This window comes from Thunnus maccoyii, chromosome 18 (genome assembly GCF_910596095.1).
Source record: "Thunnus maccoyii chromosome 18, fThuMac1.1, whole genome shotgun sequence".
Taxonomy (NCBI): Eukaryota; Metazoa; Chordata; class Actinopteri; order Scombriformes; family Scombridae; genus Thunnus; species Thunnus maccoyii.
The window spans coordinates 20,338,250-20,482,428 of NC_056550.1; the positions used below are offsets into that span (position 1 = coordinate 20,338,250).

General features: G+C 38.9%; 6 protein-coding genes and 1 long non-coding RNA gene across 17 annotated transcripts; 1 reads left to right on the forward strand and 6 right to left on the reverse strand.

Moving 5' to 3' along the window:
- Positions 1-8,928: 8,928 nt before the first annotated feature.
- micall2a (mical-like 2a) lies at positions 8,929-21,367 on the reverse strand. Its single transcript, XM_042394114.1, has 17 exons — positions 21,022-21,367; positions 20,162-20,210; positions 18,690-18,831; positions 18,324-18,490; positions 17,982-18,112; positions 17,388-17,891; positions 17,066-17,250; positions 15,741-15,798; positions 15,068-15,261; positions 14,326-14,433; positions 14,055-14,119; positions 13,733-13,856; positions 11,320-11,422; positions 10,797-10,870; positions 10,594-10,708; positions 10,424-10,470; positions 8,929-10,333 (listed from the first exon to the last, which is right to left on the reverse strand). Exons 1-17 carry the CDS (start codon positions 21,162-21,164, stop codon positions 10,254-10,256), a joined length of 2,289 nt encoding a protein of 762 aa, XP_042250048.1. The 5' UTR covers positions 21,165-21,367; the 3' UTR covers positions 8,929-10,253.
- Positions 21,368-24,129: 2,762 nt separating this feature from the next.
- si:dkey-43p13.5 (visual system homeobox 2) lies at positions 24,130-29,308 on the reverse strand (the record flags this gene model as incomplete). Its single annotated transcript, XM_042392386.1, is given in 5 exon segments — positions 24,130-24,724; positions 25,589-25,746; positions 26,045-26,351; positions 27,745-27,793; positions 29,271-29,308. Coding segments are annotated over 5 exon segments (972 nt in total), but the record flags the coding sequence as incomplete, so codon positions are not given.
- Positions 29,309-33,497: 4,189 nt separating this feature from the next.
- On the reverse strand, positions 33,498-52,147 carry ints1 (integrator complex subunit 1). 6 transcript variants are annotated; one of them, XM_042393626.1, is made up of 48 exons: positions 52,026-52,147; positions 51,522-51,642; positions 51,143-51,433; positions 50,838-51,034; positions 50,335-50,472; positions 50,066-50,225; positions 49,860-49,965; positions 49,510-49,696; positions 49,019-49,164; positions 48,780-48,921; positions 48,422-48,598; positions 48,217-48,325; positions 48,005-48,125; positions 47,823-47,900; positions 47,584-47,741; positions 47,195-47,291; positions 47,015-47,106; positions 46,849-46,909; positions 46,564-46,761; positions 45,888-46,017; positions 45,179-45,358; positions 44,858-45,007; positions 44,584-44,763; positions 44,366-44,470; positions 44,074-44,241; positions 43,627-43,738; positions 43,377-43,535; positions 43,138-43,284; positions 42,507-42,605; positions 42,221-42,345; positions 41,848-42,102; positions 41,296-41,455; positions 41,079-41,210; positions 40,309-40,477; positions 39,536-39,659; positions 39,307-39,422; positions 39,080-39,167; positions 38,695-38,945; positions 37,170-37,299; positions 36,573-36,706; positions 36,262-36,454; positions 35,999-36,123; positions 35,769-35,878; positions 35,488-35,601; positions 35,325-35,395; positions 35,142-35,233; positions 34,867-34,976; positions 33,498-34,674 (listed from the first exon to the last, which is right to left on the reverse strand). In XM_042393626.1, the coding sequence occupies exons 2-48, from the start codon at positions 51,574-51,576 to the stop codon at positions 34,559-34,561; spliced, it is 6,558 nt and encodes a 2,185-aa protein (XP_042249560.1). In that variant the 5' UTR covers positions 51,577-51,642; positions 52,026-52,147; the 3' UTR covers positions 33,498-34,558. The 6 variants fall into 6 exon arrangements, with proteins under 6 accessions (XP_042249560.1, XP_042249559.1, XP_042249558.1 ...); XM_042393625.1 differs by having other exon boundaries at positions 39,536-39,662; XM_042393624.1 differs by having other exon boundaries at positions 44,357-44,470.
- mafk (v-maf avian musculoaponeurotic fibrosarcoma oncogene homolog K) lies at positions 51,405-66,867 on the forward strand. Of its 5 annotated transcripts, none has more exons than XM_042393633.1 (3): positions 51,405-51,457; positions 64,251-64,329; positions 64,418-66,867. In XM_042393633.1, exons 2-3 carry the CDS (start codon positions 64,285-64,287, stop codon positions 64,853-64,855), a joined length of 483 nt encoding a protein of 160 aa, XP_042249567.1. In that variant the 5' UTR covers positions 51,405-51,457; positions 64,251-64,284; the 3' UTR covers positions 64,856-66,867. The 5 variants fall into 5 exon arrangements, with proteins under 5 accessions (XP_042249567.1, XP_042249565.1, XP_042249564.1 ...); XM_042393631.1 differs by lacking the exon at positions 51,405-51,457 and adding an exon at positions 57,247-57,329; XM_042393630.1 differs by lacking the exon at positions 51,405-51,457 and adding an exon at positions 57,600-57,844.
- Positions 66,868-69,490: 2,623 nt separating this feature from the next.
- tmem184a (transmembrane protein 184a) lies at positions 69,491-90,624 on the reverse strand. Of its 2 annotated transcripts, none has more exons than XM_042393628.1 (9): positions 89,474-90,624; positions 89,003-89,224; positions 84,606-84,771; positions 83,557-83,647; positions 79,955-80,030; positions 75,808-75,899; positions 73,619-73,788; positions 73,332-73,529; positions 69,491-71,008 (listed from the first exon to the last, which is right to left on the reverse strand). In XM_042393628.1, the coding sequence occupies exons 2-9, from the start codon at positions 89,222-89,224 to the stop codon at positions 70,779-70,781; spliced, it is 1,245 nt and encodes a 414-aa protein (XP_042249562.1). In that variant the 5' UTR covers positions 89,474-90,624; the 3' UTR covers positions 69,491-70,778. The 2 variants fall into 2 exon arrangements, with proteins under 2 accessions (XP_042249562.1, XP_042249563.1); XM_042393629.1 differs by having other exon boundaries at positions 89,452-90,624.
- Positions 90,625-91,141: 517 nt separating this feature from the next.
- On the reverse strand, positions 91,142-94,188 carry psmg3 (proteasome (prosome, macropain) assembly chaperone 3). The gene is made up of 3 exons (XM_042393635.1): positions 94,057-94,188; positions 92,431-92,661; positions 91,142-91,336 (listed from the first exon to the last, which is right to left on the reverse strand). Exons 2-3 carry the CDS (start codon positions 92,647-92,649, stop codon positions 91,184-91,186), a joined length of 372 nt encoding a protein of 123 aa, XP_042249569.1. The 5' UTR covers positions 92,650-92,661; positions 94,057-94,188; the 3' UTR covers positions 91,142-91,183.
- Positions 94,189-118,635: 24,447 nt separating this feature from the next.
- LOC121884782 lies at positions 118,636-124,612 on the reverse strand. The gene is made up of 3 exons (XR_006092409.1): positions 124,423-124,612; positions 123,270-123,389; positions 118,636-119,317 (listed from the first exon to the last, which is right to left on the reverse strand). It is a non-coding gene; the product is annotated as an uncharacterized LOC121884782 (long non-coding RNA).
- Positions 124,613-144,179: the final 19,567 nt, after the last annotated feature.

The window sequence follows — 144,179 nt, forward strand, 5'->3', positions numbered from 1 at the left end:
TAAGAAATATATAGTATAATATAGTATAGTATATATAGTATAATATGTCAAAAATCTGACGTAAGAAAAATGAACCAACACAGATAAATGATGGAAATTGTCTTGACTATACTTTATAATTCCTTACTTTTCAAATAAAAACATCTTGTTCATTATTCAAATCTCCATTTAAGATTCATTACAATGAATTTGACAAAGTGAAGAACGATATTTTAATCTGTGTAAACATACTGTCTTCTTTTGTAAATAGTTTAATTACATATAGAATTGTAATATATTGTATAATTGTATTGGACTTTGTACCAATTCAACTCATATAAGTCTAAATTAAGTGAACTGCAAATTGAGACCATAAAAGTGATGTTCCCTCCATGGCAACAACTATGGCCTCTTGACAAATATGTATTTCATATACTATATAAGAAACTGAAAGCAAATATTTGGATGATTTGAACATCTACAATAAAAGAGTAACTGCTAAAAACACATGAATTTATTTTGAAAAAGAATATTAAAACAGCTTTTTTCCAAAAAAACTTTTTAATGAATGAATGGCGCTGTGCATTTGTAGAGTATACTTTCCAAAAGTTTCATGATATCAACTTTTTTTGAAGCTTTTTAAAAATAATCCTTAAAAAAAATCGAGAATATTATAGAGACTTTATACTGATGTGTGTGGCATTAAGTACTGTATGTGTTTGTGACTGATGCAGAAGGACAACATGCCTGACTGTAACTGTGGAGCATCATGTGCATATTTTAATACTGTATTTGATTGCATACTGTAGCATCACTATTCAGTAGGTCTTCATAATAATAATCCAAATTTTGGCAGTTATAGTACATGTTGACTGCTTTGTCTGAATTTCATAGATAATTGTGTTCAGCTTTCCTTTTGCACTTGTGTCACTAAATAATTTTGTGGGTGTCTGAAGTTCTTGTTGAGAGGATGATTAGCTTTTTTTTTTAAAAAAAAATATACATCATCACAGTGCAAATATAGTACTATATTACATATTTTCTTTTAAGGATAGTACAATATGTATATAATTTCAAGGAAGAAGAGATTTCTGTGTAGTATTACGGTAACTTACAGTAATACACAAAAGAAAAGAACCCTCTTGAACCAAGGAACTGTAACTGAGCATAACTTCACCCACTGACTGATGCATTACATTTTTTAAGTCATATACAGTTTATGTTGCATTACTTATTCTGCCATATAGTATATGCATTGCAGCACCAATGCATATTGTATATTGATATCCAAATACCAGAATAATGTCACCTCAGAGTAAATTACAGCAGTATGTTATCCTGTATGTAGATGGACTTAATGGTTTTAGTCACCTGTTTAACAGTAATTATTGTTTGTGGATACAAAGTTTATTTGCTCAGTGAGTTTAATGTAAAATAAAGAAGACGAAGCGGCTGAGCCAAATATCATTAGTACAACAGATTTTCCCAGCAGCTCCAAAACTTATGTCAGTCTTGTAGTGTTGATGCAGATATTCATTCAGTACAAGACGGCCACTTTTATGGACTTCTTACAGTCAGTTAAGATGACCGACAAGCACTGGGAACATTAGTTTTGTGCCACAAGTCCCATACATCAACTGTCTTGTGACGAGTAAGGGAGGGGATCAACATATTCTAAATGAGCAGACATAATCCCACTGAATGTGGAGTTAAGCCATTTCATAATTAGCAGATTTTCTAATGTATGCCAGGCTTTAATGACCTTTGCAAATGAGAATGGTTGTTTGAATTTCCATCCTTCACATCGTTTTATCCCTGCCATATCTGCCTGATAGAATGAGTGCACCAGTTGATGATATGCATAAGCTTAATGAACAAGTGCACACACTTCTGAATGGAAACTGATGGGCTCAAGCCAGGGAGATTGGAAATGCATTTCCACACCTTGCATATCATCATCATGGCCATAAGTGGTGTCTCTCTGACCCGTTAACAATGCATTTCAAGCCTTTTCCTTTAATTAGGTACACTTCTCACTCAGATTTCTCTCATTAAATTGCTATTAGCATACTATAGCATAAAAATATACTAGAATTCTATAGCATCACAACCTTTTAACTATTGTAAATGACAAGGTTACCATTCATTCAGCAGCACAGATGACACTCACACAGAGCAGAAGACTGTATTTGTAAACAGATTCATTCATGTGTAGATATCTAACCTGAAACTGAAATTATTGAGTATCAAGCCTTAAGTATAAGCTTTAAAATAAGTTGCCACTAATTCACTATCCCTAGTGATGGAAAAGCAAACATGTTAAAGTTGTAATCTGATTACTTTTTGCCCATTTAACCTGGTTACACTAATGCAAATATATTATGTATATATTATATAGTTATTGCAGTGATTAAGTTGATTTTAAGGGACACTCTCACAAATCTCAGCAACATTTTGTAATAGATATGTTTTTTACACATCACAAAAAAAACAAAAAATCAGCGTTACTAGCCTTTTTTATGGATAGTTCAGTTTCATAAATACTGAGACAGATATATAAATGAGATAAGCACATAGGCAATTATGCAATTTCAAATCTATAATAAGGATTTTTTGGCCATTTGGAGGCAGCGGAAAAAGCTATAAACACAACACTGACATATCATCACCTTATGAGGCTGTTATGGTGAACTTAGCAAAGAGTTGCCCATTTACACATGCAGCAGACGCAAAGCAACTTTCATTTTCGAGTCACATTTCTGCCCACCTGATGAATGTAAGTCCAACATTTACTCTCTTTTAACTTTGTTCTCCTGAGGGAGAAATCTGGCTTTTTAGTAAATAAATGTGTCGCTTTTTTATTTTTATGTTACCTCTTTACGTTAAATAGGATGTGTTCTAAAAAATGGTGGCCATAATAAACTGTGGCTGTATTCCCCCCTTTTTTTGGAAGGCATAAATCTTTATGTTGTGTTATTGTGTTGTATTGTTTCCAACTGTGGTATTTGAGTAATTGCCTTTTTATTTGTATGTGTATTACAGACTGAAATAAATTTAAATTACAACTACACAGCAAAAGTCTAATTTTGTCTGTCTGCCATTTAATGTTGCGCAAGCAGTGTAAAATGGGGTTTTAGAGCTTTTTCCACTGAAAACCGCTGCCCACTTCCTCAGGAAACAATGCTGATAAGAGTAGTGACAGTCACACAAAACAGTAAAGTTGTGGGCTGTAAAACTAAAACAATGAGAACCCACTGTTAACTAAACTACACATGATATGACTATTAACAAAAAAAACAAGATTTCATCAAACATCCAATCCACTTTTTATTCATATGCAGGGCAACAAGTATATAGAGTTCAAACTTAACGTGTACTCATAAAAAATCTTTGTTAATACAACTAAAGGCTATGAGTACAAAGTATGAAACCCTCAGTGATGAACATGTATTTGCCTACTGAGCACTGGCTGCTACTGATCCCACAGACAAGTATCAAGTAGCTCAAGCTAAGCTAAGCTCACATTGTAGCATACCCTAAAATTGCACAAGACATTCAGATGTACCAATAAGTTTATTGCAATCTGGATAATGAGGGGGAATTACCCCCAAACATCGAACAATCCCATTTTAAGATACACGGTCAGCAAACCATGAAAGAAAGTTTCATGAAATGACAACACTGATGTATTTGCCGTTCCACAGTCACTCTGCCTAACTCTGTCAGATGCCTGGTAAGGCGCCACGTGGTGGGCTCTGCTAAAAGCCACCAACATTCATCATGGCTTTCATGCTATCAAACTCTAATCTGTCAGGGATTTCATGTGTGTTAACACAGCTACAAATGCAGAGAGCAAACACTTCAACAGCACTACATAAATGTCTCAATATATTAACTAGACAATAAACAACCTATTCAATTCCAGGGATTTGCATGAGAAACGTGAGCATTAGTGAACAGACAAGTCTTGTGCCTTTCTGCGGAGGGGAAGGATTGCTTCAAACATGATCCTTTGTCAGACGGGATGGGAGACACAGACACACAAGCCTCTCGGTTTTGGCAGATCTGGGCTCACAATGCCATAGATTAGTAACAGCCTGACCACAGAGCTGAAATAAGCTAATTGCTTAATTAGCTGACCCAATTCTATAAGCTTCTTTTAGCATATTAACAAGAGCTATGTAACAAATAGTTGTGTTTCACAGAGGCAGTGTTTGTTTATGGAATTACAATAATGAGGATCAAATACAAAACATACGGTCAATGGCACTCCTTTTATGGAATCTCTGCTTTAAAAAAATCAAAGTATTATATGATTTAAGCAACACTGAGGTGCCGTTTATTTATCTACAACTGAATTCAGCCTTTGTCTAATCCACATGCAAATTATTCTGGTGCTTATTTGTAATTGACATCAATTTTACGTCTGCTTTCCTTCTATGTTTATGTTTTTTCCCCATTTTGTCCCCTTTTTTTTTTTTTATTAAACAATTAAGCTGCTTCGGGGGAATAGTTTGACCGCCCTCTCAATATTTCTGGACATTTGAGCAACGAGGGACAAACGAGAGAAGGGAAGGGGAAAAAAAAAATCTTATTAGATTGAATGATGATTGAAATGGATTAATTTACATTTTCTGCATGCATACTTTACATACATGATCTTTGCTCAGCACAGGGAGTTCTGGGCAAAAGAGCACTATTTGTATGAGATGAACTCATCTATATGCTAATTCATTGGCATGTAGACCTGCTTCATTTCTTCCATTCAGAACTGTTTACCTATTAGCTCATATAGATGCAAAGGGAATTGGAATATTAAAACCAAAAAGCTAAGGAATATAGAGCATTAGCAGTACATCACCTGTTATTATATTTATATTAAGGTGGCATTAGTGCCCTTTGTTTAAGCTGTAACCACGAGCCAACTTCCAAGACAGTTATTACAAATAAAATAATCCAACTCTTTCACTTTAAGTGAGACTTGTTGCCCCTTACAAAGGCACTGTGTGTTTTCAGAAGTCCTTCTTCAAATGACTGAACCAGACTACACCCTGCTGAAAACCATATGAGCTCTCCTGATTCAAATGAGGAATGATCTGACACTCAAAGATGGAAAACAACTTAGACTGTTTAGCATTTCACAAGTCAATTTCCAGGTTTCAAGGTGCTGTAATGTCCTTTTGCATGTTAGTCTCCAAAATAATACAATTCATAACATTGCAGAGCACAAAAAAAACGACTTAAATGCTTCATAGAAACACTAACATGGCCTTATAAGGACATGTTTGACAGATCAAGTTACAAGTGATGCCTAAATGCTAATGTAATTTAATATGAACCACGCTGAAAGAGATGCAATCAACCATTCCTGATTCAGACGACTGTTGTGTTTAAGAGGATGACAACCGCCTTTCTTATTGTCTATGTAATTCACCAAAATTGCCACTTACAGCCGCTAAGAGCAGGACGTTTCATCTCCAAGCTTCCTCTGGTCTTTGCTACTCATCCCATTTCTACTTCCTCCAAAAGTGCCACCACTTCATTAACCTTGCCAGGCATGAGATAAGAGAGGCAGTGCATCAAAGCTGCCTGCCCACAGAGAGAACAGAGCCCTGCATGTCTCCACTACACAGCAGCCATGGCACACACTGGCAGATACACAGTCCACAACCCATCCGGCACACAGAAAGGACCTTTTGTGTTCCAAACTGTCATTCAGAAATGTTTTTTTTTTCTTTTTTTTGCACAAGACATCATTATGTTTTAAATATAACTCTTAGAGGAGTGGAAGCATTTGGTTGTTCCAAAGGTTTTAAACAAGTTTGATTAGGAGGGAATGCAAAATAACTGGTCCGGGTCAGACTCGTCATTGCCTCAGACACTACACACACTTATTTAAGGTGTCTCATAGCAGTGTTATAAGAGGAGTTCAGGTACACGGTGCTGTCATCACTATGACCTACACACTTAAAACCTCTAGAATGAGAAAATCTAACAAGAAAAGCATCAAAGCCAACTTCAGCCCGATGAGTAACAACTCACGACTTCCTCAAAACATGAAAGTGGATGGTAGGAAATGTATTAACTGAGTCACAATATTGTTTTACTTGCACCACATACAAATCTCTCTGGTGCATTTAATCCCTCTACCCACAGTTTCTCAGAAAGGAGGATATAAATTATTTTCCTTTGGTGGAAACTGCAAATCCCTGTCTGGATTCTGTTAAAAGGCTTAAAATGTCACTAAATGCCAAGGCTGAGACTCCTGCTAACACGTAGGTCTTTAAGACAAGATGTTAAAGCGTTGAAAGTTACCTGAAATTGATGAGGTTAATATTCTTATCGCAAACCAAGGCTTCTGTGGAAGTGGATATTGAAAATAGCCAGGTAACCCTTCATATTAGAGGCTATCACAAGGATTAGCAGCATAAACACCAATTACACATTTAATTGTTTATTGTCAGTAGTATTTAGAAAATATGCCACAATGCATAAATTAAAAGGATTGGGGTGTAGAGGGAGGAATATAGTATTATCATCATAAGTACGTATTTCAGTGGAGAAGACTGTAAAATACACCCGAGCAAGAAAATGTCCCCAAAATAACAAGTCAAACTGCTGAATGCCGTGCTGTAAATGAGTAATTTACCATGAATATCCTTCTCTATCCCTTTACGGCCATATGAATTTCCAAACCATGTTATACTAGCGTGGAAGGGTCTGTCACTGAAATTTGAAATAGAGGACAAAGGGCTGCCGAACAAATAGGTTTTTTAGACACCATCCTCTGAGTTGTGTGCCAATGTGAATCAGAGGTAAAATACAGTGCATTAAGTCGACCTCTGAGGCAGCACAGAGGGTAGAGTGAGACATTCTGCTATCTATTAAGACTTGCGTTATGTATATATTGTGTTTTGAAGGAATTTTACTGATCCACAAAACCAGCAGGAAAGGATAAGAGTGAGTCCCTAAGACCATGTGGTAAGCAACTGCAGTGCAGAATCTCAGGCAAGTTGAAAGTTGCTGTGCCGTTAAGGAGAAAGTCTGGCAGAATCCTGCATGCCCGCTGATAACATGGTTGGATTAAGGATGTTTAAGGGAAGTGAAAATTATTCATTTGAGATGGATGAAAGCTGCACTTGTCAAGTCTACCAGTCATGCACTTTATACATTTCATTTCCACTAGCCAGCATGCATAATTTCCCCTCAATGCAAATTTCTACACACTGAAAATTGTGAGCATATTTACCCCGCTCCCTTAACACATTCTCTGACACAGAAAATGGATCATCTCTATTGAACAGGGAACAAAACAATGCAATTTTGTTTGCAGAGGTGTGAGAATCTAATTTTGTGCAGGAAGATAAAGTTACAAGACTCGGCAGAATACAAACAATGGCTTTCATTCGAAATCATGCCTGAATCAAAAAGAGACAATGTTTTTTGTGCCCTGCTCATCAGAATGACATCTATGGAAAATAATTTTAGCACATGCCCAATTATGCAAACAGTCTTCATGTCATGAGTGTAATTATTGGTTTTAAGTCACAAAAAGTCTCAGCCTCTGTGTTACTCTAGGAGTCTTGCAGCTGAGTATATGTACTGTATATCTGTCTCTCTGTACAAATATTATGATCTCTCTGATGAGAATTAAGTCTCCAGCCTGGATGGCCAATAAATTAGAGGCACGCTTCTCGTTTACTCATCAGAGCTAATGAGCCTGATAAAATTACCTCGAGGATCATAATTACAGGCTAGTGGCAGAGACTCTGGCAGAGACTGGAATAAGACGACACACACACACACACACACACACACACACACACACGCACACAGGCAGAGAATTTAGATTGTGTTGCAAGTAGCAACGTACAACGACTAACCTAAAACATTACAAAGCACTCTCGTCTTATTAACAGAATAACAGACTAATGTCAATGTGCACAAGCAGAGATTGTACACCCTGCACATTTTCATTCAGGAATTCTAAACAATTCAGCTAACGAGCCATATAGAAAGCTATATCGTTGGACATCATCACATTAAAAAAAAAAAAAAAAAATGCACAGGATTAACATAATGTAAGGTGCTGAACAATATCACAATTTCCACCTTTCTGTCAGCGCAGTTCAAACAGATTTTACCACCCTTTCATAAAGATTAAGCACTTCATGGGTAATGGCATATTTTAATGAACGATGGCAGCCTGGACACAAGAGCTCACCTCAGAGGATTCCATTTCATCACACATTCACAGGATGAATTGTTTTACTTATGAATATTAATGTCCCTCTAATTTGAGGCTGTTGTTAATGCTTGTCGCTAGGAGCTTGGCAAATCAGGTCCCATTCCTGTTAAAACCATGTATTAGACACCCCCCTGACACTAAGCCCTCGCCTTTGATTCTTAATTGCAGAAGTGCAAGCATTTGCAGTAGATGGGGCGCAAAGCTTTAATTAACTCTAATATCACACATTCAGTCTCGACTGTCACCCACATCACGCATGGCATTTTGTACCAATATCATCCCCAACTCTGCTCAGCTAGAAAGATTGTGTTCCAAGTTCATGATCACAATTTCATGCATCTCAAAATGAGGGATATGTAGTTTGTAAGTAGCTGCAAATATATTGACGCCAGTGAATTATCTTGATGCCATCCTAAAAAAAAAAAAAAAAGCCTTATTAAAAAAAAAAAAAAAAAAAAAAAGCATACATTGATGCAGCTCTGATCACTGCACAGCTTTAATGCAAAAAAGGAGTTGCAGCATTGTTGGTTTCTCACTGAAAGCAACGTCTGATCTCGGCAGTGGTTGAATCAACAGTCACTGGTGAAGCTTGTAACATGGGGAGTGGAATGATAAAAAGTTCAGTGATATGTTTAAATAGAGAGATGTGTACCGAAAGAAGATATTAAGTAAATAATTCAACCTCACACTCACACACACAGTAATCTTCAAAGGATTTATTGGACAACAGTGTTGAAGTTTAAAATACTATAAATAGTGTACAAGTACATACCATTCAATAATGCTTCTAAAATGCAACATTACAGTACATTCCTCACGAGCACTGCAAATGCCATTTTCACAGATGAGCGACTACACACGTCGTTTGAACATTTTAATAGCTCAGGTGCCGAGCCATTCTGATGCAGATATTAGTAAAGAGTAATGTTTAATTAAACCAGGTTTGAAGATAAAGAGCTCAATACAACCTATAGTTTATAAGCCTTCCCCAGCCATAAGCTACTGCTCTACCTAATCCTCTTTCACATAACATTATTGCATCAGCACAGCTGAACATTTTTGCAGCATTTATAAAATTAGCAAAGAAATTAACTGTCTGTACTGTGGCAAATTGGATTTTCAAGTTCTCGCCTTGTGATACAGCATACCCAGGCTGCCACCTACAGTACAATATGAGAGAGGAACGACGGTCTACAACAGGGCTGCTCAACATGTGTGGCTCTCCATGTTGCACTCCACAGCAATTCAAACTTAATTGTCAAGGCTTTTTCTCCTGCTAATATCCTTACAGGGAAATTTGTTAAAATCCGTTATTAAATGAATACTGAAATAATTTCATTTTGGATGAAGACTGTTGTTGAAGGATTATACATTTATTCTGCTCATTCATATTTGCATGTGGAACAGCCAGTGTTCTCTGTGGAAATTGTAATTTATGATTTGAACTCCCAACATCCCAGTTTTTTGACCCAGTGCAACTTAATCTGCTAAAAGGATGAATCAGATACCTCATTCCAATCATCAAATAAATATACAGTATCTTCATATAAACACATCCATAAATGGTGGCATTGTGTTTTGTGACGCTTGAAATGTTTGCAGCAGCATTTGCCACATAATAAGACAAGAAAAAATAGTGAAAAACAATTGTGAATATACAAGACACCCTCTGTGAGAAATGTGGATGGAAACATAACCTATATAGAACAATCTAACACAAGTAACAGCAAACTGAAGTGTGAATCTTAAACCACAGTGACATTTAAGTGAACATTTAGAAAGTGAAACACAGACAAGACAAAACAAATGATTTGATCCAATATGCTTCTTAATTTGACATCTTCATCTTCCTTTACCTTCTCATTAACGCACTACAGTACAATATGTAATACAGTACTTAAGTATAAAAATCTTAAAATTGCTAAAATTAAAAATAATAATTATAATTATAATAATTTAATCATCATAAACATATTTTCTGTTCATGTAGCAGGGAATAAAAGTTTAGTAAAAAATCCCTTGAGGATCATTCCACTCGCCTCTTACTTCTTCGTCTGAACAGTTTTGAAATGGAGGATTTCCTCTTATTTTTGGCTTTCTTTACTCCTGTTCACCAAAAAAATATATTATAAAATTATATAGTATATTATATATGGTAAAAACATCCAAAAGAAAAGTATTTTCTACAATACTTACCAAGATTTTGCATCATTTCATTCAACTCTTTATCCTCCTCCACTTCCCTGAAAATGATTAAATATTAATTCCGGTAAGCTCGTTTCTTTTGTTTGCATAACAAAGTGTTATATTATCAGTGATCACTCCTGTAATGTAACAGTTAATTACATTAAAATGCACTGTGTTACCTCAGCCTGTCTTCATCCAGAACCTCAACAATTGCATTTCTGCCATCCACAATCTCCATTAGTCTCTGCATCAACTTCTTCTCCCGCTGTTGCTCCTCTATGGACTTTAAATGATCTGTGATACCAAGTTGACAGACTTGAGTGTTGGAAAAAGAGGAAAAAAAACAGAGTTGATGTTGAGCAGAGACCCTGTTGTCTCTTACCTGGCTTCTCCAGCAGCCTGCGAAGTTCCCCCTCAACACCTGGCTGCTGCTGCTCCAGCTCCTGCGTCCTGGCTCTGAGATGAGCATTCATTTATCACATGCAAATAAAAAAGAGAAAAGAAAAGAAAAAGGTTAAGATGATCTGTTATGCATGTCACATTTATCCCAAAACTGTAAATAATCTTGAGAAAATGTGTTTCATTTGACAGCTAAAAAGTTTGATTGATTCTTCCCAGTGGCAGAGAGGACGTGTGTGGCGTCAAATAAGGGAATAATGAAAATTATAACGGGCTACAATCTCAGAGGAAAAATATAGGAAAATACCTTAAGGTGAGGAGTTGTTTTATATAATTGAAAATTTAAAAAAATAGCCTTTTTGGCACAAAGTAAAACAGACTGTGTTAATTACAACTTCAACTGAAAGAAAACAAATAAGCTCAGACACAATAAAATGGGAAGTCATTTAACAATCTCACTGTGAATTTGCCCTTCAAGTTTTAAGCAATATGCAGGCAGTACTCACATGTATACAAGCTCTGATTCCTTCCTAATGTACATCTGCTTCTTTCGAATGAGGTTGAACCAGTCGACCATGAGTGGGTCCATCAGTATGTCCCCCTCTCCCTCTGAAAAACACAACAAGTTAAAGTAAATATATATATATAAAAAGCAGGATGTGTATAAAATAAAATGTATTTCTGTCTTGTGAGTAAATGAAATCCTGCAGGACTGAATTAAGCTCAGACAGAAACATTTAAATAACATTTATGCCTTTCTCTGGCATAAATGATACAGTGAATGAGGGTAAAGAACTGTCAGATTATTCTGTTTGCTTTTATCCACAACATATAATTAGATGATTTCAAATATACTAAATGAGATAATTTCAAAAACAACAAAGAAGCCTCCCTTCATCCAGAATTGCGTTCTAATTTAACCAGCTCTTAACCGGTCTGTATTAGTGACACAATAATAAAATTAGGTGCAATAACACATTAGGTTTTTGGATCATTTGGCCAGTAAGCAGCAGGGTGCAGGTTTGTAATGAGTGAGTGTGACTCACCTCTTGGGACCATGTCAACACTGTTCTTAAAAAAGGGGACTGTAGCAGCCAATAACACACAGCCCTGCACCTTAAAATGGAGCCCTGCAATGCTGAGGGTAATCATGAATCTGACACTTTAAATTTAATGACCAGTCAACATGACTGTCTAATGCTGTAGAACAAAGATATTAAAATAAATCTGTCCTCATTTACAGTATAATTATTATTATTAGTCATCCATGTTGTTGCATATTCTTCAGATTAGAGCGCAATTTTCCTTTATTTTGCTGAAAGCTTTGGCAAATATTTCATTTTAAATTGGGTTCAATTCATTTTCTAAAAACAGTTCATTTTAGATTATATGATTATGATCAACTAAAAATAATCTGCAACCATTATGATCATCACTTTTAGTCAGTTTCAAGCAAAAAAACGCCTCGAATTCTCTAGTTCCAGTTTCTCATGTGAGGATTTGCTGATTTTCTTAGTCATGATATTAAACCGAAAACTATTAAGTGTTGGTCACACAAAACAACCATTTTAAATAGGTGACGATTAATTGTTTAATTGAGAAAAAACATCAGCAAATTACTAGATAAAATAATAATTGCTAGTTGCAGCCCTACAGTAAATATAGAGACCCCAGCTTTCCCAGCATGTATTATGTGATTCTCTTATCTAAACACTCAAACATCTTAATATGCTGAGGATGTAGAGCAACAAAGAGGGAATACATGAAGAAGTACATATTTGTCTTCATCATATATTTAATAATGATTTAGCAAAAAATCCAGTAGGGATTGGCTTTTTTATGTGCTTTGCAATCTGAAAGGAAAGGAAGAAGCTCAAAAAGTCCTTGCCAAATACCAAATACCAATTTTACCTATTTACCCAACTTCCTATATACAGTTTTAGTGATTTCGTTGGTCCCACTTAAGTATTAGGATAGACACTGCGACACAGCACTGAGCAGAACTGTCCACAGATTGCATTTTCTGCTTCACCAAGACAGACTAGAATAACTGAGTAGGTGGATCAATTGATTTTTAGATTGAAAATTTGCCAATCCTAATTAGAGGCAAATCAATCAACACACACCAAAAACACTTTTACAATGAAGAGTGATCTCAGACACCGAGGACAAGACAGTCCACATCCTGCCATCACCAGAACAAACATGATTTTTTATTCTGAATCGAACTCGAGTGCCAGGGTTTAGTTTTTACACCGACAAATTCCAGTCGAGAGGTAGATGATCTCCTAGGTGGTGTGCAATTGATGTCAAATTCTGGCCATGCTCAGGCTTCCTGGGTGGCGCGTGGAAAAGCAGTACGCAATCGACCAGAATATATATTACTATACCCGAGTCATGTTGACCTTGAGCAAAGCAATCAGGCCCCCTACTCCCACTACCTCAAAAGGGAAGCAACCTCCCTGTGGGCTGTCTGTGCCTCTCACCTCATTTGGCTGGAGAAACAGTAATAGAAATGGCAGGTAAATCCCACACACACACACACCAGCCAACCTCCAGCTGACGGTGAGTGAATCAGTATGTGTGTGTGTGTGTCCTGAGTGAAACAACCAGGACGCTTCTTCACCAGAGATACTCTCACTGAAGCAGCGGTGGGACTCAGCAGTTTGCACAAATACAATAAAATATCAAAGTTTGTGTCGAGGTTATTCACTGCAAGAGAGCAAAAGTGACCATTGACATCTTCCGTCGCAGAATAAGTGAGTTGTTTGAGGGACTGTTTATTTTCAAAATTGCATAGCTTGCGTTTGACATGTCAACATTCAATTTTATTTGCTCGTCTAAACAAGAAGTGGGAGAAAATGTCCAGTTGCAGGGGAAGGAAAGGGAAGGGGAGGGGGGGGTGACGAGGAAAAGTACCTTCCTCACAGCTGCGGAGTTTCTTTTCCAGCTCCACACCCTCCTTCTCCAATTGTGCCAGGTTTGTTTCAATATCAATCAGCTCCCTCTCAATCTGCTCCACCGGGATGTTATAAGACTTCACCTGATTTAAAACAAAGAACTTTAAGAGTCACGTTCAAGTATAGATAACTTAAATTTGAAAATTCTTACTTTAGAAACTTAAATGTGAAGAAGGTCGTCCATTTTTTTTTTTTTTTTTTTTTTTTGCTGGGAATGTAATGACAGCATATTTGTAGAGCTGTTAATTAATCTCTTAAGAGACTTAATGGAGGGAACTTACAGAGGGTGACCTCATTTCAGTCCTGGAGGCGTTGGTGGGTGACAAATACTTTCCCTTTTTAGCACCTAAGAGGTAGATAAAATAGGATTAGATAGTCCTTTCATGGCAGCTTTTCAGAAAAGCATTGTCACATATGACTTCACCTGATTTATTTTCAGTTAAAATGACTGCTCATACAGTATGTAATCAACAAGATGGCTGAGGACATGTGCGTGTGCTTCAGATGATGACATTTTAAACAAAAAAAAAAAAAAAAAAGCTTCAAACCTACCTGACGGATGTCCGTGACTGTCTGGAGCAGTGGTTGAGGAGCTAATAGATTCTACAGCTGGCCGTCTTGGTGGGGATTTTACAGGCGAGTGACCCTCATGTTTAACAGCTAAAATAAGGACAGGGAGGTTTACAGTGTGTTGATCTGCAATAAGTTCAATCTGCAAATGGTTTGAAATGAAAAAAAAAATCACGAGAAAACAAACACAAAAAAGCATGTCCATGTAGGAATCAGTGCGTGTGGATTAGAAAGCCTTTAGCATGGAAGCAAATTGAGCTAGACAAAATTTCAAAATGTTGGATTTGCCATAAACTTAAAGGAATAGTTCCACATTTCAGGAGATACACTTATTTGCTTTCTTGCTGAGAACTAGAGAAGATCAATGTATGTACACAAAATATAAAGTCAGCAGCCAGTTAGCTTAGCATAAAGACTGGAAACGGGGGGACACAGCTAGCGTGTTTCTGTCCGGAGGTTAACAAAATGTAACCAACACATATGACTGAATGACAAAAAGTAATTACTTTACAGATCGATTAAGCCTTTTGTCTTTTTTTTTTTAACGTCACAAATTTTAAAAAATGTTTCAAGCATGTATTATGCAACAATGCACTTAGATCATATAGCACCGAAGAAGAGTAAATTCTAAACATGGTGCTTTTTGATATCCAACATTCAACTGATATAAATTGATCCCACTGGTAGATAAATATCTCATTATAAATGCTAAGAGGTGACTCACCCAGGTTTCCAGAGCTATGCTGAGGTTTCTGGGGAGTGACTTCTCTGAAGTGTGCAGGATCAAACAGAGGAAAGCTAACTGGAGGTGCTGCTGGTGTTGGAGCTGAGGGAGGCCTTGTTGCACTGATGGAGACATTAGGGGAAGTCATGGACGTGAATCCAGGCTTATGTTGCTCAGTAGAGGCTTCAGCATCTCTGTAAGAAAGACAATTAAATTAGCCTTTTCATTGTGTGACCATTAAAAAAAAACATGGTGTAGACGTAGAGCATTTATCTGACACAGATGTAACATCTATAGGCTTAACATAAAGAATGAAATAAGAAAAAGGCCTCACCTCTTTATTTTGTAATGAGAAAGGAGGTGAAATGGAAGAGTCATCAGCAGGGGATAGAAATGAGTGAATCTAGTGTTAGAGTAGGAAAAGTTCAGGCGTGGCACTCCTTGGGGCTTGTTAGGATGGGGACAGAGCTAGCGGCTGAACTCTGAGCCAGTCAACAATAACAAAGATGGGCGAAGCTCGATGACTCTGCATTCTGGAGAGTGAATAAGCTGAATGGTCAGGAGTCTTTAAAAAGATAAATCTTTCTTTTTTCACCACCTGTGTGAACTTCCCGCTCCCAGCTTAGTGAGTAATGAAGTAACAGTGGTTATTAAAATGGTTGCACAGACTTACCTTAGTGCTGGTTCGGTTTTCACAGGTTTGAGGTTTGTTTGCCACTCATAGGCTGGATCTGCATACAAAGAGATTTAGACAGAAAAAGTGAACGAATGACAAAAATAAAAAGGATGATAGTAAAGTTTTTTTACTTATAACTATTGACTTCATGCTTAATTTCAATTAAGGTGGCAACTATTTTTTTTCGATTAAACTGATTAGTAATTTTATCTGTGAAATGTCAGAAATTAGTGAAAAATGCCCATCACAATATTTCCCAGAGCTTTAAAGGTTACCTCTTCAAATTACTTGTTTAGTCAAAAAAAAATAAATTACAAAACTCAAAGATATTATTCCATTTACAAAGATATAAAACAAAGCAAATCCCCAGATTTGAGAGACTGGAACCAGAAAATGATTGACATTTTTGCTTATAGGACCAGTGTGTAGGATTTACTGACATCTAGCGGAGAGGTTACAGATTACAACTAACTGGACACCCCCCCTGCTTCCCCTTCCAACCTACGGCGGCCATGAAACTCACGATAAACATGAAAGGTTTGCTAGCGTTTGGTTTGTCTGTTCTGGGCTACTGTAGATACATGGCGAAGCAACATGGCTCTGTAGAAGAGGACCTGCTCCCTATGTAGATATAAAGGGCTCATTCTAAGGTGACGAAAACACAACGATTCTTATTTTCAGGTGATTATACATTGCTTACATTGCCATTCCGCTAGACGCCACTAAAATCTACACACTTCACCTTTAAAAAAATGAAATTATTAATCAATTATCAAAAAGTTGGCATTTGCTTTTATGTAATCATTTCAGCTCTAATTTCAAAATTAGAAATTAGCACATTAACTTTTATTTGACAATCCTTTAGCAATAAATTGTTCACTCAAAGCTAATTTTCATTATCTAGTATCCCACAACAAAGTAGCTGATCTTCACCTGCACATCTGTATTAAAAGACCCAAATGATGCTCTAATCTGTGCACAAACACAGGTCCATTAGGAAGCAACTGAATTAATTTCCATGAGAGCAAGACTTTTACAAATGCTGATAATCTGATGTTGTGTTTCTGCAAAGCTACCAACTGGCAGGATGTTGCAGCCATTCATGCATATCCATCAATACGTGAACTTTCATAGTTCATTACAACACTGAGTTGACATCATGCTAGATGTGCTGGCTGTATAAATAGGCCAAAAAAATGACAAAAGGGCTTTGTTTTCTATGAATGCGTTCTGAGACAGACAGAGAATCAGGGGTGGGTGGATGTTGGCTAGATGTCAAATAATGGATCAGGAACAAGTGGAATGTATTTAGTACTGCTTGCCTTTGGCGGTTGTGTGTACAGTTGTTGGCCTTGTGTTGTCTTCGTTGATGGTCTTCAGACATGGCGATTCCTTATTGTTTGTCTGGCTGGTGGAACGCTGTCCTGCCAAGTTTCCTGCTGGGCCTTGGCTGTATTTATCCTTTCTCAGACCGGGGTTGTCAACTGAACTTGGCTCATCTCCAAACCTGCAGAGCGGGAAAGCCCTCACCATTAACCTTAATAACAAAACCATACAGATAGTAGGAAAGACTAGAAGTATCCAAGTTATTGCAAAGACGAATCTACTCAAGGCCACAGAAAGTATACAGAGTGCAATATTCACCGTCTCTCTGCTGATCGGATGGTGAATGGGTGTTTGTTGTTATTGTTGCAGTTTTGCTCTGCTAGTTTCTTTCCAATCACTGTCCTGGTTCTGTTCTTCTCATCATCAGGACTCAGTGAGACCTTTGGTCTTCCCAAAACATTTGAGGGCTCTGTCGGCTTCCTGTCATCTATTGAGGCCTCTGTGACTGGTTGAGCATCCTGGAAAAACCTCTGCCGGGCCGTCTGAGTCCTCTGGGCTGAGGCTGTCCAGGAATGCGAAGGTTGACTGGCACTGACTGGCTTCAGAACCATATCTAGTGGGGCTGACAGCACAGAGGAGGGGCATGGCGCAGGCTGGGTCTTGCTGGCACTATTTAGTTGCCCAGATGAACTGGTGGGTCCGTTTTTGATCTCAGAGGAGGACGGTTTGCAACTGTTCTGGTGGGCGTTACAGATAAAAGTGTCTGGCTCCTTACCAGGTTTGTAGCCTCCTACATGGAGCACGCTGGAGCATTCACTGCATCTGTTGTGAGTTTATTAGCATTAAAATAAGTGCAACATACACAGTATGAAATAGGAAAGTACAGCTCATCAACATAACTTAAGTTCTTACTTGAAACAGCTTCTGTGATAAAGCTTGCCCTCCACAAAGTGCCGTTGAACCAGATGAACGTGACTCTTGCAAGCAACGCATTTGCTATTGAGAGTCCCATTTTTGTTGACATTTTCCGCCAAAACTGCCTTCTGTGAAAGAAAACTAAAACTGAGGTAACCCTCTGTCAAGAGATACTACATTTAACTAACCCACAGGAAACACGTCCACCTCCTTGTTCTTAAAATATAATAAAAAAGCAATCAAACCACAGGTCATGGTAAGATGTAACAGTACAAGACAATCAAAATGTATTACAAACACTAGTGTAACTTCAAGTGCCATGATGACATGAGTACTGACCTGAGCAGCAACCCTGGCAAACTTGGGTGAGGTCTGAGCTGTGCGAGTTGGAGGGAAACGATTCTCGGTGGTGGTTTTAGACACAAAGCTTTTGGCAACCACAGGGAGATTTTTCTTCTCTGATGGCTCCTCCTTGGAGCCCTCTGCTGGCCTTTTTACACCTCCCACTGAGGAAAAGTAAAAACCACTATTAGTGTCAAACATCACACCGCAGCACAACAGAGAAACAATATACCTCAGCCTAAACCTAAAAAGGGAAATATGTAAGAAAGATCCTTGAAGTGAAAAAATCTGCATGGTTACGAGGATGCACATCAAGATTATCTACACAGTTGCTAAGGATGTTTAAACTAGCCATATTCTCACTGGGAGGCTGTCCTTTGAAGTAGTTGTGGTACTGGGAGACGTAGGTAAGAATGCTGAGCCTGTCTGGGATCCTTAAAGCCACCATGTCCTCTGCATCTAACAAAGCCGGAATCCCCAGCTTCTCCTCTGCGACCTGAAAAGCCTTGACAAAAAGAAAAAACAGTTTAACCAAGAACTCTCAACTTCAGCCAAGACACCATTTAATGGTTAGTGTATGTTGGACCAAGTAAACAGAACCAAGCATGGTATTCACTGGGCACAGTAATGTCAGCTCCTACAATTACAGCATGTGCAACAATGTCAGACAATACAGCCTCCTTTAAATAGACGAGGCGCAGTCTGTGGCATGGCCCGGAGAGGTCTGAAAAGGACTGTATAATGAATAGCACACTTCCTGTGAGCTTGTAGGGATAAGAAAGAGGATGGAGGGAGCAGGATATCAGGGCATTGTTTAGGATCAGTCTGGGCATGCTCATTAAATTTAAAGTAAAGCCTTACTTGAATACCAAGTCTGCCAACGTCAAAGAAGAGGAGCACGAAAAAAAATAAAGAATCTCTAGATGTGTGTGGTGTGTTCTGCAAACTAAAGGCAATTTCTTATTGAACAACTCCTGAAATAACCACCTGTGAGAAACATGACGCTATTCATGAAAAATAGAAGGGTGTGAATTACCAAGCTGGTCACATTCTCATGTTTCGTTACAGCGAGGGGAACATCTTCAACATCTGAGCAAACCTTAAACCTCATCAAACACACTATTCTTTAGCTACAACTATGGTTTAAAGTCTTTCTTCTTGCATATCCTTCAAGAGGTATACAACTGTGTCTTCAAGAGAACTGTCATCTTGAGGATCAAGTGGCAGATGACAGCAAGCCTCATTCAAAATAAATAGCCTGGAGTGCCTCCCCCCTGAGCTCAGGTTTGTTGCTGACACTACCAGGACCACCCTGGACAACAAGGAAGTTGGCCTTTTAGAGAACTTGTACAGACTGCATACTGTAGCGCTCTGGGAGGCCTGTAATCCTCAGAGGAAACTGGAAGAAAATGGAAGAAGACTAAATAATGGAAAAGTCCCAGCTGGGCAGTTCGGGTCATGCAGGGGATAACAACATAAATGAGGTCAAGTGGACAAAAGCAAGAGTAAAGATTTAGGAATTTTAAAATTTGAGGGGAGCTGAAAATTTGTAGAAAGACACAGTTTACCAGGTGGCTTTGGCTTACAGTGCTGTGCTGTTAATCTGTGGGAATGGCTAAATATTTAACCAATCTACTGCATAAATGCCAAGGCGAGAACAAATACTGTGTGTCTGTGTGTGTGTGTGTGTGTCTGTGTGTGTTGCCGGATGTGCTTTCATTGTGTCTGGGGGGTTAATGAAGTGGATGTGTTGTGCTACATCAGATTTCGCAGCTTGAGTATGAAGTCTGCTCCACTCAGTGCAACAATAGGTTGAACAACTTGACATATCTTACCAGGCTGTTGTTCTCAAACACATCCTCCATTCTGAGTGAGTCATAATCTCTGGGAAAACAATTCACAAAAGAGAGACGTTTTATTTGAGCTATAATTATACTTACATTTATCACTCGTATACCCTATATGCTGGGTTTACTTAGATATAATATTTAAAAACAACAGAACTAACACTACTAATAAAACTTAAAGGACCACTGAAAAAAACTGTTTTAAGATTGGGGAAAAAAAACACAAAAAATCTGACTAAAAATTACTTTTAGATCAATATTGTACTTTGGGCTGCTCCAAGACTTTTCACTTAAGCACCCAACCAAACCCCAGCACAATTTCACCACATTTAACCTTCATCCTACCAACATATTTATCACACAAGGACTACAAACTGGGGTCCCTGGGGACCCCGAGAACAAATTACTGTAAGAAACAACCATCATAGTAAAAAGTTAACTTACTTCCTCTCAAAACATTATTAGTTCTGAAGTACCTAAGTACAATCTTTCCACAAAGCCTTCAAAATGATTGATAGAGTGCCCCTACACCCCTGATAGTGTGTGATAGTTTAAATTAGGACACAAGGCAAACATGAACTCACTAAATAGTTCCATCTATTGAAACTGGATAGGTGGAAACTGGGTGCTTTTGACTGGGGTCCCCCAGAACCCCAATACATTGGTATTTTTTTAAAAAGCACTAATTAAAACAGAAAACAATTATATGAAGTCATTAGGATGAAATTGATTGGTAAAGCCATGAAAAATAGGGATGATACAATAAAGCACCTGTGAGATATGACAAAAAGTAGCTCTAGGATCGGTGGGATTAAGGTTAAACTAGGTCTTCAACGTTAAATACTTACATCAGGTCCGGTCTGTACTTGTGGATAAGCGCACAGAAAGCCAACCCGCTCCTGAATGAAGTCGTCATGTTGGTGATGGCCACATCTCTGTAGCCTTCACATTGCGTTTTACACCACTGCTCCAAAGCTTTGATGGCAGCCATGCTCCCAACAGCGACAGAAAACACTGTACAATCAGACAAAGTGAGCAACAGGCGGAGGTGTCAGCGCGGAGGAGCCGAAGGAAAGAAAGATTAAAAAAAAAAGACAAAGCGTCTCTGCTCAGGGTTTGGCCGTGAACTGCGGCGCTGCTGCAGCTGCGTCCTGTAACTGTTTCCTTCTGGTTGTGTGTGTTTCTGCGCTCATTACACTAATTGACACCGACCGCTGATTCGTCATTCACAACAGTTGATTTAAACTTGATCAGAAAGGTAAATAATTTGTGTTTGGAGTCAGTTTTTAATTCAGCTTTTAATAACAGAAAGTTGAACCTGCAAACTGAATTAAAGCAGATTTATGAATAAAATATCAGGCAGACAAAAAGACAATTCTATGGTGTAAGACAATATTGAGAAACTGCCTCTTGATAGGTTGAAGTGTGGGTTAAAAGTCATATTTTTGAGTGTCCAACATCTAATGGGTGACAGACTCAGTTTGTCATTAAAGCACACCACTATGAAATGGTAAGGGTCTTCCAAAGAGAGTCCCACAATCCTTTTAGGCACATTAAAGGCATATTCTGATTATTAATTGCTCTATATTATTTGTTGTGATCAATTGCTACATGTCTTCAGAGCCTTGTATCTCTATGGGTGCAGTCAAACTGAAAAGGATCATTTTCTTTTATTTTACATTACTACTGGTGGAGCATAGATACTTTCAGCATATTTAATAGCATAAATAGTCTAGGTACACCGTATTGTTATCTGGCAAATGTGTGCTTTTTTCCCATTTGAATGGTCTCTTTGAATCTCATCTAAGGACAAAAGCTTCAGCTGTCATTCCCATAGACTATATGGACATTTACATAATATTTTTATTCAAAGCTTAATGAATTTCATCTCTTTTTTTTGGAGGAAAGGTGTACAGTTCGTAAGATTCTTGATGTAATTAAACACCAGACCTCAGGGTCAGCATGCTCAAGGAAGGTGGTGTGAATAAATGAAAAAATTACAGAATCCATAACATGCATTTTTTTCCCCCTCATTCATCCTTGTGTGGGGCCTAATTGAAGCCTAATTGAGGCCAACTATTGTCATATAAGGATTCTGAACAAATTAGCCCCTATTAGAGTGTCCCACAAAAGTTTGTACCAAACTTTATTTCTCAGAAACTTTCAACCTGGAAACGGCATTCCCCTGAAACTAAACCTTCAAATGTGCTTCACTGACCTATTTTGAAAAGTAGCTTCAAATTTGACCCACAGATCTCATCACTGAGTATTCAAACCTCTAACATGGGGAATGTGATTAGTGTGACACCAGAGTTGAACTTGAGTCTTTTGAAATGTGAGTGACCCACTCTGACCTCATTCACTCATACAGGCCACACATACTGTTAGACACGTATTGTTTATTAATTGACACAAGAGGCCTCAGAGATTTCAAGCAGAGACACGCAGTTCTCTAAGTCTCACGGTGTTGCACACAACAGATAAAATATGTGTGACCATACATCACGGTAAAAAAAAAAAGAAATACATGCATTAGTTGAAATGTATTATTTGAATCTCATCTACCCTGTCTGAGGACAACTTCATGCCCAGAAGGGGGCAGCGTCATACTGCATGGTTAGACTGTCCTAACACTCCATGTGGTCCAATGCATGAATAATGCATGCACATAAACAGTGTCATTTACATGCAAACCTTTATGTAGGATTTATAAAGTAGAATTATAGCAGCACACAAACTATTAAATAGGTGCATGATTCAATACAAACTGTTGACGCTATGGGGCAGGCAGTTTAAGCATCCATTACTTATCTTATAGTATAACTACTATCAGTTGTTGTAGATTTATATTGTAGCAGTTAATCTTTATAAATATAAATATAATCTATAACATACAAAACTGACATGTGAATATGCAACACTTGGAATTTATTGTGTGGATTTTATTAGTTGATTAGATGTTTAAAACCAGGTTTTCCCCTATCATGATGCATTTTGAGAGTAAAGTACATTGTAAAATACTGTGTGCAGTACTTAAACACACACACAGATTCACTGCTGTGTTTGCTTAATAGGTTTAACATGTGAAAATCACTAATAATGCATACAATCAACTAATAATTAACCAGTTAAGGCATTAGTTAAGGCATGTTTTAAGGCTTATGTTTGGGCTAAACTGTTGTTGTTGTTGTTTGAATGTAAACCAGATTAAGGATGTTTCAAAAAGACCTAAACAGTTCTGTATATCTATACCAAGTCATATTTCCTGTCTTCATCCATGATAATCATTCATGATGTTATTTTGTGTTGGTTTAAGTCACTTCAGACATTAAATGACGACTCAAATCTTCTTCTCTTTAGATTCACAGCTCTTTATGAAATCTGTCTCACTATAAATGGAAACCAGAAAAGAAAAAAAAAACAACTGTATATTACATCTTTGATGCATGCAGTGCTGGAAAGAAATAGACATTTGTCATGTAACTTATATACAGTCACTCTTCATGATTTCATTTTTCAGCTATTTCCATTGTTTCCCATGAGGACGTGTGGCTGCATGCAGACTTCCTGCCTGTCTGTGAAGGTGACCTGAGAGGTCAGCGGTGAGCTTCTCATTAGTGAATCACTTAGAAATTATCCGACTGTATCCCATTTCAGTCAGAATGACATGATGCACTGTCACCCGCATTCAGAATAACATGTAAGATAATCAACCGATTCTTAAAGGAATGAATTAAGGACAATGAAAGTTTTTACAGCATCAACATTAAAGAAGACAAACCAGTGATACCTGTTAACCACCACAACTTCAAAAGAACTTTAAAAAGTCCATTTAAATAAAAATGTTTAAAAAAAATGTTAGTTGGAATGAACTATCAACATAAAAAAATGAGTATAATGTGACAAGTTTCTCGTTTCTCATTTAAAAGAACATCATATATAAGATTACTGCAAGATTTTATTATTAGAAGTATTATTAGAAGTCATTATTAGAAGTATTCTATTAATGATAGGTAAATAATGAAGCTCCTCATCCCAAAACATTAAAAATAAGTATATTACTGCTGCATATTGAGTGTCTGCTGTTTTTTTGGTTATGATTATCTGTACAAACAGGAAGAAGGAAAATGATCAATCATTGCGCATGGCTTCAGCTTCCTCTGTCGGTGACTGTGTGTCGCCTCCTGACATGTTTACAGTACTGTTGATCTCGGCCTTGTGCTCTCTGGCTTTTGCCCGCAGCTTGGCGATGCTGCAGGAGCGGAGCTCCTCTGAGCTCGGTCCCTCCGGCCTCTCCCACTTCCCTGACCTCTGGGTCACAGGCTGCATACGCAGGCTCAGCGTAGCACTCGCGGCTTTTGTCCATGGATAGTTCTCTCCTTCCTGTTGTCTCTCCCAGTGCTCATTGTCAGAACACTCTGTCTGCTGTTTTAAACTCCTGCTTGCTTTGTCAGACGTTTCATCATTGTCTCTTTTTACGTAAGGCCCCACAAGTTGGCCCTGGAGTTTCAGCTGCCGCCTCATCTTGGCACGGCGGTTCTGAAACCAAACCTGGAAACAAATTGAGGATTATAATCACAAATATGAATAATATGGAAATGTGAATAAACAAATACAATAGTTTATAAACAAAGCAAGAGTTTGAAAATGTTAATAGCTCAAATTGTAGCTTCAAAGTTTCAAAACTTTCTTTCCAAGCTATTGCAGTCAAGAGATACCTTTCAGTGTGACCACACAAAAAGATTTGCATTAAAAAGTCCTAAAAACTTGGGAGGATACCCACTTCATTTGTGACATAAACTGTGACTGCTGAAGCCTCATATTTGTTTCTGCTGAACTTTTGAATACATTTTTGCACAGAACGAGTACTGCAGATTTTCACCCCCAACTCTCTACAGTGTAGTTGTGTTAGGAAGGAATCTCTTCATAGTCACTAAGGGCAGAAGGAACAAGTACAGAAAAGAATAACTCTTCCAATATTTGAATGTGAGTTATGTTTTCAGACAAACTTAAAAATATGAAAACATTCTTTGAAGCTATATCACATTTACACTGACATACAGTAGGACTCCATTCTTGAATTGTTTTCATTGTTTCCTGTTTTTTAGTGCAAATATGTTTTTGTATTATTTTTATCTTATTCTATTATGATATTCAACATTGACATGGTATTTTTTGGTTTTATGTCTCTGTAAAGCACTTTGTAACTTGTATTTGAAAAGTGCTGCAGTATATAAAAAGTTATTGTTATCATAATTGTAGTTCTTTGGATTTAAATTAAGTTTAACACAAGCTGGTACTGATGGACCTGAAGAAGAGTCTGTAGGTCTGTAAGAGGTTTTACTGCACACTGTGCAGAAAAATTATGAATGAATGAAGTGAACATTTCCAGAAGGAGTTCAGTTTGCCAAGTACCTGTACTCTGGCCTCGATGAGGTCCAGTCTGAGGGCCAGGGCTTCCCTCATGAAGATGTCTGGGTAGTGGGTGGTCTCAAAGGCCTTCTCCAGCTCCTCCAGCTGCCAGCTGCTGTAGTTGGCCCGTGCACGACGCTGCTTCACTGGCCTCTGTTCATCTGGAAAGCACAGCGCAAGCACCAATTACACAATCGCCAACGGGTGACAAGGAACTAATGGCTCTAGACTGGATAATTAGCGCAGCGATCATTAGGCCCACTTTAACACTGCTTGATAATTGATTTTTAGTTACGAGCTGTTAGCCAATCTTTTGTAAACATTTACACTGCAATCAGATGGTGCTCACTGACTGTCTTAGAGACTGTGGTTGAACAGTGCCAGTTTGGCTGTGTACTATCTGTCTTGTATCATACAATCAGTCCCTCTTTAGCCACAGTAGCTGCAGTTTGAACTCACCTATGCCCTCTGTGAGTTGCCCCATCCCGACCGCCTGTGTGGCCAGAAGCAAAGCTTCCTTGCATGGCTCTGGCTGCAGATAATTCCTCAAAGATTCATAGCTGATAAAGGGCCCCGGGATCAGAATCTGAGGTTGAGAGCCCAGTCTGGTTGGGAATGCAGGGAAAAAGTGAGCTGCAGGTGAATGGAAAACTGCAGGCAGGAGAGTAGATACCAGTTGCCCTGGGCCAAACATGTCCAAGCTATTAAGAGTCCAATATCAAGCGTCAGTCCAGTGAAAAGGGCCAGGTTGACTCCTACAGGGATACTGGTGGAATGGTAAAATGCATCCCAAAGTGTAGAATAAAAAAAGAAGAGAAAATAAATCAGTTGTAATAAAAGCACTTGTCCATTAGATGTAACAGTTGGTTGTTGAGTGGCTCAGTGCAGGTATAAGGTGTTGCCTGCAGAGTAAAGGTAAGACTTGAGTGGTGGAGGAGGTGGAGGTGGTCTCATCTTGCTTTTTTCTTTCTCTTCCAATCCTCTCCCCCTCCTTTCCAAGTCACATGACATCCACACAGACAGCAGAGCTTGCTTTATAGGACAGAGGTGAAAATCCAACCTATGATTCATCTCTTGGTGGATTATCAGTATTACCCCATCAGTGTTTGCTGTGTTTGTCATTAGTTTCCCAATAACATGTGTCCTATAATCTTCTTTTTATGCCTTATATTGATAGAATATGTGTCCCATGAATTTTCTCTCTGTGCTTACCTGCAGACAAGTTGCAACATCTTCTGAAATTTCAATCAGTGAGATGAATGGGAACTCCTTGTGCGGAAAAGTGATTGGGAAGATGTTCATTTAGACACGTACGCCTGAAAAATGTGCACAACTCTTATCTGACCTTCTTTAAACAGATGTCAAATCTAATAAAAACAAATTACTGCAAAGGAGACATAATGAAAACACAAGTTGTTCAGTCCTGTGGGACTGAAAGGAGGGATGAAAACAAGCACAAAAGCAGTGGACCCTGAACAGCAGGTTCCAGGATAAACACACTCTTCCTGACAACAAAGTGACAAACCTGAGAGCTCATTTGCTGAACCCTCCTAGTAACCCTGTGTTTACTCCACTGTTGATTAAATTTTATTGTTTTTTTCTAAAGTTGTGATACTTTACTTCCCACATCACCAAGACAGGCGGTGCAAAAATGATCATGTCTGTCAACCTTTATAGCAATTAACTTATTGAGTCGCAGCAGTGTAGACTAAAAATCCACTAATGGAATTTTAAACCAGGTGCAATGATAATTTTACACCTGTAAGTATATTAAACACCTGAATTATTGTACTTAACCACAGTACAAATGTGCATTTTGCATGTCATGTTTTCAATCTTTATGATATAACACTTGTTATCCTTATACATTATGTTTATATTTGAGACTTTGACAGCACATTTGGTCCCTAACGTATGGATTTCTTAATGCTATTTTAACCTGTGAAGGTCTTGATTTATATTTCAGTGGCTTAGTTTTGCACATTGTGAGCTTATCTTCATATGTTTGTACAAGTGTATTATACTGTTTCAACACTGATTATTTGTATTGGAAGAATAGTGCCTTTTCTGTCATTTATTAAAGAAAAAAGGAACATAGTGGAAGCTTTTTTATAACCAAAATGTTAAAGAGCATCCCATTTAAAATGCAAAATACTTACTATCCTGAAATCTGTAGTTGTAACTGATGAATTAAAAAGACAGCAAATCCTGTAAAATAGAATAATGTCAGCAAGTGGCTCAAATGCCAACCCCATTTGTGCCTCTCGTGTATATGTATTAGCATTAGCATCACAGAGCTAGTTAAAAGATAATGTTTGATAAACCCAGGTCATTTACCGCTCTCTTGAAGATATTATCAGAGCCCTTAAATACTCTTCTAACTACGTGGATGGAAAATAAATTAGTCTACTACAGTGAAAAAATATTTTTAACCCATTTCTCAAGTTGCAACTCTGTTTGTTGAAGAAGGTTACCATGCAAATGGTTAGGAGAGTCTTTGAGGACTCTGGAAATAGCTAATGAACCTTCAGAACAGTGCTAAGTCTTGTTAAAGGTACAGTGTGTAGAATTTAGTGGCATCTAGTGGAACAGACTTGGAAGAAATAGAATATAATATTCATAAGTATGTATTAATTAGTGTATGTATAATCACCTAAAAATAAAAATCGTGTCTTTGTTACCTTAGAATAAGCCCTTCATATCTACAGAGGGAGTGGGTCCTCTTCCATAGAGCCCGCCATGTTGCACCACCATGTTTCAGTAGCCCAGAACGGACAAGCCAAACATTTGCTCTAGAGAGGGCCTTTAACATTTTTTATGAGTTTTGCGGCCACTGTAGGTTCTCCTACACGCTTGGAAGGGGAAGGATATTCAGTTGGTTTCAAGAAAGATAGATCAGCTGGTCCTTTAAGAAAGATAAATACCTTGCGCTGTTTGAAACCTAGTGTCTTTTAAAGGACCAGTGTGTAAGACTTAGTGGCATCTAGTAGTGAAGTTGCAGATTGCAACCAAATGAATACCCCTCCCCTGCCCCTCCCCTTCCAAGTGTGTAGGAGAACTTACAGTGACTGCGAGACTTGCGAAAAACACAAAAGGCCCTCTTTAGAGCTGGTGTTTGTCCATTCTGGGCTAGAAACATGGTGGGCTCCATGGGAAAGGACCCGCTCCCTATGTAGATATAAAGGGCTCATTTAAAAACACAACAATTCTTATTTTCGGGTGATCATACACTAATTAAAACATACTTATGGATGTTATATTACATTTCTGCCAAGTCCATTCAGCTAGATGCCAATAAATTCTACACACTGGACCTTTAAATGTAATGCTTATGCTAAAACATGAGAGGCAAAAACCTGGGCCAGACCATGTGCATAACTTTACTTTAGCATTGAGTAAAATGTAAACAGTCAACTTAAACTTACTGAACTTGTGATTTAAGCATATTTGGATCCAAACTTATCTGGAATACCACTTTTTGAAACTTGCTAACATGCAAAGAGCATGCATGCATCTCAGCGTAACCATTTCTCTTGATAATTAGTAAAAACATTCAGATGCTTGCACTTTTCATTCATGTTACATCATACATTTGTTAATTTCTTAAGTATAATTGCAAAAGATTAATGGTTATGTATTCTTGTTAAGTATGCAGACAGTAGTCAAAGTGTTACCAAACACTTACAGGATTTTTCCATCCCAGATCAAAGCATACACCTCAACACATTAACAGCCAAGACAGGAAGATTATTAACACTTTTTTTTTCTTTGAGCAAGCCAGCTGTAGCTTAGTGTTGATGGATCTCTGATGAGATGAATTAAACACAGGTGTGTCAATTAATCCGAAGATACATATCACCCAACAACACATCTTGCTAACTGCTTGTCAGCTCAGACGGCAGTGAAAACATTCCCCCTGTCAGTGTTGTCACCGCTGAACTGGCGTGCGTAGGCGGCTTTGATCAGCCCGGGACCTCAGCAGGAGGCAGCTGGTCAGAGCTGAGGTGAGTCACAGGATGGTCATTCCTGTGCTAGCAGTGAGGACTGCAACTCCCTCACCTGTGGCCCTTTCATCTGCACCTGTTCAAACACTAAATTAATGCCTTAGTGGAGGTAGAGGTCAGGATTAGGGTTTGACTGATTTGGATTTCTTTAAAGCTTGTGTTGAGACAGAAAGCAGATACTTAAGTAAATCTGAATGTTTTTTGGTCTCTAATGGGCAAAGATTTGGTGTTTCTTCCATAATTTGATTCTTGGTGTTGTTAAAAAATCTCTTACAGCAATTTGAACATCATCGGACGCTTGAACTCTCCGGTGAAGCATACAGGGCCATCATTAGTGGTAGACGACATAACTATCTGATTAAAAACAACTTTTAGCACTTCTGTCTGTATGTGTGTATGCATGTGTGTGTGTGAAGGAAGGAAAGGACAGACAGAGACTGAAGAAAAAAAAAATAATTTCTTGGGTTTTAAAGTTCTGTGGGGAAAAGGAAAATAGATTAAAAGTGTCTGGTTTGAGCTGTGGCTAAACAAACACTGTGTGTGGTGGGACTGACGACTGAATAGCCATCTCCATTTGTCCCTGGCACACAGGTAGTTACAGGGATTTCTGCTCTGTCTGAAAGTGGACCCCCATCCCCATCCTCCCAAACTACTGTGTTTGTCTTTGCCTGGGTCCTTTAATGCCCATTGATCCAGATAATCAGGGACAAAATTGGTGAAAAACTGGTGGGGGAGGTTCTGACAGTAGTTGCTCAGAAGAGCTGCTTGTGGGTAATTGAAGGAGGCATTAAGACAACAATAGTAATGGCTAATGCCAGGCTTTATTGGTCTCTCAGGTATTCTTAGCTCCCTGGATGACAAGGAAACAGTGGAGATCCACAGCTAAAATGGCAATCATCGTATCATTAGCAGACCTTCAGCTGCGGGGACAGAATGTGCATTATCTGTGGGTTTAGCAAGCCACCAATGGGATGCCCTTCAAGATGGCTTCAGCTTGAAATAGACTTGTTTGAGCTTGCGTTCATTCATCGTAAACCAGAGGAAACGGGACATCTGAATCCCCTTCATATGCAGGTTTTTGGTTCTCAGATAATGAAATGATTCACAAAAATCAATGATCATAACATCCAAATAGGTAGAATCTCAATTTTGCATAAAATGTTCTCCATAGACTCAAATATCCACGTTAAACAGAAGGTCATTTTCAAATTTGTTACTAAGGCTCATAAATTGATGTAAAAATCATTTTATCTTTGGAATTTTTTTTACAGAAAACACTTTCAGTGGGCTGAAATTTGAATTAAATGATGCAGGCTATTTATCACCTTTTTTCCTTGACAAACATGGCTGAAGTGGTTTAACTATCACATTCTGCCCTCACTGTGATAAGATACAATCTGACATAATGGAGATCCTGAACACTGCACACTATTATTCTTTCTCATCCACTACAATGACACTTAAGCTCATAAAACAAGAGTTCTGCCAAATGTCACGCGAAGATGGATGGTTATCGTCAGCTACAATGTCATGGGAGTATATCTATCTGGTGTAATTTGCAGGCTGGAGCAGCAATGAGCACAGATAAGATCAATATTTAATGAAAAAGTAAGTGAAGCTTAAGGGTTGTCACTTATGCCTCTGCTGTTAATGACATGTCACATTATCATATTTATCAGATTGGGTCAATCTCAACCGCAATTACTGGCCTCATTTCTTTTTAATTCATTACAAATGTTGGATCATTTCAGTTGTCCACCTCTGTGCAAACACCAGGAATGTGTTCTCTGGTTGCTTGCATATGTATTTTAGTGCACAAACTTCAAACTAAAATCTATTAATGGGAACGTGGATTGGTATAATTCAATCAACACACCTAAAATGTGTTTGTAACTTGGAAGAAAAGTGTATTTCATGGCTGAGGAAGCCCCTATGCTTGGTGCCTCACTCTCCCTGGTAATAGTATCCCACAGTGAGCAGGCTGATTGTTTTAGTCATGGATCACTGGCCATGGGATAAACCTGAGAGCCCAGCCTGCTTTTCATGTCAAAACCTTCAAGGGAAAGCGGCCACAATCCAAGAGCAATCACACTTGAGACATCAAAGTTCCAGCGAGAAGAGAGGCGAGAGACGGTCCACATTTTTTCCACGCAAGCCAAGTGCAACTCAAGCGTGGAGGAAGAGGAGATGATCTAAGGCGAGGGTGCCATTGAGAGGAAGACAGAGAGCAGACAGATGTGCATGGGCAGGTAGCGGCACATCAGGGCCCCTCCTGTAGCTGAGAGAGACACCAAGAACCGTCCGCTGGTCGCATTCCTGCTCGCTGCTCATTCACTGTCCACTTTCACATGCGCAGGTAAGCCCACTGACATTCACAACGCAACACGCCAATGATCACCTCAAAGTCACACTATGATATTTCATTTCTAGAGGCAAAATGTTCATCATGGACAAATGAGGGGTTAGCTGTTAGCAGCTGCATTTCAGGGCATCCAGACTGGTATGATGAATAAAGGCAGAGGTTGTTAACTTGTCAGTGATCCGTCAGACTATTCAGCAACAGGCCAGCAGCCCCCGCCCTCCCTCTCAACCACTACTTCCTCGTTAGCTGTCACTCATCTCTGTTCCGCCTCACTGCTGCCCAGCCAATAGGATGCTGGCGCCTGACCAAGAGCCCAAGCTGCCAAGACTTGTGTAGTAAGTTGATAGATAACCATAAACAGAGCTTTCGGCTAGTTATAGGACACCATACAGGTGCAATTAACACATCTGACAAAAACAGCAGTGGGAAATCAGCAGGTACGGTGCATGATGGGTAGGACATGATTGGGTTTACAAATGGACAAGTTAATTACGGGAATGGATGTGTGAATACATATTCATTCAAGGGGATTTGGAGGCATCACGATGGTTCAGAAGACAAAGGCACATATAATTTATTCACATTGTTTGAATGATGTATGCAGCCAATTTATATCTTTTGTTACCCAAATAGGTCAAATTCATTATGTCCTTATTTTACGCCTTATGCAGGCAGTTTTTGATCCAAATTTAGAGCAAATTGACCTCATAGCCATGGTTACAAGCTAAGACTTTAAAACAAAAAGCTGCAGAAATGAAGTCTGCAACAAGCTGCTTTCAGACATCCAGCTCATGTATCTTATTGAATACCTGTTATTTCTGAATGACAGGCTCCACTGACCCACTAGTGTGGGCATGTCTCACCCTCACTGAGGATCCTTAACCATGCTGTGGCTTCATCCTCATGTTCTCCTATGTAACAAAACACCAGCAGCAGCCTGTGCTGTAAAGTGCCTTACCCACATCACATCTTCAAAGAACGCTTTGGTCTGTGTGATTGAACAATTACCGCCATGGTTAATTTACCATAAATAGGGACGTCCACTTTGCTAGTTTACCGGCATGCCTCCACATTGTTTAACTTATCCCTTTGACTCCATCAAGAGGTTTTCAGATGAAGTCAGTGGCATCGGGCAAAACAACTCACACTTTCATGGCAAAATGGTTTCCATCACAGCATGTGCATCACACCTTTAATTTGTCTGCTACACCCCAGTGAAAAGCAAGCGTAGCTATGACAGCTGTTTCCAGCTTTATCAGGATCCAAGAATTATTGGAATAAAATGAAAGGCCACAAACCTTGCGCCGTTTATTTTTTTTTCCCTCCCCTTCCGTCATGTTTGAGGTGCTAGAATGTTAATATGAAAGGTAATTATTGGTTCTTGTGAAATTTGTTTTTACAATTTCTACATTAAACCGCTTTCCAAATAAAGCAGCTGTAAAATGTCTGCACTGAGTCGCTCAACTACATAAATTAACTGCTGCCATAAGTTACACTATTTACTCTCTATTAGTAAAGGCTGAATAAAAAAATGAAAAAGGCAATGTCCAACAGTTATTTTTATTCAGTTCACATCAAGGTGGCTCACAGATGTTCAGTAACAATAAATCATCATGACTTTAAAACAAAGACACCTGATTTCAGCTATTTAAGGAGTTTGCAACATTGTATTAAGGCAATAACATATCTTTGTATTTTGGCTTCTTATTCTTAATAATTTGAAAGTCAAGCACTGTTTTATCATTTCCAGTCAGACGGGATGAACGGTTAATACATTCAAGCCCTTTGTTTAGTAAAAAGTCAAATTCTTATCGTGTTAACTTTTGGATTTGGCAAACTCGAAATTTATTTGCACACTATAGCAAAAATTGTGTTGTTTAAATGTTTAACTGTACAATAATGTTGATATTTGACGTTCAAATTAAAAATATGATGCCAAAAACAGTGTCCTATTTTCCAAACACGCACTGAGATTTGAAGTACCCAATAATGTGACTGCTGATAATTTACTAACTGCAGAAATGCAAAAAATCTCCCTCTAAAACAATTTAGATGTTTTCAATTAAATTAAACCATTTCAAAAATTATTACTAATTATCATAATTTAATATGTATTATACAATTAATTTAGTAAGTTTTGTTGACTATGACTCCAATTGTGTATATTCTGCGTGGTCTTTAACAGATGATATAATATCACCTAATAATGTTTCAGTTCTTTTTTTTTCATTATTGGTTAATGTATTATTATATCATCAGTTAAAAAATAATTTATATCCCTTAAGTAATAAATGCACTAATTGTGACATTATTACAATGGCAACGATTTTACTCTTTTGATTATTACATTTTCAACTCAATTAGAGGAAATTTTTAATACATTCTTTGAAGTCACTAAATTATCCAGAAGTTATTACATTACTGGTAACTACCAGCTCACTGGAGGATCCTTTCATTTGTATTACTGAAGAGCCACCGAGTTTGTTAATCTGTAATGATAAAATTAGAGCCATGTTTGAACTAAAGGCAATAAAAAAATAATCTAGCTCTGGAATGCAGTGAATGAATGACACTATTTCCGATCAGACAGGAGATGTACGCTCGCTGTTATGTTGTTGCTTCCATGTGAAGGACCTTCATGGACTCTGAGATCATTGAGCTGGTGTCAATTTGTCCGTAGATACCCACTAAGAACGCCTTGTGGAGCAAGATGTCTGCATGTTCTGGAGAGGGAAAGAAAAACACATTACAGCATGTAGCTATGGATGTGTCACTCACTTCATTCTTAGGCTTTGGTTTCATGTTTTGTTAAATCAAATTTTTGGTCATGTGACTATAACACAAGACCTGCAAAGGAGTGACTGTTTTTTACAGCTGTCTGTCAACATGGATGTGACTAACAAGTATCTTCTTACCTTGACAGAGCAGCACGTACTCTGGAAGATTCCTGAGAGCAGTCTGTACCACGTCGAAGTTACCGCTGCCCATACAGTACATGAAAGTCGGCAGGAAGTCTGTTGCCAGGCTGCAGCACAGAAAATATACACTATTATTACATAGTGAAGAGTAAACAGTAACAAACAAAAGCGTCTTCTCTGTCTATCTCGACACATTTCCTCTCAGCTTTGGTATGTCGTTTATAGGTGGAGTTTCCCATATTTATAATTGTGTTGAAGATTCGTAAACTTACCAGGGATTATTCTGGATACAGCGCAGAGCCAGACTGAAGGCCATGTTCCGACACAACTCCTCAGAAGAAGTCATGAGTCTCTGAAGATCGTTCTACAAACAGTGACACAAAGTGTTGATTCACATGTTACACACTGACAAGTATTTAATTTGACCTTTTTTTTTTGTCTGTTGTTTGACTCACTATGAAGTACTGGATGATCTCTGGGCTCCTCCTAGACCTGTCATCCACCTCTGTCAACACTTCTAACACATCTATAGCAGATAAGAGAGAAATACGTATATTACTCATTAAGTTCAGGGGGTTAAACATGAGACATTGCTGCAGTGGTATGTTATGTGGTTACCCTCAACTGCCTCTCCTCTTGACATCTTTTTCAGGTACAGAGTCATGTCAGCCGCACTCAGTGAAACTGAGGCAGATATGTTGACTAGGGGCAGGGAACCAGTGGACATGTCGTCTGATAAAGAGCACAAAAGAATATTTAGCAAAACAATACGCTTCTGCAGAAACTAGTCTGCACCTAGCAAGGTGATTACTTATATTTTATGTTTAAGATACAAGGGCTCTGTAAAAGCTCTATAAGCTAACAAGATCCTAAAAAGCTGATATGGGAGCAATGCTTACCGTCTCTCTCTTCTGCCGTAACCTCTGTAGAGGAGCTCTTCACTGGCAAAGTGAGTCCAGCCAGCAGAGATTTCAACTGGGCCAAGTCTGGGTTTTCTGCAGACAGACGCCTGACAGGAGGAAACAAAACCAGTGTTTCTGTAAATATTATAATAACTCCTTCAAGATTTGCTATTTATTTCTGTCACAAATATATCGTTCAAAAGATATTGTTGCCGTAATACACTTACTGCAAAATGTCAGAGTGCCTCTGTAGGTAAGGAATAGCTGCCGCTGCGTCGTGAGTTATGTACTTCTGCGTGAACTGCAGAAACTTGTTGATGAAGACTAACGGAGAACGACTCCTCTGGAAATTCTACAAGAAAGAAAGAAGCATTAAACACACAGGAAGACTGTGAAACTCTGATCTGTAGTTAATTTAAACAAACAGATTCATCTAATCTCGATCCTAAACCCTCTGTTGAAGATTTGAAAGTGTGTGTGAGCCACCCACCTGAAGGACCTTCATGAAGGACAGAAGGCAGTCTTGAAGTGCCCTCTGGTGGTCGCTGTGGAAAACAAGCGGCTGCAGCAGCTCCAGGATTGCCAGCACGTTACTGAAGAACGTCATGTGGTTTTGCTGTCGGAACTCCTGCATGTTTAGGTGAATGCGACCGTGAAGGAGACCTGCGATCATAGGTAGGTGTCTGGAGAGGAAAAAAAACAAAACAAGGCAAGACAGTGAGCGGGCTGGCTGACATCAGACAATCTACAAGTTTGTAGACTGAATCTAAAAACACTATTACCTAGTCTTTTTGTTCTCACCTGAGCAAAAGGACAGGGTGCGACACAGCAAGTTTCCTACATGCGAGGTTGGCATCAGACACACGGCCCTCAGCGGACTTTGAGTCTCCTATATCAGCCAGCAGCGTGACCAGGCGATGGACCAGGACGTCAAGCTGAGAAGAAGAATTTTCGGTTGTAAGCAATGACTTTACAACTTTATTGAATTAAAAAAAACACAGTCATATTTGTCTTTGAGTTGTCAAATACAGACAAGAAGATGATTATGAAGTCATATCACAGTTTTCAGTGTTATGAGTGCCTCCTGTGGAGCACAGCCAAGTGTGCAGTTTATGCAGCTAAGTGAAGTTTTAGGTCAAGACTTGTGACCTATTGTGTAATAAGCTGTGGGCTACTTTAGTTCAGTTTGTCCCGTTGGAGCACTTACAAAATCAGTTTTAAATCAGTAATATCCAAGTTTATACAAAATGTCAATACTGAGTCTAATCCGTATTTTCTGCTAAATGTGAATTATATTCACCGGGAGGATAAACAAAGGGATAAAATGTCTCAAAGAAAATCAGTTATGTTGAGTTGGTAAGAACTATGTGATGTATGAAACAGGCAAGAAATCTTTACCTTGCAGCTGCTGCCGTCTGCAGCCCCCCCACTGCTGAGAGTGCCTTCAGGCAGGGTAACGTGCTGGATTACTTCGGGAAAGTGCAGATAGATCTGCAGCAGCAAGTTCTGGCAACGCTTACTCATCGCACTGAAAGACAAAATAAACAAAACGGGATGTATACTTAATGCTACATTTTAGGGACAAGCCAGCAACATGACCAATTCCATCATAAAGCTTAGTAACTATCAAGACTGTAATCCTTGATGTTATTGGGTTGTGTAGCCTGAAGCTATTTAATTGAAAGTGAGTGGTTGACCAATTTTTGTGCACCCATAGAAAGTTTGTCACAGCTTTTCAACTAAAGTGACTTATGAAGCAGACGATGTTCCCAGCTTCACAGAAAAATTACCCTCAAGTTCTCCATCTCTTTTAACTGATTTATCAACAGAGCTGATACGACATCACAGATAAGAGACCGTGATACAGCACGTCTCTATTGTTTCTATCCGCGAGCGACGAAAATGTATGTACATTAATACAAACTAGGCACATGAATAGTGTAATGTAAATCTCAAGTATTTGCCTTCAAGTCACCGCAGTTTCATGAAATCCTCTTACTGGCTAAGGCTCTTGTCAGGCTCAAATTATGCTAACCGAACTCTACTAACTACTAACTGAAGAGTTTATTACAGCTATGTATTAAGCAAATCAGAGCGACCTTGAACAAGAGTAAAGAGTCTGCTCGGTGCTCAATATTTGGTGTGTAATTGGAATAAACACCAGCTTATCTGACAGCGAGCTTTCACAGGAAGAATGCTTAACATACAATCAAGTGTTTATTCAACACAAGGCCAAAACCCTTTAACTTTCAACATGTATTTATCCGGCCATATTTTCACTAGCAACCATTTTACCAGAAAGCTTAGCTGTACTTAAAATACTGTAATTCGGAAGCTAATTTTGCTTGACCTTGGCCAAAGTTTCCTCATTAAAGTGGTTTAATAACCAGAGACATATTCATGAAAGGAGGGTTTGCCTCCACAAAGAGTTGCACCCTGATCTCTGACAGCTAAGTCAGAGCAGGAATTCACAACACAGGCAAGTTTAGAGCTTCAGCCTTAATCCTCTTGGCTTCATTATAATACACTGAGCTTTTAAAGAGATCACAGTACAGACGACTTCTGCTGGTTTTAATTTCACACCAATAGACCTAATTATCGAGTTTTCCCTGGTCCACAGCATTGTGGCTGACAGAGGAAGTCTGAAAAGTTCATCTGCACTGAGAAGGAAAATCTAGTGCGATTTACCCCAAGTTTATCAGCACACCATAATAGGGTAAAAAAAAAAAAAACGACTTTCAGTATTTGGGCTAATTAGAAAAGAACAATACAATATGTCAGACTAGATGGGATGAGCACTTTGGTGAACCTTATATGACAAATGTGATGAGCATATGTGTCTTCATCTAAGCAAGGATGAGCCAGAGGAAAGAGAAAAGTATAGTGTATGATGCATTATTACACTGGATAACAACAAATATACCTGTCCTCCCATTTCTTTGTGCAGTTGATGAGGTAATCTGAGACCTTCTTGATGTTTTCTACATCGCCGTTGCAGTAGGAGTGAAGGAGGGGCAGCCTGGACTGGATGAGAGAACAGGAGGCCTGGTCCACGCTGCTTTTGTCTTCGTGGAGTGAGTCGTGACTGTTGAGCTCTGACTCTGATAGGATCAGGTCCACCAGGCTGATGAGCTCCTCTGAACTGAGTCGCAGCACAAACTTCTCTGTTTTCTTCTGCACAGACAAAAAAAAAAAAATACATGTCAGCTGTCAGATGTCAGCTTCAGCAGAATGAACTACCTCTGACTGTGGTCTCATCAGAAAGGTAGGGACAACTAGGGACTTTGTAAGTGGGAGTTTGATCCTACTTGAGGGATCTTCTGGTCACGTCCTTGCCAGATACGTGGGATGTGGCTGCACGCCCACAGGAAATCCAGGGCTGATGATGGATCCAGTCTGAAAGACGTGACCGGCATTTAACTCACATCATGCTCAATAACATCTAATCAGAATCAGAACACATTATTTCTGTGTGATTACATCAATCTACTGAAGTCATACAAGCTATCACTGATAAAATGATAAAATGATGTACTTGTAGTCTCTGCGCTTGCTGAGAAGAGCACTGATACACTGCAGGAGGGTGGACCAGTTGGACTGATGTGTAAGCAAGGCCAAAAGATAAGGTCTGTAGGCAGGACTGCCTCGTGCCTGAAATAGAGAAACCGTAAGAAAGGATAAAATATATAAATATAAATACCAAGCACACACCTACTCCACCGTGATAAGACAAGTATATTATCTGCGAGCAAAGCTTATTTTACCTTACTGAGGGCAAACAGCAGTTTTTGTTGAAGGTCTGGACACACTGAAGTGACCTCAGGGTCGAGATACTCCAGCCAATCGACCAGTAACCCAGAGCTCAGTCCCGACTTTATCACTTCTGAGCTGCTGGCAAAGATGAAACTGAAAGGTTACATCTGTAGAAATGTAACTGAACATCTGCTGAGTTTCCTAAAGCCTTAATTAAGCCTCATATAAAAATAATGTACAACACAATAGAGCTGCATACATTATGCACGGTGTTTGGAAAAGTTACAACCATCAAATCCAACATTTTAGAAGTTACAGAAATGATTTACTTTGAGCTGCTTTTCATTCTTCTGTTAGCCCATCACAATAAAATGATAGAAATGGTTAATTACTGTTGTGATGACACAATAATATCACTAATCCCATTACTTCTACAGTTACATCTAGATAATCAATTTCCTGGCTGTGCTCAAAGGAGTGCCTAGACCTTCCATGTGACAACGAGTCTCATGATGCACCGCTGGCAGGGTTGAAGTGAACGTAACATAGAAAAGATTCTGTGATTTTCACAGTATATAAATCTGTAAAGCAAACAGAAAGCTGCAAAACCAATTAAACCTTTCCGAATCAAATCCAACAGCACAAGTTTACGAGTGCGAGAGAGCACAGACAGCGAATAGTGTTTCGCTATTTTTGTCACAGCCAACAGTGTTTGTCATTTAGTCCCGTCAAATATGAATGTTTCTTGCATGACTTGAGAGGGAAATGGAAGTTCGGTGCTCACTTGTTTGCGTCTACTTCCTTTTTCACAGCTCGCTCCTCACTTTCCTGAAGCAGCAAGGAAATCACCATGGCAACAGGGCCGGCTGTCCCATTCTGTGTACCAACAGTCATCAACAGAGACAACAGCTCCTCCAAATATGGCGACTTCACCTCCATCAGCCCTTGTAACACTGAGAAACGATAAAAACAGCATGATTTGTAATATGCTGTCGTTATTTACCGTCTACAAAGCTAGCTTTTGTGTCCTATTGGAAGCAAATTATAGGTCTGTATCTTGAGATGTTCACCAGCAAGCTTCTGATTAAGTACACACAAATCGACCAATTCATCACACATTTTATTCAAAGGTGTGGCTGCTGTTTCTCACTGCTTTGGTTTTTGTTTCATTTTACTGTCTGGTGTTTACGCTACTGTGGAAACAAGCAAAAATGGTTCTGGGAGTATTGAGTTGTTCAATTTTAAAGTGTTGAGTTGTACACCTACAAAATTGAATATTATTTTTCCTTTATTAAAAGCCCCCTATAGTGTAATAACCATAATTAATGTCAGTCACTGCTAAAAACACCTTCATTTAATTATGCAAAATGGTTGGCATTTTGACTTGATATATGAAAAAACTTTTACTTATTAAAGCAATGAATCAATTTTCAACATTGTAATAAATTAAAGTTCTGTGAATAAGTGAACTCAGTGGCTAATACTTAGAACACTAGGTGTGATACTCATTTTAAACTTAATGCAAATTCAGATCCACACTGTTTCCATTAATACCTTTCCCAATGAGCTCAGCCTCTGCATTACATCTCTCTCCAGCCTTCAGCATCGCGATGATGGCTCTCACTGGCACTTCAGCGTCTCTGCGATACGCCAAAGCCTCGGCCAGGTGGAGGAAACCTGTACGCACTGCAGGGCAGAAACTTCTATCACTCACTGTTTATATAAAATGAATTCATCAGCATCTAAAAAGATATATAAAAGAGTTGCTCACCATCATTGTGCCTGTGTTTGTGAGAGTTCTGACCAGCGAAGGATTTGAGCAAGGTTTTCAGTGGTCCTGCCTCCACAGTTGGATTGTCTAACCAGATTAACATCTCAACAATGACCTTGAGGAATAGTGAGGAGAAAGCAATGTCCTGGGACACGAGGCGCTGGAAACAAAGGACATCAGGCAGGAGAAAATAAGAAACTAGAAATACCTGCCTCGCAGTTGTACACCTCCGCCGACCAGTCAAGTTGCAGTTTACATCCATGTCTGTACAAACTCATATTTGTTGTATTTAAGTGAAGACTTTGAAGGAATTTAATAAAAAAGGTATTAAGTGTATTTTCCTTCTATGTGTTCACATGCTTGGCAAATAAAGCTGATTCTGATATAACACAAAGTTGTAGCCATGAGAGTAGACAATGCTTCAGATATGGATGATCGGACAGACAACCCGAAAACATCGTGCCTCCAGCTACAGCTGTCACTGGTGCGGAGGCATAAAAATATATGTAATTCAATGTGCAGAATTATACAGTGTTTGTCAGCATGTTATACCTGATAGAGGTGAAGTTGGCGCATCAGAGGACAGGAGAGGGCGTGGTTACGGTGCATTGACATGACAATAGGTCCCGCATGGGTAGAGGTAAGCAGGGCTGCAAGGGCCTGTAGGAGACGAAATGCCAACCCGCCCTGCTGGATGTGGCCCTGCTTGGCCCGCATCAGCTCTTTAGCCAGGGCCTGCTGCAAGGCCAGGGAGAGCTGGCTGGGAGGTGGACCGTGCCAGCGAGGGTCCACGTTTAGAGGGAATATCTGTGGAAGAAGCGACAACAGAAACAGGTCAGTCAGTGTTAAAGAGAGGTTTAGCCCAGTGTTATCCAAACAAATCATAAGGCAAAGAGATGAGAAACAAACAGTGAGTAGTTTCTACCTGAAGCATCATTCCAGTTAGATCATCATCGGGACCGACCGCAGGAAGCTGACTGGCTGCTCTCATTTTAACAGAGCTGTGGGGCATTTCTACGGTAACTTTGGCCTTACTTGTTTCAGCACCATCTGTGAGGAGGAATGTAAACAGGATATGGACTCATTTAGAAATATTAATATTGTTGAACTAATTTACAATATTGTGAGTCATTTTAACTACTTTCATGAGAGTTATCTAAACATTCAATTAATTCCACATAGAAAACCATTTGGAGGATAAAGCCACTGACCTCTGTGTGGAGGAAGAGAGGAGCTAAGTAATCCATGGAAAGTGTGCCCCCCAGTGGCACCTCGCTCATGCTGCACCTCAACCAGGTGGGCCATGTAGTCTATTGTGGAAGAAATACAAAATGAGATTAATCAAAAGCCCCGTTTCCACCAAAAGTTCCAGGTACTTTGGACCCAGAGGAACTAATCTCAGGGACAAAAAAACTTGGAACTTTAAAGTCCCTTTAGTGCAGTCCTGTTTGCATTTCCACCTTGTCCTAAACTGCTCCTAAATTGATTTGAGAGTACTTCCTTGTTTTATGAATGAAGCGGCACACAAGAAGCTGCCGTGTTGTGTGTGTTTGAACAATCAGCGATGGTCATCCCTGTAAACCCCACCCCCAAAGTTCATGTACTTTTGGGAAACACAACCCCCCAGCAGGGACTTTTCTTGTGGGGTAAAACAATCCCCCTGTAACTTAATTTAGACCCTAGTCCCTCTGGTGGAAACGCAGGTAGTAGAACTGAGTGCTTCAAAAGGTTCTTAGTACCTGGAGCAAGTTCCTAGGGCTGAACACAGCTAAAGATTGTAACACTATCAATCTTGAAATCTTAAAATGTTTCAAGAGTAGAATATCTGCAGCCAACTCTTACGCTTGTCCATGATGTTCTGCTCCAGTGTCTGTGGATCATGGGAGACAGCCTGATCCAAATACTGAAGCAGTTTACTCATGCTGGAGACGGGAATGCCGAAGGATTGTACGAACAACAGCAGCTGCTGCGGCTCCAGGTCTTGCAAAGCTGAGGGAAACACATGCATTGTTCCGTTAAAAAGTCAAAAATTATATACTTGGTGAGCAAAACACATTTTTCTATATTATGAGAAGTTGTACCTGCATCAACTAATCGAGAAACCTCTGATCGGATCATCCTCAGTTTCAACCAATCAGGCAGCAGAAGGGCCTCCTCTGACGTGTCAACCAGGAAGGCAGTGGGTAGAGGTTTCTTATCGGGAAACCAAATGTCCAAAAGATTGTAGAAGTCACTCTCTCCTGTAATATCACACAAAAAAAATACATATTAGTATGTTTTCACAGTGCCTTTATCAATGCAAGGATCCCAGTGTAAAGTGAACAGGACTACCTTTAGGAGGCCCAAGAGTCAGCAGGATAACCATGGCATGGACTACAAGGATGTGCATTGTGGCAGTCTCTCCTGTAGTCCACCGCAGAAACACCTGGTCCTGAGATTCTGACTGAAAAAAAAAGACCAACGTAAAGATTTATAAAGTGACTCCATCCTTTTAGATTTCCCCAATGCTGCCGGCATAAAGTCATCAAACAGGGATTCATCCTCAGTTCCACTCAAAATATATTTTTCAAATCTGCTCATTGGTTCCTAAAATGTTTATTTTTTCTTGCACCTAATCCAGCAAGATCAATCAATAATCACAGGAAACTTGACAGGTCACTAGGTCCAACACTGCACTATTTTTTATTGCAAAAAGACTTTGGGTATATGGAACTTAATGCTAATTTTTAAACATTTCAGTGTAGGTCAGTTAGTAAAACGACTATTGGCAATGCTCACCCAGCTATAGAGATCCTCTCCCTCCTTGGTCTTCCTCATCCTCTTGATGTAGGTGGAGAAGATGGTGAGGAAAGCACTGAGAACAGCATCAGATTCGGGTCTTGTGGAATGTTTGGAGAACAGGCTGTTCATGATGGTGGAACGCTCAACGATCAGCCGGGCGACATCCTACAGAGAGCGAGAGAGAGGAGAAGCAGATCCATGTTAGTAAAGCTTCAAGACAAATCTGATTGAAGAAATATATATATATATATATATATGAGTTGGAATTTAAGCAACTCGCCGTGATTACCAGAGCCAAGTCATTATGGGAAGCCTGCTCTTCCACTGGTGCATGCTGGGATAGGTAGATGAGATAAGCACTGATGGTCTGTGGATCTGTCTCCATGTGGATGGCCTTGGAGGTAGCAGACAGATAAAACATGCTTTCAGAATAAACTCCTCACTTATCCTCCTAAAATAAGTAAATAATAAAAATATTGACAGCTCATTGATGAGACAGACACTGACCTGCTGCAGAGCAGTAGACGTCATACCCCTGACGCTGTCAAACAAGGGGAGCTTTGGGAGGTCTTGTAGCAGCCACTGGTACCCGGGCAAGAGCTCGGCATCTGTCGAGTCTTCTTCCATGGGCTGGTCCCGCTCCTCTCCGTCCTTCAAGCCTCCTTCACTCAGAACCAATGACAAACCCTGCACACAAATATATGATGTAAAATATATATTTTTTAACAGTAACACAATGCTGCTAGAGATCATAAGATGTTTCCTGCTTCCAGTATAGTACCTTCATAGCTAGGACTCTTGATGCCACCTGAGAAGAGCTGAGACGGCGCAGGAAGTAATCCAGCACTTCACAAGTTGTCTGTTCATCAGCTTTAGGACCTAACAAAAGATCCTGGAGCCGTCCAAGTAGCTGCCTTTGCTTTTGTTGTCTCTGACAGGAAAAACATAATTCAGCATTAGTAAAAACTATTTCATACCCAGCTGAAAATAACTATAAATAAACACAATTATAAATTTGGCATGCAGAGTGTTACTTTGAGAGCAAAGATAAATAAAGGCCTGTAATTAAAAAAAAAAAAAAGAATTAATCGTTGCTGCATACTTGTCTCTTCTTGGCCCTTTGCTCTTTGCTCTCTCCCTCTTCGTCATCCTCTATTGGCAGACTGTCATCTGCAGCGTCATGCAGAAGGAATTCACACAGGCACTGAACTGGAAGCACGTCCAAAGACCCCTCACTGGACTGGACCAGATCAGCCAACCACGGCATGGACTGAGAGGAAGCCTGTGAAAGGATTCAACATGCGTTACGTTACAGGACACAAACTTGACAGTAGAAAGCAAAATAATAGTGTGATAGTGATGTGATAGTTCCTCTTGTATAAGCCAGTCTATATGCTTTTAGGCTCAATTTATCTTTTCGTAACCAGTGTTTTAGCTACCGACCTCTCTGTTGATACGTTTATATGAGACAAAGATTCTGTGTTTTTCCATCAGTTTGAGATTTGAGATGTGTTTTGAGATGAGCAGCAATAGCTCAACGTGCACATCAAACAATATAGACTATTCTTTGTCTATTATGACGGAGCTTTCTCCATGTGGTTTATTGCAATTCTGCTCTCTTTAACTTTTTTCCTCACAAATAACATACACAAGATTAGCACCCTTAAATGCCCTCCTTTCATTTTATATTTTCTTGGGTGTGAGAGAAAAAAAAAACTTTTGCTTCCACAGACCAAGAATCTTCAGGAAAAGATGGTTAAACACAGTTTGAGTTGTAGCAGTAGTGTGTAGTAGTGCGTGCTCCCCATTACCTGTCTCTGTATGATATTGAGGAGGAAGTCTGGGTTGCGGCTGCGGCAGAGGAGATGGCCGAGGCGCAAAGACTGGTTGAGGCTCTTAACCTGCTCCTGGACCTGAGGTGGAGGTCGACGAGGAGGTCCCCTGAACACAGATTCAACACATGAGCTCATCTTCCGGTCACACGACTAGTAAGAACACTTTTATCAAGACTTTCTGAAACTTAAGTGCTGATACAGCAAAATTCACAACAGTTATTTCCTTGTGGTAATAGTTTGGATTGTCTGCAGCATAAATTTATTGTTAAGGCTGCAAATTAAGCTGCCCTCGCTCCAACCAAAAAACCAAAAACAAAAGAGGATTTAACTTTCAAGTCCTGCTTTAAGTAACTTAAAAAGGAACTGGAACAAAACTGAGACAAATAGGACGCTGCTTATTGGCCTTCTATGCAATCTTTGTATAGGACACATGGTACATGGCATAATAATACAGTGGGCAGGCCTGGCGAAATGCTTACTGTTTAAAGCCTTGTATAATGCTGTGACTATCATGACAAAGAGAAACAAAATGATCAGTGTTGAAAATGTTGCACATTTTTCTAGTAAGTGATTTCTGATTTAATAAATGTACCACAATAGAATAAACTTGAGTTAAATCATGCGCATAAAGTAGTTCCACTTGGTCTCTTACTGTGGGTCCAGGCTGGTAAGCTGAGACAACAACAAGCTGTTGCTCTCTGTGATGGTCTGTTTGGTGGAAGCAGCTGCCAAGTGGCTCTCAAAAGCCAGGATCTCTTGTTTCTCCCTCTGAGAGATCTGCAGCTCGCGGTTGATCATCTCCGTCTTTGTGTCCTCGTCGGCAACGGTGCAAGGCGGGAAGGTATAGTTACTGTGGAATCATAGAGGCATGTGTGTGTTAGTCGTTCAGCATCATCGACATGAAATCATTTAATTATAAATGGTAATTTTCACCTACTTTGTCATAACCATCTCCATGAGCATTTTCAGTGTAGGATAACCATCCCAGGCAGCCAAGCCTACAGAAAGAAATGTCAGATAATATACCATATTTATAGAAATTATTAAAATACATAGAACTTAGCATATAGTCTTGTGTATGCAGCATAGAATTTTGATTGTACCTATTTTCTGTGGATTAAACGCAGCCACCACGAGCAACAAGAGCCATGCCTTCCAATAAAGCGTGGATATGGCCAAATTTGGTGGTTGGTACCTTAAACATTAAGAGTCATTTGTTATTTTAGACTGTAAACTGTGTAGCCTGTAAGTGTTTTGCAAGCCAGTAAAGACGTTTGTAGTACCCTGCGGGCAGCTGAATGTTCTCTGGGTGGTGGTATGTACACAGATTCAGCACTGCATCAATGAGTTGGATCCTCTCCACTTTCAGGACCTCCAGATCTGTTTAACAAGAAACAGTCAGTCAAGCTTTAAACTGATATGCCAAGAAATATTCAAATTATAACAATTAAGACCACATTTTCCTTTGTTCATTCTTTTCCTAACAGTCATTTTCCCGACTTGTAAGGATAAAAAGTAAATAAATAGTTGGCCCTTCGTAAGACTTACACTGGCTGTTCATTAAACTGAAACACATGTGTTTACCAAATGTCCAAATATTCTGCCACAGGGTAATATACACAGCTTTAACTTTGATCATAAACAGTTACAGCCTAAGTGGATCTTCACACACCATCAGACTGAACTCCAGCAGCCCTCTTAACCAGGTGATCTGCCAGCTCCATGGCATCGGCCGGGCCCAGAGGCAAATCACGTGACAGCCCGATCACCAGGATGCGCATCAGCGTGTCCTCCAACAGAGGCACCTCAGAACAGAGGCGAAGGAAGAAACTGAGGAATGAAAAAAAAAAATCAGCTTAGCAAAGTCACAGTGGTAGATAGAGTCATAAGAAAATGTGGAGGAAGACTCACTTTCTGTCACTCTCAGGAGGCCAGTTGTCCCACTTGTAATATGTCTCAGGTTGCTCTGTGAAAAGCACTTTGTGAAGGCTGCGGACACGGGAGAGATCCGATAAATCATTCATAATATAGCTGAAAACACAGCTTGTGTAGTCTGAACAATGCAAACTGTTAAAATAAACACAGATACATACCAGTGGACGTAGTCTTTTGCACCAACTTTGCTGATGGTTGGAACCACAGTGTGAAGCCACCACACAGCGTCTCTCTGTATGGCAGCTATCTGGTTCTGAAACGATCTGAGGACCTCCAGATCTGAAGCAAACCAGATACACGTTGAAGGAAAATCTAATCACGCTTACAAGGACTAATAAATATGCCATTAGAACAAATAATCATCGCTCACTCTTCTTCTCTCCTTTGTCCCATGCGATGCCAGCTTCTTTGACCTGAGCAGTGATGCCCAACATCATGGAGACGGTCAGCAAATCTGTCACCTGGATAACAAAACGTTCCTACGGGAGAGACGAGGATAAACGGTTTCAGAGTCTAAATACGGTGAGACTGCGGCTGAAAAGAGGAAGGATTGAGGGATTTTCATATGCATTTACTTTGAACTCCATGTCCACATAGCTGGCCTCCTTTCTCTCTTGCATTAAACCGAAGCAGAAAGACTGGAAGTTAATCTCATGCTTGGTCTGTTTGATGATCTCCCTCAGCAATGCCCGGGAGGCGCGGAGGTAATCATCTTTATTGGTTAGCAAGTCTTGGAACACCATCGCCAAGAACTAGAAACACAAAGAGACGGGAGGGGTGTTAATTTAGAAAAGACAATGCAAGCACAGAATTTCATAGCCAAAAAATGAAAAAAGACACAAATGAGCATCTTTCCAAGATGCTACTGTTTTAAAAAGTAACATTACTTACAAATGTATCTGATTTAACAATTGAAAAGGAAAAAAAAAACACCTTTGGAGCTTGCTCTGGGCTGTGCTGCAGCACTGTGTGTAGGACTTGCATGTTGTTGGGATTCCTGGCATTGGACAGCTCATTGAAGATCACAAGCTTCACCATAGTAGCCAGGTTGTCTCTGTGTGCATTGAGCAGCTCCCTAGAGATTTACAGCCAAAGCAACAGTTAGTGTAAACCAGTGAGTAAACAAAAAGATAGAGGTAAAAAAAAAAAAAAGAGAGAGAGACTCCACAGACCTGACACAGAGCATGTAGTGGTTGAGAAGGACTTTAGGTTTGAGGCGGATCTTGATCAGGTTGGAGATCACCTCCATGTCATCAGATCCGTGTGTGTTGCAGTTCATACACAAAGACATGAGGAGGTCTTGAGCTGGTCGAGTCAACTGTACACACAAAAACAAAGGAGTGAGTTAATACTTATCAATTACAAGAATCGAAATGCATGATCATTTTACATTTATCACAAAAAAACTGCACGTGTGGCAGTAGCACAGGGGTAGAAGAAGATATTGGCACCACTGAATTAAGTATACTCCTTTTTGAAAATACTGCCTATATAATGATGCCACTGTTATGCAACATATTGTGATAGTATTGTATCAATAATTATGTAATTCACTCCCAAAAATGCAGCACTTTAATACAGACAGAAAATAAAACCAGTGAGATATGTGAAATTCAGTACTGCAGATGTTGGCGTATTCCAGGATATGTGTTAGACCTGTCACCTTTGGGTTCTGGAGCCACATCTCCAGCCTCTGCACAGCCATGAGCCGTGCCTCTTTGTAGCCACATGTGGCTGTAAGCAGACGCAGAAGATTTCGAGACACGTTGTCCATCGGCTGCCTGCGGTTTAACTGATCCCTGAGGACGTCGAGCACATAGTCTTCCACGCTCTCTGCTAGTTCCTCATACCTACAGTACGCCAGAGGGTGAGACAAAAGACATAATGGTCCAGGAAGTCAGTACAGTTTTTGCAAGAATCATTAAAAATAATTTATTTGTCATGAGTTAATATCAAAATCTTATCATCTAGAAAAAAAAAAGTGACGTAATGTAATTGTACATTGTAGCATACCTGGGCATAACCTGCCCATCATCCTCAGGGCTGAGTTTCTCTTCTGCTATCAGCAGTTCAGTTTGGCTGTCGTCCTCATCAGGGGTTGAGGGGTGAGGGCTGCTACCTAAAATAACAAACATAAAAACACAAAAGCAGCATTACCAATCAGCACTTGTTTCTCGCATCAGCAAAACAAGCCAGTGCGTTTTCTCAATGTACTGTACCTGCGCTGAGATCTCCACCAGAACGGCCTGTGTCAGCCTGCAGAAGCATACTTTTAGGGGGCATCTTTGTGCCAAAAGCAGTCTGGATGTTATCGACAAAATTCTTACAGTGAGAGCTGTCTACCCAGATTCTTTCCCCCAGAGAGTCCTCAATGTACACCTGAAAAGAAATATTGGATTAACATATTGTAAAAAAAGAGTTCATACATATCTAAATTAAAACAATGAAAAAGGAATGTAAAAATCTGGAGTTATTAGGAGATTCTCACTTTGACAAAGATCTCTGGCCAGTTTTCGTCCTCCTCATAAGCTGCCATTAGCAAGTTGCATGCAAGAACAGACACCAGGCTGTTGCCCTTCGCTTTAAAGTTGATAGAAGCATCTCGACGCAGGAGGCTGCACAACGCCTTGTGATCAAAAATGTTTCAGTTAAAACATAAGTTAGTATATTATACAGTTACACAGAAAAAGACTCAAGAAAGAGAAAAATGTGTGAATAAACCACCATTAAAAGACTGAAGTCAAAGGATCAGTTGATGTAGATTAAACTATCAAAAATCATCATAAAAAAAACATAGGCTATCTATGTGCATACATTTTTTTCATGACTTTTTTCAATTTTCATCATATACAAAATCTACCCCCATTTTTTGTACTTTTGCTATAAAAACTAGTAAGGACTGAAGAAAAATATATATTATAACATTATAATTGGTCCCTGGGTTATTTTTCCCTCTAAGCATACATATTACAGCATACACAGAAGTCTTACCTCAATAATTCCTTCAGTAGCAAAAACGTTGGGTTTGATTTTGGCCAGAAACATAAGGCTGAGATACAGTGTGATGTCAGGTTTGGCTCTGTTTAATTTGAGTTGTTTCACTGCTCCACACAGCAGTCCCTCGATGCGATCATCATTTCCTTCTGACTCTGCAGCCTCAATCTCATCCAGCAGCACTGCTGGTGACACTGCCATAAAAAAGAGAACATGTAAAATATACAGCACAAGGTTTGTAGCATCTTGAAGTCAGTGTTTTAAAACTTGTCACATAAATAGACATAAACCCAATGACTTACCTTCAATAGGTACCACTGATGGCTCCTTGATCGAGGGTGATATTGCCCTCTTGTCCACAGCTGCAACATCAGCAAGTCGTCCCAGGGCACTGACTGGAGGGGTGGTGGAGAGTTTGGGCCGCTTGGCGAGGCTGGACAGACCCGATGAGGAGGGCAGAGTGGAGGTCGTCTCTCTCTTACGGTCAGCAGGTAAACCTGTGGCTGCTGGCTTTAGGAGGACAGCAGGGGCTTTGGGTTCTCCACCCTGACTCTTTGATCCAAGGGCGATGAAATCTCCTGGTGGAGGGTGCCCTGGGAAAAGCATCACAGTAACTAGTGAGTTTTTTCTGCTTAACTACAGTCAAACAGCATTTACATAACACTGGGATTGGCATCATACCTGATGGTTTTGCAGCACTGGGGCGCCTGAGAGTTGTCGGCTTTGGACGATTCATCTTGAACTTAAGTGGCAAAAGTCAACACCAAATTCACAGCAGGTTGAGCATGTGTCATTGCCTAGTCTGTGTATGAGACAAACATAAGAGAAACACACTATTAGCTAACGTAATAGCTAAGACAACCAAATGGCTACAGATAAGTTAACATTATCTAGCTAGCTAACGTTAGCTAGTTAGGGCCAATAAGACACAATAACTAACCACCTAACTTATGAAAAAACATTAGCGTTATCGACCGACACTTCAGTAACAAAAAGACTCAGTCTTAGCTTACAGACTTATACTTGTGCTATAGTATATAGTGGACAAAACATGCTAAGCTAACGACAACAAATACGGCTAAAGCTTCATGTTCATATGTAGCTGTTGGCAACTTTAGATAGATTAACAGTGTCAGGTGTTTGCAGTACCTACAAATGACTTAATATGAATCCAAAATGGCTCACTTGTTTTAATCGGTTTCATAAAACTGGTCGTTGTTAGCCCACAATATGCACAATATGAACGTTAGCCGAGTCAAAGCTAAACAAGCTGAACGGTAGATTCTTCTTCTCTGTATTAAATATGTTCGCTAACAAACATTAAAGCTCATACCGCCACCTAGCGCCAGTTGGTGACAGCGGGTGACGTCATCGTTTGATACTACTCAGCTTTTTAATTTTTTTTTTTTTTTAAACTTTTTTATATATGTAAAATTTGCCCATTGATAAAACCAGCGGAACAAAGAAAATTAAATCTTGTTACATTCAAAACGCCAAAAAAAAAAAATCTTTATCCTCTAGTTGTAACCTATGATTCACAGCTCATAAAATGCTCCACCTAACACACACTCATGATTAAAAATGCATGTTAATGAACTCAGCTCCACGAATTTCAAGGCAGACACACTCATATCAAGCTATAAAGCTAATTTTAAGCTATAATTAAACTGGGGTATCTGTGCACTGTGATTACAATAAAGCTTTCAAAGCAAAGAGCCGTTAAATCAATCTTTACATAATAGTCTACGACCATAACTGAACAAAAACAGTAACGACATTGCAATACCAAAGGTTTGTCAGCAGATGTCACCATTTTGCATCAAATTCTTTTTGCCATCTCAGTCATCAATGTTATCACAGTCACAGTCTTTATTTCTGTGCATTGTGCTTACAACAGCCTCAGACTGGTCCAATATTGTGCCTGAAATGAGAAAAATCATCCCTGCTTTCCTGCAGCCAAATCCTCTTTCTTATTTAGTTTTGGGCTTACAGTACAGCATACTTCCATAGATAATCAGACTTCAGTCATTAGCTGTTTTCTAGCTGGATAAAGTAAAAGAACAAAAAGAAGGGGAATTAGATTATACATGAAGGTAAGTTTTTACAGTGACATCTTTATATGTCTGTTTATATTTCTATGTCTTCATTATAGTACAGTATATTCACTTTGATGCCTAGAAAAGCAAACTAGACAAATTCCACTACTCTAACACAGGGTGGCAGCAGTCTCCACTCTACTACACTACAATGTCCCCATTTCTTAAATCTACAATGTGCATGTGTATTCTCACTAGAATAGAATTTTATCATTTGTATCAATATATAAACATTTATGAAAACCTAACAAAAAAAAAGCTTGATCTAAACAGAAATTATCAGCCCTGATAAGAGTACAGCTTTTAGATCTATCATAGACCACACACCTGAAAAGGGTCAGCACCAAGACAAAATAAGAATAACTTTATCATAACTCTGCACAATTCAGCACTGATAACACCGAACAACACAGCGACCGCAGAGCGTACCTTCAGATCAAAGCCGAAAGGGAACAAGACGCAGATTTCCTCAGTCTCATGTCATTAGGCAAGTTGTAAATCTGAAACTACATGATTATGAGTCAGACGCTAACATCATGTAGACGCAGTGATTTCTGAGGAATCATAGTATGCAATCTTTCACCATTACCACTTGAAAAATGTTAATGTCTCGAGGAAAACACAGTTGGAACATCAAAGCTTTGCCACCCTCAATAATGTCCATATTTAGTCCCGCCCATGGTCAGTGGCGGTGATTTGTTCATTCCTTGAACATTGCTAAGCCCTGAATAGACTATCAAACATAGAAACAGGCCACTCTCTCCCTGACTGTGTTTAACAGAAATGCTGGCTGCACTGTTTTATGTCCCCAAAAACCAACATTTTGGTTTTGCTGATCAAATTGTTTTCACTATGGTGAAGTTATAAGAGGATCCTACAGCACTTAGTGAATATCAGGCTGCCATGGCCTGCTACAGCTGCTGCTGCCACCACTACTACTGTAACTTCACCATGTTCATTTCCATGCAGCTTTAACCTGCCAGCTGGTTACGTAAAGTGTTTTCATATGAAACACATTTTGGTGAAGTCAGTGGAATGTTCAGTCAATGTTCCAAATTAAATCTTGTGTCATATGGGAAGTCTGCAAAAACAATTCTTCTTACTTTTGAAATTACATACGGCCCATGCTGTGCCAGAGGCAGCTGTCTAATGTGTCAGGCATTTTCAGTCAGCTATTCCTGAACAATGCAAAAACATTCGGAGGAAGAAAACGTGATAACATTTCATGTTTGTTTTTAGTAAGGGGTTTTTTTGTATCCAAATCTAATTTATTTGGCTCATTGTTAATGCTATTACTTCAGTTTGAAAAATACGTGTGGTCAAAATCAGCCTTTCACTCACAAGGAGGGAAAAAAATGATCTTCTACAACAGGGGGCCTCTTTGTGCCAGATCAGATTTCTGAGTTCAACAGTCTGAGTCAGAAAGAAGCAAGATTAGGGACTCAATGTTACTTCCTGTAATCCAAAACTGCCTGTAAGTACCTGGACCCCACAGCTCGCTTGATCTGACAAAAACCCTTACAAGTCTGCCGCACATGGTTCTCTGTTTTTGTTTTGTTGGACTCAGCGGGTGTATTTCAGGTCATCTATGTACACTGTTGCCAGATGGACAGTAATTGGGTGGTATGGCATTGACTGAGCAGCTGGATGCCTGACTGATCTAAAATATCACTGGTGGTCCTGCAGAGACTTTGACCAATTTTGTTTCTCTTTGTCTGACTGCCGGAAAATTCTGCGGGGAACAGATAACATATACACACGATTTAGTCCTACAGTCTTGTTTATGATGTTTTTCTTTTTGTTTATATTGTATATTTTCTGTACTGTATCCTGTAGCCATCTCATCTCATCTAATCTCACCCTTTCTGATCTCTTATTTTATGTAATCTCATTTAATCAAATGTATTCTCATCACATTTTATCTCTATTGTAATGTAATGTAATCTATTCTCATCTCTGATTTGATGTAATTTAATTGCATCTATATCTATCTACTGTGTATCTAACATAATCTAATGTTACTCTCATCAAATCTCATTCCACGTCACCAAACACGTCACTAATCTCATCTCATCCTATCTCATCTAATCTCATTTTTTAATTTAATGTAATATAATCTCATTTTATCTCCAATATAACCTCATGTCATCTGATCTCATCCAATTGCATCTAATCTCACTTCTCATCTAATGAAATCTAATCTCATTCTCATCTGGTCTCATCTCATGTAATTATATGTAATCTCTATTGTAATCTAACATAATCCAAACTCATCTCATTTCATTTCATTTCATCCAATCTCATCTCTAATCTACTGTTATGCAATCTCATCTCAAATCTGTTATAATTTAATGTAATCCCATCTAATTCTATCTCATCACATTTTATCTATAATATAATGTAATCCAATTTTATCTCATTTCATCTCATTTCCTCTAAAAATTCAGCTTGTTATATTACCTCGAAATAGAATTCACTCCCCTACAAAGCCCTACATTTTATCCAAAAAAATAAAAATAAAGCAGATTAGCACCTGGATGGATATGGAACATTAACAAATAACCAAACACATGAACAAAACAACCAACAAGCACAGCCAAATAGCATAATTTGGCGAGTTACCTTGGCAGCCAAAATGGATACCAAACAAATGCTGCAACATAAAAACATTATCTAAGTTAGAAACATCTGGAGGCTGTATAATACAGTAGCCCCTCTTTGCATCTGAGCATCAAATGATGCCTGACTTTAACTCATTACAGGAAGGCTACACAAAGAAAATGGTGTGTTGTTGCTTGTGGTCAACATCATGGGGCCACAAAGCAGGTTACTCATCTGATGAAGTTTATGTTCTTTTTACTCGAAACATGCTCCAGTGCAGATGAAAGTATCAGGCTCACCATCTCTCTCTCTCTCTCGTAAAGCAATTAATTCCACATGTGGTTCAGAGGAAGAAGTTGATCTGTTGAGTCACTAACCTTAAAGCATGACAGTCATCAAAATCAACACCAACATGCATATCTGGCACACGTTCTAGGAAGAGGAGATGGATTCTAAGGAGTTAGTCACTTTTTGCTGGAAGTGGGCTTTTGTGACTTGTATGAGGGAGTGGTCCACTTGTGACTCAGAATATTCAATATTCAACGTCTTTTGCCTAACGTCAATGCTTTGGAAAAACAGCAAAAGTACACACAATAAAGAGACCAACTGTTCTACCTTTTTTTTTTTTTTTTTTCTTTTGGACTAGTCACACTGGAAAAAAAATTCTAACTTAACATTTTATGTCATTCACAAGTTACATTTTATCTAAAGGCCAGAATTGCATCATGCATATGATCCAATGTGTATGCTATATTTGTATGTCTGTGTTTCCCCTTTTGTCTCTCCAGTGGCTAAACATAGCACCATTAAACAGAAACCATCATGGAAAAAAACTGACTCCTCAAAAATGAAGCTGAATTTGGCCTGAAATGGGCAATTAAAAAGCTTGAACTTTTAAACCATAAGTCCTACAGTGACTAAGTTCACGTTGTTGTTTGTCTACATAACTGGTTAACGGACCATTACAGTTCATTATGATGGAATTTCTGATAACTTGTATTTTTTAAGAAGGTATTTCATTTTTTTTTTTTTCAGTGTTTATTTCATTTGCACAAATCTTGCCTCCAACAACTGCTGGGTTTAATAATGGATGTGACTCTTTGTGAAACTGAGCATATTTCACATCTAATTTCATCAGCCCTGCTACACAGGACATCCAGATGTAGATGGTTAACTTTTCCATGCATGTGTTATGAGGGTGATGACATCTGTGATCTATACTGGTTGTTTAATTCTGAGACAGGGTTTTGCATTTCTGTAAATTCCATAAACACAACATGCCAAGGATGGAATATTTTATAATAAAAAATCTACCTCAGACAACATGTGCAAGAAATGTGAGTATTCCACATAAACATTTCAGTCTTTAAATATCTGATCCAACTCATATTGGTCCAGTCAGCAGAAGGAAAAAAAAAAAACTGGAAAAGTGACTTTTCCTCTTCTTTTTAGCCTTGTTTGAACTGTGCAGCCCACAGTGTTTATAGTGTAAACACACTGCATCTGTTTTTAACAGGCACCATAGTCTGAAGCAACCTCAAGAGCTTCTGATATCTAACAAACGAACAGGGAAACCCATATGAAAGTGTGCAGTCCTTAAAAGGCTCCTGACTTCACATATTTACATTCAGTACTTAATTACCCAGAATAACCTGTGACGTTACTGGCAGCAGTGCAGTTAAAATAAGAGAAATCCTGTGACTGCTGGGCTACTACACCGCATACTTTCCTCAGGAATGGAATGCTGCTGCTCCCAAGTCAGACGAAGGGAGGAGGTCGCTGCTTTTTCTCAGTTAATGCACATTTTTGAATACCTTGTAGTTCAGACCTGATCATAGAGCCTGCTTATGGGAGGGAGGGGAGGGGGGTCATTAGCCAGAGAGAGAGAGGTGATTCATTTTGCAACTGAAGCTTTTATTGAGTATTTCCTTCTCGGCTAATATTGGCAACATCTACTGACTTTGTACAGATTCGTTTTGTAAAGTAAGCAAAAGCAGTCGCCAGCAGTATCTATTTTCTATTTATGGCTCCCCCCGCCCGGCCCCCCTTCCCAGACTGACGTCAGCAGAAAGTTATTTTCATGAATGGAGGGGGCGGTCACGAGGAATTGGTGACGTGAGTGCTTGCGGAAGCAGAGCGTGGAATGTTGGTACATTGTTGTTGTTTTGTAGTTAATTTAGTACGAGGATACACCGCTGCCCGTCTGCTAGACGCTTTCTACCAACTGTGTCAAGTTACTTCGTCGCCTGTATCGGAAACCTACTCCGCCAGTTTTTACGCATTCCGGTTCCACAGACATCCACAGAGGTGAGGTTGTTGTTTTTTTTTTTTTCTTTTTTTTTGGGAAGATGTTTTGACATTCCTTTCTAAATTGCTCAAGTTCTCACGGTGACATATCGGCGCATGCAGACAGGCTTATGTTGATCACACTCGTCCTTCACGTAGGATAACTTTTGATGTTTTGGTTATGGAAGCTGATGTTGACTGCTTTTTAGATTGTTTCAGTCGTGCGGACACGTGTTGTGTTGGAGTAACTTAACACAATACCCTCCCAAAAAGTGGCTCAGAGCTTGATATATTCGCTTATAGCCTAGGAAGTGGGGAGAAACTGGTAAAAAATTGTTTTTAAAAAATTGTTATTTTGTTTCTACTTTCTACTTTCTGTTTTGCCGGATTGCAGCCATTTGAATCAGCCTGGTAATTTTAAAAATGTATTGAAATTGGTTAATTGTAAGCAACTCCTTTAAAATGATAATAGTTTTGGCAGTCTTTGATGAGCACAGAAAACGTGAAAATGTAGGCATATTTAGAACATTTAATGAGAAGATAAAAATAAAAATTACGCATTTTTTGCCGAATGTTGTTATTACTATGCGCCACAAAACCACATATATTATAAGACATAGTGGTTTTAGTTTGTCTGGGTTTGTTTATAGACTACTCTTGTCACTGGAGTGAGCTTTCGGGGAAAATGGAAGTGAAATAGACTGACCTGCCTGTTGAAACTCATATCAAATATTTTTACATCCCCTTTCATTCTTGGGCTTGTCAATATAGGCTTTAATATATGCTACAACAACACAAAATATCAGCCTACTTTTGACATTGGGGGGGGGGGGGGGGGGAACACGTGGTCTGCATTTTAGACATGTGGGACAAAGGGCACGATGTGAAGTTAGACCACCAGCGCTGGCCGGCCTACACAGGAGAAACAAGCAGTCACTAAAGAGCAGGAGGAGCGCATATTTCCACAAACAATAAATCACTCCTGAAGAAGAAAAACCTTTATCTTATCTCTCTATTTAGCTATCATGAACATTTATCATTTCACGACTTGGTTAAAGATAACTGTGTCTTGAAAGCACAATAGAATAAGTAAAAAAAAAAAAGAAAAGCTTTTTTATAAATAGTTATCTAATAATAACACATTTTTACCAGAAAAATCCAACCCATCGACTTTTTGTTTGCAACTACATCACTGGATATTATGTATCAGCCCTTTGTCTTTTATTGAATAACTTGGACTTGTGACCTTTTTAAGGCCATTGGTATGAATATATGGAAAATATTTGTCTTTGAGTAATTCGTTCCATTAAGATGGTCACAGATTTGTGTCTGGGAGGCTTTTTTGAATCACTGTCGTTTTCTGGTGGGTGCACAGTGTCTGCTACTTAGAGAGGGAGTGGGAGTGGGTGCACTCCTCTGTCATGAGGTTAACATGTGGTTCAATCAACAAAGTGATGAAGTCCTCTTTGGATGCAGAAGTAAACGGGTGGCTGACTCATTTCACCAGCAGCAATAGTCTGACAGTGACAAAGCAGTCCAGGAGAAATTCCCCCGATGACACAGGATATAGTTTAACTGTCACCAGTTATATACTATTTCTCATTTTGTTGGTCAGCGGTGATGGATGAAAAGAGGCATAAATGCAAAACGATTTTGTGGTGGAGTATTGTGAAAGTGAAATAGTTGTGGTTAGTGATGCGATGACTCACAGGGAACACGTTGGCTATGATGTGTTTTGCTCTTCTTACTGGAAAAAAGATGTCGACTTTTGCTTATTGACTCTGGAAGCAAGGGATTTTATACACAGCTGAACATGCCAAACTGAGTGTATACAGGCAATAACAGATGAATGTGTGAACAGGCCTGTGGTGCATCCATCCAAAGTGACTCCCTGACAGTTATATAGAGTCTGACTGCCCACTCTGCCACCCACAATGATTTGCATCCTGCTTTTCTGTCAGAATGACTGGATCTCAGTCCTGCTGCTCTCGCCTCAATATGGTCAGAGGTGTGGCAAGTGTAGAGTTTACTCATTTATTTATTTTGTGGGACTGTGTTATTGGGATTTCCTTGTTGGGGCTGACTTGCTGATTCAAAGATCTTTTTCCTTGGCAACTTCCTGATTCCACTGTGACTCAAATTACATGTTGGCAGCAATACAAACAAACACGTTATGGGTCTGCAACATTCAAAATGCATGCTTTGCTGTCACATCTCGGCTGTTCTTGTGCCAGTGCCTCAGCTAGTTGTTTTGAAAGAGAAGCATGCAATCTGGATCAAACAAGAACTGGGTGATTGTGAACATTATTCTAAACAGAGGAGCCTTGCTTTGTTTTGGTATGTCTCATTTGGAGATGAGAGATGTCATGTAATATATGCTCTTTTTCTTGGAAGCAGAATATCAATATTTCTCCTATTATCCACATATTATTGGTATTAAAAGGGAGGACAGGCAGGTCCTTATTTTTTTGCATTCTTGTCATTTCTTTGAATCCCAGCGTCCCTAATCTTTGCTCAGATATTCGGCGAGTTCTCCTCCCTTTCCGCGGAAAAGTTCCGGTGGTCATGCCAACCATTTCCAAGGTTCTCTGTACTTTTCCTTCCTCTCCGCGAAACAACGGGATTTTCCAGGAAACGTCAGATCGGGAGGGTGTGATTCCCTGCCGCTGGTCGTCGCTTTTACCAGTAAACAGCATGACTCACTGCTCAGCTATGCTCTCCATTTCCTTCACATAATATCCCACCAAATGTGCTGCGCTGGAGAAAGAGCAGAGTGCAGTGCGCCCCATGCAGTCTGTAGAAAAACCTCTCCACCTCCCTGAGAAAAATGCAAGAAAAGCAAGAGCTTTCACAGAGAAGCGTATCTGGCTGTCAAGGGCAGCGACAAGTCTACCTTCTGCTTAACCTTTACCTAAAGTGAAACAAATAGAAAAGAAAAACAGAGAGTCCAGACAAGCCAACTCTGCATTTATCACAAGAGCATGAGCGCATAAGTCTTTGATATGCTGTTTATTTTAGGAGAAGGCTGGGCCCCTCAGTTACCTGCTGTAACTGGAGCATTGCCTTGAACTTGACCAGATGCCTGACATTAAAAACATAAAGATGTGGCATCAGTGAACAAATGGTACAAAAGTTTTGTACAAATGGCACAAAACTGACTTTGTCGACTTGTGCCATGTAGAATTCAGTCTTCTCTTGGTTCTGTGTTTTTCAAGACTTATGAAAAAATACCTTGAAATGATCAAAAATAGCCCTGAAAGAGTCAGTTCATCAAAGCAATGTGTACACCCACTGTAGCAGGTTAACCAGAAAACATTCTGCTTTCCACAAATGGGACACCAGCTTAATAACAACCATGAAATGTGTGTAAAGTGTTTGTAATTGACAGTTAGTTAGTCACAGAGTTACTCTCATTTCATTCCTCGTGTTTCTTATCTGCATCTTTGTGACAGTTTATTAGTCAAGCTTTGTTATAAATGAGTTATTGCATTGTTGCTGAGTAAGTAGTACATGTTTGAGCAATGAAACATTATCTGCTGTATGAGAATAGTAATAAAGTAAAATGAAAGATTTTGTTGACAATGTCTCTTACAAAGAAAAGTGTTTGGACTCCCGACTTCCACACGTGTGCACACAGGCTGTGTTTGATTTGTTTGGGCAAGTGAAAGACGTGAGACACTTCTGAATTCCAGACATTTTGTGAATTTTGTTGCCGCTGTTTTACAAGTGGGATCATATGAACTCCACCCCCATAGCTGAGTGCATCGCAGGACATATTCAGACTGCATGTTCCCTCTCCAGTGAAGATTTGCATGTGTGCATGTGAGGGTTTGCACATGTGTGTTCACTCAGGAATGTGGTTTTGTTCTCTACCCGCCATCTGTGGCTTTTCTTTGAGGTATTTTCCCAGACTCCCTTACTTAGTGTTGTGAAAAACCTAATAGGAGCTGGTTCTTAACTACACTGAGAGGCCATAATTTGTTGTGAAATATGCCTGTCACGTCTGTGTGGCAAAATAACAAAGGGTGGATTCGGCATAATGTAATAAAATTGCTGTTTTTCCTCTTAAGAAACTTGGGCATCTTGATTGGGAAAACCTTGTCCCTCTGCTGGTTGCAAAAACATAAGCACATGCCTAAAGAATTTCAAGGAAACAATCTGGACTCTTGGTTCAAGCTGGAGGCCTCTTGTATAAAGAGAGGGAGGCCCCACACCACTTTTCCATGATCTTTGCAAGGAATATACCAAGGGACCCCCGCTGACGCAATACCACTCAAATTAGGCGTTTTAGGCCAACTTGCTGTCGAGGAATGTTACATATTAGCTCTTCATCTTTATTTGATGCCTCTGAAATCACAGTTATGCAATTCTTTACTCCCCGTATTGCAAAATGAATGAAGGACATCAGAGACCGTAAACAGGAGTTTGTGTGGTACTGGGTTTAGCTGTTTGGTGTATTTGTCGTCTGTTTCTTCATTTTTTTTTTTTTTTTTTTTCCAAGTGAGGATTCTTTGAGGTTCATCTGTTTTTGACAAAAACACCAAAATGCATTCTGTAGACTGTGATGTTGAATTTAATCCATTATAAGAACAATGACCATGTTTGGTTTCCATTAAAGACAAAAGGGAGCACAATTATTTTCACTCAGCATCAGCAAATCAACAATTGCCTGTATTAGTAATATTTATGCCCGTAGAATGCGAAAAAAAGATAAACATCTCGAAAAGAACAACCACACCCAGATTATTTTCCTCTCTGAAAGCTGCAGCTAACAGAACTGCAAAGAATATTTGCCCTCTTACTGAGGTATCACTTATCGCAAGCTCACTTAAATTGTTTAGTTGGCAGAAATTTGTGTCAGCACTGTGGGCTAAATATATCCACCAGAGTTAAATAAGGGCATAGAGCAGCTCAGGAAAGCCCAGTGTAAGAGGATCCAACCAGCGAGACACAGCCCTAAATCGATAGAGTACATTGTCTCATAGCAAAAATACACCAGTGACTATAAAGGAAACTATTTCTCTGTGACACTCTATCTTCAGGAATGTTCCACATGCGTATCTGCTGCCCTGTAAAGTTCAGCATAACTGTAAATGTTATGCTGATGTGATGGTCTGTTTTAATGTCTGTGATTAGGAGGCAGAGTGGTGTGGACTGACTGAAAGAAAAAAAAATCATGAGACTGCATGAAGGGGAAGCAACAGGATAAAGAGGAAGATCATTACCAAATTGAGGAATTTTGTACATGAGTTGCATTTAAGTTACCGGCACAAGTTAGCTGGGGTATGTGCCTCTTATTTGTACTATGTATAGGCTCTGTTGCGGTTATGAATGAGCCTTGTTTACCCTTTTGGTGACCATGTGACTCACACTCCCACGCCCATTTGCAGGGCGTTTCCATGGCAGCAGTCGAGCATGGAACAGTGCACTAGTCAGCCTGGTCTGCAGGTCCTGAAATGGAGCCTTGGGGGATGTGTGCCTCTCACAGGATCACAGCTCAGCGCTCTTCGCTTTTTTTGGCCATGGCAGCAGTCTGGAAAGCATGTGCTTCACTGTAATGAGCGTAGGGAGGCTTTTTCTAAAAACTGCCCTGGCAAAAATCGCCTAGGCAGAGAGCTCAAATGCAAAGTTCTAAGAAGAGAGGGAGAGAGGTTGCCTGTTTCTAATCTCGCCTGGTCTAGTGAACTACATTGCCAGGGCCCTCCTCCTGTTCACGAGTAAACATATAGGTGCTCCCCAATGCTGGTGTTTAATGGGGTCATGCTGCCCTCTGCTGGCATCTGTGGCACTAACACAAATATTGACACATGACGTCACTGTGGAATGTTGTTGTGACGTCTGTACAGTGAATTTATAGGGGTGAGTGCCAATATAGATGTCATTTTAGCTCCCATAGCACACCCAGTGCCTACACTACACAGTAATATGCAGAGGTGGAAGAGGTATTCACATCTGTTACTTAGGTAAAGGCATCAATACAAGAATTTAAAAATACTGCATTGTAAGTAAAAGTCCTGTATTCTTGAGTACAGAAGTGTTGTTAGCGAAATATACTGGAAGTATCAGAAGTAATAATACTCATTATGCAGCAGAAAGGCTCCTCTATGTGTGTGTGTTTGTGTGTGTGTGTGTGTGATTTATTATTACAAATTACATTACTGGATTATTACTAACTTGTGCATTTACATGTAAGTAGCATTTGAATGTCATAGCTGGTTGAAAGGGAGTTAATTTGAAACAATGCATAGTATTTTATAAAAATGATCATATGTTTTGTGTGTAAAATTTAGAAAAATCAATCTTTAATGTAGTGGGGTAGAAGTATAAAGTAGTATTAAATGGAAATACTCAAGTAAAGTTCAGTACTTGAGCAAATGTGTACACTAAAATGCCTTGTTTCACTTTTTTTTTTCTTTTCACTTCTCAGTGTGTCTTCTGCGAGATTCTGGCCGGTTGTCTGCATGCAGGGAATGACGACTAATTTCAAGACGAGCAAAGCTTTAAAGGTAAGCGTGAGATGCATGGACTCAACATCCAGATGTTGGTGCTGCTGGTGCTGTTCTTCATCCATTGCTCATGTCTCATGTCCCGCAGGTCAAGAAGGAGGCGGGCGAGAATGCCCCGGCGCTCAGCGATGATGAGCTGGTGGCAATGTCTGTGCGGGAGCTCAACCAGCACCTGCGTGGGCTGACCAAGGAGGACGTCGTGCGGTTGAAGCAACGGCGACGGACCCTGAAAAACCGGGGCTACGCCGCCAGCTGCCGCATCAAACGCGTCACCCAGAAGGAGGAGCTGGAGAGACAAAAGACAGAGCTGCAGCAGGAGGTGGACAAGCTGGCCCGCGAGAATGCCAGCATGAGGTTGGAATTGGATGCCCTCCGAGCCAAGTATGAGGCCCTGCAGTGTTTTGCCCGGACTGTGACCCGCGGGCCCCTCTCGCCGGGAAAGGTGGCCACCACCAGCGTCATCACCATTGTCAAGTCCGCCAACCACAACAACTCCAGCCCAACCCCGTTTTCAGCTCCCTCCTAGTGTTGACAGGACTGGGCTCTCCTTCTCCTGCCTGGTCCTTCCCGGTTCTGACCCAGCCTGAACCCACTCATCCTGTACTGAGAGGAAGCTCAGTAGTTAGACTGGGGGATGGAATGGGGTGGCAAGCTCTATGTGATGTTATGCTGCATTCACAACTCTGTCTCCCTCCTTCTGTCTCTATCACACAATCTACATTGTCTGTGCACTGTGCAAACCTGGCTCCCCGACCCCCAGCACCGGCAGGGTATTGGGCCTCTGTGACCTCCATGACTGATTAGCAGAGATTTGCTTTTACTCCAGTGTGGAAAAAAGTATTTGACATGCCTCACTGTGGCAGCACTGGCCTGGGACAGCTCTTATGCTTAACGCTATTAAGCATAAAACACGAGAGATTTAAGTAGTACGTATGTGACAGTAAAGCTATCTGTAAAGCCGATGCCAAATCCCATTTTCTTTCTGTAAAAGTACATATTTACAAGTGTCTCAATGTAAATTGAGCCTTTGAAACTGTTGCCTTAAAAGGATCTATGAGTGATCCATCAAAATGATTTTCTAATCCTCAGATGCGGTTTAACACATTGAGGTGTTATCTTTCCAGTTTTGAGGTCAGGTGGACACCTCTTCACAGCCACAGTCACCAGTGGTCCCTAACCAGATGCCTTTAAGTGCCAGCCAAACACAACACCAGATGTTTTCACTGATAAGTTTCTTTTTTGGAAGGTCTGAACAGTAAAAATCACCTGGTGTGGTGTTTGGTTGGAGTGAAAACCTGCATACATGTAGCTCTCTTTGGCCGTTTGTGATGCAGTGTACTATGCAGTTGATAACTGACCCATTTTTCGCTAAAAGGCTCCACTAGTGACATGCTATTGTTTATATTTCAGTCTTGGTTATGGAAAGATTTACTTGGTGTGTCAAAATGTCAAATAGAGTATTTGCCAGTGAACAGCAGTCAGTACACTCAGTAATGACTTCTATACATACAATGATTGTGGCCTAATTTGGTAGTTTTGAAGTAACATTTTCAATTTGTGTTTGAAAACTTTAAAGCCTCCATTAGACCTGAAGTCTTTGCTGGAATATATTGACTCCCCTTCTAAAATACTATTAAGGAGGATAGTTTGTGCCTTTTTCTCTTCTATTGGCAACTGCACAAATATAAATCTACCTAGTCTTTGTGTCAGGTGGATCAGTTTTTTTTTAAAAAAAAGGCATTTCCACGGCATCTTAACGTTTTATGTCATGATAGCTTATCCATTGAAAGCTTGACTTGTGTAAGTATTTGGGCAGAAAAGCTGTTCAGTTTGTCAGGTGGTGCTGAAAAGCGTTTGTCTAAAAAAAACTTATTTCAGTCCCTTTTTTGTAGTTATCCATGTTGTTGATGACATAGGAAGCAGTTGGGAATATGTTGCTATCTTTGTAGTCCCTTTTGACTCAACAAATTATTCAAATTTCTATTTCAGAAATTTCAAAATACAAAACTATACTTAGACTTGAATTGGTACACTACAATTTGAGCTCGGAAGGTTTTGAGCCAGATTCGTTTGGCTTCAGTTGTAATATTGCCCAGTGTCTCTCATTATATAGCACTTATGGGGAAACTGTAAATTTACAGTATAAAAGAAAAAAGATACAGTAAGAATTCACAGGGCTAACAGAAGCTATTGTTGCATTTCTGAAGTTACTTGGGCTTAATTGCACGATGATTGAGTGTGGTGTGACCACTTACTGCAAGGTCAAGCTTAATGTAACTAAGTATGGCACACTTTCTGATATGTATACCGCAGCACTTATTGGGTTATGTTTTGCCTCTTTCTTTTATATATGCCACTCTTTGGTAGGTAATCCATATTGGATATAGTGAAAATGAGAGAGGTCCTTACAAGTGAAATGCAATTCAGCTTACTTCCTGTATATTACAGACTCGGTTTTCACTTTTATCATGAGAGAAGAAATGTTAAAGCTCCCACTGCCTCCTCCGTTGTCACTTTACATTGAGAACTCCGTCCAAATAGAAATCATTCCTACTGCTGGGTCACGAGAAGTGCTGCTGCCGGTGTTGGTAACTCTGAAACAGTAGCTATTTACCTTGCTTTTGACACACTCTTCTGCAAGAGAACTCCTGACGCCCATCTCTAGAAACAGTGGTGTCATGACAACTAAATGCAGTAAACACCTTGCTCCTGTTGTTGCGTTTTGAGATATTTAAATATGTTCATTCACTTGAAATCAAGCCGTTCTTACCGAGGATCCATTCCTAATTTGGAGTGAAGTCAATAGAGATTGTTCATGTCAGGATTTTCTCTTGGCTAAGAGGACATGACTGTTCTTCCCCTGTTCCATAGCTGCAAAGAACAGTATGGGGAACTTTGCTGCTGTACAACCTGCTGTGATTTTTAAGCAGGGGCATTGCTGTGTTCTTACTCTAATTTTGTATTTTCACTTGGTTTCTATGTTGATACATCCTATGTTCCCTTTCTGATACTTAGTTTTATATGCATATACAGTATATAAATATATATATATAAATATATATATTACATATTTTTCTATATTTATGTTACTATCCTGGGAGTGGTGTGATTATGTAATCATTCTTTGAAGTCCAATTATGTTGATGCTGACCTTTTTCTGAAACAGATGTACCCACATTTACAATGAGAAAACTATTCTCATAACTTAAGGCTTTTTATGTGAGTATTTATGCCCCATGAATAGTTCTTCTCAGCACATTTACTATTTGTCTAATCCACAAATTGGGCAGACAGTGACTAAGGTTACATACAGGCTGCGGCTAATTATCTCTAATGGTAAAGAATTAACTGCTAAGAAACACAGAAATGACATTCAGACTGCTGGTTCACATTGTTAGTGGACAGCAAATGTGCATCTATCCTATTTTACTTTATTTCACAGATTTAAATGTGATGAAGTGAGAAGTTGCAAGTGAAACTATGCAAAGGAAGTTCACAAATTTGACATAATTTCTGGATCATTTAACGCAAAGTTTACTTTAGCACAGAAATCAAAGTACATCATTCAACAGAGGAGAACATTGGTCTGATGTGATCAGACTTACAATAATTACCAAATGTTCAATTCTCTGTTTGGCTCCATTAGTTGAAGAGTTAATTAAAATAAGAGAAAATGAGCTCTTAAAATGGAGTATTAACCTGCTTGTAAAGCTAGTCTGTTATTGTGGACTTAAAGACTGATTTGACATACTTTTCTAGAGGATCCAATTTATTTAGTTGACAGTTTCAAATAATGATGATGATGATGATGGTAATTTTTGGCTTTTGTAACCGCTAAGAAACCTTACCTGAAAATAATTCCAAAGCTGCTAAAGACTGTCCATCCAGACTTGTATTGTTTTAAGTTCTGCTGAAAGCCTGTGTGAAGATTGAGGCAGAGAAATATAAAAATGCATATTACATGTTTACATAAGTCAATTTTCAGCACATTAGGGTTACAAGACATTGAAGACAACACTGCTTAAAGTGTTCTCTCACAAACCTTTTAAAACATTACAGTGACCTCTTGTGGTAAAAGCTTCAAAACCAAATGCTGTAAAATGAAGCATTGTTTAATTTTAGTACCTATTTACTGTATTTGGATATAAGGTGAATGCTTTTTTTTTTTAGCAGCACACCTTAAAAATAATACAAAAATGGATAAATTTCTGTGCCATGCCATAATAACAGACAAACCTCTCTCCAGGTGAATTAAGTACTTTATTGGTGATAAAAATGTGACCCAGTGCAGGTCCATTCAAGCTCTTACACTCATGTTGCTTTTAGGCTAGTTTACTACAAGCAAATATTTGCCAGATGTAATAATTTCTGTTTTCTACAAGCCACATTTTTGATAAAATAAACAAGAGCAAACCTACATTTTAATATGAACCATAAACAATGCAATGAGGTTGCTCGTATATCTTGAGGAGGTAATTTTGTTTATTAATTTAAAAGTTGCTCCTGAAAACATGTCTTTGAGTTAATAAGCTTCGACACAAAAGCTTAGCCAGTCCTACAAGCTATAGTATTTAACTTTAGGCTTGTAGAAAGTCTGTTTTAGTATAGTAGATTGAAGAGTTCAGTTCCATAATAGGAGTGGAGCATGTTATATGGGGTGAATATGTGGGTGAAATAATGGATGAAATACATTGAATGTTAGTTCAACAGCAGCAGTTTCTATGTTAAGTTTGTACTTTAGAGATAAATGGAATTTCCTTGTTTTAGTCTCTTGGCAACATGTTGAGACTAAATGAATGACTGTCAGCGAGGACAGTAATAAGGCAGCATAAACTGAATATGTACCCGTCACAACTTGTCATTACTCTGCTCATATATATTTTGTATTTATTTCATTGATTTGTGTAATTTTATTAAAAAAAACACCTAAATTATTTTTATTTTACATTCATTTACGTGTTTTCTCAATGAACTACCCTCATGTACAAATAAAATCTGTATTTGTTTCTGCTCTGATTTTAAGTATGGTAAATTATTCCTATACATTAGGTCTGCTGTGTCTGTGTTTTGTTTTATTTTTGTTTGTTTTTTTTGTACTTTCAAATAAAGCTTTTTTCTTCACTGAAAAGTGCAAAATTACTCAGTTCCAACATATGCGATGTTACACAAGCAAAATTGTTTTATTCTGCACAAGTGCCAAACAGGAGTAAGAAACATGTGTCAAAACTATTTTTGACAAAAGTATTTTCAAATATTACTGTGTACCCAACTGTAAGTTCATTTCTGCTTTCCCAGAAAGGCAGCAATCATTGGCACAAGAGGGTATCTTAAACTATGAGTTGACACACAAACTTGGACACTACTGGTCTCATATGACAAAAACAAAGATGATAACATTTTGAATGACAAAAATTGACATTGTACAATATAGCAGATTTTGATTCTCCTGACTATTCCTCAACTACACACATTACATATATTAAGCATTTTCCAATTCATAAACCAAAGAGATTTTTTTTTTACACAAATAGAACATATTAAACACCACAATTAAGCATTACACCAATCAAATTCTGTACATATTTTATCATTTTATAATCCCTGGAATATGGAATTATAACATAAATAGTGATGTGAACACGAGAAAGTTTACAATAGTGCAGAAGCTACTAAAACTACTGTCTAGTTGCACTGAATTACACTCTTTAGCATGCTGGGAGAATTAATGAGAATAATACAACTCCCACTTTGTAGGAGACTGGTTAATCCAATTTGTCCATGGTACGGTAAATACAAAGGATTCAGAAGCGCGATAGTCTGCAGTTTGAAGTGCCTGCTCCAAAACTAATGTGTCTTTGAATGAATTCTTCCATTTGTCAGGAAACTGTGCAGAGGAATGCTCAGCAAATACTTCAAACAAGCACATGCGAGAGACGGTCCATGAAGTGTCATTCCCAGCCATCGCTGGCTTCCCTGCTTTTCCACCTGGAGTCACATATTAATCATCTCCTCTTTGAAACTGGCATGAATCAGAACAAACTTCAGACAGCCAGAGAGCGAGCACTGATATAATGACAAAAACAGAATCAGGATCGGCGCTGAAAATCCAGCGGCTTGATTTACAGAAAATGCGCAGCTCCATACTTTTGTGATACAGTAAAGGTGACATGTCATTTTCCTGTGATTACTGCTGAGGTGGAGACAGATCAGTTCTCTGGTCACTGAGCTATCAATTTCAAAACTATTATTCATTTCATCCTCTTCTTGGTGCTTAAATTATTCATTAAAACTGGACAGAAGTAAGCAGCCCATCTTAAATACTGGGATCATGAAAATTAAACACCTGGATTCAATCCAGCTTCTTGTGATATGCGATACAGCTGTTTCCCCAGAGGGTCAGAGATAGGGGTGGCAAGGACACAAACACCTGGATCTTGCTGGAAACATGCCTAGAACTCATCATCGGAAGTGATCAGCATGATTTTGTCAGACTTGCGGGAGCCTTTGTTGCCTGTGGCTATTTTTCCGTTCATGTTGGGCTGGACCACTTCCTGTGTGGACTGCTGAGTGTACTGCTGGTAGGCTGGGGAGAAGTTATGGATGGCATCCTGTACCATGTCTCCAGGGTTTATGGTTTCCTTCAGACCGCTGGAGATGCTCTGCATAGGGGGGATGTTCTCTGTGGGAATAACAAAGGAACGGGGACAGTGGGAGTTTCATGGTTAGACAATCAAACATTTGACTGCTATGCTGCAGTTTTAAATCCCTGAAACAAGACAATCAATCTGGGCACCTGAATACAAATGAGGGGGACGTCACTTTGAAGTAAATGAAGAACTGTGCGTAACAAAAGGTGCTGTTTCCGAGTTTAGAGGAGTTCTGGAGTGCTGGTGTGCTCCGGCAGCATACATAAACCAGACAAAAGTTTGGACACATCATTCTCTTGAATGAGAAAGGATGCCCAAACTTTTGAGTGGTGCTGTATGTTATTTTTATACTGTATATCATTAGCTTAGCTAATGATTAATTCCATTATCAAATGATTTAATGATTATTTTGTTGACCGATTAATTGTTTAATCTAAGTAAATGTCAAAACAGTCAAAACTGCCCATCACAAGCTGCCAGACCCCAAAGTGTTACTTTAAATTGCTTGTTTTCTCCAACAAACAGACCAAAACCCAAAAATATTTAAAAGATACCCTCTGGAGTTTTTGACCAATAGGAGCGCTATGGAGCAATGTTTTGTTTGTATTGTGCACTTTCACAAGCACGCGGGCAGTGCAATAAACATCCTGCCCTTGGTTTCAAGCTGTCCATAAATCGACGGTGGTGATAACGTGCCAACAAAGCTAGAGAGGAAGACGCCTGCTAGCAAGCAGACATGGATTTAAACAATACAAATTTTAAAGTTGTATTGTTGTATTGTATTGTAGAGAAATGTACTCAAAACCTTTGGAAGACCTCAAGGAAACACAATGTGTTAATGAGAAACACTGATAATAAAGATAAAAGTTTGTTTGTTTACAAGAAAACTTCACAGGGCTTCTTTAATTTACTATGATATAAAATAGAAAAGACAGCTAATCTTCACTAATTCACTTTGGCTGATTCATATGCCAAAGCCAGACTTTTGTTAATACTTCTACTTGATTTTTCAATTTCAATTTTCTGTTGATCAACTTACTAATTAATAAGTGATACTGTAAACTATCAAATGTAAGACATATTAGCAGTAACATTTAACAGTCACAAAATGGATATGATTTATTTTTCTTATTGTGACTTCTTCACAAGCAACAGTAAATAAATGGACTGAACAGAATCCAAAGTCTCCACTGATGGTCCCTTAGCACCCGGCTGTGACCTAGGTTGAATTCATCCCCGTACTAAAAGGGTATCCAAAGCAAAAAAACAAGAGCCGGCAGACATCCACAGCCTTCTGTTTCAGGGTCACTGGCAGTGCTGTCGGAATTGGCTTCTGGAGGTGGCAAAAGAGAAGGGCAAGGTGGATTGGAGAGGGGGGTACGGGGCCGTTAGGCACGGTCTGCTGAGTTTCAGGAGCTGAGGAACGGTAAGCCAGATGTGTGGCAACGTCTGCATTCACACACATCAACACCTGCAGGTGGGGAGGTGCAGCAACAGAACTATAGTGATAAGGTTAGTGCCAAAAAGTTCAGTTACAGGAAGGGAGAGGACGTTTGAAGCAATAAAACATATCACAAAAAGGAAATGTAATAATAAGCTGTCAAACATTTTAGAGAAACATTATTATTATAACTTAAACTGGACGGTAAATGCAATGAATAATGGAAACCTTTTCATATAGGCGAGAAGAATGACCGCTGATGAAAACCAATAATTTTATGTCATTATCTTCTTTGATTTAAAAAAAATAACAAGTATTAAGTTTATATGGAAATGTTTGAATTGTCATCATCACTTCCAGCACTTCTGCATGTTAAGCAGCTCTAGGGGACAGAGGGTTTCCTACAGCAGGGAAAAAAAAAAAAAAACGGCAGAATGATTGATATCGCTGCGGAAGGCTTTTCCCTTGCCTTCCATTTGTCTTTTACTTGCGAGCAGCATTGACGTCAAAGGGGACTGCTTGCTCCCTGCTTGTTACTGTACTCAGGCTTTGAATGTCTCATCTTCCTCTGCTTTGCTTTACTGGCAACTGTCCTCTGAGCCACGAGTAACAATGTATGCCCTTAGGCCGACGGCAACCCCTGCTGACTTCCAACCTGACTAATACAGCTCACAACAGCACTATATTAAAAAGTACGAATATGTAAATATGGAAACGTACCAGCTTGTGTATCCACAGATAAAACAGGGGGACGGGGATGTGAAATCTAACTTTAAAAGTCAGTCAGGGTGAAGTGGTTATAAAACTGCTAACACTTTCAAGCTTGTGTCACTCATTATTCTGTGAGGGAGGAGGACAATTAGCCTTGAAACACGTTAACACATTTTCAAGGTTTCACACACTACAGTGCTCACCTGGCACTTCATTTTTCTTCTCCTGGTAGACGGTGCAGGTGAAGGCGTATCGGAGCGCAATAGCAGCAAAGAACATTTCGATGCAGATGATAAAGTTCTGCCAGCCTGCTGCCACGGTGCCGGCGCCGACCTCTTGCCCGTCGATGAAGAGCGCGTTGGGAATGACGCCGCAGCGTTCCAGGATGGCGAGGACCATTCCTAGAAAGCATCAACATTTTCGACAAATTATACTTTTATCTTTAAAGATAGTGGAATATGCAATAAAATAAGCAGAATGGAGGTCTTACCTTGCCAGAAGGATAAGAAGATGACAGATTTGATTGTGAGGAATTTGAGCACTGGCTCATACGGCCTGAGCAGGTCACTCGTGGCGAAGTAGAACAGGAAGAGAGCGTAGAGGGCCAGACTGACTGAGAAGTTGTAGATGATTGTGATGTACAGGTATCCTCCGTTCACACTGCACAGAAAGCTCAATTGTTACATATTTGTCATTTAATCATGACAAATTTGTGATCAGTGGGCCAAAATCTTGCATTCGGGATGCCAATTATTGCTTAATTGCCGTTAATAATTGAATCAATTAAAAAAAATGTTAACTGATAATGCAGAAGATGAGGGATGTGCAGTGTAACTGTCAGAAAAAGTACTGCTATGATGCAGTTACAGGCGTGATTGCTGAGTGTCCGTAAGGGCTATACAAATTGGAAAACAAATAGACGTCCTTGCAGTCCAAGGAAGAAAAAAAGTCACTGAGGAGCTGAGCGGCAGACACTTGTCTAATAACTATATCTAATTATTGTTAGATATATGCAACACATCTAGTCTTACCTAATGTATGTTCTCCAATGAGCTGGAAGTTGTGCAACATTGTTTGCTGTGTTTAATACTTTAATACTTTTGTCAGGGACAATCATTGAATATCAACAGACGGGAGAGGGAGAAGTCATTATTTTGTGTTATTTAATTTGTAATTCAAGTAACTTGGTGTTTACTCAAACTGTTTTCAAATTCCCAATGCACACTGATTATGAGCTGAACATAGTCAGTAGTTAAAAAAACAATTTTATTATGGAAAAACTTGTATTTCATCAATTATTAACGATTATTTGACTATTGATTGTTAATGCGGCTGACTACTGATTAAGGACATTGCTTAAAATTTGTGTCCCTATCTAAGCATATGATGACATCTCTTAGGGTTACTTTGGGCTGACGGAGTGAAAAAGACCGGCAGCTTTTATTTCATATTTCAGCAATATTGCATGAGCAGCAGTTAATGCAACCTTTTCATCCTCCCTATATCAAAGAGCAGTTAATAAAGCCTGTTTGTACATGGCCTTCTTATTTCAGGATGCATCCAATAAACAGGCAGATTTGTCTATATTTTATTGTCAGCCTGCCTTTCTACTCTCTTTGCATTCTAGAGAGCCTCTGGAGGACTCAGCTGTGACTACGCTAATTACTCGCATGCGGTATAGAGTGCGTGGTTGGCTGAAAGCGAATAAGTAAACAATCTGTGAATCATCATGGTTAAAGAAAGAATTAAAAAAAACCAAAAAAACTGTTATTTCTCCCTGCTAATTTTGCTGTTGAACTCTATGGAGAACTAAGCAGGAAGAATTTATTCGTGTCTGTCTTTCAGCTTGACAGTAAGAGGGTGATGATACAAAGCTGATTGAAAACGTCTGTCTCGAGCCCTCGTTAAACTCTGCGCGTCTTCTGAGTAGCTTAGAAACAAGTGTTGTCACAGCTGAATCTACAGAAAGAGACGCTGAACTGAGAGGTGGAGAAGAGCACCTGAAAGTAAGTCAGGCAGAGTTTATGAGCGGCAGATTTTATAGCTTTTGATTACACGCTAAAGACGATTTTATTGAATATATTACCCTCTCCATATTCTGTTGAGACCCTTATTGGCTCATATGGTACGCCTGGAAATACACTAAAATTACATTTGTCAGTCTGCAGTTTTTCCCTATCCTTTGTATCACTTGACATCTAAAGTAATAGTATGAAATGAAACAATTCATCTCTCCTTAATAATAATGTGCTTCACTGAGCGCAACATACAATAAGAATTAAAAGGCTTCATTTCAGAATACTTACCACGATTGGGGAAAATGTGCATTATTATATTCTTTAGTCCATATTTCAAAAACTCTTGAATTATTCCTTGCAGTAATGGTACCCAAGAGGCTGTTCTGTGCTATGATTATGGCGTTGACAGTGATATAACATGCGGTTAGAGTACCTGCACACAAGTTTGACCTCAGAACTTTCCGCTTGAAATGAAACCCCTTTTAATTCTAAACATTTCACCGTGCCTGCTGTGAAGAGATAATATAATTATCTCCATTTGCAAATTGCTTCCATGTGCATATAAACAGCAAACAAGCCTGCTGGCAATGACACGGATCCATAAGATACATGATGAATGAAATAATGAAATGGAAAAAAAAAAAAAAGAGGTATGGCTCACTTAAAATCTCCATCGTGATATTTGCCAAAGGCCTGCAGGATGATGGTGATGACGGCCATGATGGGTTTGACAACGCAGAACTGGAGAGTCGCCTGGAGAATGCATTACAATTCAGTATGAGACACCCAAACATGCAATGACACTATGAAAGAGGAGGAGGATGAAGGATGAAGAAGGACGTTTGAACCTGTTTGTACATCTAATCAGATGGAAAAGATTTATAACTGCTCGCTGACAACAAGCAGGTGTCCATGTGTCCCAATCTTTTTTTTTTTTTAACCTAACCAGAGGGCATATCTACCCTTCACCATCACGGCAATGCATTTGTTTCTTTGTTTTTTTACCAATATATATATAGAGCTATTTAGTACTTTAATTAATTTTGTCACCTAATGCAATGTTTTGAGATCTCTATCTTATCACAGTAACTAAATTATGAGACCTTAATTTATAAGACTTAATTAAAAAAGGTGGTCTTTCCTTCAGTCCTAGAAAGTAAAGCATCTGATACTGACGTCTTACTGCTGATGTCATCATGGTGATGTCAACAGGGACTGGCTGGGACAACAGAGGATACCGGGGGGGGGGGGTATAGACCTGCATACGATATCAGACTGAAGGACAGATGTCCTCTGTGTTGTGAATTGAAGCCTGAACCAACCAATTTGACAGAGACTGCTCTAAACTCTCATCACTGCTGCGACACCTGAAAGCAACAGACCAGGAGAGTTCAACTTGATTAGCCGGAGGGAGGCTTTTTAGAATGGCCGGAGTCGGTGGTGGGCTTGACAAAATGACATCAATAATCATTTTTATTGCTGATTTGCTTTGAAGCTTTTAGTACTGACAGTCTTTGCTCGCCCTATGCCTGTTCTAGTGCCAGCTTGTCACTCTGAATATGCTCAGGGAAAATAATTTTGCATGATACTTCCTGACATGCTTGATATTCAAAACACAATGTGCGTTCATAATGCCAGTGGATTAAAAGTCAACTGTGGTTTCTGCCTCAATTTAATTTAGAGTCAGTACCTGCATTCATGCATGCGGACTCTATACAGACTTTAATACTAAGCTACATGTTAAGTCAGTGTCAGCGTATAATGTTCAATACAAATTAAGATAAGAAAATATGTTGATTCTACATACATTTATATAACATGCGTGAGATATTAGGCCACCTTGTCGCGAGCTTGACTAACCTCGTTATCACAAGGCGGTGCATCAAATGTGAAATCAGGATAATGTGCACGTCTATTAGATACATCATATTTGACTTTCCTGTTTTCTGTTAGCAACCTGCTGGCGGTTTCAATTAAAAGATGACCTGAAGCATTTTCTTTTTTATAATTTGTAATACTTTCACTGCAGTGTTCATTGCAATAGTTCACTAGTGGCAACTATTGACAAAACTGATTTTTCATACTCTCCTGAGTCTTAATTAACGGCAACACCTCTCTACATTGTGCGTTACAATGCCGACCTCCAAAGCTGATCCTTTTAAATTGTTAACATTTGAAATATATATATCACAACACAAGACCATTGTTTTTATTGTACTGCTGCTTCACACACTGCCCCAAGCCTTTGTGCCTCTGTCTGCTCTTGCATCTTTAATTTCCGCAACAAAACTCTGAGGCCCTTTTGATAAAACCTCTTCTCAACATCCAGAAATATATGAATAATTTTTTATATTAATTGCTTGTGTATTCTGTTCTTGCCACTAAAAACTAGAAATACCACCTTGCAGTTGTACGTCTCTGCCCACCAGTCAAGCTACAGTTCACTTCCATGCCTGTTCAGACTCATAATATTTAATAAAAAGGTATTAAGTACATTTTCTGGTGAAATGGAAGTTATCACTATATTGACATGTATGATTCCCATGAATAATTTCCAGTGAGAAACATGCTGGCTTCACTTAGAGACTATTTGGATATAAAATGTCATCACTTCATCATTTTATTCTATAAGACATTTGAATGAAACTTTGTAATAATCAGCATATGAATTCTTGAGGTCACAGTGACCTTGACCTTTGACCACCAAATTCTTATCAGTTCATCCTTGAGTCCAAGTGGATGTTTTTGCCAAATTTGAAGAAATTCCCTAAAGGCATTGCTGAGATGTCACATTCACGAGAGAACAGGATGGACAACCCGAAAACATTACGCCTCCAGCCGTGGCTGTTGCCAACGCCGAGGCATAAAAAAGAAAACTCTTACAAAAACTCTTGTGCCACTGCTTGATGATAACATTTGGGAAGAGAGAGTAGAAAAGAGAGAAAGTAGAGAAGCCAAATATATTAAGAACCCTTTTCTCATGCTGATGCAAAACCAGGTGTAGTGCAAAAACAGCTGCAATGAACTTTGTTAAATGGTAGTCAATTTTTTTTTGAGCTTGTGCATTTTTGGTGTTATTGTCGACCTTTTCTTGCTGTTTTCAGGATGAGTTCTCTAAATAACAACAAGATAAGGTAACACATAGTAATAATGGAAACATATTTTATTGTAAGACAAGTAACTGAAGTTATGGCCCTCATTACAGTCCAACAGATGGGAATCGGTATATATGAAATCATAAATACAACCAATAAAAATGTAGCTTCTGCCATTGACAGCATTTTTTTTTTAATTATATATTTGTGTTTTAGGACTTTGTGGTGCTTAATGGAGATGAACTTCTCCTCCTGTTCCATTTAATCTGGATGAGAGGAGTTCATGTGATTGCTCAAAGTCAACCTGACTTCACCTGCTGGTTCTGTTGAACAGAGAACCACCTACTATTAACGATTCATCCTCTGCAATAGCGCTTGATTTGCGCCACCAAAATTGCAAAAAACTAGTTGGTCACACTCACGTGCAGTTGTGCCGAGAGATTGTTTATTTATTGTTATTTATCTATTTGTACACCCATTAGCTGTAATAAGCACCACAGCTACCCCTAGGGTCCATAGGACTGTGCTTGTGCCCAGTTTCAAGAAAATAAAGCCCTAAAGTGTCCTACAATATGATAAAAGACTTAAAACTGAAATGTCAAAAACCAGTTTAGGATGCAAGAACAGCTTATCCTCTAGCCTTATCTCCAAGAACCACCATAACTCTAGGCTGCTTTTCCATATCAGTGATTCATTTGTTAACGCCTCTTCTAATCACAAACTGAAGCTTGTGCAAAGAATTTTAATGTTCTTTACCAGTAACTGGATCAAGGCCTTTCAGATCTTCTGTTCTGCCAGGATCCTATCTGTCAGTTACAGTACGTGTCTGCAGATATTTTATCCAGGATGAGAATTTCCTCTCACCTGAAGTTTTCTCTCATAGAGAACACACTGCTGTTTTCTAACTTCAAGCCACAACATTATGGGATCAATATAAGGTTGACATGCAAAACTGCATTTAATAATTTGTTCAATATATTTATTTGTGTAATTTTCTGTTTATTTAATAACAATGAGGATGATCATTTTAAAAGCAGAAGACTCCACTTACTGTATACTTTTAAAAGTATTCCAACAATGTAATACACTTTTTTTTAGAAATACTCTATACTGATCATCAGTTGTGCTCTGGTAGTTAATTATCCTTCAAATACCATCTATTTCAGAAATGCCACCAGAGAGAAGTTGCAAGGTTTTCCTTTTAAAACAATTCACGTAGGATTCCTGTCAAGGCACATCGAGTGTTTATCACTTGAGGCATTAAAAAAAGAAAAAAGAAAAAAAAAAAAATCACTTCAGCATGTATTTTGTTTTGGAGACACAACTCTCAGTTCCAGTTTGCATCAGTGTTAGACTGGGAGCTTGTGTAGCATCCCAAGACACTGTGAGGGAGCTCTGTGCTGACAGCTCATATCATCTCTCTGTGTTTATTATCAAGCTGGTTTCACCTGGCCTCAAATGCTTTTGTTTTCCTTTTTTTTTTTTTTTTTTTTTTAACTAGTGGATGTTATCCTCTGAAAAGCACACAGCCAATTATAACAGCTGTCATTTTTAAGGAGTCTGGAGATCCGGACAAAATGGTAATTTACAGCACAGTATTGTTTGTCTTTCAAGACAATTTGATGTATTCGTATTTTTCAATGTGTGTAAATTTATTTCAGTGGCTTAAAGGAGCGTCTCTAGAGCCGAGATAAGGGGATGATTGAAGCTCACCTGTTTGCAGAATCTTAAAAAGCCGATGGAGTAGCTCATTCCAACCAGACAGCAGGTACCATACAGGCAACTTGACCTGTGAAAACAGCAGGAGATAATTCACTATTCAACAGAAGTCATGTCAACACCGAGACATCATATATTTATCATCAGATAACTGACACAAGTTAAAATGTATGTATGGAAACACATATGTGATAGAATACAGAAAAAAGAAGCACCGGCTTGCTTAACATGTTTTTGTTTACATGCTTTGGTTGGCTGTGTGTTGCATGGTTCATTACTGGGTGGTGCTGCATTTGATGGCAATGTACGGAAAGGTGTTTTTAGTGTTTTGTAAACATCATTTACATATATGTAGGAGCACAAATGTTAGAGAAAACACACACACACACATTATAATGTTAAGAGAGTCATAATTGACACGGATAATTGCCAAAAATTGCGTCCATATATTTCATGCAAAACCACCTACATGATAATATCTCAGCTGGGAGTTCGTTACAGGCTTACAACAGCCAATCATGCTAATGAAAGATCAGCTGCTAATTATCCCCAGTCAATTAACAGGTTCATAGAAAAAAAACATATGTAACATGTACTCTATGTATAACTTATGTAAGTAAAGTAACATCACCCATTCACTATTTATTCCAGCACACCTTGCACTGTGTTCGTTTACAATATTTTACAATGATTTTTTAATCTTTGTTCAGCTTTGTTGTCCTTGTTCTGGCTGCATGTCTGTGTGTTTTCCAAAACATTGTTCTTGGAACTGTGTGTTAGTGCATCAACAGCCACTATAAACCAGAGTCAAATTCCTTGTATGCATAAACATGCTCCCAGTAAAGCCGATTCTGATTTTAACATAGGTCAAGGTGTCATGTGAAACAGAGAATTTAAAAAAGGCAAAATCCAAACATCATCATCAACAACAAACTGGACTTGTCTGACAAAACAGAGGCACTGGACAAAAGAGGGCAGATTAGAGATTTTCTTGAAGAGGCTCTTTGTTCAGCATATAGAGTATAAAATATTCTTTGCTACTATTATTTGTCAGTATTATTATCATCAACCCCGGAGATACTCTGTGGTCAGTGGTGTTGTGTTTAGGAGGCAGTTTAGGGAGTGTGCAGCAGCAGAGAGAAAGATTAGGACTAATTTAGCCTTGTGCTAAATAACAGCTCCCTATCAGTCAGCTACAGCTAGTGCTTGAGGTGCTCTTCATGCTGCTAACCATCGAGACTGTGCAAAGGTATTGTCCCGTTTTTAAAAACAACATTTCATTACTTGTCTAGTGTCTAAACATCTAATTTCTTTTTTTTAACCCTCCTATTGTTTTAGGGTCAAATCTGACCCGTTTTCAAGTTTAGATGTGTGACATATACTTTTAATTTTTTCTGATCAAAACAAGGCTTCATTGCATCCTCTACAATGCCCTACTGAATACAATAAACACATTTTGATCATTTTTCTGTCTTTTAATGCCTATAAAACAAAAAAGTTACTTCTGTTGTGTTGTGGGTCAAATTTGACCCGGTAGTAATTATGGGTTGTTTATGCACAGAAATACATAGCAAATGTTGCCAAACCATCATGAATAACAAAAATTACAACAAAACAAAAATAATAGTAATGAAATCCTATAAAAATAGTATAACAATATTGTGTTATAACATTAAAATTATGTTTCATGCCAAGAAAGCATATCTACTTGAATTCAATTGTAGAGTGGCACGCAGCAAATATGATCCCATGCACACACCCCCACTCTCTCTTTCACTCACCACCCCATAGACACACACACACACACACACACACACAAATGTTGACCTAGGTTATGTTTTGGGGGACATTACATAGACCTACATTAATTTCCTGGAGACTTACCTTAACCCTAACCATAACCTTAACATAACCCTAACCTTAACCATTGACCCAAAAATCAACTTTTTCCCCATTTGGGGACACAGCTGTTGTCCCCAATTGGACAAGCCGTCCCCAGTTAAGTGGTCTTTAGTATGAAATTTGTCCCCAAAAGTAGCCTATGACAGACACACACATATGTATGCACAAACACGCACACACACTGACACAGACACAGATACACATCTCCTGTTCCCCTGTTAGCAGTATATAGGCTGGGGCTTTCTTGTGCTTTATTTCTCACATCTCACCACACACCTGGCAGATCATGCACATTTTTAACGTGTAAGATATAAATATAAACAAGTTATTTTGGGAATTATTTTGTTTATCAGATCATCTCATGGCCTTATTTGCCTGTTCTGTTCATCATAAGCAATAAAAAATAGATAAATTGTGCCTATTTTAAACTAAAAATTTGTACAATGTAAGTTAAATGTGGTCTAAGGTACATAAAATGCCAAATTAAGTATATATATGTTATGGTTATTGATGACTAATAAGTCACCTAGCAGGTAAAACATTTTATTGAATGATAATTAGTGTTTTTTTTCCAGTGCTTGTTAATGAATTCTAACGCGGGTCAAATTTGACCTGTGAACACTTGGTGTAAACCCTTTTCTAACACATTAGGAGGGTTAAACCACTGCAAACAGGTTACTGATGTCCAAGCACTCAAACGCCACCTGATCGCTTGCAAATACAACATAGATATTCAGTCAAATTGAATTTGAGAAACAAAGCAGGGTGAAAGCAGTCAAAGTTTTTATTGATCTCTGCCTTGATTTCCACAGAACTTACATCTAAGGCGTGTTTTTTAGCAGTTTCAGTGTAATTTAGCTTATTAATTGGAAGGTGACATATTAAACTTAATGGAATATAGATATACAATAGCAATTACAGTATGAATAGGCTTAATTTGCTACTAAAATGGTTTAACACGCTAACAAGACCGTGAGAATGGCATGCATATATAAATCTTATCTGATTCATCTCACATGCTACTGATTAAAATATACTCAACTTGAACTTTGACAGTATGAGTTATCCTCTCCCTTCCATAAAACTATGCAACATATAATCTGCTTTCAGGAGATTATGGGGATACAAATTATCTGTTGAGTTTTTAGGGATTTAAGACAAAAAATATCGGATTTCTATGGAAATGTTACATGAAAGCCATGTAACAGCAAAGCAGAGCAGTGAACTATTCAAACGCAAGATGTAGACTTTGTGATGTGTCTCCACTGGCTGGAGTTAAACAATGCCATCATTTATCAGGGCACAACATTAGTGTCTCCACCGTCTTAAGAACTTGGCAAAGAGCTGCTGCCCTGTGGCTGAGTCAGCCATAAAACACAACCTATCCGGGCCGGTCAAAAGCCCAGAGATAAAGGATAACTGTCACAGATTAACAATGCAGTTGTTTATTACCAGCACTTTCACTCTCCTGCTTTTTTTAAACTAAATGCTAATTCAAGGGCAGAAAAATGCACCTTTAACCCTTTATGATGATACACATGGCGCCAAAACCATACAACAGTTAGCCCAAGTGGAGCTAAAGAGAAGGTGATGAAACATTTGTGATTTATTTATTGCTTCTGATTCAACTTATTATTGGAAAAAATACCCTAAAAATCTTCCAAACAAATATGTGCATGTATCAGAGCACTCACTGTATGGGCTTCCCTCGAATCTCGGACATAATTGCACTCTCTCCTCCCAGGTACTCAAATGACAGGCTCAGGAAATTGTAAATGACAAATGCTGTAACAAAAAAAAAAAAAAGAAAAAAGAGAGGAGTTACTTCTTTCACACAGTGTACCATGCATGTGTGTGATTTAAACTGCAGAATAATTTCTCATCACCTTCAAATATAACTTCATTTAAAAAAAGGTCAATCATTTCAGGAGGAGAAAAAAAACTTCCACACGATAAAAAATAATTAGTCCTACTGTTTGGAACAATAAATGTTTCAGTCCTTACATTAAGAAGCTTCCAAGGGTTCTGTGTCTTGGAAATCCCTTCCTAATCCTTTGTTGCTATTTAAGGAGGGATTAAATGAAGCTAATGCAGATGGTGTCCAGTCAAGAGAAGGTTCATTATGTTTTAGCCGTAGCCGCTGGTGGTATTCTAGTCTGCCTGCTTTCTGATGCGCTTCACTATCAATCAGCCACAAAATTGGCCCGCAAACTGGAAACTAATCTCCTGAATAATGGATTTCCTCCTTTTCCCTTTCTCAAATTACTTGTAATCAATTTTGCATGTGATTCATCTTTGCCATTGGTGAAGTGCCTTGGTCTTATAACTTGAAGACATAATTACACTGTACAAAGGTAATTAAACTATAATCTACAGAACATGGTTTACATAATATCTGAATGTAAATTACACTGAACGAATCAAGAAAAAGTTTTAAAATAAGTGTTACAACCTGAAAGCACATTGTAGGTGTTTTTCCTTCAGGAAACACTATGAACTAGTTTCCTTCTAAAATAACTCGTCCTAGAAATGTAACACCTTAAATAATAGGGTCTACTACCATGAGAACAATGGCTGGTGTGAAAAACTAGTTTGGTCAGTTTCTTTTATTTCCTGGCAACCATTGGAAACCTGCGGGTAGGGGGGACTCACTTCATAAATGACAGTGTTACACCGGAACAGCTGTGACAGTTCTGAGAAGACGCTCTCAGAAAGCAAAAAGGAAAAGTTGAGAGAGACTTACCTTCATAGCAGTCTCGAATAGAATCAAAGTAGACGTAGTACTGGTCGTTGCTGATGAAGAGCAGGCTGAGCCAAGAATCGAAGGCATAAACTGGCACAATAAACAGGATACGGATGATGTAGCGCTGCTCATTGGGGACGGTGTAGGATCTGAGGTGTGTGTAGATCTTCGATGAGAATACAAACAAAAGCACATGAAAACATCAGTAAACAAGCACGTTCTCCTGATTTTGGTGAGCGTTGTTACAGATTTGAGAAAATGGGTTATGATGTACGAGATTAAAATACAACATGATACAGCCCTCATATAGAAAAGTACAGACTGCCTTGAAAAATATATCCTGCCTTTACTAAAATACTTAAAGTATACAGGCTTTCTGATTGTGGCTCATATTTAGGTATCAACAGTAACAATTCTGGTTCATCAAACAAAATACCAGTTTATTTGTTTGTTTTGATCAGGGCTCCAACTAACAATTTCATTATTGTTAAATCTGTCAATTGTTATTTGAGTTAAATGATTAGGCCTAGTTGTTTGGTCTATGAAATGTTAGAAAATTATGACCACAAAATATTCACTTTTGAGGAGCTGGAATCAGAGAATTTGGACATTTTTTCCTTTAATACTGACTCAAAACGATGAGTTAATTATCATAATAGTTGATGAATAATTTTCTGTCGATTGACTAATCAGTAAATCATTGCAGATCTATTTGGATCCCTGTTGGCTGCTGTATCACAACAGTTAGGAACATAGACGTTGGTTGTTTTCCTATAGTGCTGACGGTGAAGCGATACAAACCACACGGGTGCGATCAACGTGATATGTCAGCTTCCTGAGAGCTAACAGCAAATAATCAAATATGTCCCTTATCTGCTTGATATTATTTATGGCTTTATATGATCTCGCCCTGACTGCTCTCTCTCTGTGTAAAGATCTGCGACGAAATGCAGCAGCAGGTTTGCCTGCTGAATGAAGAGAATAAAGAGAGATTGCCCAACGCCCGTTTTAATGCCCTCCGTAAAACATTCCCGCATTAAAATTACTGGCCACAGCTAATATCATAGAGCTTCAACTTCACAAACAGAGGCAGATAATTAGATCAGTGAATACACTTTTTTTGTTAAACACACAACTCACAACAATTTAAGGGAATACGCACAGCATATGGCAGATGATAATCTGATTATCATTCTCTTCAGTGACCTTTAGCTTTTAGACAACTTCAAACTAACACCTCATACAACAATTTTTACACTCATGAGTGACATTTAAATGATGAATCAACAATTTCTGAATCACTACTGAAATGCACAGTTTGCCACTGTAGTTGAAGCTGAAGTAAGGACCGATTTATCCATTCAGATCTCAAGGAAATACAGCACAGTATGATCTGCATGTCAGCAGAGGAAGATATGTTTTCAACAGTGTGAGCAAAGTACATTTAAACAGCTCCTCTCAGTGCTCCCAGTCATCTCTGCTGACAGATGACTGCAGATTATCAAACTGATGTTTATGAACAAATTGATCAACACAAGCTGTTGGGGAAACTGCTGCAACCACGCAGCATCTCTGATCCAACAAGGGGTATTTAATAGAAATATGTCAATAGTTTACTTCACTGCTAGTGTATTACGTTGTGTTGTTTCTCCAGTATTACAGATGAATGCGGTCATGCAGAAAATGCTAATGCTAAAACTTAGTGCTGATTAAAGACCAAAGCGTATTAGGGATGCCAGAGACGTGGCAATTCTCTGAGTCATTGTTCTTAAAAGGCCATTTAAAAAAAAATGACTAATCAACTCAAAATTTCTGTCGACAAAGATGCTTACGACCCATTAGTCAGCTAATTGAGTTTTAAGGGGGCAATCCAAGTAATCACAACAAAACACTTTTGACTAATAACTCTCTAAAAAGTAGGAAACACACACACACACACATACACATCACTACCATATTCATGTGTTACCTCATCAGACAATCCTGGGGAGTTTCTTTACAGAACATTAGCCAGGAATCCTACAAACATCCTTTTTTCTTATTAATCATAAATATCTGCAAATGTGTTAAGAGTGTTTTGCTGTTTTGTGAGAAATACTGAGAGACAATTATTAATTTAAAACTTTTGAAATTGCAAAGTTTTCTGATTCAGTCGTTTTCATAACTGCATACAGTAGTTTCACTCAGTCTTGGGCTATTGACATTATTTTGCACTATTTTAACCCACCATCAGTGGGTTTGAACACTTTTAAAATTTTAAAGATCTACATTTAGAGGAGCAAACCACCACTCAACATCCAGAGTCTCAGTCTGCTCTACGTGTGCAGCTTGATTAAATGCTCATTAGAGGCTGCACATTAAAGCCTGATTACTGTGAGGGCAGGGGGTGTGATGCTTTTGGCCATCTCTACCTGTGACGTGAAGCAGAATGATGCCCTCCATTTGCCTGAAAAGCCGAAAGAACACCTATGTCCTTCCTGATTCCATAACGCTGACCTGACAGTAATGCATACTTGCGTGCTGAATAATGGCTTCAAGCCCGAGTAGAACTCAGATTAACCTGACTGACAGTATGGTTAGGGGGCAGAAATCCTTATATTAAAAAGATAAATACCCTAAAACAGAAGTGATTGATTCTACATATTGTAGCTAAATGAGAGGGCCGTGTGCAAAACATGACGCAGCTTTACAGTAGGAAATAAGTCTATCCTGCTGCTCTTAATCCCAAATGCTTCAGGTTGCAAAGGGACCACTAAGCCCACCAAGAAAATGAGCCACACTCCAATGGCTACCAGTTTGAAAAGTATTGGCGACTTTAAAGGTGCAGTGTGTAGGATTTAGTGGCATCTAGCAGCCCCCTTCCCTTCCAAGCATGTAGGAGAACCTACGGTGGCTGCAAAACTTCTGGGCTACTGTAGAAACATGGCGGTGTGACATAGCAGGCTCCGTGGAAGAGGACCTGCTCCCTATGTAGATATAAAGGGCTCATTCTAAGGTAATGAAAACACAACAATTCCTATTTTCAGGGGATTGTATACTGATTAAAACTTACTTATAAACATTATATTACATTTCTGCCGAGTCCGTTCCGCTAGATGCCACTAAAATCTACACACTGCATCTTTAAGGGAAAGAGGATCTGAGGTCATTGTCTATCTGTGTTTGGTATTCAGAATGCGAGTTTATAGCAATCCTCTGGAGCCAAGTGAGATGAAACACCACCAGCATTGCAACGCAAGTCCTGCAGACCGTTTTATCCACCCTGTGTTACAAAAAGGATGCCTGTTGCAAACCTGCTCCACTCTCCCTGCGGTACACTTCCTATTTATTTGTTCAATTAAAACGTCTTGCTGGCAAGTGTTTGGCCAAACAAGTACTGTATTAAAAGAGATAGAAACCAATTTGCTGGATATTGAGTCACAAATCCCTAAGCAAGGATTGTTTTTGGATCAAAGGATGCAACATGCTGATGCTTTGTGTGCAACTTAAAAAGCTTTTGCAGCTACGCAAATAATAATAACTCATTAATTAATTAAACCACACAGCCGACACAGTTATGACCAGGCGTTTGACTTCAAGGCTGAGGATGCTGGATGGACATAAGGGTTATAAAATCTTCAATTAAATCTGGGAACTATTACAGCCGTGCAACATTAAAGCAGCAGTGAACAGACAAAACAACACCCTCATCCTTTAGAACGCTGTAAAATATTATCTCAGTATCAATTGATTTCCCTGCTGATAATACACTGCACCCTACTGCATTCTCTACAAATGATAAAACCATAATGATAAGCTATCATCTGCACACAGTGGGTAACTCACACACACACAAGAGAAAACACTCATTTACACACAGCGCTGAAATGCTTGCAGTGTAAAGGTGGCCTGTGCTGAGCCATTTACTCTGCCTGGCCATCTTTTCCCACACACGGGGAGTGCTTGCTGTGTTTTCATTGTCCTTTAATCAGCTAAAGGATTTTCTCCCGTTTTAATCTGATAGTCTCTGTTAACTGTAAGAGGTAAGAAAAACAGTCCCGTAATGCAGTGTGGCAGTGCAATCGCGAGGTAAAAAGAATAATAAGTGCCCTGAGAGAAAGAAATACTTCATGACTAGATAAGACAAAAAGTGTCAGTGTGGCTATGAAAATAAGCAGTGAAGCCTGTGACGCTGAATTCACCACAGTGAACTGTGAGCTAATAAGCCTTAATGGAAGAATTTGTTGTTGTCCTCTGGCAAGGGAGGTGCATTCTGTCAACTGTCTCTGATTACGCATTTAAACGACTGTGAGAGCAATGCTTTGAGGCTGCATACTCGCTAGAGCCGTGTGATGCAGTGATTGAAGATCTTTCAAGCAGAGGTGTTTAAAATATCTCGCCAAATGACACGTGCTTACCTGGTGGCATGTTATGAGCAAGGCAGACCAGACAAATATCCCGGAGAGGCCTTGAGCAGCCATTGTGTTTAAAAACATCTGGTCCTCTATGATTGACCCGTTGCTTGTTCGGATAATGGTCATATTGGAGATATCTGACTTGTCTGGGAGAATTGGTGCAGCCAGGTGAACAATAGAATTATTTTCGGCTGATGAATCCATGTCCTCGAAAGAGATGTTCATCTGAAACAGAAAACAGGAAAAAAAAAAAAAAAGGGTCAATGTGGGGCTTCTAGATAAAATGTAAGAATACTGTATTCCCAAGTGATTTCATGCTGCCTGCAGGGCACAAAACAAACCAGTTTAAAGTGTTATAATTAATTAAAGAGGAGAATATTGTATGAAAACGTGACAGAGAGTCCCACAAGTGCTATTCAAGTGATCTTAAACTAGATATGGATCTGCTTTACCGTCAACACAGACACAGCTCACCTTGTCCCGGGGGAGGGTGGAAGCTGCTTTATCCCGTCGACTTGAGACTGTCCACAAACAGTCCAGGAGTGACACAAGCCAACGTTATAGGATCAACATCGAGGATAAAATCGCCTTTCAGAACCGTCAACAGCGGGCATTTACCGTCATTTACTAAGGGCCTGTCGGTTTCATCAACGCAGAGCTCAATAGGCTAGACTTCCTTGTTTGAGACAGGTACCTTGACCGAGGTCCAAGTCCACACAGTCGGTCGGCAACAACTCAAACAATTCCTGTCGCAAAAAAACCACCAAAGAAAACAAAACAAAACAAAAAAACATTCATTCACTTTGGTGGTCTGAAGCGTTTACTGTGCGAAACCAGTTGAAAGTAAAACGTTTAGTGTAAACGACGGGGACTTGGATTTATTCCCGAGCGGCGAGAGGAGCGGCAGAGATAAACAGGTTGGGCACAGGTGCACGGGTCACGTGGCCATGAGCCGACGTGTGGCGTCATCACGTTGCCTGTATGTTCTTGCCTAAGGTGCAGCATTACCAACGTTCAGATATTGAATGTTAATAATTCTTTATATTTTAATTTACTTACATTTATAGGCTACTGCAGTCCTAGAAACCACTCAGAAATCATAATCGGTTTAACACCTTTCATACACGGAATAAGTTTCACAAAAGTAATAAATATATGCAAATTATGCTGAATATTTATGATTTAGTAATTGGATGTTTACAAGAATAAGACAAAAAATCTACTTTTAAAAAGTTAAGGCCACTATCATAACCAAATTCATATAAATCTGTGTACATAAGTTTATATTTCCTACATTCATTAGTACATAAGTATATAAATAAATAAAAAAATCCCACATTTTATAAATGCATTATATTCCAATAAGGCCTGGCTCAAAAAGTGGCAGTCTCGCAGATTTGTGGACCTTCTGCAATGCTGCTTTCTCTCGGGAGTTTAAACCGGCTACCACGCTATACATGGCATGACATTTGCTGAAAAGGACACTAAATGAGTGTTTAACTGCATTGCAGCCAGCGTAATATAGCTATAATTGATAAATAAAGCAAAGACCTTAACCAGATTAGAAAAGGTCTGGCCCAATTTTCCAGTTTAATGGCAGTATTTGACAATGCTTAAATAGTTTATCCATTACGAAATCCAAATTATCCTTCACTGGGGCTGGGGCGATTATGTTTCAAAGACAGAAAAAAGACAAGTTTTTGGAAGTGAACTGTTTTATTTCTAAATTCTCCTCATGTAACAATTTAGTATATTTGCATTGTACAGTACAAAAAGAATGAACAGTAGAAAGTATTAAAAACTACAAAACAAACAGAGTAAGGTAAATACACATTTCATACAGTGGTGGAACTGGAACAATGATCATTTTGCAAACTATTTTTCAGTTTTTGAGAGCACAGGGGAAACCCAACTGTAAAACCAGATAAACTTTAAGTTGTGTTTTCCAGAAGACATTCGTCACTGTCTCACAAATCAAGAGGATCAGCGTAAATTAAAGTGGATTTATATATTTCTATCTTAGAGTACAACCCTAAGGGCTTTTTATTACTGACTGGCATGTAGGAAAGAGTAAAATCCTTTCAGTTTAAAAAGATGCAGAAGAAATGTGACATTATGAGGCATTCCTCCAGGTGGCTTGTATTTCATCAAGCCTTCAGGCTTCATGTCCATTTTGTTGACTTCCTACCAGACTTGACAACTTTTTATGATCTCTTTCATTTGTTTTATTGCATCTACAGAAGAATCCTTGAGTGCCAGTCCCAGCAGGACAGGCCTGTTGCTGGCTTCTTGCGACACAAACGTTGCCAGGTGTTTGGCACAGACATGTGTCAGGGGCTGTAAACAGAGACACAAATCAGACGTTAGATTATGAAATACAGAAAAGCTGTGATGTAACATGTTTATAACAGAAGAAAAACTGTGTGCAGTGGCCTGTCATGTGTGGCCTCACTGATGAAATGAAGAAATGTAGTACATTTCTCACACAAAATCAATGATCTTCTTTTTTATATAACATACAAAACAGGGATTTCCCTTTATTAACATGTATTTTTACACAAGTATAGCAAATGATTTTCCCATATCTTCAAACACCGCAGGTTTTTCCAAGTATCGGCTCACTTTCCAACTTGTTTCATATTGTAAACAGATTGTCCAGAAAAAACAAAAAGACTTTTCCATTCACAATCTGTACTGTTGCCATTGTATATGTGGTAAATAGTTACAGCATGCTTTTACTGGCATGAAGTTTTATTGATTAGTCTATATTTCACACACGTCTGAAAAGTAATTAATTTTTGTGAAGTTCTCCTAAAGTGAGCAGCCTTTCCACATCAGATAATGTGATCAATTCTTTTTTAATGAAACCCCTGATGTGGTTGTAGCAGATTATCTGTCTGCTGTGTAATCAAGTACAACAGACAATAACAGAGATGAAGACTCGACTGTTGACATAAAGCCAAATTATACTGCACAACAGCATTCAGTCATGGTCCTTCACTCAGTCTGTGTCACGATGCCTCTACACTGCATCTCCTTCTCAAACAACTGCACACTTTACGAGAGAGTGCAAATATTGTCTTTTTAAAATTACCAGAAAAAAGAAAAGGTCTGCTCAAGGTCTACCTCATGCAAACATTATTATACTTTATTTCTCTAATGATGATTCATGTTAGCACTCTATGTCAGTTAGAAAATTACATGGTCAGGCAGAGATGAAATAGGTTTCCTTGTGCAAATTTTAACAGACCACTGAACTCTATGCCTGCACACATTTAATTTCTCCCCGTCTACCGGAGCAGCTCAGAACCGATCTCATCTGCTCCTCAACAGCATGAAATGATGTGTTGCAACAAGTCTCTCTGATGTCCTGTGAATAAGTCTACATCACACTGTTACAATATTTATCTGAACAAATTAATCCAGCGTACCTCTTCTTTTCCCAGCAGCACTTTTGTGGAGAACGTCGGGGTGCTGATATCATTAGACCTGGAGTCAGGTGTGACAGATATCAGAGTTCCGATTTTGCCGTACTGAGTGATAACTACGAATATGTAATTACTGAACTCTGTACAGACGACTTGTGTTGAGATTCCATTGACTTCTTTCTCTGTCTGTCTCGATCGGATGATGGGCTCAGCTGAAGACATTTTTTATTAATCCTGGGGAGGAGCAAAACACAGAAAAACAATGTATTAAGATTATTTATGTTCACTATATTTTTTGTCTCAGACTGTCTCAGCTCACTTGTAGTATGAAGAGCAACATAAATGTGAGACAGACGCATTTCAAATGTTGTTTCATTCAGGAACTCTGATGAAGGCCACAAGCCGAAACGTATTGGTCATTTCAGCTTGTCGAAAGCTGAAACAATTAGTCAATTAATCAATTAGTCAATAAACATAAAATTAATCATCAACCATTTTGATAGTGGATCAATCGCTCCAGTAATTTCCAAAGCAAAAATGCCAAATATTTTTTTCATTCTAGTTTCTCCAATGTAAAGATTTTCTGCTATTCTCTGTTTTATGTAAACTGTAGTTTTTGTTTGTCATATAGTATGTCACTAAATTGAATATGTTTGGATTTTAGACATTCATCCCACCTTTTTCATTTTTGAGACAAAACTTTTAATTTATTAGGTTAATTGATAATGAAAATAAGCATTATTTGCAGCCTTATCTAAAAGTGTTGCTTGAATTTTGATCCCTTCAGACTATTTCTCTTCTTCACACACCGTGGAAGATGCTCTGTTTGTCTGAGACTGTCAAAATAATGACACTACAAATTACTTATTTATGTGTTGGTTTGTTGTGACCATGGCCTGTGTTTAGCACTACATGATACTGCATATATGCAAATGAAAAACTTCTTCAGTCACCTATTTCATGGTTTATATTTTAGGGACTGCTCTGTGTCGCAGATTTCTAACAAATAGAGTGTACCTTTCACATCACTCTTTACACATTAAAGTAGAGCTGAAACAATTGTCAATTAATAGATTGACAGAAACATGAATTTGCAACAGTTCTGATAACTCATTAAGTTAATGTTTACAACATAAAATCACTGGTCCCAGCTTCTCAAGTGTTAAGATTAGCTGCTTTTTGTGTATTTTATATTTTTCACTGTCACATGGGGGTTTGGGTTATTGGTCGCACAAACAAGACAGGTGAAGATGCAACTTTGGACTTTAAAAAAACACAGTTTTTAGCTAAAGAGGTAAAAAACAAAATGGCATAAAACTTATACAAGTTACGCTGAGATTGTTAGACTCTTATTACAGCACATTGTTGGCGGCTCTGTAAAAAAGGTGTTTGAGAATCGTGTCCTCACAAAGCCAAACACCCCCAACACTAGCAGAGAGCTTATATATCTATCATTTCTGTTTCCCTCCTCACCTCAAGTGATGCTCGGCTTCGAGGAAGGAAGCTAACGTTACTGTCATGTGGAGGCTAATGTTAGCTACACAGCTAATGTTAGCTTCCGCTGTAAACTTCACAGTTGAGATAACGATAAACAGCTTTTTCAGCGTGTGTGTAAATACAAGTCCTCACCGTTTGACTCAGTCTGTTCTCGCTGTGAACTCGGCTTTTTCACTGAGACGCTTCACTTTCAGCAACTTCACCAGCTCTGTCATTCAGTCTCCACCATGACAACAAACGGCTTCCGCTTTAGAGCGTGCGTGCGCAACGTACCTCTGCGTGATGACGTCACCTGAAGTCACTTAGTGTTTTCCTCAAAGTTACAAACTATCCTTCTATCATAACAAGCTGAAACAAGACATTGCGGTTATATGTGTCTGCATACTTAGCAAATAAAATTCACTCTGATTATTTTGTTAGAATTCAATAATTACACTTCCCATTAGGCTTTTCCAGTGGTTCAGACTTAAATGCTCTTTATAAAATGGGACATTTAATCATCATTTATACACTCACTGCACCACATCAGAATCCATATGATCCTAATGTTTTGAGCAAAGTAATGTGTAATGTTGTTCATGAGAAAACAAAAATTAAAAACACAATTGAATGTGCTTTGCCCACTTGATAGGCTACTTATTGTCTTCCTAAATCAACAACTGTAACCATTAATATTTACATCAGAGTGCCATCATCTATTTGGAAAGTTCTGCAAAAATCAATGTGTCAAGAATAAAAAGTGTTAAAATCCACTGCAGTAAGCTACTATAGGTTTGCACCTGGATTTGTTTGTTATCACTGAGTCTTTCTGACCTTGGCTACTTCCTTGCAGGCTCACAACAAATATGCTGTAAAAAAGATAAATATGGTTGACTTTACTGTCTTTGCCCGCAGTTGCCAGAGACCTTAAAATTAACTGAGGACTAAATGTACACTCTGTGTTCCACAGTGCATGATTATACTAATTTGATACAGTCATATCTCAGAAGTGATGAAGTGAGGATGATTTAACAGGGCTTTAATAACGTATTATCGTGAGTTAATTTCTTTAAGTACATAAATAAGTTGATCCTCTGCCCTGGTACATTTCAATCAATATTAGTGAACAGAAACAACCCACCGTGGCAAGAAATCACAGAAGCAGGATGTTTTTAATTAACTGTCAATAGAGCTTTAATTTTAGGAGCAGATAAAGTCATGCTTATTTATTTATTTAGTTATTTATTTATTTTAATTTATTTATTTATTTTATTAAATAGTGTTTTTTTACACCCCAGGCTGCAAACCATTTCTTTACTGGGATAGACATGAATATGTCCATAGTCCTATGACATGAGGGGACATGTGATTGATAAAAATGGATGTATAAATAGCTAATGAATTGTTTTACATACGGTATCACTCAAAAGTTTCTCATTCAGTGGAATGAGAAAGTGTGTCCAAACTTTTGAGTGGTACTGTGTGTGTGTGATGAAAACCAACTGAAAAACTGTTTTCCAGGCACACAGCATGGCATTGCACTGACATTCAAACTGTATACAAATGCAATAGGTTGGCAAAGACAATTTAGTAAAGACCTTTCCATTCTGGCCACAGATTGGCCAACTACAGAAGTCACATCTGCGTTCACAGCTACAAGAGAAATGAGCAGTTTAGGAATTTTCACTGTTAGCAAAAGTGCATGCATGACATTTTTTTTTCCAGGCGGATGTGAGGCTCCACTGAAGTCTGCGAGTGCTGCATCAGGCTGATCCAAAAGAAGCCATCCCTATGAACATGACACATTCACAATGTCAAATAGAACAGGCTCAGCGGAATTGTTATGCACTCTGAGTAGGCAGCCGTAGGTATGAAATTGGTTGGACCGCTCTCTATACTCCCTGGCTGACCATCTGTGTCCTTGACTGACCATTTTGATCTAACTAAATTGTAATGCGAATATCAATATACAATATTTCAGCATTAATGTGTGAAATTGTGTGTCTGTTGAATGTTAGTGAGTGCTAGTGAGAAATTGCCTGCTGTATCCACCGCCTGAACAGAAGGATCAGAGTTTCAGAGTCTGTGATGGTGTAACAGTGAAGCTAGAGTCAAAAAGACAGATGGGAAACTCTTTAAAAGCACAGACTGTAACATTATGAGGGGATATGAACACATTTTCTTGTTCAGAACAGATATTGCTTAAAATGAATAAAAGGGTGTAAATGTTCGGACTGATAATGGAAAGATAGCTTCATATTCCTGGTTAACAAAGCAACTTCAACACTGTGTGTCATCTTTCTGATTGTCTGTCTTGGGAATACCTTTGCTCAAGTTCATGGTCACCGGGGATTTTGTCTTCTTGCTCACAAACAGGGTTTTTATTCAGGTCTGCTATTCCTTATACACTAAGACAAGAACCTCTTGTTGGAAAGTTCTGCGAGAAATACTGTCATCTTCTTCTTTTTAATTAAAGGTCAAACTTTATGCAGACATGTTTAAAAGGAGAAATTTCAGAATTTTAAAAAATGTAAGACAGAGAGACATGTTCATGTGAACTAGCAACCAACAAAAATGTTTCTGAAATAAGGCCAGGCGCTAGTGAGATAATGAGGATGTAAAATTAATGATTACATTATTCTATTCCTTGCGATGAATATGCATTACTATTACATGAGAGGAGAAATTTCCACATATAACTTGACAAACAACAACGTGTCCCCCTTGGCACTTTTTGTACACTGTAGTTTAAAACACACTAGAATGAACAGCAGCGTACAACACAAACATGTGTTGTAAAGCTGTTTCTAACATGTTGTATACTGTTTTCTTTTCCCCATTCTCCATATCATTGATATTGGTTGAGAATTTCCAAATGTCACAAATGCTGTTCGAGGAATAAAGAAAAAGATCTAATTCTGGGTCTATCCAGCGAGTGATGAGTAGGTTTTTATTATAGAAAATACCACTGAGGCATTGTAATGAGTTCTACTTTCACATGAGTTATTCAATATGAAATGCTTCTTTGTGAATAACACAGGCCGTGCTTTGTGCTTTGCATCGTGAATTACAGTAGATTCACACTAATGGTTACAGTGGCTGTTCTATAAGTTCAAGGGTCCTTGAGCCATTGCCAGGAAAAATGAATACTTAAACTTATTGTAATGTGATTAACTGATGGTATTACTGGTTGAGAATAATTATATGAATGTTGTTCAAATCAGAGGTTTTGTACTCTTCCATTCTTGTTACCCACATGTTCTCCAAACCACCTAACATAAAGGATGTTTAGTCTTGCAGCTGAATGAGCATGTATGGCAGGATGGCACTGACGAGAGATATAGATAGATGGGTTATATTTGTAAGAATTGCAGGCATTTAATTTTGGTGATATGCACTTCGGATGACACGTTGATGTCAAATTTAGGAACCAGATGCACTTTTAGACCGTCTTGGAAGACATCCTCGAGAGGTGTTGTTTCATGATCTTACTTTGGGCAATAAAAATACTACAAAGATGCCAACTGTATTTCCAAAGCTGAGCGTTGGCGTCACACTGGAAAAAAAAAAAAAAAAAAAAAAAAAAGTTTGACTGTGACAGCTCTCCAGAAGAGTTGATGGTGCTTAAGGGTTCTCAGCTTTACAAACAAATCCAATTTCTCTGTCTGTATGACTAGTCAACCATTTTCTCTGTCTGTCTCACAAACAGACTCTCTGTGTCAAAATGTCATCCCAGATGAAAATATCTTATTTGCCAGATGAGGAAGTTCCTGTCAGCTGGCCCATCACCGCTCTGCATTTCACCTTCACATTCAAGTGTGCTGCATGTGTTCGTCTCATCAAAACTCTTTTGATACTAACTGAATACATATCTTTTTTTGTTTGTTTCTGTACACTTTTTGTATACCTCAGTATTAGGTCATCACTGATGTCAGACAAACTGAAATATGTCCTTCACATTCGTTCTTGAAAATCAGCTCATAGAAGTGAACGGTGGCGAGGAAGAACACTTCCATGTCACTGTATGTCTCACACACACATACACACACATGGATAATTATTACCCTTGTGGCCACTAGAGTGCTGTGCTGTATTACAGATACAGTAGAGCTCAAAAGTGACTTTACCATGACATTTGAAAGTTGCACTCATGCCACATGGGATTAACCAATGGGGCTTGTCTCCCTTAAGTGTTAAGTGTGTTGTTTTTTTTGTTTTTGTCTTTTTTTAAATACAGGCAAAGACAAACCAAAAGGGAAAAAAAACATGTTCAGAGCATTTGTTAGAAAGCTTCAATGACTGTGATTCACCTTTTACTGCCAGCATATAGCAATTACTATAGTTTTGGTTTTATGATGGTTTTATGATTTCATTATGAGTTTGGTTTATCTAGTCAGACCATGAAATAAAAGGAAATAAAAAATATTTAAAATGAATGTGCATCTCACTAATTAAGAGGCAGTTTGTAAGCGTTGTACCGTCCAATGGCAGAACATGAATACAACAAGCACTGCAAAACATTTCATCCTATACCTAAAAAAGCAGATGTCGACTTATTTCATGATCAAGGTTACCAGTTTCTCATGTTTTGAAGACTACGGTGTAGCCAAAAGAAGTCTGTTACTACAGTTTGTCTCTTGGCTTGAACGGGTTATGACTGACAGGCAGGCAGATCCAAATATTTTGGAGTGGAGAGAATCAGAGAAGCAGCAAAAGACACCTCCCACCTTGTCTCATCTCAGCGCTTCACAGCGTTCCAGAAACGCACACATTAAATCGTTACAGGAGCATCTTTCAGCGAGTAAAGGTTTTTAGCCTGATGTATGAACGCTTTGTTAAATTACTCCTCAATGATGAAAGAAGAGAGACGACATCAAACTACTGGGAAAAAAAAAAAAAAAGATTTCTAACAACTGCATAACATCATTTACTGTGGTTCAAGTACATTTGCAGTGTTGATGTTCATCTTCAGCACACAAGCTTGAAGCTGAGGATATTAAAGACAGAAAGCAAATACGAGCTCTTTCATTTTCTCTTTATGTCTTTATTACAGATGAACATCCTCTGCTCTTCTTTTGTTCTTGCTCTTCTTGTGAGTGGCACTGGGCAGTGACCCTGCACTTATGAATGTATACAAATCAGTAGCCAGTTTGTAAAAGCTCCCCCATGGCCGATGCAATGGCAGCCATTAATATTTTAAGGTGTAATGAAGTTAATACTTCAGAGGAAACAAACGCAGCATGCTGAGGTAATCTTTTAATCCAACTATGATCCGATTAGGCTATCTTTCAAAATAACGTAACTTTCAGCTAAAAGTTTGTCTACCTCACTAACAAGCATGTACAGTACATGTCTGAGGGTGATAAACAAAAATATTCATCAGGATCATGTTTGCTTGATTTAGTTTAATGTACAGTATAGACTTTATATGAACAGACAACTTGTCTTACTAAATAATGACCCTGTTTCACGCACATTTTATGGGTTATTACATGGTTTGTGTAGTATAGTGCATTTTTGTAATGAGTATATACTGTATATAGATAGATATATGTATATCTATAGTATACTAAAAATGTTTGATGTCTCAGGTGTTGTAATAATTACATTGTTACCTCAGGATAAAGAGGTTAAAAACTAAATTTGCTATGTCGTGATAGTGAGATAAAGCTGCTTCAAAAATGTATCATTTAACAAACTACAGAGTGAGAGAGGTTGAGAGAGAGAGACATTTATATAGCACCTTTCTAGTCTTATTGACCACTCAAAGTGTTTTACAATACATGCCAACATTCACCCATTCACACACATATTCACACACTGATGGCAGAGGCTGCCATGCAAAGTGCCAGCCTGCCCATCAGGAGCGATGCAGCGCTTCCAATCCAAAGCACCCCACAACGTTTCTATGCTCACACACATACTTGTGAGTAATTTAGGGTTCAGAGTCTTGCCTAAGGACACTTCGACATGCGGAGGAGGAGCCGAGGATCGAACCACCGACCTTCAGATTAGTGGGCGACCCGCTCTACCTCCTGAGGCAAAGCCACCCCAAAGAAAGTAGGAAGAAGCAACACATACATAGTAATTTAGCTTTTATGTCAAATTATCTGTTTGTATTTATGAAAAAGCTTTGTGCTATAATTTGTGGTGCAGATATGGAAGATTAGTGTGGTACACAAAAACAGAAAGAGCCCTGTTGTAAAAATGTTTCAAATAAGGATTCCCCCAAAACAATTACTAAAAACACATTAACTTTATCTTAATTAAATCTCCATCTAACTGCAGTTAACATATGAGTAAGAATTGTTGCTGAAGTGTTGAATGTGTGAATCAATTTATGAAAAATCCACACTGAAGAGAAAGGCAGAATATATCCGTAGACCAGAGTGGAGGTGGGAACTGTGCACTATTAATATTTCCATCATGTTGAAAGTGAAACTTCATCCTTTGGTTGCAAGTGCAAGGTGTTATATAACCGGCAACCCTTCCACACCTTCATATTCCTCAGTATTCAGGTCAACAGTGGATGTATACTTTGCGAAGAAATCCTTGTTAGTTTCCTCTGCATTATTTTACTAACGTTTTTACATTTTTCCCCTTTGATTGAGAATATTTTCGGAATATTAGAAGCAAGGAACACTTTGCTTTAAACAAATTGGCCTCATCTCAGGGATGCTTAAGATATTAAGTGCTTCACATTTCCATTGTTCTCACACATTAAGCGGCAGTATTTAGTCCTCAATCTTGTATTTGTGGTCATTAATCATCACTAATGACCTTCATTAGGTTTTAACTTATCTATATCCATGCATGTTTGCTGTGCAGGCTGAGAGCCAGACTTGGGCAATTATGAAAATATAATAGTTAACACAAGATGGAATTAATGTCACCAAAGTCAGGAGATATAGATGGGTTTCTCTGACGCCGTCTAAATAGTTGAGCAAATTTGGTTGATGAGTTCATTAACGGTAATCAGATTCAACTGCTGCTTGACACATGCATGTAAATGAAACATAAGTAGCATGCCCTTTAGTGTTGTCACACAAATGTATCACCTGATTAATTCAAATAACTTTGTTAATTTGTGCCACTGATTATCTGCCTGGTCTGTGATGCAGCACCTCATTAGATAAGACCGGCCAGAAGGCATTCATCGCAGTCTAGCTGAGAAATTAAATATTCTAAACAATTAATATTGATATTCAGCGGCGTGATGTGCAGCAACACAATTCCTAATTGAATTATTAAATGTGCAATGAAACATATTTGAAACTTCCATTCAGTTCTTGCATAGAAATGGGGAAACTGAGAAGAAGTTATAATTTTACACCAGCAATGCACTCCAGTCATCACAGCTGAAATAATAAAGAGCACTTACTTATTCTTGAGGACAACATAAAAATTGCAGTGGACAAAGTATAAAAAAGTACATGTAGAAAAAAAAAAAGTACATAAAAGTACAACCCATGCGTTTTCACAGATGGTAATGGGCAAGAGTTATTTTTTCCTTGATGCCTCAGGAACTGGACTCAAATGGCATCCATTAGTTTTCTACAATGTCGCTGAGTATTCCCGTGGAGAATTCACCCCACACCTCCAGACTCTATTGATACCAGGACATTAAAGGCCTCCTGGAAAAACTGTAGGCGTGCACACACACACACACACACACACACACACACACACACATACACATCTTCCAAATCACACCTGAGGTTTAGAAAAAATGTGTGCATTGCATCGAATTCTCCACAACTTGCATCAAAGAGGTCAGAAAATATGAACACCCTCTTGAAATTTTGTGTTTAGGACAAGATGGTTAAATATGTGATATTAACTATTTATTTCATAGATTATTGGAAGACAATGGCTCTAACTGACAGTTATGAATGTGCATGTACAGTTATTATGTTTGAATTCACACAATCCATTAATATTTTAATTGGAATGACTAATGAGTTGCGCATGTTAAAGGAAATCACATCCTCTGATATTTTTATACTGTTAGATTTTATCAGTCTGTCACGGTTAGTGAACGTCAGCGTAACTCCCTCCTCTAACTAAAGTGACTGATCTTCTTCATTTCCCTGGATGATTGCAACAGCTCCCAGGGGAATGGACATGAAGTTATTGCTTTCAATCAAAGATGGGTGTATGATCATGTAAATACTGTACAGCTGGTCAGTCCAGATTAAGTGTAATATGTGACTGTTGGTTAAACACACAGCATTTTTTGTGGCTGTAAACTGAGGCTGGTGGTGGCTGGCTCTTCTACAATGGATTTCTCCCTGTATGATTGTTGAATAGCTATGCAAAATAGGCAAAAGACACCCTCTTTTTTCTTTGATGCTGAAACCTGATCAAAATGAGATTTTTTACAGCTGATCCTGCCAGTAAATGAAACATTTAAATTCGTCTGTGTTCTGAATAAGAAAGAATCCCAAACTCAGATTACAGACACAGAAAATGTTCTTTGCTGACAGCTACTTATATCTAATGTTTTAAAATGTATCAGGGTGGTTTTAGACATGCAGATTTACAGGTCTGTATTTTTATTTGGTGGCTTTGCTGGAATATTTTTGCATGATTTACAGTAAAAAAAAAAAATCTTATACTTCAGCCTCTGTCTGCAGGCCGTTTTAGCTCCTGTCTCTTTAAGGCCCCCCTAACGATGTGTCCACTGTGTTCTGATTGGCCAGCTGGAAGCTGGACGCTGCCCTTCGTTAGACTTCTGCCGGCTTCAGAGGCTACGTAATCAAACAATAGGTGCAGGATATATAGAATAACCCATGAAACAATCCTACCAACAAAGGCTAAAGAACAAACAGCCAGGGTGCATTTTTACATACGTTCACCTCACATTTTGGAACTTTGACCATGTTTAATATGGACACCCAACATTATAACCGTATATAAATGACAGAAAATCCCAAAAAGCATGATATGTCCCCCCCTTTTTTTGTCAAACCCTGGCTGTCACTTAAGTTAAATCTATGAATGGTGGCAGTGAATGCAACACTGTTTTTTAAAAAAATGTCATAACTTGAAACACCTTGTGAGGAAGTGTTAGACATGCAGCAATCATGACTGGCCAGTGTTGAAAAAACTATGATTAATCCTTTTCAGTTGCATTGGAATTGCTGTCATTACAGTGAAAAAAAAAACAACCTCTCATCAGCAATGTTCAAAGTCAATGGCTACCTGTTGGAGAGAACACTTGCTTGAAAATCACAGGTTTTTCTCACCTTCCTTGCACCTTTCAGAACTTGCTGTGCCTTATCACCAGGTTGGTACCATGTTTGTGTGCCTGCAGGAGTAGAGACTGAAATATAACCAGAGATGTGAGAAAACTTTGCCCATTAATGCATTTTTAGAGAAAAGGATGATGCTTTATGATATTTTGATTTGTGTATTTATAATGAAATTTCTCAATTAGATTTGAAATAATTTTAAAAGCATTTAAAAGTTCTTTAAGATGGTGATAACATATAGCCAAAATTTTCTTAAAAGCATGTGTTCTTTGTTTAAACCAGTTCACATCATCACTTTATTCAGCATGATGTTTTCTTTTATTCATACTGCTTTCTTAAAATTATTCTTAAGGCATCAAAACAAAACAAAAAAGAACATTTTATTCTTTTCTTGTTATTGTTGATTCAGTTGTGACTGTTATTAGTGGTCTACATTTTCTACTGTAAGCACAGGCTCAAATATCCACAGGCTAAGTTCGTTTTAATTGTCACTATGAATATTCATTTAGAATATGGACAATTAAAGCACTATACGCTTTGATTTATGAACACTGAAACACCAGGCGAAACCAAAGCAGCTCACTAAGGACCAGTATGAAGGTGGCTACATATTTTAATGACTTGGCCTTTAATGGAACATGCTGAGACATTTTCAAATCCCTAAAGAGCTAGGAAATGAGGAGCTTTAAAATGTGGAGCACAGTGAAACTCTCTACTTTATACTCTGACACTAGAAAGGATAATTCGCTGTGATTAATCCACTTACCACCTGACAAATAAACAAAAAAAAAAGCAGAATTATTCAGGGTAATGAAGTACATAAAACAAGATACTCTGGCTTGTAAGACCTTTCACATGGAAGTGGTGGTATTTCATGTTGGATCAAAACATACATGATATGCATATTTCAGAGAGCTGAGCGTTCTCACCCATGCACTACTCTTAGGAGGCGATTCACATCTGAATGCTTCATGTGACGAAGCGATTCCATTTGCTGTGCGTTTGGCTCGATGCAGCCGGAAGGTTCAGCCAACATGAGTTGAACCTCAAAACAATCAATGAATAAAACAACACTCGTGGCTTCTGTGAGAATGGGTGCTTTTAATTTCCCTGCCCAGATCAGCCGCTGCACAGCATTCAATTTTTCAGTAGTCAGTATTGCTGCCTAGGAGGAGGCTTGTCACAGGGAGCTTAGTTGTCTGTCGCCTGTCCTTGTGAACGATGAGGAGAGCAACTGAGAAAGGTTTTGTTGCAGAAAAAGAAACCTTTTAATCACAGATGTGGTCTCAAAAGACAGCTGTGAAAGCAGCTTCATAATGTTTGGGTCGCTGCATGCCCTAATCTAATATTCTTAAAGGTGGAAAACACTGTGAACAGATTTTTTGGGCTGAGCCAGGAAAATGTAATCTGTAATCTACAAGCGGTTTTAACAAGCATTCTTCATTTTAGCGCAACATAGCGTGTCATTTTTGCAGTCGCGCTGGGTGTTTCAGTGCAGCTGTTGTGTGTCATTTTTGCATGATTTATCACCAGTGTGATGGCTGTTCACACGCATCGAGGACGGTGTCAGGACTCAACTGAAAAAAAGTGCAAGAAAAATGAAATGAAATGAACTGAAATGGGATAACTTCTTCAATATATGACATTTATGCTAATTTGAAATGAAGATCCTCATTTTGAAATACCAGCCTTTATTAAGCCTTTTACATTTCGCCCGCCACCATTGTATCAGTAGCCGTATTAATCTCACATCTTGGCTGGTATTCAGTTTGTTGTTTGATGAATACATGAGACCGTTTGGGCATTGTGTTTCATGAGACATAATGGGCACAATATTTTACAATGACATGGCAATGTCTTTGTAGGCGGACCACCCTAAATTCATTCATCAATCTGGGTGCCTCTGTTTGATGACTGGGTGGCATTTTGTTAAGACTGAGTGCAGGTACAGTGGCAGGTCTGTGATTCTGCCTTGGCATTATTTAGAACAGCAGGAGGCACACAGATACACACCTGAGAAAAGGTCACAGAGAAAAATGGAGAACACTGGCAAATTGCCTCTCCATCCCGCTACCAGTCTCTGTTACCACAATATATTACCCAGTCTGCCATGCTATAGGGCTGATGTGAACTATGGGCTCTGACTTAAAGTAATAATCTTGAAGATTTTCATTTAAATAAATGTCTGTTAGGCCACTATCTATCGCCGAATAAGGTAACACAATGGCGATTGAGCCTATGGCCCACTTGCAGTATTATGATTATTACGAACTGGGTGTCGGTTGTGACATTCAAAAGCGGTGCACAGTTAGTGACACGTTTTTCATCACCCAGCAACGGTTGGTCCACCAGAGAGGGTAGGCGGAGCTAACGCAACACACTCGCTCTTTAATTCACTTGTGGTGTGAGGTCTCTGCTAGCGTGATGTTACACAGTTTGGGTCTCTGGTAGTGAGGTCGAGTCAGGGTCAACAGAGATCCAAAAAGACACCTGCAATTAATGCTTACTGCCATAGGTGCCGCCAAAGAGAGCGAAACAGAGATCTTTGAGATTGTTACTTTCAGACATGAACTTTCACTGTGTTACATTAAACTGGTCTGGGTGTTTTCCACTTGTTAACAAATTCTTTGATTTACCTCTTCAGGAATAGTAGGAGGGTGATGAAAATATCTCTACCACCAGTTTAACTTTTAATTATGTGGTTATCTAACATCGAGGTCTGATCTTATTGATAAGTGTGGGGTTTATAATATTTATAATGACATATATGAATTGATCCTCCAATTTTTCCCCTGTTAAAGGTCTTTTTCGGGGGAGTTTTTTCTTATACTAGTCAAGGGTTTAAGGATAGAGAATGTTATATTACTGCACTGAAGCAAATTTGTGATTTGTGATATCGGGCTATAAAATTGACTGGACTGGATGAGTGAAGTCCAATGGGTTGAAATTATTCCAGAAACCTTGAAGCTGTTTTTTTTTGTTGTTGTTTTTTGCTTTCCAAATAGCTAATCATGTCTAGGTTATAGGTTTTTAGAGCTTGATTTATTGATGGAAAAGTGTTATCAATGATTCACAAGAATTTTCAGTTGCAAAGATGAGATCTCTTCTCATTTATTTCTGAAGGTTGTGACTAATAGTCACACAGCTGGTCTGTGAATGGGATGTACATCTCTTCATGACATATTGATAATAACATACATAGAGTGCATTCAAGGCTATAGCTTGTGATGACTTAAACTGATCAAATGTAAACACCTAGGCATACATACTGATGAAATGTAAAGATCAAAGAAGCAATATATATTTATGTGAGAAAAATTATAAATTAATGATAGTTAAGAGAATTAAATTCTTCATTTAGTGAGGGTATAAAGGTTTAGAGAAGAAGGCCAGTGACCAGATTCATTCTGCCTGACTGGCTGCCCCTCATTACCACCACTGAGGTGCCCTTGAGCAAGGCACTTAACCTCAAACATCCTGTCTTTCTCCTTTTTTTTTTTTTTTTTTTACAGTTGCTAATATTTTACTTAGTGCTTTAGTTGGAACTTGAGCTCAAAGAAGCCAAATATGAGCGCATTCAATGTTGCCACCCGCTGCGTTGCTGTGCATGTGACAATAAAGCTTTTGAATCTTGAATCAAACTATTACAGTTTTTATTGTTTCATACTGCTGAGTTAGAATTTTGAATCTGTGTTTGACGTGTCGGGCACGTAATACACTAATTATCTCATCAGATATAAAAGTTTATAGGCAAATACAGTTACATGCCCTGTGGACTTTCACAATAGTCCAAGCACTTCTTCAGCAAGGTCAATTACTACTCAATGTCTCTTTAAGTGTTTTTATGTAAAGCACAAATCTGTTTTACTTGCAACAGTTAACAAATCATAAGTTAGTGGTTACTTCAGAAAGTTTATGGCACATTTCCAGTTGTGTAAGTCTTGTAAGCACTAACCTACAAGTTATCCTTTAGGATACTGTGGTTTTGTGTTACTCAGCAAATCAAGCTTCCCACCAGCCTTAATTTTAATTCTCCTTTAGCGCTCCACTAAATTAACAACATGGCAGGAGCAATTCAGAGTGGGAGCTCAGTGCCAGTCATCATTCACAAAGGCATCAGAGCATCAATGGAGCACTGTGTGTTTATGTGTGTGTGTGTGTGTGTACGTGAGTGGAGGTGTAAAGAGTGAGAGGCTAGTGGCTGATGAGGTTAGGGAGGTGTGTACCTCTGTGGGTCTCTGTGGTGTTTGCTTTGGTTTACAATCTGTTTTGAAAAGACTCCCAGAAAAACCTTGAATGTTCAAGGCTACGTTTGTCCCAGTGTCCAGAGCTCGTCAAGCACACAGAGCAAAAAATCTGCCAGTTTAATGTGCTCACTGAACAGGAACATTATGTTTGACTTCGCCTGTTCTTATCTGCCCCTTGGTAGTATCCTACTCACATTTTAATTTACTTTCCACTGAAAGGCATTTTTTGTTATTAAATTATTCAAATGAAGACCGCCACAGTATACGAAATAAACTTAAAGAGAATGGGTTAAGATTCCACTTTAGGCAGTAATGGATGCTCTCTATTTTCCAAAAAGAAAACAAGTTAAATCAATAGCCCTCAAACCACGAGGGAGGATGTGGTGTCATGTGAATACCGTACAACAGGAACTAATTAATTCAAACTTAAAACCCAACATTTACCTCAATGTATCACTGTCAAATTAGTTGTATACTGTAAATGTATAGGAAATTGAGATCATGTTGTGTTTATGATATCGGTTGCAGGTACAACCACAAACAGAAAGCCACCACCAAACCAAGAAGTGGTCTTTATTACTCTGCTTGATTTCATGTATATATAACAGTTCACCAATTTCCCCAATCTATATTCAAGAAGAACAGATGTAGTCTGTACAGCCTCACTTTCATTATTTTATCCAAGGTGCAAAGCATGACAGCTTCAAAGCAAATGGAGGCAGCACACTTTTAGCCATATTTATGCAAACTGCATGTTTGCTAAACATATGGGTGGAGCAGATTAGAAGATTATATGGAAGTTTTAAAGGACCAGTGTGTAGGATTTAGTGGCATCTAGTGGTGAGATTGCAGATTGCAACCAACTGAATACCCCTCACCCTCCTCTTCTAAGCGTGTAGGAGAACCTACGGTGGCCACGAAACTCATGAGAAAATACAAAACGCTATCTCTAGAGCCAGTGTTTGGTTTGTCCATTCTGGGCTACTGTAGAAACATGACGGTGCAACATGGCGGGCTCCATGGAGGAGGATGCACTCCCTATGTAGATATAAAGGGCTCATTCTAAGGTAACGAAAACACAATTACTCTTATTTTCAGGTGATTATACACTAATTAAAACATACTTATGAATATTATATTCCATTTCTGCCAAGTCTGTTCCCCCAGATGCCACTAAATTCTACACACTGCACCTTTAATACATGTTTCAGCTTTAGAGTAACTTGTTACTGCTGATGTAAATTGTAACTGACATAAATTCAAATTGAACTTTGTACGGCAGTCTTTTAAGCCTGCATGAGGTCAGTATTTGATACTAAGGTAATACATTTAAGGTGGAGTTTCACTTCTAGTTACAAAGGATGTTATCCATTCAATAATTTGGAGGACTAGACAGCTTAATCTTAATTCATTTAGAGGTACTGACTCACTGTATTTGCTTCAACAAAAACTTCTGGTCTGCCTGATACTAGCTGCTGGGTTTCAGTCCTTTTTGTAAAAAAAAAAAACAATAAAAAAACATGACAGACCATCATAGTTTACTGCTGTCATATCATATGATATGTTCAGTTTATCTGTTGCTGTCATTTGGATCTGTGAAGTTACAGTTGCTAGTGTAGTGAGCCAAAAACATAAAAGCACAACAACAAAGTAGACATTTTGACAGGTTGTTGCAACATCTATGGTGAGCAAAAAAATAAAAAAGAAGCTTATTTTAGGTGGTTGGACTCATTAAACAAAACTGATGAAATTATCTGATCTGCATTGTGAAAAAGTTGTAATGTAGTTTTTATGCTTTTTCCTGTGAGGAAAATTAAGGGTGTGGAGTAAGATTTGGATGGTGGACTGATGTGTCCTGTTGCAGACCAGCAATTAATTGTTAATGGAATTTAAAAAAACAACAAACTTTTGATGACAATCTTCCTCTGAGTTTAACAGACTTTAATTACCTACCTTGTCATAATGTCATGTGCAGATATTGTAGGGCTAATTAATAAAAAAGTGTGAATGTAAATCAAGATGTTGTATATTTGTCACCATCAGTGTTCTGTTTGGGAAGAGGGTTGACAATTCCCAACACAAAAACTCAGTGTTCAACATTACTGTTACAGTGCTTTTTTTGGCATTTTTTGCCATGAGTATTACCTAAAAGTCTCTTCTGAATACCTCCATCAAAAAAGCTTTAGAATCACCAAAGGCAAAAGCTAACAATTTCTGCAACTCATTTTTAGAACACTTCATCCTCAGGAAAGCTGTAGAAAAATGTTAACTTTGCTCCAGCTGAAAGTGAGTTCAGGCCCCAGAGCTCTTCAACAATTAATTAGAGATTTCTAATGATGGAACCGTAGTTATGAATAATCCATGTCTCAAACCACGGGAGTTATAGCCTCGAGGGAGATCAACAGGCAGCCTTATTGTAATTATTATCATTCTCATTTCATTTATTTATTTGCAGGCAGTATTAAGCTTTGCTATCTGCCCTCTGATAGAATCTGTTTGCATTGAGTTGATTTCAAGGCTCAAGTCATGCATAAATAAAATGATTAGCCAACATGATGAAAACTTCCTTTTTCTCCTTTTCCATCTATTATCACTCAATAGTCTCTTGATTGGTAAACTATTCTGCTGTGTTTATCATTTATATTCATCCAAATTCGGTCTGATTTCACCTGCTTTTGGATCTGTAGGTTCATTAATTATCACAAGAGGACTTGAGTCAATAGTCCTAGCATGTCAAATCAATAGATGTCAGTTCAGTAAAACATTAAAATAGATCAACCACTATTCCAAAATTCTTTCTTTTTTCACAATCATTTTTATTATCAGCTCTTTGACGGAGTGTTTATTAGCATCACAGGAAGGATTACTGGTGTGGATTAGAGGGACTGACTCATGTGTGGGTAGAGCAGGTAAGCAGAAGCAAAAGTGTTGCTATGGTGTTGGACTTGAAAGTACTCTTTATGTTTCAAGATATCAGACTTGCGTGGGCAAAGTCTGTGCAGTTGTCATCCATCCGACCTCCAAGCTCAAGTCACATTTCTCCATGCAGTAGTTGATCTCAAGTATAATGTCTCAAGAGAAATCAGAACAGTGCTCACAGTAATAAAACTGTGAAAATGAGTCTAAATCAATGTTTCTCTTCTACAGAAACTAAACCACACAGTGAAATATCGTTTGAATTATTATTTCAACAAGGTCTTAATAAAAAATAAAATAAAAAAAATAAAAAAACATGACAGAAACTTTCCTGCACTGCAAATGTAAGAAAAGTGAAAACACTGAAAATGTTTCACTATAAGGAGAAACAGGAAAAAAAAAAATTATGGTTATGCAAAAACAACATTCACAACATAATATAACTGTCATCCAAACTCCCACACACATAAATTGAACACATGAACACGTAAAATGGCCTCAAGTTGCAGTAAAAATGCAAATATTTACTTGAGATTCAATTATATCACTGTGTTTATAACTGCATTTTTCTCACAATATCTTCCATACAGACAATTACCATGAGTTCCTTTTTTTCAAAAATGAAGAATATTGCCACTAATTCCGATTTAGTTCACTGAACATTCAATAAAACAATGAATAAACATAATTCTTTTAGTAGCAAATGACAGACAGCGATCTTGTGCTCTGTTGAACGCTAAGTGGAAACACCTGCGAAATCTCACTTTGCTACCTAATTTATCCCTTGCAGAAATCTTTGTTTCTATCTGTGTAAAAACTGACATTTTAATTCAAAGCTCTTGTCAAAAGCTGAAACCTGGGAAGTACTTCTACTAAAATATACCCATGTGGCTTTCAAGACAAAGAGCTGCCAAATCAGAGAAGAGGAACACAGGAATGGCAACAAAAACGATGCACAATCTACCAAAAGTAAGATGATCTTTTTTTTTTTTGCATTGTTTATAAACTCAAGAAGCATATCATGAAGTATGAATGAATGAATATGTAAATGTGTTACTTTCTGGCTCCTGCAGACACTTAAAGTGAGCAGCAAAACCCCCAACTCTGACTCTGGCAAGCAAAAGCAAGGGCTAAAACACACACACAGTATGAATACACTGCACAAACAGTTCAGCTACCCTTGCCAGTGGGGTGAATGTACTGGCTGATATACAGTACGTGCGGGATGTGTACAAAAAAAGTCCCATCCAAACAACTTTCAAAGCAAAATGTGATCCAACTCAGTTCACAAATTGTTGGCCCTCTCTGCCTCAAAACTCTGTGTGCTTGCAAATAATATCTTTAAAAGCCAATACCTGAGAATGCACCCACCAGATATCTGGACTCACTCGACTCTTCTGACTGGTTTCAACAGTTTGGTTTATGTGAAATTTAAAATTCCCAAAAGTATGGGATAAAGAAAGTGTATGTGAATTTATAAATAAGAGTAAGAAATATGTCTGAAAGTTGAAAGGTGTAGTAGTCTATTGTAAAATGATAAAGGTGGTTTGCTATTTGAATAAATCAATGTTATCTTATTGCTCTCCTCTGCTCTTATTATTAAATGTCATTCTGTGTACTATTCCTCTTATATTCCTTTGAATGTAAGGTGAGTACTACAGATAGTACGTTATTATATTATATAGATTATAGTCTGTCGTATGGATGCAGGTGTTAAATGGAGGTGAGTCAGGGTTGATCTTTCATTGTTGATCAGGGGAGAAAAGTGAAATCTAAAATGTGAGCGTACGTCAACATTTTTATGCACTAACAAAAGTGAAATTCCCTAAAAGGTAGCTATTGCAGCCCAATGCTGTAGTTTCTGTCTCATTTTAATTGATTTTCTGCTGCCAACAGGAACGATAGGATTTGTACTGTCGCTCCCTGCACACTGCTGCCGGCCTTCACAGTGTGATTGTATCTTGGCATGGTCTAAATGAAAACAATTTTTCACCTGTCTTTAAACTTTTGCCATCAGATCCACATTTATTAAACTCATGCACCTTTTCAGTATGAAATGTCAATTGACCAAAGTACTGTCACAAATTTTCTCTAAATCTTCTACCATTGTCTGACTTATCTCTGAATATACAGTACCAGTCAAAAGTTTGGATACATTCTCTTGAATAAGAAAATGTTTACAACCTTTTGACTGGTACTGCAGAAGTCAATAAATGTAATAATTATATGTCTGTATGGCCCCCGTAACAAGGATTTAATTCACAGAATTACAATTTAGCTGTTATGTTCTAACAAGATTTCATTTCCAGAGTTCACATGCACAGAGACACCAACCATATAAAAGGCACTATTTCCTGGTACGCCAGCTGTGCACTTCAGTGTGGTCCTGTCATGTTACTTTAAGTATGGAAGCATCCTAATAAACTCTTAAGCACTCAGAATGATTAGCTATTGCATAACCTGAAACAGTGCCAAAGGGTTAAAGCCCAGTTTTAATGTAGTTCAGGCATTACTGGGCTTCAGTCTTGGGCTGTATTCCAAAAGGACAATTTAAGAGAATTACTAGACGCACATCAAGTTGTCAGAGATACACGTTCCATCAATGAAAGCCCAAAGAAACATTGCATTGCCGAGGAGAAATGTATCCCACATATGTGGGCTTAATTTGTTGCATGCATCCTAAATCAGCTAAAAAAACAATGCATCTAAATGAATGTCCGTGTATAGAACATTGTATGTGGGACATACTGTGCATTTCTATTGTGTTCATACACTGTGTGGGCTGATACTCAGCAATTCACCATCGCATTATAACAGTGGTCTCTTGATTTGAATACATGCAATTATTTTTGCTTGAGAGAGGTGAGAAGAATGTGTGTACTTATTTGGATTACTGCAGTTCGATTTATATTAGCGTGGATCTATCCCTCAGCATCATTGTCATTTCTATTATTTATGTGTAATATCACATGGAAACCTTGAAAATGTGGAGCATTCAAGGGAGAGAGCATTCAATGACTATTTCAGTTCATGTTAGTTATTAATGATTTAAAGTGATGTTCACTTTGCCAGAAATATTTAAATAAAGCATCTTCTTAGGCAATTAAATGCCTCACAGTCATTATGATATTTTAGATCAAAACTAGACATCTTAAGGATTTGGAGAGTTTGAGTCTTCAGGGTTACTGTGCGTCTTTTAGGGACAAAATAATTTATATTCAGAAATATTTTTTTGGCATTTACATGTTCAAAGAAACAGTGTAACTGAGTGCTCACAATATATATTATATACAGTATATTTCATGTGAACTGTATGAAATAAAGTGGTTTGCTGGCTGATTCCATGCTAATTAATTGCCAGTTTGCAGATATTTGTACCTTTTTTCGTAACACTACTTCAAAAAATCACTTTTTAAGCACAATGGGTGTGTCAGTAAATAAAAAACAAATAAGATACACAGATTCTTTATGAATTGGATATGACTGTACTCACACATCACACATGTCCTGATAAATTGATTCAGATAATCCTCATACTGTACAGTGGATGGACTCTGTGGAATTTTATTTCTGGCTTATTACCAGCATTGTTTCACACTTGCAGAAAGACACCAACAACTTCCATCGTCTCCGTCTGTGTTTACAGTTCCCAGTCACTCCCACTGTGTACCAAAAACTAATAAAAACAACTTGCATGCTTGCAGTGCTGTGGATAGAGAGGATCCATCATTGCAAAAAGAAGCAGAAAATGAATATACAAAATATTACTATTTCTCCTGTGTTCCTTCAGATGAGCAGTCTGTATCAAATGGGCTGGACCTCAAATATTAAACAGAGCTGCCAAATGAATTTGATGATGAGCAGCACTGTCTGGCACATTAATGGTATGTGTTTCTTCTAAGGATTATTCAGAAATCTGTTACAGAGTTGATGTTAATTCCAAAAAAAAAAAAAAAATCTACTCAACATTAGATTGTTAGTACTGTCAAGACTTAATTTGTGCCAAACCTTTGTTGATAGCCATAGTTACTGGTTTAACACCATCAAAGCATCTAATTCCAAATTTTTTATGAATATTGTTCCCCTATTAAGTTACAGCTGTTGACAGAATAACCAGGCAGAGGTCATATGAAGAGACACGTCTGATATCCATTTTATGAGGTTTTTTTGGGTAGTAACTCATTTAAAGTTACAGTTGGACCTTTCCAGAGGACCTATAGTCCCTTGTGTGTCGGCCTCTGAGCTCAGAGATGAATTGGCTCGCTGGAATCTCATCTGTTATAGACAATAATAGTCCGTGGTATAAAATCTTACTGAATATGCAGAGTAATAAATGTATTGCCATTTACAGATTGCACTTGAATGGTGTCTACATTCAACATTTACGTGCAAAAAAAGATTTTAATATTTAAGGATATATTCTCAAAATTTATATCTTAAGTCACAAATATCCAAATAAGCATCCAAAAAAATATTTTACCTTGTGTCTTGAAGGCCTGTGGGAGAAAGTTTTGTCTGCTTCTCTCCCTGCTCACTTGCAACCTCATTCCCTGCCAAAGAACAACACATACAAACAACCAGCTGAGCTACAGCTATAAAGAAACTGTATCAGAGAGAGGTATCCTTCAATTTTTTTCAATTCACAAGTCACTGTACCTGACCTCTGTTCTGTGTTCAATATATGCACTGGCAACAAAAGGCGATACCGTCAAATTTGATATAACTCTGAGTCAGTCTTCACTCTTCTTCCTCCAGCTCCATTGCAGCTACATGTAGACTGACTTTCCTTGTCTTTATTCCCTTAACAGTGAGAAACAAAAACGTGGGAGTGCTGCATTTGGGAAAGCCCAGCCTGAACTGATCTCCTCTCTGAAATTCTGGCCTGAGTTGATGGATACTGACTGAGCATAAATATTCAAGCTCTGTGGCACCATCTGTGCAGACACATAAGAAACGGAATTATCATTTCACAAATCAAAAGCTTTTAAGCCACACCTATACGTATGGTAGAATTACAAATTCTTTTTTTTTTTTGCACCTTCAAAAATGCATCAACGATATAGATCAAAGTAAAAAGTGCACTTTTATTCAAACAGTGGACCATTTACAGAAGATAGAGCAGAGATTTACAATGGGTGAGTCTTGCACTGACTACAAGTATGAGAATATTATTAAAAAATAAAATATATAAGATCAAAACCAAAATTTCAAGAGAAGAAATATTATTGAATGTTATGTAGTATTAGCCAACAAGGATTTCATTTCCTTTCTGATTTACTTTAAACTGTGTTTCAGCTTTTGCTCTTCTGTCTTGTCAATATCTGAAGAGCATTTACACATGTATTCATTATTGAATATTTCTCATATGGTCTAGTGTGGTTACTAAAGCAGCTTAGTTCTTTTGACTGCCACTGAATATAATCATCAGTGGAAAAAAAAAAAAACTGCACATAAGCGTTTTTAATTAAATTCTCTTGCTTAGAAATGCCAGAGGCTGTCTCTAATTTGAAGCAGTGTGTTGTTGAGAATAGGGATATTATTTTCAGGTCAAAATTAAATTTGTTGCAAAGGTTCCTATCAGAATCAAATACCTGCAAAAAAGCTGTCGTTGCTTCATGTTAAAATAATGCTCAGTGTTTCCTGTTGCAGAGGGGGCAACCTATTAAGAATATTTTAACCTTGATCAGGAGCAATTTTGGTTTTGATGTACCAACATTTATTCCACATCAATAATAATAATATATTTTTTATCTATACAGCGCTTTTCAAGGTACTCAAAGATCGTTTGTTTTTACAGTTAAGTTTTCAAGTATGGATTAAACAAACAACATATAACATTGATTTGTTTTAAAGGTGCTGGAAGGCAAATTCTGTTACCTGTGGACGGAGCCAGGCCAGCTGTTACCAATGTTTGTGCTAAGCTAATTGGCAGTAGCTACATATTTATTGTACAAATGATCTTCTTAAGGCAAATATCCATATTTGTTACATATAATAAGCACATGCTATTCCTTCACCCAACCATGAAGCTTGAAATGTGAGTAACAAAATAAAGACAAAGATGTGTTTCTGTGAAATTGTTTGTTTTTCTGCACTGTAGTGGTGAAAAATCACTATCTTAAGGAGATTAGCAGCTGTCACAACAACCAAAGCACATTATAAACTAGATGCAGTATAACAAACATGAATATAAAAACTCAGGATCACACAAAGTCCTCTTACTGTCATACATAATTAAAAGCAAAATTAGAACTGATACAGTAGCTTAATTAAGTTGTTTTTTTTAAATAACCTTTTACTCTCAGTTTTCCAGATCAGCCATAAAAAGTCAACCTTCTAAAGAAACTTGATAGCTGACAAAAGGATTCCAGTAAATGTTTGTCTGCACCATGTTTTTTGAATGAATATCTGATAAGAAACCAGCACAGTGAAAAGCTCATTTGGCACATAAAACATGTTGCAAAATATGCTTATCGCTGTGTACCACAGGGTGAATGTTAACTGAGCAAAGTTTATCATAATGGTGAATTTAAATGACAAAAAATATTTTTTTAGCAGATAAAATTATCATTTCATGTCCTCATATTCAGCACCCTCCTCACCTTCATGACCTCCCCCACAGTGTGAAAATGTCCTCTGAATTTTAAATCAGCTATATGAAAATCCTTGTTGTGAAAAGGTCACAAGGTCTCACTTTTCATTGAGCCTGTGAGACTGTCACCGACTATCACGTTATTATCAGCAAACTAACTTTCAAGGTTTAGCAGGAGTTCAATCCTGAACACTCGACATGCATTTGATGGCATCAAACCTTCAGGTGTCAGCCTTCACTTTAAGTATTCATTGCAATTTATGATCTATTTTGAATGGAATGAAAATGCCATCTGTGCAATAAAACTTTCATGAGTTATTGATTTAAAAAACTGGATATAACACAGACCTGAGCCTTTGAAGAGCTCAGTCATATCCCATATTTTTCACTCCATCTGCCATGTTGATTTGCCAGCTTTCATACACTAACTTGTTTTTTTTTTTCTGCATGGATGTTGTTTTTCAAGTCCAAACTTTTGTCAAAGTAATATCCTACTCTGTTAAAAAGTGGACAAGGAAGTCTGTCTGACAAAAGCCAAGTATCTTTCTGAACTCACACAGAAAAAAAAAAAAAAACACATCAGTGCCAGCAGCAAATTTCACTAATAATGTAAATTCAGCCTCTAATTGGCAGCACACCAGCTGTTTCTCACCAAAAATAATGAGTCTGTTTTTCTTTCATGAGAAAATTACCTATCTTCTTTAGACACTTAACGCATGGCTTCAGTTTCCGTGTCTGTGTCCTGACTACGCCGCTACAGCCTGAGGTTTCCTGATAGAGATCCGGACTGAACCTGCCTGACATTGCCAGCAGCCGAAGGAGAAAGTGAAGCTTTTACCACCAACAGGCAGCTTACTGACTGCTCAAGACTGACTGATTCATTTCCTGCCTTTGTTGGTAAAGACAATATAAACCCCTTCGTAAGTCCTCCACCTTGTCTTCATCCTCCTTAATGGCTCACTGCACAGTTTGATTGTATGCAGATGAGGAAACCTGATGAAGTCAGTTTTTGTGCACACGCATAACCGCAGGGTCTTAGATCCGCCACTCGAGTGCGACTCATTAATGATTTCTGGGACTCCAACTCTTACATATTCACTGAGCAATATAAAAGGTTAATAGGTGTTTTATTTTCTCTGTGTAAAGGAAGGCAGACACTAGTGGTCAGATTGCAATTCTTGTTGGGTATTAAATAAAAGAGTCTTCTGGCCTTGTGATGTTCATATTAATGACTTGCTGATGGCTAATTTAATGAGATCCAGGTTCTTTTAATGAGCAAACATTAAAAAAGTGTCACTCATCAATGTCTGCTTGGTACTTGTAAGTACATGCAGAACACATTCGTTTTCACTAAAAAGACTAAAAAAACTAATCACTTCAGCTATGTCACAGGCTCAAATGCTCTGGATTTAGAAAATGAGCGACACACACACACACAGTTCTCGCACACACAATCATAAACGTACGAAACACTTTAACATATGTAACACATACACACTCACAACGCCTCTGACACTAGCACAGTAAAATGTAAGCCATACTGTCATCCCCAGTGAGTTTTCATGTGAGATTACATAAATTTCAAGACTCCATTAAGAGCACTCATGGGTGATTTTCTTCCACAGCATGAGAAATTTCGCTAAGTGATTACATGGTTTGCATGCAGTGATGTACAGTAGGTTGAGAGACGCGACACAGAAGGTTCACAGCCCGTAATGTGAGTAATTGTCACAGCATATGTTGCTCCATCTTTTCCCGTTTTGCCCCCCCTCTGGTTTCTGAAGAGAGACTTTCGCACATACATGTGAATCACAGACATGTTTTTTTATTTGTTGGCGTAAACATTTCATATCGCTGCATGTATGCAGGTCACTTCCTCTCCAAGAATTACATTCACATTTCCAATAATTTGATTTTAGTTACTCAGTAAATTAATCTAATAAAACCTTGATTAACTGGAGAAAAGAGGCATGTTTAACATTTATGTTGTTGCAGAATGGAACTCATTTTTGTTCCTGTAGCATGATATATATTAATAACTGCATATCACAAGATTACATTCTACAAAATGTGGTGGATAAAAGTTTTTACAATCATTTTACAAAATTAATCTCCAAAAGTATTCATAGAAATTAGACTTCAATTATATGGTAAAATGGGATATTTGTTCATCTGAACTGCATAATATATAATATATAACAAATCACTCAGTGGTGCTTCTTTTGCCACTCATGTCACCCGTCGAGTTCACTTAGGCGCCACAGTGGCTTTACATCGCCACATAACCACTATCATACTTCCTCATTACGTGATCTCAGTCACAGGAGGTTAACTGTGCATGTCGCTGATGATGTCACACATGATGCTCCTGCATCTGGACTGCCAACTGTGTAGGTTTATGAAGCCTTAAAGGAAACAGAAACAGTTCAGAGTTTTTTTCTGGCATTTCCAGGGGACAGGGATGTGATTCATGCTCAGGTCAAGCTGACCTTTCATTGATGTGATAATTTAATGATATTCCTCAATACACTCACATTATACTTAGTATAGTACCAGTCAAAAGTTTGGACACACCTACTCATTCAAGGGTTTTTCTTTATTTTTACTATTTCTACATTGCAGAACAATACTGAAGACATCAAAACTATAAAGATCCATAAGACAAAGCAAAATGTCTTTCATATTTTAGATTCCTCAAAGTGCCCACTATTGGCAATATCTTAACCAGCTTCATGAGGGAGTCACCTGGAATGGTTTTCATTGAACAGATGTGTCTTGTCAAAAGTTAACTGCTGGAATTTCTTGACTTCTTAATGCGTTTGAGACCATCAGTGTTGTGCCAAGGTAGTGTTGGTATACAGCAAATACCCGCATGCGACTACTGTAGTAATCCATATTATGGCAGGAACCGTACCAACTAAGTAAAGAAAAACAACAGTCCATCATTACTTGAAGACATGAGGGTCAGTCAATCCAGAAAAGTTCAAAAAAATGAAAAGTTTCTTCAAGTGCAGTCACAAAAAACATCAAACGCTGTGATGAAACTGGCTCTCGTGGGGACCGCCCCAAGGAAGACCAAGAGTTACCTCTGCCGCAGAGGATACGTTCATTAAAGTTACCAGCCAAATCGCCAATTAACGGCACCTCAGATTAGAGCCCACATCAATGCTTCCCAGAGTTCCCAGAGACATATCTCAACATCAGAGACTGTGTGAATCAGGCCTTCGTGGTCAAATTGCTGCAAAGAAATCACTACTGAGGGAGACCAATAATAAGAAGAGAATTGCTTGGGCCAAGAAACACAATGGACATTAGACCAGCGGAAATCTGTACTTTGGTCTGATGAGTCCAAATTTGAGCTTTTTGGTTCCAACTGCTATGTCTTTATGAGACGCAGAGAAGGTGAACGGATGGTATCTGCATGTGCGGTTCCCACTGTGAAGCATGGAGGAGGAGGTATGATGATATGAGGGTGCTTTGCTGGTGACATCGTTGGTGGTTTATTCAGAATTCAAGGCACATTTAACCAGCATGGCTACCACAACATTCTACAGCAACACGCCACCCCCTCTAGTTTGTGCTTAGTGGGAACATAATTAGTTTTTCAACAGGACAATAACCCAAAACACACCTCCTGGCTATATAAGGGCTACTGGACCAAGAATGAGATTGATGGAGTGCTGCATCAGATGCCCTGGCCTCCACAATCACCTGACCGAAACCCAATTGAGATGATTTGGTATGAGTTGGACTGCAGAGTGAAGGAAAAGCAGCAAAACGTGTGCTCAGCATATGTTGGAACTCCTTCAAGACTGTTGGAAAAGCATTCCCAGTGACTACATGATGTTATTTTATAGTTTTGATGTCTTTAGTATTGTTCTACAATCTAGAAAATTGTAAAAATAAAGAAAAACCCTTGAATGAGTAGGTGTAAACTTTTGACTGGTACTATATGTCTCTGCATGCACATGATAGGAGAATCACATACATTTTCCAGATTTAAGGGATACATCCATTGCAGAGATGAGCACACTGCTGATATGATATATATCTTATTTCCAAACTACCTTTTAAATCTGAGTCACATCTTGAGTCACAGACTGCACACTATAATTCTACAACGTCTATATTTACCGTACACTATTCCTTTTTATTGTAATTGCAGACATGATGCTTGATGGTAAAAGTGAAGGATACTTTCTGTGTACAATATAGAGTACCAAGGTGTTTTGCAATTAGAGAACTCACAAAACAAATTTGGATGTGTAAGCAACACTGAGTAGAGCTGTATAATGTCTCCTCGCTGTTTTTTTTTAATTCTACTGAGCCACACTATAGCACTCATAAATCACTATACTGAATATTGAAGTGAAGGTGACCCCAACTTCAGTGCAGTCATAACACAATGATCCCTGCATTTTTATACAGAAACAAGTGAATGATGGCTGTATTAAATGTTGCCTGACACATTTTTTTTATTTATTTTTTTTACTGAATAATGAATTCTGATGGTTTGACCTTTTGTCCACACAATAGACAATAAGAATAATTATTATATGGTGATTACAAAAAAGTAGTGCCTACAAGATACAATCATTATGCTTAATTAATGCTATGTTAAGTTTTCTGTCAGTTTTCCATTTGATGCAGTTTGTCTCAACATTACAACTCTTTGGGCAATTTTTGCATGCAGCAGTAAAGTAACTTAATTTGTTCTCATTTTGCTAAAGTTAAGCTGTCCCACATGCCTTGACACTCAGTAACGCAACAAATATTAATGCAAGCTACAAACACATTCGCCAGGAGACGTAGCCAACAATCTGTTTGGAATAATTATCTTGGCATTTTCTGTATAGTCAGCTAACTAAATAGCTGTTTACCTTGTATCAGGCCTTATTCACTGATAGTGTCAGAGGCAGTGACAGTCAGGCTTGCTTACATGACAGCAGTTTGCTGCCTCACTGACGACATGGGACCAATCAACTGCTGTGAGGTTGTTAATGATGTTTGTGCTGGTTGTTGAATGTTTTTCTTTAGAATTTTATGCAAATTTTAGAACAGATTTGCCTGTTTTATATTTTTGTGACTGTGTATTTGCGTTACCAGACAAAGGGAATTACTGCGAGAAGTTTTCATTTAGCAAATTTCACAGGCTGACTGTGAGTTATGTTGCTGTATATATATTTACACTGTAGATTAAATCCAAAAGACAGACGCGTGTAACATCCAGCAGCTTGTTTATTCGCACTCAGGTTTTAAAAATCCTTTAAAGAGATTTTTTTTTGTCATTTGGTGTGACATCTCATAGCCAAAAGAATTCACCCACCGAAACTTCCATCTGGACTCCTCCGTTTACTTAAATTAATATTGAGGCTTTTAAGGATTTGATGTACAAAAAACAATAAAAAATGAAAGAAAACTTGTAAGGTGACAGAGGGAATTGCATAATTGAAAACGAAAGCATGGAGCTCCCAAAGAGACCATTCCAATTTGCATAATAATGAATACTTGTGTGTTATTGTGTAGTCTGGTACATGCTGTTAAACTATGTTAAGACTTTGAAATGGTTTTGTTCCTGGGCTTTGAACCTCTTGCTGCACAGCTGATGACTTTGTGCCGAGCAGAATGACGGGAAAATAATGAAAACCTATCTCTCTCGCATCAGAGTCTCTCTGCAAATTCATTTGAACACATCTGTTCCCCTGGAGTGTCATCAAGTGATGCAGCTGTAAAATATGTGGGAGCGATAATCGTTAATGGGGAGGAGCACAAATGGCTAACGTTACACATCAGCCACTATTTGTTTAGAAATAAAATGAGCTTATTTAGGTTTTTTGTGCTCAGGAGACAACTGAAATGATATCCTAGCAGCAGAAACAATAAATTGAAAATGTACCTAAATGTTGAATAGCTGAATAAAAACCACTCATCTAATTTATCAATTAAAAAACATGTTTCGCCAGCCCATATGCGTGCCATTAGTGGGTCTGTTATTCACTGTGCTGGCGAACAAGTGTTTTTTTGCCCTTGACCTGAATGAAATATTCAATAGGCACACACACAGTTGTGTTTCCATCACTTCAGAGGACATTATATTTACTTATATTCATTTCCTGGAGACTTATCCTAACCTCAATCATTACCACCACATACCTAACCCTAACCCTCACCCCAACCTTAACATAACCCTAAACTAACCTTAACATTAAACCAAGTCTTCCGTCTAAAATTAATGATTTACATTAAGGGGACTTGTTTTTTGTCTCTATAAGGGAGGCAAGTCCCCACAACATGACTGTGAAACAGATTTACGTCCCCACAACATGAGGAATACCTGGACCACACACACACACTCACGTGCTCAGCTGGATGGTGGAACACATATAGGTAGCTTTGGGTGGGAAACAAGCAGACGTCTTCATCTCCTGTGGTCAGAGTCATCGGGGTCGTCATTGTTCTGCTCTGACCTGCTCCAAGCTGCAGAGGTGCTTGAATCATTTTAATGGTTTCATCATATGAAGCCCCAGACATACAAGGAAAGATTACTGTGATTGCATCTGTCCCGCTCCACTGATATCTGTCTGGCAGGTGGTGAGATCACAAGGTCGCAAAAGTCTGTGATTGAAGAAGCAACTGTAGATTTTAATGAACCTACAAAACAAAACTAGAGAGAGAAAAGTCTCTTTGGCATTCATGCAGTAATATCAGATCTTTGTCTCCCCCTGATAATTCCAAAAGCAATTTCACGTTGGGGGTTTGACATAATATCTCACTTGTATTATATTTAGGTCAAAGACAGTGTGAAAAAGGAAGATCTCATCCAAAACTGCCTTTAAAAAGAGTTCAGAATGTCAGTGATTCAATTTAAGAATCTGAGACAAATCAGGTCTGTTCTCTTTTGATGAAATTAAAGTAAAAGTTCAACATTTTGTACATACACAATACACTTGTTCATTTTCTTTAGATGAGATCAATAACACTCTCATTTCTTTATTTGAAGCTACCGCCAGCAGTCAGTTAGCTTAGCTTAGCTTAGCGCAAAGACTGGAAACACGGGCAAACAGCTAGCCAGGCTCGGTCCAAATAACCCCCCATTGCACCATAATATGAAGTTTCGCACATTGTTTTTTGTACAGATTGCACAAATAAGATATGTGTTAATTAGTGAACTATAGAGGTTCTGAGAGGACTGAGCCAGGCTAGATAGTTCAAGCTCTTCGTAAAAAACAGTAAATAAGCGTATTTCGCAAAATGTCAAACTATTCCTTCAAATGATGTTGTTTCAGGATTAAAGTAGGAAACGTATGGTTTCATATATGCAGAGCCAAACAGTGCTTTATCAGTCCTTCCAGGAAATCGTGATCTTTAGATAGATAATACAAATTCAATCAATCTCCACAATATTTGCGGGGGCTTGAAATTTAGCAAAATTCTTACAATTTCTCTGCATTAAAGGTACTACTAGGAAGATTTTGACATCATTATATAATTGTAAATTTAATGTCCATACCTTGCGATGAGAAAGACAGACAATTGCGATGAGTTGAGATATTTTGTGCGACCGAGTCGGATTCATAGGAGTTCTGCTAAAGGCAGTAAGTAAGCCTTTCCAAACAAAACTAGCTTTATCAACAAAAATAACTCCTCATTTACAGTTATTTAAGACTCTTCAACTTCTCCTCTCATTATCAAAACAAACCCCATTCTGGCTGACCTGAAAAAACAGCAAAACAGGAAGTGACAGGGTTTATGGGAAACGTGGTCTTATCATGGTCCTTTAAATTCAGAAAATAAAAAAAGATGAGAACTAAAATAGTTTCAGCTATTTCTGTGATGTGCGGTATTCACATCGCCTTCTTCATTAGGTAGTAGTTAAAAATAAAACAATTTTTTTCCTCGACTTGCAATTTTTGCCAATTCCCGCAATTTTACCACAAAAAAAATCACATAAAACTTCATCAATTGCATCAGAACTTATGAGAAAAGCTGCTGCAAAATCAAGCATTTTTGATCATATCAATCACAAAAAAAGCTCTATGAAATCCTGGAGGGACTGCTTTATGTTGGATTTGCTGAAGGAGCCGGTGGGCTTTTTGTCTGACTGCCTCCATATGCTGCATCCCTCACACATGAGAGCTGCAGGCCGGAAACAAGGCAGGAGCTGTTCTCAGCGGTCCTTCCTACATGCTGCTTCTGACTCAGGGGCTCATGGGTTTGCATGTGTGAGACCAAACTCATTTAGCATTAAAGCCCTCCCTGTGTCTCACATAAACCCTCGCATTTACTCAAGCTACTCTCTACAGCAAAAGCAGTGACTATAACGTAAATGAATGTGTCTTATAGTTGGCCACTGGAACTGTAAGTGAAAACAAAACTTCTTCTCAGTCACTTTCAGAACTGTGCTGGAAAAAATATGTAACTATCACACTGTGATGTAACTAGCTTTTGCCAACAGCAGATTACTCATTGGATCACTGTAGCAATACCAGCTGCTGCCCTTATAGTTGCTGATTTGCGCATTTGACACCTTTGTAAATAATTCATGGGGATTTATTCATAACTCTTCCTGGCACACTGAATAGTACCACAGAGTTATTGCATTTTTTGAAATGTACCGTAATTATTAAAAACGCTGCTTTTTGATTCCTCGACATTAAGCTTTTCATAAAGCCAGAAGAGACTTTCTGATTTATTTTCCTTTTGGCTTCTGCACAGTCTCCTTTAAGGGACCCCCCAGTGATGTAGTCACTTGATTCAAAGTGTTTTCCTCTGAGAGCAGCTCTTTCTGAAAGGGATGCGTGATTATCTCCGCTAGTCACAAACCTAATCAAAATAAAGTTCAGACACACCGTGGCGCAAGCATTATGGGGATGCACAGATGTTTCAGTTGGCAGGAATCAGGAGTTATTCCTATTCTGCCAGAAACAAACGACGTGATGTACAAGAAGTAAAGAATAAATTTAAAATTTGATGCGAGGTGTAAGGCCTGAGGGTGCTTCGTCTGGGTTTTATTTAAACTTTTAGTAGCAGCAAAGGAGTATCTGTCCAACTACTGCTGTGTTTTAGCAGTGTGCAGTGTCTCTGTGAGGATTTTCAGAGATGCCAAGAGAGTATTAGTGGCAGCGGCTGTCATGCGGTAAATACCTCATAAAATAATCCAGAGTTAAACAGGTGGGACCTGAGGAGTGATCAATATTTTTTAATGCTGAATAATGCTGACAACAAAATATTAACACAGCGGGGCTAGTATATAGGTGCGCATACACACACACACACACACACACACACACCATCTTCTGTGACAAACTCTCTTCAGATGTATCACAAACTTTACAGACAAGCCAACATTTATTGATTCAACCACATTCATAGCACTGGACTCATATTTGAGCAACTCTTTTGCATAAACTCACTGTTCTTTATGACTGAAACAGGCTTTGTGCTAATGTCACAGATCAGTAGCTGGAACTATCTAAAAACCCTGCAGAGCTTCCTGTGCCAGTTCAATATTTGTATATCCTTGTGGTGACTAAGGCCAGAGTGGCCAGATGACAATTAGCAATCTGTGCTGTACAAGGCTTGTGCATGAATTCACTTTTTTCCTAACTGATTGGAAGCAATATCATACTTGTTCAGGATAGAAAGAAAAAAGCTTATTTGGGTGGGCAAAAGTTAACATATCGCACAATAAATAATTGCATTCTGAAAAGTTCCTTTAATTCTTTAATCTAGTTTAATTAAGCAGCCCTGCAGGCCTGAAAGCATCTGATTTCTCCAAATTAAAGCAAAGAGCCTTTTTTTTTTAAAGGGCACACACAGAATATTGAAACCCATTTCTCCAAAAACCCTCCAGTGTAAAAACTTGGCAGCCTAGGTGGAAAGCACTGTGAACGGTTGTTTCCAATATTTTGGATGAGTTGGCCAGTATAAGAGTTATGCATCGGCACAGCGCACGGCTGAATGCAGATGAGTTAAGCTCGGTCCTGCTTTACGGACTACTTTTTATTACTTTCTGCACATTCATTAAAACCAGTGGTTTCGCTCCCGTGAATGTTGATGCTTCACTGTTCATGAAATCATGCAAGTTTGAATTGTAATAATCATGTTCTGCTCTCCGATGTATTTAACAGCATTAACAAAGTTATTACAAATAATGTGCAATCTAATATGAGCACATGAATGAATTCCAGTCTTAATTAGCAGTAATTATCATCTCAAACTAATAAGCTTATGAGGGATTTTGTGGAAAATTTAAACTGAGGTGGAAACTGGACATGACTGCCAAGGTAGCAGACATGTGAATACGGTTTTGTGTATGTTCTGGCATGTTGGTGTGTGTGTGTTGTGCTTTTATTGCTTTACAGCTTCAATAACACCGCCGGCAATAATAGCTGAACATGTGCCTGCTGTATGTGAGTGGACTTCACTTGCCCTCCTCTCACCTTCAAAGATGCACTGGTGTTCAAAAGAATTAAGCACTTTTAGCCCGAGTTTATCAAAACAATCCCTTTCCCTGCACCATCTCTCAGAAATCATAGACCACCTCACAACCTCTGACCCTCCCCTTTTTACTGCGGTAATGAAAAGTTTTACAGGAACTGAGGGAAGTATTTCTCTAAACACTTTCCAACCTCCACTGATCATACACTTCACAATCTGTTCTGCTTTTTTCACCGTTACGTGAGCTGGGGAATCATTTAGACAACACAGTGTAGGCGGATGTCCTTTTTTCAGTATGCACAGCATCTGTGTAGGCTGCCTGCTGGGCTCAGCTCTCTTATGGATAGGGCACTGGAAAGCCAGGCTCCCCGGCTGCAGTCAGACAGATGCAGACTGGTGGGCGCCTCATCACTAACTGCCTGCAGACAGACACACAAGCAGCAGCTACAGTGTATCAACGCTGGGTTTGAAATGAGCTGCGGTGACTGCGAGAGTGATGTGGTTATACCACACATGTGTGCCTGAGTCCACTTCCCTGGCCTCTGACCCGCCATCAGTCTGTTTACATCATATATTATGAGTCAGAACTTGTGAATGAAAAAAACAATACTGCGTAGGATGAGGAAGGTTTCATCAGCATATTTGCATAATTTATTGGCATAAGTGTTTTATCTGTTGTTTGTACTAATTCAGTTTCATAGAAATACCTGTACAGAAATAAATGGGGGTTAAATAAATAGTTGTGCCTATTCGCTTTCCTGCTGAGAGTTACATGAGAAGATGGATACCAGTTTCATGTATGATGAATGTATGAAGCTAGTAGATGGTTAGCTTAGCTTTGCATAAAGACTAAAGACATAAAACCACATTGTGTCATTTTTACACTTTGGTTTTTGTACAGAATAAACAAATACGTTGGAATGTATTACTTAGTTAGCTTAATTAGCTTAATTAGTGAGTTTTGTTACCATTGAACAAAGCTAGGTTAGTTGTTTCCTGATGTTTCCAATATTTATGCTAAGCTAAGCCTCCAAAAAAGCAAATAAGTGTTTTTTTGTCAAAATGTTGAACTATTTCTTTTTGAGATGATATAAAGTCAAACACTAGAAAAATGTCACCAGATAGATCTGAAACTCTGGTTCAATCAAGACTGTGTTGCAAGTCTAATAGATTTTGTATATTGCGGTGGAACTGAAATGTAATGGTTGTTGTATATACAGGACATATAACACAATGTATGACTGTGAATGTGAATCTGACTGTTCTAATATGTTTAGTTCTGTTTGTACAGTATGTTATAGACTGCCACCATGAGCAGGTGGATAGATGGACGGATCGATGGACGGAGGGACGGATGGGCGGACGGGCAGACGAATGGATGGATGGATAAAGTTTGGTTGAGTAGTGGCTGATGAAATAAATAGTTTTACATAAATTAAGCATAAAAGCAGAGCTTTCATTTAACACTAATTCAAATCTTTGTCAACATGAACACCTATTGATGGCTGAATCCGTATTAATAATTGTGCCAAATTTTTATTCTTGGAATATTATTCATGTGTTATGACGTAGAAGGTTAATGTGAAGGTGTCGGCAGTATTTGTCTTCTGTACAAAGGCCACTTTTTTTGGAAACGATGGGCCTGACATAAAGTGTCAGCTTATATTAGCTAGGTTGTCTTTATATTAGCTCGCATAATTACTACTAAAGTAGATTATAAAGAACCTGAATAGACAGCACATACTTCATGTCTGAGAGGTTTTCCCCTCTGCTACATCTCTATTGGTCTATTGGTATACTGTGTCTGTACTGTCTAGTTGAGATGTCTCTCAAGACATTTCAGATGATGAAAGACGGCATCAGTTCCACAAGATGAATAATTAACTAGTTATTTTTACCCCTCTGGGGCATGAAGCAACTGCCAGTATGTGTGCAGACAGGTGAGAGGATTGCAGACTGTATAAACGATGGCATTGAGTCAGAGGATCTCATGGTTTCACAGGCATGCAGCCAAGCTTGTTAATAAAGGGCCCTAGTAGGGATTTCTCAGCATTCAGAGTACTCTCAAATTTGAATAATTCAGATACAGAGGTATTGTAAAGTTTATCCTACATCCTGTACTGCTGTTCTTGTATATTACATCATTATAAGCATCAAGGAGGAGACTAAAATAAATGTTTCCCATTGTTGGGTTCCTAACAAAGCCTTCAGTGTTTCGGGCAAACTTGTTGTCATCAACTTGATAGAAAAGGACATGCAAAGCAAGCACTTTCCTTTGACTACAATGTCAAATTGTCATGATATTCAAATTAAATCAATCTGTCACATAACCTTAAATCAGATTTGAGTCATTGTACTTGATGATGGATAAATTGAGCCTACAAGGCTACAAGCTTCTGAATTATGCACATAGTGCAATTCTTGGTGCTATACATGTAAAATATAGGTACAGCCCTATTTCCCCGCTTGCCTTCAAGCTAATGGATAAAGAAGGAGTAGCATGTAAAAATGACCAAAGCAGGCACACAGGCACTCAGCCGTTTTTAATTATATATATCTTGCATCCCCTGTTAAAATAACCCCACTGTGCATTCCCTGTAAGTGTATCAATATGAGCTGGACACTATTTACAGACATAGAGCTCCATTCCCTTGTTAGGGGGGGGAGGGTGGCCAACCTTAAACCAGAGTAACTCAGCTGGGAGAACTGAAAGTACCAACATCAGGTATTTTCAGGCTTTCTTCCATCTAAACCATAAATAAACCTTGTTCATTCCAGAGTCACAGGGTACAGACTGCATGTCACAGCTGTTAGAATAGCCGTGTCTCTTTTGTAAGGCTTTTAGTGTAGGTGGTGTGTTTATCCCACCGGTCACGCTGAGGCAGTCACCATGGGGCCTCAGCCCTCCTCGCTGAGTGTTGGCTGAGTTTGCCCACGCTCTGCTCTCCACTGTGAGCTGTCTGTCTCTCCTGGTACCCAAGCTGTCAAATATCTTCACAGGAAACATAAAAGAGGAGGGGCGGGCCGAGAGGGGACATAATTTTCACTAAATTACAGAGCAAGTATGACCCTCACACACATTTTTTTTCTCTGGCTCTAGGGGAAATGATGAGGTAAGTGTGACACCTTGACTAACCATTAAAGAGCGAACATAAAGGCTCCCATGTAATTTCATGAAATAGTCCATTGCAGTGCTAATGTTTGTACTCAGATTTGCATACCTGTATGCCTGTTATTCTTACACTGAATAAGCACATTATGTTCATGGGCAAATGTACGTATATCGCCATGTAGTTCTGTTAGGTTGTGATATATGGTTTAATATTGTAACTGGGTCACATTTTATTATTTTAGCAAGTTCAGATGACTGTTACTATATTGTCTGTAATTTTCTTCTTTCTTTGGTTTTATCTCGGTATTTGTTAAATGTAAATGGTGGTGATGGCAGACTAGACTGGAACATTAGCAGCAGGGAGACATTAATGCCACGTCATGTTCAATCACTTCATACAGCTGTCTTTCCAGAATAGAATTTAAAATCCTTCTCCTCACCTACAAAACGCCCTTAATGGTCAGGCACCATCATATCATAAAAAGCTCACAGTACCCTATTACCCCACTAGAACACTGTGTTACCAGTATGCAGGCTTACTTGTGGTCCCTAGAGTCTCCAAAAGTAGAATGGGAGGCAGAGCCTTCTGCTATTAGGCTCCTTTCCTGTGGACCCATCTTCCAGTTTTGGTCCAGGGGCAGACACCTTCTCTATGTTTAAGAGTAGGCTTGAACTTTTTGATAAAGCTTATAGTTAAGACCAGCCCCTAGTTATGCTGCTATAGGCCTAGACTGCCAGGGGGACTTCTCATAATGCACTGAACTTCTCTCTCCCCTTCTCCCTCTCCATCTGTATGCATTCATGCCCCATCAATACATGATTCTAACTTGGCATCTTCCCTGGAGTTTTGTGCTTTCTCGTCTCACGGGTGTGGACCTTCAGTTGTGGACCGGCTGCTGCCTGTGGCTGCAGACCGCTTGCTGTCCCCTTGGTCCAGCTTAATGCCCACTGCTACTACTATTATTATTAGTCATATTTCTATTACTATTATTGTTGTTGTTGCTGTACTTCTCTGTGTCTCTCTCCCCCCCCTCCCTCTTTCTCTCTCAACCCAACCAGTCAAAGCAGATGGCCGCCCACCTAGAGCACAGTTCTGCTTGAGGTTTCTTCCCATTAAAGGGGAGTTGTTCCTCACCGCTGCCACCAAGTGCTTGCTCATGGGGGAATGTTGGGTCTCTGTAAATTAAAGAGTATGGTCTAGACCTGCTTTATGTGAAAAGTGCCCTGAGATAACTTCTGTTGTAAATTGGGGCTATATAAATAAAATTGATTTGGCTTCAATTGACTGCCCCTTTCCAAGCTGCAACACTCCATCTGCTTGCTGTATTTGTGTGTTGCTGCGAGGACAATAACAAGGTATGTAAGTAGGGCTGTTAAACGTCAACAAGCACCCCAGAGTGCAGCTTCACATTTCTTCCACGTAACATTATCATTGGTGAAGCAGCTGTAGATATCCGTCCCACTGCTTAGCCAGTAAGATGGATCTCCCGCACTTCACTGACAGCAGATATTCCATTATATCAACCAGCAGTCACCGTCTCCTCCCCTGAATTATTGCCAGCCCTGTTACTTGCCTCAGCACCAAATTGGCTTAGCCAGTAAATGAAGGATTTGAATAATACATTCCACCTATCTCCCTCCTTTTCTTCTCCACCCGGACTGCCTGGACTTCATTTAGTGACATTATCATCTTTTCATTTGGAACAGTTTTCTACAGATTTATATGAAGCATTACCAGCCATATCCAATGCACAGCAAGTCAAACTACCTGATATTGAAAGCAGTACCGTCATTTTTTTTTGTGTTTTATAATTCAAAATATTAGAAAATCTAATTCAGTGGTGCTGTCGGCCTTGTTTGCTCTGTTAGTCTCAAAACTCTACAAAGTGTGAGACAAATTTAAACTTGCATTGACTAGAACAATACCTGATGCGTCCTGAGAAGCTGAAATGTCATGATAGTCATAGTCATCATCATAGTTGTAATTATGGATAACTACAGTTGTAGCGCCTTATAGCAGTCATTAAACCCAATAATAGGACACTTACTTACAATTAGTTTAGTTGTTTATTGATCAGTTCCCACTACAGTTTATATAGGTTAAAATATTCATTGTTCTGAGATTTGAGAACAGAATCTTAATTTAAATTTAGTGTTTTATTGTAAGATACGGTAATGCAGATAGTTTTATAGTAAAATGTTAATTGGTATTACACTTGTATAGTAAATATGTAAGGATCAGATATGTGTGTAATCTTAAGTAAAAATATGTGCCTATAAATGGGAAAATGTCCATCGTTGTATGCACTGTATACAACACAGCTTTCTGATTGTCATAAAAGTCATAAAATGTACCTTAAAGCATTTACAGACTATTATTTAGTGGTAAATTCCATGTTGCGCTGATGCTTGTTTTGACAGAGAAATCATGTTGAACTCAATGTGCAGCTTTGAGTTAAAACCCCTGAAAACATCAGTTTAACTAAAACTGCACAAATGCCACTCAGATGTAAAATGACAAAGCAACAAGAGTGTTGTATATTTCAATGTAAACAAACCTATTACCACCTTGAGTTATACACTAAATGTATCTGTTATATAATAAGAAAATCTGAAAACCCAGCAGTCCTCACCAGTAGCTGGGTGACATGACACCATTTAGCTTTACCTTAAACTTCTTCCCTTATACACTTGCCCCCTACCACTACACATCATAAATCATTACTACATTATGAACAGTTCTATCCACTGGGAATCAAAGCTCATACCTGGATGACATTAAAGCGATTGTGCTCTCAAGGTAAATTCAGCTGGGGATCTTCAATATGAAAGCCCATCAAGCCACCCCATCTGCTGCACTCTGAAAGGTAGAGTCCTCATGTTGTGAATAAACAAAACAAAAAAAGCGATTAAAAAGAAGCTTGCACTTATGAGCCTTCTATAAGAACTATTTTGCATGCTAGCTTTCAGAATTGAAGCAGAAACATTTGTCAGAATTCTTGTAGTTTTACCCGCTTGAAAGAAGATGGTAACCTTCGGCTATGACCTGTTCTTTTTTTATTGTGCCAGCTGATACAGCTGGGTCCTGATATCTTTATTTTTTTGGAATTCAGGGTGGCGTGCAGTGGCAGCACAATGCTCAAAGGCTACAGTGTTGGTATGGGGTCACGTATCAGGCTTGCCCTGGGGTTGTGAAGATATTAGGGAGCATGATACAGTGTGTCTGTCATTCTCAATGCTGCAGCTGCAGTGCCGTGACTTCCTGGGCCAGGCTGTCCATGTCCACATTTCACAGCTTCAACGTGACTGCTGCAATGAGACAAGACATTGCAGCGTCTGTGCCAAGTCCTCACACAACCACTTGCTCCCTCTCACAGAAGAGCATCTGCAGCCTGGCTGCCGCTTCCCGACTTGCTCGGGTCATCCGTAAGACTACGTCATTACAGAGGACATCAGGCTGCACTCTCCATAAATTAAATCGGGGACTGCATTTACACAGGGACAGACAATCTGGGTTTAACCCTTGAGGCACAGATCAGATTTTTCCACAGCTATATCTGAGCGGGGAAATTTCTGTTTTCTCCTTCTTAACAAAGGCAGAATCAGATTTTACATCTGCATAGACACTCAGTCAACATTGCTGCTACTTCCACAGCAGGTCTGAATATGTTGTGGTCAAACTCATCTGCAAAATTTGGATATAGTTTATGTGTGAGATACAAATCCACAAATATAAAGAAACCTGCATGTAAGTATGTTGATATCATGTCCCACCAAAGACAATCTACTTTCTGACATCCCTTTACTGTATCACACTGCAGGTCCATATGGGTGGGAATTTGTATTCAGCAGGTTCTTGTATTCAATAATTTATCATTGATGTGTATTGATTTACTATCACAGGGACCAAGGGTTGACCTCTTCAGTGAAATATGGTCTACTTCAATAGCTGTCATGGCTCCTCCACCCCCCTGAAATTTACAGACCACAACCGTCACAATGTGGCAGTTTTTATTTGTCTAATGGGGCTCTTTAATGGTTTCCATTTACATTGTTGTGAATGTACCACTAAGGCTCAACAGCCTGCAAACAAAACATGTGTAACAATGTGAATATTACAAATATACTCAGGTGATATCATAGGGAATGTTGTAAGACACAGTCGTGCTCCCTGTAGACAAGTTAAGAAATCACCAAATAATATGAAATGGAAGCGCTTCTTTTGATTATTAAGGGGCCCCCTGTTGGTCGGACCGGTGGACCTTTGTGTGGAGAAAAATGATCTCCTCCCATGCGATACGAAATTAAACATACCCCCAACCAGACTGTGAAATTGTGCAGTTCAAAACCATTTCTAGCGCAGTGGTGCAGCCCATACACATAAAAAGGCGGAAAAGTTTGCTCATGGATAGGCCGTTCAAGCCCTGAACCCCGTGTGACGTCGTTGACACTTTTCACTCCGATTGTCTTCATTTAATGAAACTATTCAGCTTTTTCAGAAAACACGGGCTATCACGCGTTTTCACTTCAGCCGGTGGAGTTGCCATAACCCTTCCGGCATCCGTGTTGAACCTGCCACCATTTATAGCCTCGCGGTGACAAACAATCTTATTATGAGATTTAAACTTTGCCTCGGCTAGACAGGAGGATCAACATGCGCTCCTCTCGCAGTTATTCCTCGCAGTTTCCCAACTGATACAGTAATACCTACCTACATACCCGCCTCCTTTGAATGTGGTTAAACGCCGGTGTCAGCTCTCGGTGTATAATAGAAAAACCCAAGCAGGGCTCTGGGTCTGTTCAGCACACATAAAGGCGAGCGGTGAGAGGAGCTCAACCCTGAATTAAATCACTCACGGCTAAATGGATCTTTGAGACTCTCCCTCGACGCAGCCAGTCGCTGCTTTTTGCGTCTTCAGATCGAAAGCAGACAACTGGGATTTTTTTTTTCATTCTTTATCATCTGACAGAAATATCTCCTCTTTGAAAATGTCTTGTGTTGGTGGTGGCATACAGTAAGCGGCCAGCTTTGTATCGGGAAGAAGCTCTTGCTCCGCGATCGTCAAGCAGGTAAGCTGTGCTGGATATTGTACTTTAACATCGCAGTTTACAGACAGCATGTACTTTCTTTCTATTGCGTTCACACGGGGCAGGAACAAACCTCAAAGGCAAAATATTACTGCTTTACTTCACAGTAGCCTGTTAGTATGGCTGTTGAGCATAAACTGTGTGGTCATGTTCAGTAACTCTTATCTTACAAAGCACATACACATCTTACAAAATGCAGAGCTGAACTTGAACACCAGCAAGCTGAAGTCGGTGCATTTTGAGAGATGTTAACGGGACACGGGGTCACTTATTTGCTTTGACTGCCATTCATGTCGCAAATAATGTCAGTACCATTAACTTTCTCTATTTTAACATTTATTAATTTCAATATTCATTTGTCTAAATAGTAGCATTTGCGACACAACGGATTTGCATTTGTTCTGCAAACACTCCACCTGATTAAAGCTCTAGTGAAAAGTACTGTAGTCGGTACTTTGCAAGTGTAAACCTCCAGTAAAGCCGCCCGCTTGAGATGTCGCTTCAGCACCACGGACAGCTCCCGGGCCGCCTCAGTGCGCCAGTCAAGGCTGAACTTTATGTCAGAGAATCAGACACAGAACATGATACTAATATGTATATAAATGAGAAACTCAGTGCTAATATGAAGGTTTACTTTGCCTAATTATTATTCATTAAAAAAAATAAATAAATAACAACACTAGGCCTACCCAGCCTACACCACAGTCACAAAATGACAAGCCAGTTTGTCGAGTCTGCACATGAAGCTTCCAAGACACCATATCATTGTAACGCCCTACATTAAGTCATGGCAAATGTTGTGATTTTGACAGTTTAAAACAAAAATATTAAATGATTAGTGCTTTGCATAGCCTTAGCCATTATGCTGTCATTATACAGGCTTGTACTTACAGTAGCCCTGCACTCAGATTAGCTGAGGATTTTGCTGCGTCTGTACCATCTGTCTGGGAAATGCATACTATATACTGCACGGTAGGCTAGATGTGTGGATTTATTTGACACAAACCTTGATATGGATTGATTTCTTCTTCTTCTTTTTTTTCTTTTCTTTTTTTTTTTTTTTTAGTCAGCAGAGGGCTAATTTCCAAAGATGTTTAGCCAGCTATATTAAGTCTTTCACACAAATGAAGACACCCTGGATTCAAGGTCTCTGTCAGGGGAGAAAGAGGTGGTGGTGGTGTTGGTTGGGGTGGGGGTGGGGGTGGGGGGGTCAAAAATGCTGAAACAATGCCAAGTTTAATGTAACCTGCACCTGCAGTCACAAAACAGCCAGAGAAATGACAAGCTTATAGGAACAATTCACTGGCGTTTCACTCAGCTGCACCCGTGGACGTAGGTGTAGGAGTGCTGTATCATTCTTGCTTCGGTTAAAGAATGTGTTACTGTCCTAGTGGCATTTAAAGGCAGGAAAGCATTTAGGATATAAAGCTCAAACAATACGTCTTGTGCCACTGAACTGCAGGCATTGTATTAATTGGCAGCGGTTGTTCTCATTCCAATCATTTCATATAGAAGATCAGCCCCAGCTTAGCATTCGCCATCAGTGTGAATCACCACAGTATCTTACTTCTCCCAACTTTTAATGTCTAGAGTTATGACTGTTTCCCAACATCTTAGTTTTGCTGCTGTTGCTAAAGCTGTCTCTCGCATTAGCCTTCACATCTCCCTTTTCCTGTCCCCGTCTCCCTTATCTTGATTATGCAGCTGGATGATTGAGTCAGCTATTTTGTATGCAAGTTGCCTGAGCTTGGTTCTTTGTGGAGGAGAGAGAGAGAGAGAGAGAGAGATCGTGCTGAGGATACTGAGAGAGAATTACAGCTTCTCATAACGGTGAGGAGTGGAAAAGACGAGGCTGCCCCGTTCGATAAATTGCTGTTTGAAAGAGGCAGATATCCTAGGGGGACAACGGTTTTGGAAATGTGACCAACCTTTCTAAATGGAAATAGCAGAACACATTACAGTTATCCACGGCTCTATACTGTGGACGACTAAAATTGAAGCATCTCAAACTCTTTGCTGTCAAGTTAGTCTGAGATAAACCTATTTGATCTGAATTGAGAGAGATTGAACTCATGTTGTACTGTACATATTCATTTATGTAGTGCTATGGAGAGGACTGTTACAGCTACAGTTTCATCCTCACAGGAACCTAGATTTCAAACATATCCTGGACGGACTGTCCTGGTGGTTGGTTGAATGGTGACTGTCACTTCTGCAGTTTCTATTAAGAAAAAGGACATAAAATCATGTTTGAATCTATCCTGTATTGGTGATCCTGTTGATAGTCAGTGTATAGTTATGTTGTTGATGGTGTTTGTGTGTGACAGCAAAAACCCTATACAAAGAACGCAAATATTTATTTTTTCACACTGCTGTCATGTTGTAGAAAAGTTACCGAGGCTTGGCCGGCTGTATGTTCAAGCGGAGATGGTGTTGTTATACAGTTAACAATGTGGAAAGTGTAATCAAAGAGACCAGCACTGTGAAACATATGGTACAACAGCATGGTGTATTTCAGTTCGAGCTCCACAGCTTTTCACAACCGTAAAATTCAATAGGGCAACTTCCTGTGCTGTGAGTAGCTGCGTGCCATTTTACAAGAGCTGTTGCGCTTCCTCAGTCTCAAGTGTCCCATGTGATACTCACCTGTTTTATAAGAGGAAGAATGAGCTCTTTTACCCCAGCGGTGGGGAATGCTATAAGGATGTGAAATTAGTCACAGAGGGAAAACAAAACAAAGGAAGGAAAGATGTCTTTTTTCTTTTTCCGTGCTAAATGTCTGGATAAGACGCTGTAGATAGTTACAGCCCAAAATATGTCAGCACATTGTACATTAATAAAAATATGAACCATATAACATTTCCCATAAAAGATAGGAATGTTATTCACTTTTAATAGAAAACAACTTCTGAAATACAAAAGGTCAACATTCATTGGCTTGTTTGTTTGATGTTATAGTAGCTACCCAGAGCTAACTGCTACTTATTATTTTAGCTTTAAAAACATATAGAAATTCATGCATTATAATTTCTCAGCATTTCAAATTCTGTTTTTGCAGTGGCCAGACTTGTGAAGAGCTCTCTGTGCTGAAGGACAGGACCTTCAATGACACTGTCAGAGTTGCGCCTCAGGACAACACACATGAAAAGGAAATGTTATTGACAGTAACTTAACATTCAGGAAAGAGGGCAATTGGTTGAAGATTTCCAATATCTAATAAAGGCTGTAACTAACAGATAAGGCTTTGAATACAAAAACTGCTGGCTCCCTTAAATGCAGATGCCGGGGGCACATTTTATTTAGCCGCTGCAAAACAAAGATGCACTTTTGCTGAGATGATACCTCCTAGCAAGCATGCAAAAAACCCCAAAAACATTAGCAAACTTCACCTTGAATCAGCAGCTCATGAGTCATTAACTACACATTGCATTCACAGAGCTGTGGCCTGGTCTCATCTCAGGAAAGAATATATTTGAGTTTACTCAGGGGAGTTCATTGAAAGTGGCAGCAAAGGCCCTTTGGATTCCAGCCACATTCCAAGGAAACAAAAACATGGTAGATGTGACCATTATTGCTTGGTACTTTTATTTCTTACTTACCAACATTTTTTATGTGCTGGATACAAGCTCAGTAGAAAATGAGATGACTACCATTTGAAAACTGATCAGCCCACAGAGCTGAGGAGAATGCATGTACGTGAGCGGAAAGCTGCAAACAGTAAAGTTGGTATAAGCAACTGGACCATTGACAGATTGTGGGGATCAACCCGGAGATGTAGGGATTCACTGGAGGGTGTGAATCAGTCATAATTAATTTAGGAGTGCGCAAAAATTATTCCGCCCCAGTGCCAGAAACGTTTCTGTGTAGTTTCCCCAGCCACCTGCTGGCTGCTTTATGATAGACGAAGCCCTTTAGTAAACAAGCATTACGAAATGGCAGAGTGAGGTGCATCGAACATTGCTCTGTCTCTTCCTTGCCATCTCCTCTGCAAAGTAATTAGATGCCGGGATGCAAAACACCATGGCAGTGTATCTGCAGGCTCCGGCTCTGCTTGATGAATAGCTTGTACATGAGAGCCCATTAAAGCTGGCGATACATAACAGTTCTGTCAAAGCTCACTTTGGAAGCAGGACTCTTTTGTTTGGTTTCTTAGTGAGTGCGTGTCAGAGGACATCCCTGATCGCCTTTGCTGAATTCATGCTCTTTGTGACATCAGATTATGTATATAATGATGATCATACTGCAGTCTGTTGTGCCTTTTGGTGTGTGGCTCACCTTCTTATTACAGATGAAATGTAGGGTGGCAAGTAAAGGGTCTTTAAACATTATAACTCCATATACTAATAACACCAATGTAGTTTGTAGACACACTACACACCAATATAGAGCTGTCTCACTATATGCAAGGCTTATTTCCTCTGTACATGGCACAAAAATAAGTGTTATCTTATTGTCTTTTTTGTTTATGAAACTGAACTGTTATCAGTCATATTCTCTTCCAAATGGAAGCATATTTTTAAGAGATTGTCAAATAGTATAATAATATCATCATGCACTAATATATATTTGAATAGCTGAGCCAAACCCCAAAGGATCGGGGTCATTACTTAATGAAATCCTAAAGCCAATTTCTTTAAGAGGCAATGATTATGTTTAGTTTCTCTTCCCTTCCTGCCACCTACAGATCATAAAATGTCTCTTAATTTCTATTGGGAGTTTGCACATATTGCACATATAACTGATCAACCACGGTTGGCTCCAAATTATGATATCTTAATGTGCAAATATGGAGAATTACATTAACTTCATGCATGATTTAACATTCACTATTTGTCCATATGACTCATGTAAAGTCCGTAACATAAATTACTACCTTCAAAATATTTTTTTTTACTGCAAATCACTTGCCATGTAGGCCTTTACTTCAAAGTTTGACTTTGAATAAAATTATTGCTCTGACAGTCATCAGCATTCTATAAAGGATCACAAGCTGTAAGACGCCAATCTTAGTAATAGCAGTTATAAAAGCCATATTTAGCTATAATTAAGTAGCTTATGTGGGTTGCAGACACAGGTGTGATTATTCCTTTTTCTTTGGTTGACATCATGCTAGAAATGGATCAAAACAGAGTGTGATCTGGTGACTGCACATCCTATAATGCAATGAAACATCACACAGTATCCTTCCAATTTGAATTCTTCACACAAAATAGCTGCACTGAAGAGGTCACTTGTCATCAGGTATGAATGAAGATGGATGACAATGTATCATGATGACGCATTTCGAAGCTGATTATCTTCAGTGCAAATACCATTTTTATGGTGTAATATAAATTAGAGCTTTGTAACATTTTAAGGATCATAAAAATGATCAGAAGATATGGTACTCACACAACTAGGCATACTATACGTGTACTTGCAGAACACACACAAACATCCTCTCTATCCCGGAAAAGACAGACACCAATCACATTAATTGGTTACTTGGGGAAATATAAATCCCAAGCAGTAGGTCTGCAAAGTCCAACACGCTCAAATAAGAAAATATATTTAAGATTGTGAGCTGTCAGTCTATCAAATTAAAGCCATTTTATAAGGCAGACTTAATATGCTGTGTTTCGTTGTGAGCTGTGCATCTTTTGTTTAGATAAGTGTATTAGATTTCAGTGTAGTCGCAAATAGTGTTAGAAGATGTAGTTGATTAGATCCCTGATTGGTAATGCGGTGTGATTAGGTAGCTTGCAGTTTCCTACCAGTTATGAAATTTAAACCAGCAGCCTTTAAAGACGACAGATGCTCCGTGAATAAAGGCAGCTCCCATATGCCACACTGAAAGCAAATGATTTTCATCAAATGATGTGAAAATTCTTTAAGGGTCGATAGGTGTCAAAAGTAACACCATGATAATACATACTGTAGCTCCCTATGTCATGAAGTAGCAGGAATGGGTGGAACCAAATGCAGAGACTGGAAAGCAGGGCTGAAGAAAATCATCTTCATTTCAAGACCAAGACTTATAGACTAACTGAACTAATAAACAAAGTCTAGTACAGAGTGCACCAGCCAAAAGAACAAAAACACATGAGTACCAAAAAACAAACAAAGTCCTGGCAGGATGTGACAGAACGCCCCACCCCCCCTTTAAGGGACGGATTCCAGATGTCCTACAAATGCCACCGAGGGACACAGAATGGATGGCTGACGTAAAACGGGGATGAGGAGGAGGCCAAAACTGACAGTCCTTAGGCCAGGACAAAGTGCAGGTAGCCAGGGAGGTGTTACTCATGCAGACGGCCAGAGCGCAGGGAACCAAGAAGGTCATGCTCAGGAAGGTGGCTAGGGTGTGGGGAACCAGGAAGGTGGCACACAGGCAGGCGGCCAGGACACCAGGGAGATGGCACCCAGGAGGGCAGCCTGAGGCTGAACAGGGGCAGAGCAAGACAGTTCAGGAACAGCGAACCCAGGGGAAGAACAGAGGCACAGCAAAAAGTCTTAGCCGAGAAGCCTAGGGTCAGGACCAAGGGAAAGCTTAGGACCTCTGGCAGGCAACCAGAGGGCAGGGGCAATGGCTGACGCCACTATGGAGGATGACCAGGAGGCAGGACAGATGGCTAAAGGCACGGCCCCTGTGGAGGCTGGCCAGGAGGCCAGCGGCGAAGGTGGGGCCCCTCTGGAGGTGAAGCCACTGGGGATGCTGCAGACTCTGGAGGCAAAGCAAGCAAACCCAGCAGCCAAAGGAAACAGCTCACCAGGAACCCAAGGACCAGGGACTCCATGACCCCGGGCAGACAGGGACAGGACAGCTGTAGCTCAGGAACAGGGGAATGCCGCTGCACGCCAGCCGGAACGGGGAGTTGCTGCATGCCAACAGGAACGAGGAGTTGCTTCAGCTCAGCAGGGACAAGAGGTTGCTTGGGCTGGTGCGTGAGCTGAAAGCTGGGAACCAGGGGCTTAGTCTTTGGGACACTGGAGAGCGGAGGCTCTGAGGTGCTGGGAAATGGAGAAGTAGCCCTGGACCGGACAGGCAAGGTGGCAAGACAACCCAATGAGTGGTGTTGTTGTCTGCCATGACAACTGGAATTCTGGTGGATGCTACAGGGGCCTCCCAGAGCCAGGCGGGTGCCCAGGTAGGGGTTTTGAACAGGAGTGGGCTCGGGACCAGCAGGCTGCAGGCTCAGAACCCCAAGCCTTAGAAACTGGGGAGCAGGCTGGTGGTAGACTCACTGTCTTAGATGCTTGATAGCAGAAGAACTCAGAGTCATCTGAGCCGGAACAACAGGTGTAGAAGAAGCAGAGTGGCGGTGCTGGTGGCTGGCAAGCTTGGAGGCCTGTCTGGCTGATCAAGGTCTCCCCAGTGCCAGATGGGTTCCTTGAAAAGGATTTGTCTCTGCTGGGTCCATTACTGGTAGGATCCTTCAAGTCATGAAGTAGCAGGAATGAATGGACCCAAATGCAGAGACTGTCTTTATCTCAAGATGACGAAAAGCAGCAAATGACCAAAAGTACTGAACAGAGTGCAACATAGGAAAAGAACAAACACAAAGAGTCCCAAAAAACAAACAAAGTCCAGACAGGATGTGACACCCTATGAATGTTTGACCCCCTATGAATGTTAAGTAACCTCAGTCTGCGCTTTTACACAATGAACCTGTTCAGTGACATCAGCAAACATGTCCAGGCACATTTTTGTTGTCTTTTTCGTCAACATGCTAATGTGCAACAATGTGGGTCTTAAAATCTTTGACACTCAGTATTTCTGTTCTGTGCTGATGAACACTTGTAGCGCAATCAGCTACTCCTCTGCCTCTGCCTCTGACTACTAAAAATATTCAATATATCAAAAAAAAGTTAAATAGTATTCATTTTCTTTTACATTTTGAAAATGTTAATTGATGTGTTATGAATGTTAAATCATAGAGTATCTGTGCATGCACTATAATAAGATTTTTTTATTTTTCAGATTGATTACAGACTTCTAATTCAGTTAGTAAAGGTTAATCATCTCTCTAAGTAAGAAGCTCACACCACTCACTGTTTCATATTAATTCACACACAGCATGACAGCCAATGATTGGAAGTTTACTTTAGTTTTCTGCTTGTAAACAGTCACACTGCTTCCAGGTTTGTGTCCCATTTGTTTGTGACAATCACAACCTATTTAAGCCAACAACAACAAACTGTTCCATCTGCTGTAGTCTGTAAAATCAAGCAGAAAATGTAAATTGTTTTTACACAATTACATTTTAAAATTGCTGCACCTCTTCCTTAGTGGGAATAGGCTGACTTGCAGTATCTAGAGACTTGTTAAAAACTATGATAAAAGCAAAAATACAGTGTCTCATAATGTGATTGAAGAACTGGAGAAACATTTTGCAGTGATGTAAATGGCAATAAAATGCAGGACATTAGTGAAACCTACAATTATACCAGAATTGTCCTTTCACCATTCAAGCACAAAGTTATTTTGCCACTCACAAAGTTGCTTGATAATGCCTCTATCTTTTAACTCAAGGGGTTGATTGTAGTGCTGTTTTTGCTCCGTGCACCCAATTGCCCCTTACAGACTGAACAAACATTTCTTTAAGTGTACAATCATCTGAAGTGAAAGCCAAGAAGACAAGGAGCAA

Coding starts and splice junctions, on each gene's coding strand:
- micall2a (XM_042394114.1), bottom strand. CDS start 21,164: ATGGCTGCCATCAAAGCTTTGGAGCAGTGGTGTAAAACGCAATGTGAA. Junction 15,799..17,065: donor TGTACACACAACCGCCAAAG/GCAAGCAGTACT, acceptor CTTTGTATGCAG/ATCCAGCCTATGAGTGGCAA. Junction 15,262..15,740: donor AAAACCGAACCAGCACTAAG/GTAAGTCTGTGC, acceptor TCTTTCTTACAG/AGATGCTGAAGCCTCTACTG.
- tmem184a (XM_042393628.1), bottom strand. CDS start 89,224: ATGAACATCTCTTTCGAGGACATGGATTCATCAGCCGAAAATAATTCT. Junction 84,772..89,002: donor TGCTCATAACATGCCACCAG/GTAAGCACGTGT, acceptor TTCTCATCGAAG/ATCTACACACACCTCAGATC. Junction 80,031..83,556: donor ATTCGAGGGAAGCCCATACA/GTGAGTGCTCTG, acceptor CTGTTTTCACAG/GTCAAGTTGCCTGTATGGTA.
- mafk (XM_042393630.1), top strand. CDS start 57,681: ATGTTGGTACATTGTTGTTGTTTTGTAGTTAATTTAGTACGAGGATAC. Junction 57,845..64,250: donor TTCCACAGACATCCACAGAG/GTGAGGTTGTTG, acceptor TTCACTTCTCAG/TGTGTCTTCTGCGAGATTCT. Junction 64,330..64,417: donor AGACGAGCAAAGCTTTAAAG/GTAAGCGTGAGA, acceptor CATGTCCCGCAG/GTCAAGAAGGAGGCGGGCGA.
- ints1 (XM_042393621.1), bottom strand. CDS start 51,576: ATGAATCGTCCAAAGCCGACAACTCTCAGGCGCCCCAGTGCTGCAAAA. Junction 47,107..47,194: donor AACATTCAGCTGCCCGCAGG/GTACTACAAACG, acceptor TTAATGTTTAAG/GTACCAACCACCAAATTTGG. Junction 37,300..38,694: donor ACAAAGAAATGGGAGGACAG/GTATATTTGTTG, acceptor TTTGTCTTTCAG/TGCGATGAGTAAGCGTTGCC.
- psmg3 (XM_042393635.1), bottom strand. CDS start 92,649: ATGTCTTCAGCTGAGCCCATCATCCGATCGAGACAGACAGAGAAAGAA. Junction 91,337..92,430: donor TGCTGCTGGGAAAAGAAGAG/GTACGCTGGATT, acceptor CTCTGTTTACAG/CCCCTGACACATGTCTGTGC.